We start from the raw sequence: 144179 nt of genomic DNA, 5'->3' as shown, positions 1-144179 counted from the left end.
GCTAAATTACAAGAAAAATAAATATTTATGACGAGTTATTTGAGACGAAAATGATTATTTGTGACGAAAATAGATTCATTTTGTCATAAAATAATCATTTTTGTAAGAAATAACTGACAACAGATAAGTAGTTTTTTTCTAACGCAATCGCGTGATACATGTTGCCTCATTATTCACTCCTCCAAATTATACATGTGAGAAGTACTAGTCGCGACAAATAGGCACATATATAGGCATATATATATGTGAAAAGTACTCTAGCTCCTTGTGTGGCATGTTTGGACTCTCAAGTATCAAATCTATCAAATTTGCCTCACCTTGCCCTAACTCTGTTGGTGCATGGGCTTCGCACTCTTAACACAACCCTGAGTGACTATGGTGCATCGATCACTACCGATCAGGGACATCTGATCCCAGCTATTTAACTACATTCAGGCCAATTTCCTAATCTAGGACCTAGACGAAGAGGAAATAATAGACTTTCTTTGACAATACCAAAACAACTGATCAGTACAGTAGTGCCCCTTTCAAATGCGGCCATAACCCACACATGATCAATAGCCCACAAGTTGGAGTACTATATGCAAATTCATTTTCAAATTTACTGGATATATTGTTGGTGCAAAAGGGGTTACAAAATAAAAAATAGTGAGAGAAAAGTTTGTTTCAAGGCGCGTTACAAATATCGCTTTTCTCAGAACAATATTTATCCCCACTAATAACAGTATGCACATGAGTTACAAGCTAATTTGTCTCCAAGATACAATGAAGCTCAGAACAAGTTTATTTTTCTAACTGAGTTATGCATACACGAAATTAGACCCGAATATTTTCAGATTTTACTATTCAACCAAGAAATTAGAAATATATTCTCTGCAGAATGAACAGATCCTAATAACAAGTTTTGAAAAAATGAAAACTTTTGAGAGAGAGAATTTTGAAATTGCATTCTTTCCATTCTATAATTCTATATTCAAATTCATTGGCCAATGAGTCTATTTATAGAGAATCAAAGGATGTGAATGAAAATGTCCGACTTGGTCCAACAGTTGCCTTGCTTCCCTGCCATCCATATCGCACGGGTTTGAAACCCAACAGGTGTGATTTTTGGCATTTTATTTGTCTAGAGTTGTGCCTTGAACCATGCTAGCTGCACGCCCATAGGCCCGCAGACTGGGGAGGTGGGGCCATCCTTTCTTGAATGGTATGGTTCGAACTCCTACCCACTTGTAGGATTAAAGTCAACTACACCATCAATCAAAGCATCTAATTTGACTTGTAATGCAGACCCAAAATACTATAACCATAAGCAAATGCATATAGACTTTCTATAATTTCTCTATTTCCAAAATAATTTACAATTTTCAAAAATAAATCCCAACATATTATTAATAATAAATATAATATATATTATTTTAAAAATATTTTCAACATATACAACTACCTATCTTTTTATTTGTATTTCCTACATTGTCTCCTATTGTGGTTTTTTGTTTCTTTATATTTATTTATTATGGTTGTGTTTAGATGCTAAGATGATCTCAAATGATATGAATAGATATGTAAATAGTAATATTTTGTAAGTCCCATTGAGATATGTTTGAACATAAATAAGTTGAGATTTGTGTTTGAATATATGAAGTAGGTTGAAATAAATTTAATTTTTTTTAAAGATAATTGAAAAATTAATAAATCTCATCAATGATTAATTTGAAATGAATTGAGATAACAGATAATTCACAAGCTAGCTGCACCAAATTTTCTCTCGTATAGTAGTGAAAAAAGTCAGTGTTCAAGACACCATCTATATAGAAGTTAGGTGGTGTCTTGAACACATGGTTTACCCATGAAAGAAGGTAAAACTTAACACCATTGTTGAGCTAATGCCGTGACATGCCGAATGCTATAATAATAGGTTTGAGAAAGTCCTCTACATACAGCCATGAATTTCTGCATAGAAATGTGTAATCAATTTTGGGATTGTACCTGTAGTACTGAGTAATTCGTCCATTCTGCCAACTCTCCATCGATCCAATGGGAAGAAAGCATGTAGTAGTGAAAAACGTCGTTCAGAATTTGGCTAATTATAAATTTGGAGTATTTGTAAAGTCAAAGTGACTGAATTTGTCAACCACGTTAGGGTCCCCCTGAAAAAAGAGAGAGAATATTAATGGATGTTAATTACTGAGTATGAATTTATATAAGCTTTAAAAGTCATTGGTGAGAGAGATAGATAGCGGCTGTACAGTGTAGACTAATTAAGTTTCGTTTGGATTGTGAGATAATATAATTTTAGATAAAAGTTAAAAATTAAATTAAATATTATTAGAATATAATTTTTTTAATATTATTATTATTTTAAAATTTAAAAAAATAAAATTTTTTATTATATTTTATGTGAAAATTTTAAAAAATTGTTATAATGAGATAAGATAAAACTGTTTTTGTATCCAAAATATGCCTTAGGGTGGTATGTTGGTGTGTCTTATTCCTTTTGATAGGGTTTCTTAGAGTCTGTTTGAGAATACAACTGTTCTTAAATATTCTCAAACTAATTCATTATTATTCACTATTATTTTATTAATATTCTCACTATTATATATAGATCATCTAAGATACTCTTAATATTCAAATGGAACCTTAAGGTTCAATTTATGACTTTAATAGAAATATTATATATATATATATATAGAGAGAGAGAGAGAGAGATATAGAGAGAGTAATGCTAGAGCCACCATTGGGGGCTCCTGCTGGGACCTCTTGTTGGGCTCTAGCATGTATTTTTTTATGAGTTTTTTTTTTTTAAGTTCTTTTTTCCTATAGATTTTTTTAACAATTTTAAATATTTAAAAAAAATCACAACATCATTAAAAAACTTCCTTAATCATGAAGTAAAATAAAAAATTATAAAAAAAATATTTTTTATTTTACTTCGTGATTAAAGAAGTATTTTTTAATGATGTTTTTTTTTTTTTACTTTCTAATTAAAGAAGTGTTTTTTAATGATGTTCTAAATTTATTTCTTAAAAAAATATATTTAAAAATGTTAAAAAATCTATATAAAAAATAACTTGAAAAAAAAAAGTATGAAAAAACACATGCTAGAGCCAACGGGAGCCCCAAGCGGAGGGCACAACGCCTAAGTACGATTTGGATCTCTTAGGGTTTCTATGCAAACTCTAGGGTAGTGTAAGAGAGATTGACATATAAAGTGAGTTTCACAATATTTATTGTTATTCGAGTGAATTTCTCGAGTATCATTAAATATCTAATAAATATTGTTTGACTTTGTTGAGCACTAGTAGTGGGCTAAACAAAATCAAAATTTGGCCAAAGTTTAACTAAATTACACAAAAATGGGCTGTCGCGGACTCAACAAAACTACAGTAATTTTAGCTTTTAATATTTTCACTGGCCAAATTTATTGAACCCCAACTCCTGGCTAAAATAATATTTTGGCATAAAATATTTTCATCCTGTGTACTATTACTTGTCGTATGAAGCTCTGGTTGGTTTGTGCCCATGGGTTGGTGTTTTCCCAGTATCTTATTCTTCTATTCAGTTTCTTACTTTTCGTATGTGCTTGTGGATTGGTGTTATTACTTGTCGTATGAAGCTCTGTTAGAGTTGGTTGATTTTTTTTCATGAGCATTTTGTCCTAAAAACTTTAATACAATCATAAACTTTAATATAATCATATATCAGTTGAAAAAATATAATCGTTGTAAAAAAAGAGACCGTTAGAAAATTTTATCCGTTGGAATAATATGAACGTTAGAAAATTAATGTGTAATTTTTTAATAACAAATAAATATTCAAATTAGAATTAGAATTAAAATAAATGAAAAGTTTAAAATCAATATTTTAATAGAATAGTGATATATTTGTTGAATCTATTATTTGATATTGTTAAAAAGTGGCTAGCTAAATTTGTAAAAGTGAATTTCTTATTCAAATTTTGGTCAAAGTTTATTGAGACCACTACTAGTACTCTAAGGGATTTGAAGTTAGAACCCCCCAACTACTACATAAAAAAATAAAAAAATTAATTAAAAAGAGAGAGATCGAACCAACTTGGTGCCATAATAGGAAGGCAACCGTGACTACATTAATCACAATACCATACCTATTATTAAATTGTTAAAATAATTTTATCTAATTAAGAAAATTATAAATACAAGAAGAGAAATCCAAACAAGAACCTCATCATAAAAGACTTAGTGCAAACAAATAAGTAAAGAAGTGCAATGGATCGAATCTCTCTATCCTTTACTCCTGGACAATTGCTTATGAGAAGAGGAACATATATAGTTGGTGTAAAGGATAATACTCTAAGCAGCAGTGTTAATCATGTTTGCTCATCACATCTAGAAGATAAAGATCATTTGGAGAAAAGGCAGTTGGAGAAGGATAAATTGCAACTAGAGTCGGTTGTCAAGTAGTTGTCATCTATTGTATTGCTATGGTCTTTCCCGATTATGTTTTGGAGTCCTAGTCAATAACTATGTATTTGATAATAGTTTATAAATAAATAATCAAGGCTCCTCCAAGAAGGTGAGCAAAATTATTATGTCGTAATCAGATTCTCAGCATGGTATCAAGAGCCACTGACTAACGTCAATTTTGTTCCTGGTCCTTTACATGGCAAACCCTCATTCTCCTTCCTCTGAATCTCATGTTGCTTTCCCTATTTTCTTCACCCGCCCATTCTTTTCTTGAAACACATTGTCTACATCATCTCTTACTCCTCTTTCTAATTTTATCACAGTTAAACTCACCCATGAAAATTACTTGTTATGGAAGACACAAGTTGTCCCTTACCTCAAGGGTCTCCACCTCTTCGAGTATGTTGATGGCCCCAATACATGTACATCTCAGGTCATCATCACACCTACAAATCAGGCAGTTCCCAATTCAACTTACATGCCCTGAACTCACTCTCTTGAGCCGGTGCTTACCCATGTCACCAAATGTCTAACATCTCGGCAAGTCTGGATTACACTGGAGTTCACATCCACCTCTCAGGCCCGATCGATGAATTTGCACCACCAACTTGCAATGCTCAAAATGGGTAATTCTTTCATTTCTTATTATTTTCACAAATTCACTAATTTGGCCAATAAGCTTGTTGCTGCTGATCAGCCTTTTCTGGTTGCTAGACTTAGCCATAAGTATGACTCGTTTGTCACCTTGATAACCATTCGAGTTCAACCCATCTCACTTGAGGATCTATGTGGTCACATGCTTGCTCATGAGCTCCAACTTGAACACCACCAACCATCTGTTGGTCTCTCCTCTGCTGATGAAAACTTTGGTTCTCAAAATGGAAACTATCGTGGAGGACGTGGTGGACGTTCTCCTACCCCTAGTGGTCATGGTTCTCCCTTCAACCAAAATCGCTTTGTCCAAGGATGGGGGCGTGGCCATGGCGTCCCATCCTCCTCCAACTCACAGCTACCCATATGTCAAGTTTGTAATTGAGCCGACCACACTGCTCTTCAATGCTACCATAGATTTGATGAGACCTATCAAATGAGACCGCTCTGCTTTGCAAGCTTATTTCTCCGCCCCGTCACAACAATCAGATGGAAATTCGTACCCGAACTCTAGGGCCTCACACCATGTCACACCTAGTTTGACCAACCTAAATATCAAGGCGGAAGAGTAGGATGGTTCAAATCATATCAATAATGTCTTTGGTTTGCCCTTTAAATATTTTGGCACAACTAGCCTCTCTACACATGAACTTTCTTTTCTCTTACATAATGTTCTTCACATACCCTCCTTGACCAAGAATTTACAATCTGTTCAAAAATTTACTACTGACACTAACACCTTCTTTGAATTTCATCCTACTTTTCTTAAGGATCAAGCCACGGGGAAAACTCTATTACGCGGGTTGAGTAAAAATGGGCTTTACATCTTTCCTTCGTCGCTGAATGATCATTATCCCTCTGTCCTTGTTGGTGAATGGACCTTTTCTCTAACTAGCACTCGCGTCTTGGTCATCCAGCTCTTAAAGTCGCTTTTCGTGTGCTCTCTCAATTTTCTCTACCTATCTCTTTAGATGGGCATAGTTTTCTTGTTCTGCTTGTCTTAGTGCTAAGTGTAAACAACTACCTTTTTTGAGTCTTATAACCGTACTTCGGTATCTCTAGATTTAATTTTTAGGATGTCTAAGGCTCATCTCGCATTATCTCTAATAAAGGTTTTCGTTATTATGTTTCCTTTTTGGATTCTTATAAGAGTTCTGTTATATACAGTCATTTTTGCGTACTATTTGCACATTCCACTGATGTGATTGGCCAAAACAGTTATTTTATATTAAAAAAAAGTGATGCAGTCAATCACATTAGTGGAGTGCGCAAGGAGTACGTAAAAAGTGACTGTACATAGAGTTTTTATTCTTATAATAGATAGACATGAATTTACCAAAATTATTGCAAAAATGATGTAAAAAATATTTTTCTTTAATTTCAACCATATGGGGAACATTTCTTCAATCACAAAATTAAATCGCTTCAATCTTATTGGGGTGGTGAATACTATCCCCTATCCACCTTGCTTGCCTCACTTGGCATCATCAATTGCCTTTCTTGTCCATTTACGCATTCAACAAAATAGCTCTATTGAAATGAGGCTTGCCCTTTTACATCACCATTCCTAACAGCCCGCTACCTCATAAATTGCATGCCTACTCCTCTCCTCCATAACACCTCACCATTTCAAAAACTTCTTTGAACCTCTCCCAACCACTCTATTCTGCGTATCTTTGGTTGCACCTATTGGCCAAATCTTAGTCCTTACAACCATCACAAACTTCAACCTCACTCATCCTATTATGTGTTTCTTGGCTACAACTTAAAATATAAAGGGTATAAATGCTTTGACCCTCAAACTAGCAAAACATTATGTCTCATGATGTCCAATTTGAAGAGTTTGTGTTTCCATTTCAGTCCATTCTCCAAACCTCCCCTTCCCCCAATCAAAACTCGACCCCATGTGCTATCTCCATTCCCTAGTTATGGTCCATTCCTCAAGCTGAGCCCAGTTCCATAGTTTTTCTCACAATGCTAGTCCAACACAATGACATACCACCCAGTCCAGTTACTTCAGCTCTCTCACCTATAATAACTCAACCCTCTGCTCCTTCTCCCTCACCAGTCACCCTTCTGGTACCAAACCTACCAACCCTCCTCCAACCCACCACCACATGATAACCAGATCAAAAAACCTCATCTCTAAACCCAAAACCTACATTGATGGCACCACTCGTTACCTTCTTCCCAAAGCTCTTATTGCTGACCTTAATGTCTCCGATGTCAAACCCACCTGCTACTCTTCTATTGCCAAATCACCTGAGCGGCATGCTACCATAAATGCCAAATTTGATGCACTATTGAAAAATGGAACTTGGTCTCTAGTTCCACTCGATGCTGCCCAAAATGTTATTGGATCGAAATGAGTGTTTCGCATCAAAAGCAAAGCAAATAGTGAAACTGGATGAGAAGAAGCCAGATTGATGGTCAAGGGATTCCTACAACAATTTGGAGTTGATTACTCGAAAACATATAGTCCAATTGTAAAACCCACAACGATACGTTTTGTTTTGTCCATTGCTCTTTCTCATGGATGGTTTGATAGGAACATTGATGTACAAAATGCCTTTTGGCACGACACTCTATCAAAGAAGGCATATACGTCTCAACCCCCTGGTTTTCAGCACCCACAATTCCCTAATCACGTCTGCAAATTGCACAAGGCTCTCTACAGGGACTGGAACAGGCTCCCCAATGTTTGTTTTTAAGGTTAAGCAATCGGTTAATTCAACTTGGTTTCCATGATTCTCAATTGGTCACTTCATCATTCATTCGCACTATGAACAACATTGTTGTATTTTAATTTATGTTGATGATATTCTTATTACTAGTTCAAATCAGTCTATTGTTGATGCTCTGTTAACTAGTTTACAAGCTGATTTTGCACTTAAAGATTTAGGTTCCCTGAATTGTTTTCTAGGCATTAAGGCAAAAGCCAACAATGGAGGCATTCTTTTATCTCAGTCTTGCTATACTCTAGACATTCTTCATCAAACAAAAATGATTAAGGCCAAAGTTGTGAGTACACCTATGGCCGCTATAACCAGATTATCTATTTTTTAGAGGGAAGCATTCTCAGATCCCAATCTATATAGAAGCATTGTTGGTGCCTAGTAGTACTTGTCTATCACACGCCTAGACATTGCTTTCACTCTGAATAAGCTAATCTCTCAGCTCATGCACAGCCCAAAACTCCCTCATTGGAAATTGGTTAAACGTGTGATGTGCTATCTTAAGCAAACAATCCATTTTGGACTTCAATTGCATAGATCCAATTCTAATCTAATTCAAGCATTTTCTGATACTGATTGGGCGGGTTCTCATGATGATAGGCAATCTACTGGTAGTTTTTGCATTTACTTAGATAAAAATTTTATTTCATGGAGTTGTAAAAAGCAAGCAACTATAGCCCGCTCAAGCACTGAGTCAAAATACAAAGGTGTTGCAAATACAGTTGCTAAACTCCAATGGCTGACATCCTTGCTCAAAGAACTTTAAATCCCTGTGCCCAAGTCTCTCCCATTCTTTGGTGTGACAATATTGGGGCACCGTATCTCTCAACAAATCATGTTTTCCACACTCGAATGAAGCATGTTGAAATTGATTTCCACTTTGTACTTGATATGGTCTCCTGCAAACTTATTGACATTCAATTTATTTCCACCAGGGATTAGTTGGCAAATATCTTTACTAAACGCTTGCCTACAACTCGATTTATCTCAATTCGGGACAAGCTCAATGTTGTGTCCACGACCTTGTGCTTGCATGTGCGTGTAAAGGATAATACTCTAAGCAGCAATTGTTAATCACGTTTGCTCATTACATCTGGAAGATAAAGATCATTTGGAGAAAAATCAGTTGGAGAAGGATAAATTGCAGCTAGAGTCAGTAGTCAAGAAGGGAGGAGGAGCAAAATAGATTGAAGATTTATGTACTCTTAAGGCTTTTCAACTCATAGGCTTTGATTTCTATGCACCATGTGCTGAACGTAAGAAGTATTGAATGAAAATGAAACGATCAAACCATCAAGATTGAGATATTTTCTAATTTTATACTCAAATTAGATAACTCAACTATAAAAGATATAGACATAATATATAAATAAATATCACATATACAATAATTAAATACTATATAATATTTCAATTCAAATAAGAATTTGGAGACTCAATCCAGCTTTATGACTCCTACTTATATGATCTATTTCCAATTGATCAAGACCTTCAACTATTGTTTTCTTTTTGGTTTCCATTTCTTGGTTTTGTAGCTGTTTATAAGCTCTTTTTAATACCACCCACCTCCAACGTGTGTAGCTTTTATTCATATTTTGAATGCAAGTTGTTTCCTTTTCTTGGTTGGAAAGTTATTTTTCTCCACCTACTTCATCCGAGAATGCAAGGTCCAAGATATTCGCGACACAATTCTCATTCTCATGGTGCGATATTTTGCTGCAATAATTTAAAAAAATAATAATCATATTTATAATTTTAGAGCGTACAAGTCTCGCACATTCTACTGGATCAATTTTTTCAAATATTATTTCTTTATTTATTGTTCTTATTTTTGTATTGTATCTGTTTGTTGAAAAGTCTTTTTTTTTTTTCACATATTAAAATATTATATTGACTGCTGAAAAAAGATACAAACTCCAAATATCCTCTGTACAGTTTTCTTAGATGAAACAAATATTTTAGCAGATTCTTAGGTTCCCACTATTGGACCTTAGCGAACGTGGACTTTTTATTAACAATTACAGTGTAAAATTAACAAAACAAAATGAGAAATGATATTGTAGTTATAGAGTGCGTAAGTATAATGTATTTTTTTTTTAAAAATGAGTAAATATAAAATTTATATGAAAAAAATTAATTTTTTAATAATAAATCTCATTCTTTTTCAAAATGAATATGTGATACATTTACAACTTATGACTATATCTAATATTACTCAAATAAAATATATAAAAAATAATAGTCGTGGTTGGAATTTAGATAAAAGAAGCGCTACAAAATAAATTTACAAACTGACGTAGCTTTATGTAGTTCGTTGCATTTACTTTACATAAAAGTAATTTTATAATCTGCGTCGTTTTGTTGGTTTATTTTTATATGATACTTTTGTGACTAAAGTTTTTTTGGAAAATATAATTATTGTACAATTTTTATACTCTTTAATAAAATATTTTTTAAAATTTAAATAGATTTGAAAGAAAATTATTAAATAATTATGAGAAAATCGTGAAAATAAATATTTGTTTTTATCATTTTTGGTGGTAGAAAGTTGAAAGCGTTGGTCCAAGGCGGGGTAGGTAGGTGACGCGCGAATGTGTAAACTGCACTCTCTCGGCAACTATAAATAAACGAAGCCATGGATTCAGGGATCAGAGTATCAGACAAGTGTGGAAACAAGAAGCCCTGCGTCCTCTGCTTCTCCTTTCAACGGTACTTTTTCAAGTGTCTGGCTCTCTCTGCTTTCCTTCGTTTGCCGCTCCATGGTTGTTTGGTTGTGTGATCTTCATGTTTGTGTTAATTCCCAAATGATCTTGTCCTGTGAGATCTGTTTTGTGTGTGTTATGATCTAAATATGTAGTTGGTGTTGACGGCTTAGTTTGGCTTTTGTGGATTAATATACAGGTTAAGAAATGGCACGCAAGAAGATCAGAGAGTACGACTCCAAGAGATTGTTGAAGGAGCACTTCAAGAGGCTTTTCGGCAGAGAACTACCGATTAAATCCGCACAAGTGAGTTGCGGAGACTGGCTTTATATGCGACCTTCATTTGTATTGTACCGCCTGAATTATATGGAATTCATTACGAGATGATGTTTGGGAAAATGTCCTGCTCAATGATTTGTTTTTTAAATCATGAATATTCAAATTTTTTCATTAATTCTTTACGTTATTGAAATTTGAGGAGTTGTTTCTTCTGATTTTTATGCCTCAGGTCACTCAAGCAACTGATTTCAATGAGCTAGCGGAGAAGGAACCTTGGCTTTTGTCGACGAAACTGGTTGTCAAACCTGATATGCTGTTCGGAAAGCGTGGGAAGAGCGGTTTAGTTGCCTTGAATCTAGATTTGGCTCAAGTTGCTTCTTTCGTCAAGGAGCGTCTTGGCAAAGAGGTGTTTACTTTTCCCACTAACTCTCCTCCTTTTGATTAATGGATAATTTTATTTGAAAGCCTTTATATAACACACCATCTACCTAGATAATTTGATTTAGAAGATAAATTTTAAATTTTGAATCGAACCATTTACTCATCAATTAGTCCAAGTCCTTTTAACCATTTGAGCGTCTTTTATAAATTTATGCAACTTCTCGTCAAAATAAATAAATAAATAAATTTATGCAACGAATTCAGGATCTTTTATTCAGGAGGGTTTATCAGGAGGGGCTAAAGGATGAACAATATATATTTGTACTGAAACGAAACTCGTATCTATTTTGTACTGACATAGTATGAATAAAAGAAAAGGATATTTCTCAATTCCTCAATATGTTTCCTTTTTTAACTTAAATCAATTATGAACATAGAACACTACATTTTTTAAGAATCTTGAAACTCGTCTATTAGTGAAGTTTTATTACATTTCATAACAATTTTTCTTTGTATGAGATCGAAGGCGGTAAGAAACTCATTTATTTTTAATGAATCATTAGTAGATACTTCTAAAATTTTAAGAAAAACTATTGACTTTCCGAAGTTAATAGATTGAAAAGGTCACGGTTCTAATACACGCAAACATTAAATATCATTCAATTCTTAATTTTTGTCACCTCTTTTAATTATTTAAATGGGCTGTGGGTTTTCAAAGAAAATAGGCTTGGGATAATTTTTTGGGACCAAGCCTAATTTTGATAGGGTCCAGGCTTAAATTTTAGTCATGTGTATCTTTAAAATACAAATAATATTAATTTGTATCCAACATTTATTATATTATCAAAACAACAAAACCAAAGGGTGGGGGCCATGGCCCCCCTAGCCCCCTGGCCCTGTCTCTGAATTTATCTGTATTTTGTTTACAGGTGGAGATGGGTGGATGCAAAGGACCTATAACAACATTTATTGTGGAACCTTTCATCCCACACAAGGAAGAGTTTTACCTCAACATCGTCTCAGAGCGGCTTGGGAACAGCTTAAGCTTTTCGGAATGTGGAGGAATTGACATAGAAGAGAACTGGGATAAGGTACTTATCACAATTCAGCCCTTAAAAGTACTTCTAAAAAATGTTCTAAATTGTTATATGTTTTTGCATCTTACACTGTTTCATGCTTAGAGTTTCATAATTTAGAAATGAATGTATATACTTTTTCCAGGTTAAGACTATATTTGTCCCAACAGGAGTGTCTCTTACCTCAGAATTATGTGCTCCACTCGTTGCAACCCTTCCTTTGGAGGTAATTATGATTCTATTCAATCCAGGGTCAGAACCATGTCTATCTTGAATTATTCTTACTGCCTTGGACACTTGTATCAGCTCCGCTGAAATTTTATTAACAAATTTGTTTCGGCATCCAGATCAGGGTAGAGATTGAGGAGTTTATCACAAGTGTGTTTGCACTATTTCAAGGTAAAATACAAATATTTTGCAGATCAATAGTATCCTATATTTTTTAAGATGAAATTTATCGGCCTATGAACTCTGGAGTTAACATTTTAAGTTTTTATGTGCAGACCTGGACTTCACTTTCCTAGAGATGAACCCTTTTACATTGGTCAATGGAAAGCCTTATCCTTTAGATATGAGAGGCGAGTTGGATGATACTGCTGCTTTCAAGAACTTCAAGAAGTATGTTTCATTTTATTTGTTACTTTTTCTGCTCACTCTTAATCTCGTCATAGAACGAAACATATATTGCAAATTAATACTTACAGTGCACAGCTTCCCACCTTTTTTCTCATCATGCATGACCTGATTTTGCAGGTGGGGAAATATTGAATTTCCAATGCCATTTGGAAGAGTTATGAGTCTGACGGAGAGCTTTATTCATGGACTAGATGAAAAGGTAGGACTGATGACTGAGATCTGTATCTTACATCCATTTCCACCAACTAATCATCTTGTCGTGAGGAAAATTCAAAGAAAATATTTTTTTCTTTTATTCATCTCTATTTCTTCACGAATCTTGGGATTTTTATCCATTGATAAAACTGTCTGCTGCTATAGCGCTTCGATAAAAAATCCAGAAACATGTTGATCCTAACTAATAAGGCATTTCTAGTCATTCTGGCCTTTGGAGTTTTCACTCTTTCAATATCTCTCTCTCTATTGTCTTTCTTTGTATTGATTTTTTTCATGACACCTCAGTGAATCAAATAGCTAGCTTTCATTATGAGAATTTTCGTAAGTTCATTAATTAATTAAGTTTTTTCTGCTTGCAGACAAGTGCATCATTGAAATTCACAGTTTTAAACCCAAAGGGAAGAATTTGGACTATGGTAGCTGGAGGAGGCGCTAGTGTCATCTATGCAGATACAGTATGGTTCTTTTTGTTTAGAACTAGAACTCAATATTTCCATTTTCTTTTTTTTTTTCTTCATCTTGTCATAAATTTCTTATGCGCTGATTGTTATGGCTTAATCCAGGTTGGAGATCTTGGCTATGCTTCTGAGCTTGGAAACTATGCAGAATATAGTGGAGCCCCCAAGGAAGAGGAAGTTTTACAGTATGCCAGAGTTGTGATTGATGTAAGGATATACCAGCTACTCTTTTCAGTGTTTTGTCACTATGTCAAATGGAAAAATAAGAACAAAAAAAAAGTAAACCTGAGCTTTGTCATTGACCTGGTTAATCCCCCACCTAAATTTCCTTGAAGATATCGTGACGATGAAATTATTATCCTGTACGCCTTAGGTAGTTCATTTTTATCTTCCCTTTTGGCTCTCCTAATAATCTCATCATTCCTCTACAGTGTGCAACTTCTGATCCCGATGGCCGTAAGAGAGCCCTTGTAGTTGGAGGAGGAATAGCTAACTTTACTGATGTTGCTGCCACATTTAATGGCATAATCCGTGCCTTGAAGGAGAAGGTGAGCTTAACCTAAATAAACTTGGCTTAGTTTCACTCTAATCTTGTGCCTATTGTATGACTAATTGATTATGGAATGTTAACAAATCAGGAATCGAAACTTAAGGCAGCAAGGATGCACATTTATGTGAGGAGAGGGGGTCCCAACTACCAGAGCGGCCTTGCTAAAATGCGGGCAATTGGACACCAGATTGGCATCCCAATAGAGGTACTAATATTGAACAGAAAAACATGAAACTTGAAAGCATGACAGTATATTAGCATATCTGGAAAAGTGTCTCCCCTAAAATCCCTTTGTTCATATTTTCTCTCTTAGGTTTATGGCCCCGACGCAACAATGACCGGAATATGCAAACAGGCAATCGAATGTATCACTGCAGCTGCATAATCAATTCAATTCTTGCAGATTTGTGCCTGTTATATTTTACTTTCCATTCTTGTGACAAGTTTCAGTTGTTGTTTAAAATCTTCCTTCCAATTGTACCAGAAACCTTAGAAAAAAAATGTGATTTCACATGCTAATAGGCCAAAAATAATGGTGTCCGAAATTGTAGATGTAATGTGTTACCATAATAAAGAGCTTAGATCGTTACCTCTCTGATTCTCTTGGGTTACTACATATATCTTCCAAGCAAGAGTGAATTTAGAAGAATAGTTCTCTTCACTTTGAAGAGATAAAAGGGAAATCTTTATTTTTGCAAATCACTATGCCTTGAAATAGGATTTTCTGGCTAGGAAGACCATTTCCCACCTATACCAAGACATCAATTTCCAATCTTTTTGTAAAGATCTTCAAACATTATCTAAATGTGGACCATGTCTTAATTTGAACTCTTTGAAACCACCCACCCCACACCGCCCCAAAAAAAACTCTATATAGTGTTGCAATATTTTTTACCTTTGTGAAGAGCCCAAGCATTTTGGACCCAAAAATAGGCCGTACTACTAGAATTTCTTGGGCTCACAATCCGAATAGGTCATGAAAAGTTCTGAGAACAACAACATTTTTAATAGAAAAATCTTCTTGCAAGCGATTTCGTGTACCAAACTGCGTACTAATATTAAATGTAAGACATTCTTTTATTTATTTTTTATTTATTTTTGTAATAAAAAAAATTATGTTAGTGTTGGTACACGGTTTGGTGCACCAAACTACTTGTACCTAACAAATCCCATTTTTAATTAGTAGAAGGATTTAAGAAGGAAAAAAAAAGTAATAGCTTTAATAAGTAATGATTCTAAGTAATGATTCTAAGTAAAGGTAGGGATAAGGCCTAAGGGTGTGCATCGGTCCTGAATTTGGAAATCCGTGTGAATCTAGGTGGTTATCCATCCGGATCATATTACGGATCCGATTATTTAACCAGTTATTTGTGGTCAATTTTTTTTTTTAAATTGAATTTTTGTTTTAAAACGACGTCATTTTGAATGTCGTTTTTTAACATTTAAAACAACGTCGTTTTGCATATACAAAAACTAGAGTTAAAAAAATGAAGTTAAAACCGAATAACGGTTACAATCTCAATATTCAGTTATATGCCCAAGTTGTAACTAGTTCTAACCAGGCCGGTATCTACCCAATTTTAAAAATTCGGGTATAAATCTGGATATTCCCAGATATCTAGATGCACAGCCCTAGGTAGGGAGATTTCTTGGGTTGCTTGTTATTAATGTGTAAGATTTAGGCTTCATTTGGTCTCATGGTCATAACTCATCTCATCTCAACTCATTTCAATATCTAAATACCATTCAAACACAAACACTTTCAATTTCAAGTTTATTTCAAATTTTTAACTCTTTCATCTAGTCATTAAAATTTTTCTAAATTTACAAACAAAACACAAAAATTAATTTAACTTTTTCAAATCTCAAAATAAAAATAATATTAAAAAATTACATTTTAACAATATTTTAATTTTATAATATTTTTATTCAACTTTTTCTCTCTCTTTTTCCCAAACTTCATAAAATATTTTAACTCAAATCATTTCACTACTATTCACAAATTATCTTATCATTATTTACAGATTTCACATCTCATCTCATCTATATAACCAAACAAGGCCTTAAATTATTGGACTATGAAAATTTCTATTCGTGATTTTTTCGAACATCATCCTCGCATCACCCTCTTACATGGCATTAAATTATTGGTAAATAAATAAAATTAACAAATAATTTTTTAATTATTTGATGACACGCTAGGGGATTGTGAATAATAGGTTAATAAATAATAATATTAATAATTTATTAATTGGATTTAGTTGTTTGAAACTTCTAAGAACATCCGAAAAGCATATTCAAGATTATTTTATCACACATCAGATTGCTAATTATAAAATTGTATCATCCTGGATTTTAATTTCCAAATAAAGTTCAAATCTTAATACTCATTTTCTTGTCATATAAGCATGAAGCATATTGACATCACGTATAAATGAAGGAGTCATTTGGATTGAGAAACACTCTCAATAATCTATCTAATCTCATCATATCATTATAATATTTTTAAATTTTTACATAAAATATAATAAATAATTTAAATTTTTTTAATTTTAAAATAATAATAATATTAAAAAATAAGATTTTAAAAATATTTTATTTAACTTTTAATTTTCATCTAAAATTATTTTATTGTATCCCACTATCTAAACATCTCATTAACACAAAAAATCATACAATCGCCAAGCCTGATGATGCATTCGCACCGTTGGCGAGGCCCATGAAAGGAAAAGGCCCATCTTATATTCTTCAAGTGAGAATCAAAACTTAAAGGAACCTCCCTCTGATTTCAAAGTTGATATAAATGGCTACTCTGTCTAACATGAGTCTTGCAAAACTGATTTTACATCATGATGTCTCAATCAGTTTTGTTTTTATTTGGATTTTTTAGGTAAATTTTTGCTGAGTCAAGACTTGCTCAAGTTCAGTTTTTTTTTTTTTTTATTTGAATTTTTAGTTCACTTTTTTATGAGTAAAGACTTGGGTCTAATTTTGATAAGGAAATGAGATAATATAATTTGTGATTAACAGTAAAATATTTTTTTAATAGTAAAAAAATTATTTGATTTAAGATGTTTATAGAATTTTAAAAAATAAGAGAGAAAAAATTAAATAAAAATATTATAATATTAATATAATTTTTACTTTGAAATTTAAAAAAGTTGAATTATTTTTTGTATTTTATTTAAAAGTTTGGAAATTTGTAATGATTAGATAATGATTAAATGAAAAAGTTGTATTTGAAATTGAAAAGTATTTATATTTATGATGTTTGTATATTGAGATGAGATGAGATGAAATTTTAAAAATTTGAAAATTTGTAGTGATTAGGTAATAATTAAATGAAAAAGTTATATTTGAAATTGAAAATTATTTATATTTATGATGTTTGTAAATATAGGTCGTTTGGATAGTGAAATGAGATAAAATGAGTTGAAATGGTTTGTGAATAGTAAAGAGATTATTAGTTAAAATTAGATGAGATGAGGTGAGATGAGATGAGATGAGGTGAGGTGAGATGGTTTCATCTCATCTCTGTATTCAAAAGGTTAAGTATCTTGCAACACGTAGTAGACTTATTGAAGTTTTGATGGAATTACATCCATTCTACCCCTCTTCCCCCTTCTCCCCGAAGCTCTCCCTTGAACCAATTTTCGTCTCCTTCAACAGAGGCCATTTTCATCTTCAGATTTCATCTCCTTCAACACCTTTGAACCCATTGTTCTTCGAAGACCCATTCTTTCATTGTTGTGACCCTCTCTCTAAAGACTCATTCTTCTGTTGTCTTGACCATTGAAGCCCCTCGAAGCCAAATCTACAGCGGTCCAAACCCACAATAATTTACAGTGAAAGCTCAAATTTGCAGCATCCAAATCCGTAATAAAAATTGAAGAGATTAAATTACAATCCCATTAGGCCATAACATTGATAAGCCCATTAGTCAAAAACACTGCATGTCTCCTTCCGTCAAATACCCAGATCTTAATTTGCAAGGAAATAGATAATAAGAAAATTCATTTCTTTACATGCACACATTTGCATTAGAAAGTCCATGAAAACCATTTTATGATTTTTTAGAGGCCGGCAAGCTAGAGAGAGAGAGAGAGAGAGAGAAGGTGGTGGGGGGGGACAAGGATAGGTGTCCCGAACAAATTAAAGATATTGGGGGGAGGGGGCATGCACCTCCATTTTACATTTCCCTAGAGTTTCTACATGTCTTATTGTTATTAGTGGTGTAAAACTTCATTTTACACCCATCCAGCTGGTAGCTTCACCCTACTCTTTGTAAAAAACTTGTCTAGATATAGTAGTTCTCTTTTTTTTATTATGTTTTTTTAACGTATCAGATTGGGCTTGTTTGGTTAGTGAAATGAGAAGAGATGGTTTTAGATGAATTGAATAAAATATTATTAGAATATTATTTTTTTAATATTATTATTATTTTAGAATCTGAAAAAGTTGAATTGTTTATTATATTTTGTATAGGAATTTGAAAAAATTGTAATGATGAGATGAGGTGCAGGGGTGTAGAACCGGGCTGAATTTTTTTCCAGTCCGGTCCGAAACTGGAATGCAGGTGTATCCGGGCAATTATCTGCCCAGATTATACCCGGACAGTTGAGAGAAACCCAGATCCATAACTGAACCTTGTTTTATGACCCAATTATTATTATTATTATTTTAAATAAGTGCCATAAAAATATGTTTTAAACTTTAAATAGTTTTTTAACAGTTTTTAAAAAAAATTATTAATAATTTCGGATTAAATCCGGTTACAATCCGAATATCTAAATCCGGTTACAATCTAGATATCTAGATTTATAGCCAAAAAAGGGGAAAAAATCTAGATATCCGGATTCAATCTGGATATAATCCGGGCGGATAACCACTCGATTTTTAGAATTTGGATCCAGATCCAGTTGCACACTCCTAATGAAGTGAGATAATTTCTGTATCCAAACGAGCCCTTAGAATATATTTGGATGAAAGATTTGCTTGAAAGTGACAATTCAGCGCTACCACCCTATCTAATTATAGCAATATGTTTCTTGTGTAATTTTGTAGCATTCTCATTGGTTCTGACAATCACAAATTAAAATCACGTATTTTACTTTTTTCCTATTCCATTAAAGAAAGATTCTCATATTAGATTATCCATCTATTAGTTAAAATAATAATAAAATATTTTTAATTTAATATTTTTATAATTTCTTTTATCTAATTTATTTTTCTCATATTTTAGAATTCAAATCCATTGTAAATTGTATAAACCCAAGAATATATATATATATATATATATATATATATATATACTAGGTGAAAGCAACGTGCAATGTACGTTTACTTAGTTTATATTTATTTATTTGTGTTAAGAACTAATTTATTTATAATTTTTTATCAAAATTTTTTTATTATTAGCCTATAATCCTTAAAAAATAAAATATTTCTCTTAAAATATGTTATCGATTTATTGTTGATTCTGTTCGATACAATACCATTTTTAAACACAACACCAACGAAGTCACAAACAAAGTATTAAACACAAAAATGATAACTCAAAAAGAGAAAATTCCATGAGATATTTTTGTCTTTTAGATGCTTTTTTAGATGACTTTTACAAGACACTCACTATTTATGTTAGGTTGTATATATTGTATGTTTTGTTTGGTTTGTAACAAAAATCATTTCTATCAAACTTGTCCAAAACATTTGAGTTATTGTATATATTGTATATATTGTTACCGACTGATCGCATAGCATGCAGCTAATGTCTGTTCGTTTGAGAGCCAATAAAATAAATGTTAGTCTTTAATTTAAATGGTCTTAGCGGCAATTGGAATCGCTTTAATTAATTCATATTTAATAAATCAGTCGGTAACAATTATTTTTTAATATATCCAAGAAATCCAACTTGATGAGACGACCTCGATCGGGGTTCCTCATCAAAGTGCATGCATGCACTACAAGAAATTGGCTCAGTTGCGGCAATATTTGGTCTACTGGAATTAATATCGCCGCAATAAGTCATGTATCACGGCGACTTCTTGGTCGACGCGGCTTCCAGCCCGTGACTTTTTTTTTTCCTTTTTTGTGGCGATTTTAAATTATTTTGCGGCGAAAATATTCGACGTAAAGTATTATTTTTATTTTTGCAGCGATTTTAAAGGTATTAGCGGCGATATAAACCGCCGTAAAATGTCAAAATCTAATACCGACGCTGTTGTTCGCTACAAATCTCCAATTAATATAAACGGCGCCAATACATCGACATAAAATCAGTTTTCCCCCCAAATCCGGATTTCCCCTCAAATCGCGATTACCTTCGTCCCCATTTCAGCCTACCAGTAAGACACACGCCCCTGTTTCCACTCGGCGATTTAGGAGCTGATAAATATCTCTCCGTTGCATTCTTCGTGCGTTTCTTGGTTTTGCTATTGCGGAATCCAAGCCCCTCATTCCAGACTTTGAGTTCGAAACAAAGTCTGTGCCTCGCCGTCGACCACGTGGAGAGATTGTTTTCAGAAGCCCCAATATCGGTGGCGATTATCGTCCACCGAGACAGTGGGGACTATCTTTCATGCGTCGTAGGTATTTGGTTGTTCCCTTTACTGCAAATAGCTCTCCCCCTTCATCCCCGCATGATTTCTTTATTGCAAAAATTATGCATTTTGGTGGGTACTGATTTGTTGTGTGTCTAAAGTCACTGCAGTCTTAAAGGGCGTGCAAGCATCCAAATCATCTGAGGTGTGTAGATTTTTTTCTTGATCTGTAGCTTATGGATTTTTTCTGCTTCGTTTGGTTTATTCATGGCCCCTTCACTGGTGCATTGTTTGTGTTGGTCTCCTTGGACTGTCTTTGAAGTTCCAAACTGTCAAGTTTCAAAATTAGTCAAAATGATAGGTAAATGACCACACAAACTGTATGGCCGTTCCAAATCAGTGCAGTTAAAGGAAAGGAAATGTCTGAGTGTCGGTTAGCTTGATAGGTTAACTCATTGTAGATGCTAGGAAGAGAAAGGCTAGCAGGAGAGATTATTAGTTTAGGTTGTTGGAGGATGCCATGGATAGGGAAAAAAAAAATTGGCTCGAACCTGCTTGGAATACCAAGTTAAAAGGCAATTCTTTTGCGGAATAAATTCTCTGTTTCCACAAGTTAAAGTGGTTTAAGTTTACATGATAAGATGATATTTGTACAACAAAGGATATGTACTGCAGATTTTCAGCTCCAGTTACAAACGTTACTTAATTATCTTTTGTGGCTATATTTTCTGAACAGAGGAGTTGGAACTGATCTTATGTTTGTAACTGTGTAGATAAGTCTTGAGTCGTGACAACTGTTTGAGTCTTGAGTTGTGACAACTGTCTTGGTATTTTTCTTTTTTTTTTTGCATATTAAGATGTGTTCGGCCTTTTGGTTTTACGATGTTCTAATCTTTGCTATCATTCATTACTTTGGATTGTTGGTGACATCACAAGAAAAACTGATAGCATATCACTGAAATGAAAACCATTTTAAGTTGATGTATGACAAGAAGAAAGCCAGATCAGAGAACCAAATGAAATAATACACGCAACCTTACATTTACTGTAATCAATGTGACACAACACCAAACTTAATTGTTTTACCCACCTAGAACCCCTCCTATTTATTTTTAATCTGGCCTTTATTGGGACTTTGTTAACGGAGTGACTGCAGGATCTTACTTAGTGATTGTCTGCTCTTTATCTAGGAAAAATAGGAAAAAGTTAACAATAAAGCTAATTACTTTCAAAGTTTCATGGATGAAAAAACATAAAGGATTCTTTCCTTCAGTTAATGCAATTAATTACTTGCTGAAGATTGAGGTTTTGATTTTCATCATTACGAAACCTGATAAACCAAAAAAATAAAGAAATAAAAAAAAATAAAATAATATAAAAATGCATTAACTGATATTGTGATTTTCTTTTTTTTCCTACTGTTGGTGACATGGGGCTTCATGCATATCTTAGTTTCATGCATTAGCTCATCTCCACCCGTTGTAGAAGGGTACTTATCATGTGCCCATTTGCTTAGTCAGGCGCCACGATCGTTCCTTTTATTTCTTCTCTAAGCCTTTTGACCTTTCTGCATCTTTGCCATCCACATAATACATTAGGGTCATGCTTATACTATAGATATGTTCTTCCCAATTTTGGCATTATTAAACTAATAATGCATGCACAAAACTTTTTAAATAAATTTTCCACGTCTCCCTTTATGTGATCTGTTTGTTTTGGCCATCATCTACACGTAAAAGTTAAGTTATTGTTTTTCTTAACTGTTTGAGTCTGAGTAGGATCCATAACGATTTCCAATTTCTGCTATATTCAAGTGCAGAATTTTCGCGGTGAAATCGTTGGTACTAGCTTAGTTATCCTTATATTATGTTATACTTGTCTTTGTCTATTTTAATGAAGCCCCTTTCATCCAAACATCAGAATAATCATTACCTTCTTTTCATTTTAGCTAAGTTTTGCAATCAAATACAATCTTTATTGCGTCTGGATATTTGAGTATAATACTATTATTAATCAAGACCTGTGATAGTCCAGCACGTTTGGTTATGTATATTCGTTGAACTGATTATAGTTATTATACATGCAAATATTTATTTGTTTACTTGAACTGATTATAGTTAGAATACATTCTAACTATATACTTACTTCAATTTAAAGTTTCTTTTGTGCTGATCAGCAGTACCCCCAGCCATTCCTTTACCCTCCTTTAATTCTTTTGTTTCATTTGTCCTTCTACATTCTTTTGGCAACAATTTCTCATGACTAATGTATTATGGTAAACCAATCAGTGGGTCTTTTATCTAAAAATGGGTTGCCTCATTTCTAATGTAAAAGTGTATTTTTTTTTAATATTTTGATTTTTTTGCACTTGCGGTCAAAGTGAGCGGTTACTTTGAGGGATAGAGTAGCGGCGCCCTTTTATTTATTTCTTTTCTTCTTTCTTCTTCTTGATTGGATTGCAGGAAATTAGTTAGCTAGCTTCCAATGACATGCATGGCAAAATGTGTTTGTACTTCTAATTGGTTTTAATTAATCATCTTCCTCATGATCATATAGTAAAAATTTTGTCCAAAAGACGCCACTAATGCAATGAACTGCATATTTAGGACAAAAGGGTTGATGAAGACTCTAGCTGAAGTATTTAGAAGCTGGATTTTGGTAACAAACAAGGGTTAGCGGCTGGCCTAGCTAGTTTATTTTGTTGTTTCATTTGGATGTGATTCCCTAACTTTGTGAGCTGACAATTTCTGCTGGTTACTCATGAATTTGCAATTCAGAATAACTAAATAAATGAATACTTCTTCAAGCTTTTTGAGCTGTTGTTCATCTCATATATATTCATACATGGTAGACCCCCCCATATATGGAAATCGATCATTTCCATATACATATTCATTTCCATATACATATTATAATAGGATATATTCATGTCCATCTATAGACTTACATATATGGACATGAATCCTATGCTCATGAGTTAGAGATTACATTAATTTAAATATGCCCCCGATGTTTAACCTAATTAATATATTCTGAACATTTCTTTTTTTCCTTCACTTTTCTCCCCCACAACCAATTATTAGGAGCTAATAATTTGTTTGAGATGAAGGCCAATGGATATATTCATTTCACCTTAGCATCCACTTCTATGTATAGTTAATGGAATTTAGAGATCTATGGTAGGCTGATTTGTACTAAGATATTGAAATAAAAGACTCAAAAAAGAACGAGTTCCCTTCAAGAGGGGAATTAAATCAGCCTATGTAGCTGATAAGCGTCTTAGTACTTGTATTTATTTTTTCATGGACAAATATAAGATCTCTCTCTCTCTCTCCCTCTCTATTATTATTTCTCTTCCCAATAGCCCTTCAACATATCAATGTCTTTGAACAGTACTGTCATTTTTGCTGCAAGTGACAAACATCTCTCTTTCATTAACTTCTAGCAAATACAATCTGTGACAGTGGCTATAGGATAGGAGGTGTGAGGTGTTGTGTATGGCCATCATGTACTTGAGCATGTTATGTATAGATATAACATATCTATCTATATATGTTGGTCAAATGAATTCCATCACTTGTGCAATGTACCTACAGGTAAATCAATAGAATAGTGCTACCATATCCATATTAATTACAACCATTTGACCATGATGGCAATTTTCTGCTATTATTTGCGGATTAAGCTAGCTAGCTAATCTCATTAATTCCAAAAAGCCATGAAGTAGGGTTACCCAAAATAACAAATTCAATAAAGCCAATAAGTAGATCATGACTCAACGTAGGGTTTGTTCCCCTTGGTATTATAATTAGCTAGCTAGCTTTCTTTTCCCTTTTTAATTTTATTTAGGGTTTGTACATGTTTGTTTGTAATTTTTTTCCCAGTAATTGTACATATATGTAAGACATTAAATCACGAAGTTTAGGTTGGCTTTTGTTTTTTTGAAGCACTGGAAATGTGGGGCTTGAACAGGTGTGTTAATGTGATATCAAACTCTAGTTTGCAATGATAACAAGTGGTAATTCTCGGTGGGGTTCAAATAAGTATAAGATTAGACTTCCAATAATGCACCAATTCCACTAAAATTTTCCTGCTTTCGAATGCAGATCACCAATTTACATAGTTATGCATTTAACTATGTCAATTATTGGGCATTATTGGAATTTTGTTACTTTGTACTGCCTTCGGATCCCACTTCCACTTCTATTCTTTCAATTTTGTCTGAATTTCTAAATATTGTTCTGATCTTTAGTTAGATGATGAATGCATGCCATGCCTTCAGATGAACATTATTAGTGTAAGTCATATTTTGAGTTTTGAGATATTTGGATCCATGCGGCTCAACAGATTTGTGATGTGTTCCAGTTATTTACTCCTAATTATTCTAACTCTGAATGGAATGATTTGAGAGATTATAATTCGTTGTATCATGAGATACCATTTTTTTTGCTCATTGTATAAACAATAGGAGTAAATCAGTTCTTTCTTACTTATGTAAATAAGTCATCTTAGACCATTTTTGTTGAAGAGCTGTTTATTTTGGATAATACTTTGATTTTTTGAGTACTTGTAGACAATTGAATTAATCCCATCAACTTGCGTTAGTTAATTCGTTCAGTTTGAAGCAAATTCCCGCTTTCGATGGGCATGGCAGTTTTGGACTGATTAAATTAGTTTCTTCACAAGTTAATGGATTGATTAATTAGGTTCGTAATCTTGCTGAGCCGAGTTGATCTTTTGGATTGTCGGGCTTTGCTTGATTACATGTAACTTGTGGTAAGAGCCCATCACCTTTGCGTATCTTTTGGATTGTAAGGCTGAGCAAGATCAAATAACTGAAATAGTCAGCTCGAGTTATAGTTACGTGTCCGAGCCTAGTCGAGCCTGACATTAGTCTCAGCGGAGTTGAGTTATTATTATTCTTTAACACGCTAGATCATAGTCAATTTAATTCTTTTAGCTTCCCTTGTGCTCTTTTTAAACAAAAAGTACACGAATAATATATTTGGTTTTGGATAAAAAAAATGACCATATCTTCTCATTATTGGACTCCCCCCACCAGATTTTTCCCAACATGTAGATGTTCCCCAATGACAATCTATTGGCATTTTCTAACCTTTCATCGTATATGTAACATCGCCCAGAATACTGATCTTGTGCAAGGAGAATTCTTGTAATTCCTTAGACCATAATGGTTCTCCAACCATCCATTAGTTTTCCTCCAATGCCCATCTTTAATTTAAGAGGCATCATGGCTGTTTAGAAGATATGGTTTTGGTTGCATGTCTTCAGCCATAATTCTCAACGTAGTGTTCACAAGTGCAGTTTAATAAAGGCTTACCCAATTCATATATGCCATAATTGTTTTGTGTATAAGTAATGATAATATTCAAGCATACTACCTACACGCTTCCATAACTTCGATAATTCTTCCAACTCTTGTGTATGTGGACCATCTACTTAGAATCTTTATATGCACATTGATCTAGAATATACCCAAAAATATTCACATATATATGACTATGTTTAACATGCTGACATTTATTTTCTACAGCAATTCATTGCTCTTGGCATAAACACACTAAACCATTCACCACTATCTCTTCGTCACTCCACAACGATCTTCATGACAACCCCGGTTAGTATTGTTTTCAACATCTTCTCTTGTGCTCCACAGGCAAGTAACTTCGTACTCGCCTGCTTATTTATTCAACAATACACTTTCTCATATTCTTTACCCATATAGCTAAATCTTAGTTATCCAAATAACTAACATGTATGTTTCGACCTTTTTAGATGGACAAAAGCTGGATGAACTTGACCGATAGACTTCGTTCGCCTGCATACGCCGATGGGGCTAACACTTTCCTCACCCCTGCACAAAACCATTCTCAGGGCAGTAATCGCATTCGGTGTCCATGTCGTTCATGCTGTAATAATCTCTTCTTGCCTATACTAATTGTGGAGACTCACTTGTTCATTAAAGGGATCAATCCAAATTATACTCAGTGGGTATTTCATGGGGAGGAGGAAACACGAAGTTTCAATGACGATGGTGACGATAGTGTTACTGATTACGCCCACGAGTACATTGATGACATGGACCATATGTTAGATGACATCCGGGCAAGCACATTCGTCGATGTTCGCCAAGATCATGGTAATCCATCGCCAACTCGTGGATCAATACCAGATCCCTCCCCAAGTTCATCTTTCGACCATCTACTAGAGGATGCCCGACGTCCACTTTTTGCTGGTTGTACAAAATTCTCAAAACTGTCATTTATTGTGAAGTTGTTACACATTAAGACACTCGGTGGTTGGTCAATAAAGTCGTTTGATATGCTACTGAACCTGTTGCGGTCTGCCTTTCCTGATGCTGAATTGCCACATTCATATGAGGAGTCAAAGTCATTGGAGCGGGGTTTGGGATTCAATTACCACAAGATTCATGCATGCCCTAATGACTGCATCTTGTTTTGGAAGGAGAATGTTAATCTTAATGAATGTCCTAACTGTAAGGCTTCAAGGTGGGTGCCTAATACACACAAGGCATGCCTTATCCCGCAAAAAGTGTTGCGGCATTTTCCTTTGAAGCCAAGGTTGCAACGTCTCTTCGTGTCTGCAAAGATAGCAGGTGATATGAGATGGCATAAAGAGCAACGGCCTACTGATGAGGCTAGCCTGAGACATCCTGCAGATTCAGAGTCCTGGAAGAGATTTGATGAAGAACATAGTTGGTTCGCTCATGATACTCGCAATGTAAGGCTTGGGATGTCAAGTGATGGTTTCAATCCGTTCAGCAATCTGTCTAAACCGTATAGCATTTGGCCAGTAATCCTTGTTCCGTATAACTTGCCTCCGTGGTTGTGCATGAAAGACCAATTCATGATAACATCCCTCATTATTCCTGGGCCAAAATCTCCAGGTAATGACATCGATGTTTACTTGCAACCGTTAGTCGATGAACTGCTTGAATTTTGGGAACATGGGGTACCTACGTATGATGCCTCCACAAAGGAAACTTTCATGTTGCATGCTGCTTTAATGTGGACAATCAACGACTTCCCAGCCTATGGGAATCTTTCTGGCTGGTCAACAAAAGGAAAATTAGCATGTCCATCCTGTAATGTGGGCACAGATTCCATGTGGTTGAAATATGGCCGAAAACATTGTTATATGGGACATCGTCGTTTTTTGCCGCCAGATCACATGTGGAGAATGAGAAAACATTTGTTCAATGGTCGAGAAAATCAACGCATGCCACCAAGGATTTTAGAAGGAGCTGATGTGGTGGCTCAACTACAGATGATTGGGAATGTGCAATTTGGTAAATCTGGTCGAAAGAGAAAACGCACTGCTGAAGAGTTGAACTGGACAAAGTATAGCATTCTCTTCAAGCTACCGTATTGGGCAACCCTGCGTCTTCGGCATAATCTAGATGTCATGCATATTGAGAAAAATATTTGTGATAACATCTTGTGCACATTAATGAACATTCCTGGGAAAACCAAGGATAATATCAATTCTCGACGTGACTTGGAGCTTTTTCAGTTTAGAAAAGAATTACATTTGAAGGTCCAAGGTGAACGTGTTACAATGCCACCTGCACAGTACACATTACACGGTCATGAAAGGAATAAATTCTGTGAATGGCTGGCCGATGTGAAATTTTCAGATGGATTTGCTTCCAATATATCGCATTGTGTTTCTGTACGTGATTGCAAAATCAAAGGATTGAAAAGTCATGACTGTCATGTTTTTCTCCAAAGATTACTTCCTATTGCTGTTGGTGGGTACTTACGCACTGATATTGCATTGGCCTTGACTGAATTGAGCACTTTCTTTAAAGAGTTGTGCGCCCGAACCCTGGATGTTAACCGCCTATTGCAACTCCAAATTGATATTGTTACAATTCTATGCAAATTGGAGATGATATTCCCCCCATCTTTTTTCGATGTCATGGTCCACCTAGCTGTCCACTTACCCCGTGAGGCCAAACTTGGGGGTCCAGTACAGTACAGATGGATGTATCCATTTAAGAGGTATCTCGGCAAGTTCAAGCGGTATGTTAAGAATAAAGCTCGCCCAGAAGGCTCAATAGCCGAAGCCTATATTCACATCGAATGCCTGACTTTTTGCTCAATGTATCTCAAAGATATTGAGACGAAGTTTACTCGAATGGACCGCAACATTGATGGTGGAGAAGCGGAGAATATAGATGGATTCAAGATTTTCAACCAGAAAGTTCGTGTCATGGGTGTGGCTTCCAACTTGAAATTATCGAAGCGATGACATAGGAAAGATCAAGAGGGAGATCATGTAGGCCTAGAAATTAAAAAGAAAATGGTTTCTCATGACTGGCATCCGAGTTGTCAGCTAGTATCAATCCTTCCCCAGTTAATTTGCCTTTAACTGGGTTTCGATCAAGCCATCTTCTCTTGTTCTTTTCTTACACACAAGTTGAACTCAGTTTAATAAGGTGTTGGATATATTGGGAACAATTTTTAACTTAAAAGCTGAAGGAAACATTTCTTGGATAATATCTCTTCTGAACTTGGTCTGCAATAATTAATTCTCCTCCTAGCTAGCTTCTCCATCCCTGATAATTACTCAAGTTGATGCACATTTCCAGTATATATATCTCACTTGGAACCAAGACCAATTAAAATGGGGTACCTTGGAGCAGTACTACTCCCAGTACCCCAGCCAAACAGATCTCCAGTGATCATGATCATATTGGCGTTATTCCCAGCTCCCATACTAGAAAGAAAAGGGTACCTCCACATTTAAACCTCGCCCAAGGTGCCCCCCGCATCAAGTCACTCTCGAAGATTGTGATGCAGTGGTTCTTTATTGCACGTACCTGACACAATGGTCTAACTTGTGCAAAGTTTTGGACAAGATTGGACAATTTGGCAGTCCTTTAAAGAGATTGTTTTGTGGATTCTGTAAATTTCTTCTTAGACCATTGTGTTTGGTTGTCTTTGAGTTCACTTGGTACTTCTCATGTCACCTCTTGAGGTTGAGATGGAGGGATGGAATAAAGGAAGAGAAAAAGAACAATAAGAGGTTTCATTTTAAGAGAAGAGGGAATTAATTAAGTACTGGTTTGAGTTTGCTATTTCCGCTGCTGTTTTCATGAATTTATTGTCTGTATAAACTCCAAATTTTTTACAAGCCAAGAATTTATGCTTGGTGAGCAGATGTTATTAGTTTATAGACCAAAAACTGTCTTGGTTTTTGTGCTTCAGTTAACTTGTGCAATATGCTGTTAGAAAAGGAATTTTCTGTTTGGATGTGTATAATACTAGTTTGTGGATTCTGTTCATGGTTGTTGCTTAGAGCTGGTTTTGGATGTGCCTTTCAGTTAACTTGGTACATTAGGGTCATGTCACCTCTTGAGGTTGAGATGGAGGGATGGAATAAAAGAAGAGAAAATGAAAAAGTAGAGGTTGAAATGTTAAGAAAACAGGGAATTTCAAAAATAAGTAGGCTGTTTAGTTTGAGTTGATCATTTCCTCTGCTGTTATTATCTTCAAATTTTATGCTTTGGGTCATTTTTTACAATTCAAATTACAACCATGCATGCTTGGTGAGCTGCAGTTGTTAGTTTATAGACTAACAACTTGGTGGGATTTTTCTTTTTCCTAACTTGTGCAATGTGTTGGTTTTTGAGCAAGAACATCTCTGTTCCAGATGTGCATAATTTTGGTTTTAATTATAGGTTGGTTTTTGGTTGCTTAGAGCTGGTTTTGGTTGTGCATTTGAGTTCACTTGGTAGGCTGATCATCATCTAGATGGAGGGATGGAATAAAGGAAGAGAAAATGAAAAAGTAGAGGTTGAAAACTTAAGAGAAGGTGGAGTTGTGCAATGTACTGGCATTGGAACGTGTTGGTATTTCCTCTGCTGTTTTAGTTAAAATTTTCTGCTTTGGGGCAAGACTTACAAGTCAAGAAGGGTCATGCTTGGTGAATTTATTGGTACTTGTGTTTTTAGACTATGCAAAGTGGTTTGGTTTTTGTTTTTCCTAACTTGAGCAAGATGTTTTTTGAGCAAGAACATCTAGATAGGATGAGCAGAACAGATTATTTTGTGGATAATCTGTTTTTGGTTGGTTAGTGCCCTAATTGGTTGTGCCTTTGTGTTCACTTGGTACTTCTCATCATGTCACCTCTTGAGGTTGAGATGGAGGGATGGAAATAAAAGAAGAGACTATGACAAATAAGAGGTTGAAATGTTAAGAGAACAGTGAATATTATGTACTGGTTTGAGCTTCATTATTTCCTCTGCTGTTTTCTAAATATTTTCTGTTTTGCTTCTGTTTGGACAGATTTTTGTGGCTATTGACTAACTTTAATCATGAGCATATGAGGGGATTCAATGGTGGAGTCTTATGTAAGAAGAAATGAAGGAATTGTGAGGAGATCATAAGCAAACAGTAAGAGAATTCACAGTAAATTATGTACACTGAGTTGTGTAGATTGATAGTAATTTCCCTATTAGGAATACCAAATGACCTTAAATATCAATATGTGACATTAGATAAACCTTTATAGAAACCACATAAAAGGGTGGGGTATAGTAGAATCATAGCTTCCTGGGGGATAGTAAATTTACTGCTGTGAAAAGGGTTCATTATAATTGTTCATCTGGTATTTTTATAACAATAAACAGTAGTGAAGTTTATTTTGTAGTAACGGTTTTGTTTTTTTGTTTTTTTCTTTTTTTGTGTATCATTGACAGATATTGGAGTTGGAGATATAGCAAGATCAAATATGCAGAAATTTTGAGATTTTAAGGGAATTGTTGCAAACATGTTGAAGCTTGTTCTACCCACCCCTCATGCCCCAGGTGCATATTGAAATAGCTGAGTAGATGTAATTTCAGCTGCAGGCCAATTGACATATATTGAATGAATGTGCACATTTTTAGATAATATTGTTTAGAAGATATTTAGTAGTTGCGTTGTAGGTTTTGGATGCATATTGGTACACCCTAGTGTAGCCCATAATACGATACTAATGTGAATTCTATGTAACTGAATTTGACTGAATGAATGTATTAGTTTATGAGCTGAAAAAGTTTCCTACTTGTGTGGTGTTTATATATATTTTTTTAATATATATATTTAGTATCTTATTTCAGGTAAGATACTAAATATATATATATTCTTCTGGCTGACCTCAATTTAATAAGAAGTTGCCATATGTGTTACCAATTTTAATTATGTAAGTGTGACAACAAATCCCAGCCAAAACGGCAAATGGAAAAAAAAAAAATTGAACCAAAGCAAATTTGCGGCGAATTAAAACTCGTTGGAATCAACCTAATATTCGTTGAGAACCAATAGCGGCGACGCTATATCGCCAAAAATCATAACCTTTCAGCGATTTATATGCGCCGCAAATATACAGGAATACCGTCAACTACTATTGCGTCGAGTTGAGAAAATCGTCGTGACAATTATTTGCGACGATAATATTCTTTGCGGCGACTACGCATCCGCAGGTATAGCTCATTAGACGACGAAACATGGAATCGCCGTGATAAGCATCCCAACATTTACGGCGACCATTATCGCCGCGAATAATATTCAAGCGACGACATCACAATATCACTGGGATAGTATCAAAGGTATTTGCAGCGATATTGAGGATTATTTATGATGATATATATCGTCGCTTTAAATTTTTCGCAACAATATTGGGCCAAACCGAAAGACTCTTTTGCGGCGTGTCATGTCATTATTTGGGGCGAATAGAACGCACCGGGAAAAGTCTATTTCACAGCGAGTTTTGGCTTTCGCTGCGATTTATCAGAAAAGGCATCTTTATTTCGTCGAACGTGCGGCGATCTAAAAATCGCCGAAATTTATCATCTGTAGCGATTAAGGTAGGTTCTTGCGGCGATTTTGTGCGCCGCAAAAACCCGCTTTTCTTGTAGTGATGGGACTTCCAATTCGTGAGGAAAATAGAGGATTCGTTTGTTTTGGAAAAATATCTCATCTCATCTCATTTTATTTTATTTAATTATTATAATTTTTTTAACTTTTAATATAAAATAAAATAAATAATTTAACTTTTTTAAATCTCAAAATAAAAATAATATTAAAAAATATACTCTAATAATATTTTATTCAACTTTTTAACTTTAATCTCATCTCATTTTTGAAAGCAAACAAGGCCAAAGTCTTGCATGCGGAAGTTTATTAATTGGTTAGTATCTTATAAAAGAACCTCATGAACTGGAAGTCGGGACCGTTGGCAATATGGCCGGGGCGTCGGTGTACACCCACGAACTGGATCTAGATACTCTAATGAACAGTCGAAATATTGCTGTAAAGAACTCTAATTTATAACCTGATCATGATTCAGCGTGCATGAGACTGGCTAATTATAAGTTGCGGTTTGGATAGTGTAGTTATTATCGAATGAGATGAGTTGAGATGAAAGTTAAAAATTGAATATAATATTATTTATTATTATTATTTTAAAAATTTAAAAATTTAAATTATTTATTATATTTTATATAAAAATTTAAAAAATTAAAAAATTTATAATAATTAAATAAAATAAAATAAAATAAAACACTTTTTATATTCAAAGAAGACAATTGTTTGTATTCCTTTGATAAGATATTGGTGAATCAGGACAAAAATTAAAAGTTTCGTAGTCAAATCATCTGTGGCGTCCAGATGACATGGATCTTTATTGATCTATTCAAATTAAGTGGTTGGTTAATAATTAATTAAGAAAACCCTGTAACCTTGAAAAACACGTAAAGATTCAAGGCAGATTGGTTGGCCATTTGCATTCCTTTTACAGATGCATGAATCTGTCAGATTAGAATAAATATAAAGAGTTTTTTTATTTTTTATTTTAATCGAGATTGCTTTTATAATGAGATTGCTTTTTATGATGGCTAGGGATTTATAAATAACGGGCAAATTGATAAATTTAACAAAAATAATAATAAAAAATAATAATAAAAAACCGTTAAACCAACAATTTCTATTAGATAGGTATTTTATATATATAAAAAGATATAATAGTTAGTGGTGCAACTATTATGTAGCAACAAAATAAAAGGGAAATTTTTATAAATTATTCAACTATTGTGAATTATGTGATATTGATTGTGTTGACACTAGAAAACTTTCACATAGTGATCTGATATGTAACATACTTGAGCAATTTTTACCAGAGGGAGAGTAGTCTTCAATAATAGTTTTTATAAGTTGACACTCTCATTCAATAATTGGATTCAACACGTAGAATACTTAATTAAATAGAGTAAAGTGTATAGTTATGATGTCATATTTTCTTGACTTACATCAAGAAAGAATTAGTCTTGAAGATGGTTTTGTTAGTTGAAAGATGACCCATCAATATTTAGATGCAGAGAAATGTTAAGTGGACCGATAGTTTGACCGATAGTTTTTTTAACAAAATATTAATGATTAAGGAAGTGATTATTAATGAATTTTTGTATTTTTTTAGAAAAAAAAAATATTTAAAATGTTTAAAAAATAGATAAAATCAAAAACAAAACAAAAATATACTTATCGGTCCTGCTAGTATTGGTACCAGTAGCAGGCCGAGCCCTATTTGTTTTCACAACATATCTCATTTGATCTATCTAAACATTACAAATTTCACAAATTATCATACAAAATAAAATAAACAATCCAACTTTTTAAATCTCAAAACAATAATAATATTAAATAAAATATTCTAACAATATTTTCTTCAATTTTCAATTTTTATCTCAATTCATCTCATTTAATCTCATCTGTAAAAATAAACAAGGCTAGATGTATACTCCAACTATTTTTGTTGAAGCGATCCATGAAGATCTCCTCTTTTGGAGAGAAATATGCAAGTTGTGGGAGAAAACGAAAGAAAAGAAAGGAGAAGATAGCTGTGGAGTTAAAATTATTGCCTACACCACATACTTTGCTTTAACATAGCTAATGTGAAAAGTTTTCAGTACATCAGTAATGTATTAAGTATGTAAAAAATAAAAAATATAAATATATTCTCTCTTTGTAAGTTTACTTAATATAAGTGATGATTTTTTTGGAGGATTAATTCCAAGATCACCCAAATTAATGTTTGGTATATAGCTTTGCTTTTGTTCATGTCATTCCCATATGCTTGAAGATATTCCCTTTAAGCTTTATATGATCGGCGAAGGCAGCTAATTTTTGGAGGGGATCAATGGTTGGATCTTTGTGCATGTGCAACTTGATTTCTTGTGAGCCTGCAAATCGCATCTAGGGTTACGAGGTCGCATCTAGGCACTGTTTGGTAAGTGAAGTAGCCTCAAACTATTTCAATATTATTCACTACTATTTACAAACAGGTCATTACTACTAGCGTAGACCATTCTGTTGTGAATATTTCACTAGAGTCACATTAGTATATTCTAGAAGAGGACTTATTCTTTTAATTATTTTCTACTTGTAACAGAAAGATTTCCTTGTCGTGTGTATAAAAGGATACTTACTCATGCAATACAATGATATAGAATTCTGGAAACATGCCTCTCTAACATGGTATCAGAGCTACTCAACTAGCAGTCTCCTTGGTCCATGGCTACGCACACGTCTCGCTCCCTTTCTCAACCAAATTCCTCCATTATATCCTCATTCTCCCATGTTGTTACTATCAAGCTAACAACAAACAATTTTCTTCTATGGAAAGTTCAAATCTCAGCATACCTTAGAAGACAAGATCTCTATTGCTATGTTGATGGCACACTTCCATGTCCTCCTCAATTTCTACCTGTTGTTTCTAATGGTCCACCAAAAACAAATTAGGGTTTTCTCTCTGGACACGAACTGATCAACTAGTTCTTAGTGTCATCTTTTTTCATCCCTTTCCGAATCGGTAATTGGACATGTGCTCTCTGCTGTTACAGTAAGAGAATTGTGGCTTTCTCTAGTCTCCATGTTTGCCTCTCATTCACAAGCCAAGGAGTTTCAGGTCAGGTTTCAATTTACTAACATCTCCGCAAAGAGATCAATCTATCTCTAATTACTTTGGGAAGGTTAAGTCACTTGCTGGTATATTAGCTGCTACTAGGAACCCTCTCCCAAACAAGGAATTTGTTACCTATTTGCTTATTGGCTTAGGTTCAGCCTATGAGTCCTTCGTGACCTATGTTAGTACCAGATCCGAACCACTTTCTTCCCATGAACTCTATCATCTACTGCTTATACATGAGAGCCGTATAACTCACTCTTCCAAAAATATTTTTGAACCCTCTGTTAATTACAGTGCTAGTGGAGGAAAAGATCAATGCGGAAGAACTTTTTCTCGTGGGGGCAGACAAGGCCGAGGTAGAGGTCGATCTAATGGCCGTGGTGGCAGATACACTCCCAATTTCTCAAGATCTTTTCAACAAACACATGGTAGCCCTCGGCTCATATGCCAAGTATGCAATAAATCTCAGCATGTTGCCCTCTAGTGTCAACACCATTTTGATCATTCATACCAAAATGATGCACCCAGATCCTTCTCAGCCAACTATACCACACCCAGCTCCTTCACCGACACCTTTTGGTATCCAAACTCAACCGCCACTCACCATATCACCAACGATCTGAGCAACTTGAATTTATCATTTGAACAGTGCAGTGGTAGTGAGGCAATTCGCGTTGGAGATGGAGCATGCCTACCTATTCAACATCTCAGTGACTCTACTCTCTCATCAAACTCCTCCTCATTGTTTTTTACATAATTTACTTCATGTACCAAACATCACCAAAAATCTTGTTTTGGTACTTCAATTCTGCAATGGCAATTCATGTTTTTTTGAATTTCACTCTACCCATTTCTCTGTGAAGGACAATCGGAGCAAGAACATCCCCCTTATAGGACCAACCCGTAATGGGCTTTACGTGTTTCTTTCCTCTAATCCTCACTTCTCACTGCCATCTACACATCTTAGGGAACAAACCTCCTTTCCTTTTCACTAACCGAAGCTCAATAATACCTTCATACCTTCTTCATCTCAAACGACCCATCTTTCTTTATTTTCTCCCTCAATACTCAACCTAGGCCCAGGTCCAATCCATCCTTTAATCTCATCAAGCCATACCCTCTTAGATCAATCTAACCGTAATCCCTCTTCTCCTAAAAGTTCTCGATCTCCTGCTCCCATCTCTTCTCCCAAACCCCCTCCCTCTATCACGCATCAATCTATTCCTTCTCCAACTCTTCTTCGTCCTCCACAATCTCTCATCATAACCCGTAGTCATACTCATTCATCTTGGCCTCGAGTTTCTACAAATGTCACTATTCCCTATCCACGGCAGCACTGCCTCCTCACCACGAGCACTATTCCATATGAGCTTTCAAGTTTCTCAATTGCCTCAAAGTTTCCTAAGTAGCGTGAGGTCATGAGCAAAGATCACACTGCTCTCCTTCAGAATAACACATGGAATTTGGTACCCCATCGTCCCTCTTTTAATATACTTGGTTGTTGTTGTGTATATCAAACAAAATTGCACCTAATGGATCCTTTGAGTGTAGAAAAACCAAGTTGGTAGCCAAGGGCTATCACCAACAACCTAGCCTTGACTACAATGAGACATTTAGTCCTATAGTATAACCATCCACTATTCGATTGGTTATTTCTATTGCTGTTAGTTTTGGCTAACCTCTGCACCAATTGAATATCGAAAATGCCTTTTTGCATGGAGAATTATCTGACATTGTTTATATGCAGTAGCCCCAAGGGTTTATTGACCTGAAAGTTCCAAATTTGCTCAATTAACCTATTGGTTGCATGGGTATGACTTTTCTGTTTCACAATCAGATCTCTCTCTATTTATTTTACATTGTGGTGATCTGCATATGTTTGTTTTGATTTATGTTGATGACATGGTTATAACTTCCTCAAAGCCGAGGGCTATTGAAACTTTTATCCGTGATTTGGGCATGGCCTTTCCTATAAAAAATCTTGGTCGATTGTCCTATTTTCTTGGTCTTGAAATTGACTATTCCAAATTTGGATTATTTTTGTCTCAACACAAATATATCAAAGATTTGCTAACTCGAAGCAATATATAACATGTCAAATCAATGAGCTCTCCAATGGTAGCTGCACTCAAACTTTCTTAATTTGATTCTCCTTCATTTGAAGACAGTACACTCTTCAAGAGTATTGTTGGTGGGTTACAATATTTGTCATTTACAATACATGACATATCTTTTGCAGTGAATAAAGTATGTTAATTTATGCACTATCCTGAGGGTGCTACCCGCCCCCTACGGGGACGGCATAGCCCCCCACCCCGCCCCCACATGGGCAGGGTCTTGATTTTTGTCCCCATCTCGGATAACGGGCTGCGGGTTGGGGGTTCAATCCGTCCGCCCCCCCCCCCTCCCCTCTAACTGGGCCTTTGGCCTAGAAATAGCTCCATAAAATTAGAAGTTAAAAAAAAAAAAGATTATAAAACCTGATTAAAAAAAAAGTTACATGAACAAAAATAATATATACATTATACAAATTTACTAATTTACTAATTTAGACTCTAATGAAGTATTACTACAGGCTACAAGTCTACTACCTAATATTTAATAAACTAATAAATAATAATAATAACTAAGCTATTACAAAAATAAAATAGAAAGTCTAAACAATTACAAATTTACAAACAAAAAATTGTCCAAGGGACATTGTATTAATATTACAAAATTACAAATCAAATACATAATACGTACAAATGATTCAGATTTCAATATTCTAATAAATTAAGAATCTAAAGATAGAGGCATAGAGTTATTTGGGTCTTTGACTGTGACATTTGGGACGAACCGGATGGGTAGTCTTTTGAGGCTTAAGCACATATTCATATTGTAATAGAGGTAGACATCGTCTGAGTCGTCTCATGTGTTGCTACAACAATGAATACTAAAATTAATACCGATGAAATCAAAATGAATATAAATAAATAAAAATAATAAAATAAAAACAACAATTACCAGATGGTCCAAATCCAAACTGATCACCACCACCCTCTTCGTCGGTCTCCTTAAAATCTAAAACATCCAGAACATAAATATCATTTCTCATCGTCCAACTCTGTGTGCATATCAATGCCTCCCCACAGTTATAGGAGACAATGAACTATAGAAAGGATCCAATATGAGTCATCTAATACTAAAGGCTGACTCCGAGGAAATGGTGCTAATAGGGATGGCCAACATACAGCGGGTCATCTCAGAAAGAATGAGATATTTCTTTGTTGCTGCCTTCCACCATCCTAATATGTCGAAACCATCATCATCTTGAATAAGATCCCTTAAAAAATAGTTTTCTAATTTTGAAACCACCTCCATACATTGACGGACTAGTGTGGAATTATGTGCGAGGGTCTTAGTCCACGCCAATCTACGCTTCTTTATTGCTTCGGTGTCTGGAGGAGGTGTTGGGGTAGGTGTAGGTGTAGGTGTAGTAGATGCAGTATCACCCTTAATTACATTAAACTCATCATATAATTTAGCCAGGGTATCTCGGGTCATCTTACCAATAAAATCAACCCATGTCTGATCGTGCGTAAGTCTCAAACCATATTACATGCCTTAAATTTTCAAACGGGGTCAAGAATAACAGCCACATATAACAAAATATTTTAGTCTAGTCAAATCTCCCTAATACTTGTCATATTTGACCCTCATGGTCAATGACATCCCCCTCATCCTTCGATTGGAACCCTTACACATGTCGTCTAATTCTTTTTTCACCCTACATATTTGTTGAAAAAATTCATGGGATGTAGGATACAAAGAACCAGATGACTTCAATGTGACATTGTAAAAAAGTCTGAGAAAATCAACAAAAGTAGAAACTACCTCCCAATCAGCATCATTAGGCTTTCCTAATCCCCCGTGCTCATCAAAGTATTTGAAATATTGAATGTCTTCATCACTCAATAATTGAAAGGCCGCCTTATAATCTTGGGCCGCCTCCAACATCAAGAAGGTTGAGTTCCATCTGGTAGGAACATCAGTACAAAGACCATTCTTCGATGTTATGCCCATAGTATTCACAGCAATCTTGAATTTCTCCAATCTAGAAGGAGAATACCTCACGAATTTCACAGTCATTCTAACTCGTTCAACCGAGTCATCAACATCTTTCAACTCCTTAGTCACAATTAAATTCAGGATATGTGTAGAATATCTAACATGCAAATATTCACCACCCAAGAATGTCTTATTTGTCTTTCAAAGATAAGTCTTCAGATATCCCAAGGCGACATCATTAGACGATGCATTATCAACCGAAAAGGTCAAAACCCGTGCCAACCCCCACTCCATTATTGAGGCTTCCAAGGCCTTCCTAATCATCTCACCTTTGTGATCAGTTATTTGATAAAACTTAATAATCTTTTTACGAAGAATCCAATCAGAATAAATAAAATGAACAGTCAAAGACATATAATTGAAATTTTGGACAGAAGTCCAAGTATCGGTAGTGAGACAAACTATCAAACCCGCCAATTGGCCCCTCAAAATATCTTTATATTTCTAGTACATCTTTTTAATATCTTTTACCACAATGTGACAAAAATGAAGCGTAAATCTAGATTTCAATTATTGGACAAATTCTTGGAACTGTCTCCCATCCACAAACTAAAAAGATAGCTCATCTATGATAACTATATGAGCTAACTTTCTTCTACACTCACCAGCATTATACTTTGTAAACCCCTTCAACGTTAGACCCTCACTACTCTCATCCGTCATTTTTTTTAGTCCAATATCTAGTCTAGATTGACTCATCTCTAGTAAGGATCTTAATATTGGACTCTTCTTGCATTATTCCTCTAAATGGACATTTAATTGAGATGTACTATATTTCCTATAGTGATATCCATATATTTTCCCACAATAATTACATTTAGCTTGGGGGTTATTGTAGTCACCACTCTCTAGTTTGGTAAAATTAGAGTAAACTATAGAAACAGGTTTCTTACCTTGTATGGGCTTAGGGGAGGGCAAGGTGTACTCCCACTCCCAAGGGTTGGAGTAGGGTTAGGGTCTGGGGCATAGGTACTAGTAGGGGTAGGAGAGTTGTCACTGAAATCTCTTTGACAAGACATTTTTGATTCCACAACACAATAATAAATTATAAAATCAATCAACACAAGATATAAAAAAATCATAATAATACACTACACATGAAAAAATAAGGCAAAGTACAAAGCCAACACAATTTAAGGGTTTTGGATTGAAATCCCGAAATCAATTTAGGGATTCGGATTGAACCCCTAAATTGATTTGGGGGTTCAATCCAAAACCCCTAAATAAATTGATTTAGCATTTTGATTTAAATCAATTTATTTAGAAGTTTCGGATTGAATTCCCAAATTTCAATTTAGGGGATCATCTTATATCATAGAGTTCCAAAATGTAAAAGACAATGGTCAAATCAAGCACAAAAGCTTAATATAAAGGCTCTTGCCTCCACAGCTGCCAAATTAATTTGGCTCCAAACCATGCTTCACGAGTTAGGAATTTTCTTACCCAAGCCCCCTATCTTGTGGTGTGACAATATTAGGACTACTTACCTCTCGGCTAATCCTGTCTACCACTCAAGAACCAAACACATGGACATTAACTATAATTTTGTGAGAGATAGAGTTGCTGTCAAGACCTCAATGTCTCATTTTGTAGCTCAAAGGATTAGATTGCTAATGTATTTACAAAGCCCCTAGTCTCAGACAAGTTCTCTAGTTTTCGTTCGAGTCTCATTATTGGTGACACCCCACTAGACTCGAGGGAGCGTATTAGCATAGACCATTCTGTTGTGAATATTTCACCAGAGTCACATTAGTGTATTCTAGAAGATGACTTATTCTTTTTATTATTTTCTATTTGTAACAGAAAGATTCCATTGTCGTGTGTATAAAATGATACTTACTCATGCAATACAATGATATAGAATTCTGGAAATGTGTCTCTTTAACAATTATTATTTATTACTTTTTTACTATTATTTACAAATCATCTGAGATCATATCAATATTCAAACATAACCTTAAATCCAATCCATCATAGCTACAACAATTGCTTTGATTAGAGTGTCTTCGGCCCCGTTTGGTTGTTGGACTCTACTAAGATCAATTCAGTAAACTCATCAAACTCAAAACTTCTTTACACGTAGGACCTACAACCTTTTTCAATTTCTCATAAATATATTTAAAATCATTTTAACATCTAAATATATCTAAATTCAACTTAAATTGACTCCACAAGAATTACTCTACTATTTTAACTCACCATTATTCACAAAAAAACTTAATTCATTTCAATTCAGCTCAAAATTCCAACACAACCTGTACGTGCAACTTCTATCCCATGCATGAAAGCTTGAATGTCTGTCTCTATCCGAAGTTGTTTTTTTTTGGTTCAACTGTGTCAGTTCCGTGTTGGGCCTAGGCGGTTGTTGATCATCATGATGGGTTGGTGAACAGTATTGGCTCCTAATTTATTTCGAAGTGGCAATGAAAATCTACAAGCGCTTAAAAATTGAGGAATGTAAAGGCTTTAACACGAGGGTTGGTCATCTGTTTCTAAAACCATTTTCAATGCTTTAAAAACTATTGTGCATACAATTAGTACCAATAGTTCAAAACATTATCTAATTCATTAGGTTATGTAATGTTCCTATAAGAGAAAAAGCTTATTTCAATCCTTATTTCTTACGAAAATAACAACTTTCTACTAAAATAATCATTTTTCTTACAATAAATTTATATAAAATATATATTCTCTCTCTCTTTAGAACCTCTGATCTGTCTTTATATTTTTGGCATATGATTATATATATATATATATATGGTCAAGATAGGTTGGCGGTTTATAGTTTATCCCCCCAAGTCCAATTAATCAAAGGTTGCCTTTGAAATTAGCTTAATGCGCATATCATTAGTCAAATTAACACCAACTACAACCGACAGGAAATATTGCTGAGTTTTTTTACAAGTTTTTCAAGCGATTTTAAAATAGTAATGTTATATACAGTCTCTAAATAAAGACTGTATTATAAGCTTAATTAATTTTATCTTTAAATTTTCATAAAATTATAATAATATTCTTATTAAAATAGTAATTTTTTCAATTTAATAAAAAACTTGTACATACAATTTCTATTTAGAGACTGTAAATAGAATTTTTCATTTTAAAACACGTTTCCAACATTACTAATTATATTTACTAATATGATATATTATAAGTCATGTGACTAAAAATAACAAAATTAAAAATAAATAATAACATTTCTCGAAACAGGGCAGAGGTGATCACGACCTTTAATGCCAATGAAAATTATAAATAATATATAAATATAAGTTGTTGTTGTCATAGTTCAACAATCTCACATTTACTATTCAGTAAAAGTATATGGTTCATGTCATTATATATCTCTAATGTGTTGCACACTACTTTAGACCGGGTCACATGATTTTATTTTAAACTTAAATTAAACCAAAAGGAGATAATATTTTTCATCCTTGTGGTGGGTCCACTTACGGTATGTCAAAACCACGAACTTTCTATTGATAAATGTTTACTTCTTTTTTTTTTTTATGGTTATCCCGATTCCCATCCATAGATTCCATACTTCTAAAACCAGGCCTCAAGGCTCAAACACCATTTCTTTATCCATGGAAGAAAACAATCAGCAGGAATTAAAGGCAGAAGCAGAAGCTTCTGCTACTGCTTCGATCCATGGAGATGTCTTGGAGATTATCCTCTCGCACGTTCCTCTCATCGATCTCGAGCACGCACGTTGCGTGTCTAACACCTGGAATCGCGCCGTTTTCTCGTCTCTTCGGCACCTGAATCCCATCAAGCCCTGGCTCATTGTCCACAAACAGAGCACTCGCCACCCTTACGCCACCACGGCGCACGCGTATGACCCGCGCTCCGGCGTGTGGCTGAAGATCGATCAGCCGCCGATCAATCACGTCTCGGCCCTCCGGTCTTCGCACTCGACCCTCCTCTACATGCAGACATCCCTCCAGTTCGCTTTCTCATTCGACCCGCTCCACCTTAAATGGTACCGCGCCAACGCCCCGCTCGTTTGGCGGACCGACCCGATCGTTGCGCTGGTTGGCCACCGCGTTGTTGTCGCCGGCGGAACCTTCGACTTAGGTGATGATCCGCTTCCGTTGGAAACCTACGACCTGAGGACCGGTAAATGGGACATTTGCCAATGGATCCCCACCGTCCTCAAGGATTCCCCCTCTTCCTTATGGCTCTCCGTAGCCGTGGATGAGCACAAGATGTACGTGACGGAGAAAAGCTCCGGCATAACGCACTCGTTCGATCCCAGCACCAAGACCTGGTACGGGCCGTACTATCTGCGACCAGGTAAGCACGTTTTCTCCTCTGCGATTGGATTCGTCAATGACAGCATGGTGGTGGTGGGCCTAATCGGAGACAGCGAGAATGTGAAAGGCGTAAAATTGTGGGAAGCCATGAAGGGGACTGAAATGGTGGAGTTAAGGGAGATGGGCGAGATGCCGGAGGAGCTGGTAGGAAAGCTGAAAGGGGAGAGCGCTTGCCTACCGTCGATTGGGTTGAACACGATGGGTCAATTCGCGTACTTGCACAACCCGTCGGATCCAGGGGAGTTGATCTTGTGCGAGGTCGCCGACGGTGCATGCAGGTGGGGGAGTGTTCGGAATGTTGTGGGCGACGACGAGAGTCGGATGCAGCGTTTAGTATTCACATGTTCGGACGTAGGACTCGGAGTTTTGCACGATGCAATATGCTCTGGGAATCGAAGATTCACTGTCAAGGACAATATCGTGGATTAACAACGAGGAAAAGGAACAGAGACATTTGTGGCAACTGATGTTTGGTAACAGGAAAAGAGAAATGATAGTAATGTAATTCTTGTGTGTATTTTTTTTTTTTAATTGTGAATTTCATTTTTTTAAAAATAAATGTCCAAAATTTTTATAGTTTAGGACAATTTTATTATATTAAAATTTGTTTTAATGTCCAAAAGATTGTATCGATTGATTGAAAGTAAGCTGTAAAATAATTGTAAAGAATTAATGTTTGGTGAAATTGAAGGATGATTCCATTATTTATTTAGTAATCCTATCACTACCATTTATTTAGACTTAACAGGGAATGGGACGAGATTTGTTGTAGTTTTCTCATTCCAAAATACTTTTTTTAATTTGGAGAGATAAAATATTAAAAATGTAGAATTTTCTGTATTTATTATAGAAATTCATAGTTTTAAGTTTTCATGTAGTAATGTCTAGATATTATATATATTAAAATTATATAAAACAACTTATATAATTTATTATAGACCCATTTCTTTATAACTCTTCTATTTTCAAAACAACTTATAACTTCCAAAATAAATCTCAAAATAACATTAATAATAAATATAATATATAATTATTTTAAAACTATTTCCAAGAGCTGATGCTATGGAAATAGAATTTGCTTAATTAATGATGAAATGATTTGTGAATAGTAGTAAAATGTGTTTGAGTTAAGATGTGTTATTGGATTTTGGAAAATGGAAGAGAAAAAGTTTAATAAAAATATTATAAAGTTAAAATATTGTTAGAATATAATTTTTTAATATTATTTTTGTTTTGAGATTTGAAAATGATTTTTTTTTTATATATTTTGTTTAAAAGTTTGTGAAAGCTATAATGATTAGATAATTATTAGATAAAAAATAATAATAATGATTTGAAATTGAAAAGTATTTGTATTTGACTTTTAAGTACATTTAACTCTAAAGAGAAACTTTGATGGAATTTTGTGAAACCCTAGCACATCTCTCGCTCTCTCTCTTTTTTTCTAGAGCAGCCCCCCTCAAAAAACCCAGACTAGAGGAGGGGGGTTGGAGCTTTGGCTCCTCCCTCCCTCATCCCTTCTTCATCTTCACTCTAGTTTTTTCTTTTATTTTTTTATGGTTTTGTATGTATTTCTTTCAAAGTATGGTGAAATGCTGATCTATTGTTCTTCGGAACCCGACGACCACTGCGCGCCCTAACGCAAGATTTTCAAGGCGTTGATCCTTCAAACAGTGGAAAAATATCTTCGAACAGAGCGGCGCCTGAGCCACACACGCGGTCCAAAGTGTGCGAGTGACATCCTGCGCTATCGCAATGGGAGCTCTACTGCAGCCACACATGATATTTCTGGTACCAGGGCCATCAGTTTCTTCAGATTCGACTATCCGTTGTACTTCCAGGGTGGCACGTGTCCCTCACGAGCCACCACAGTCCCTATGTTTGCTTTTTTTTATTTTCTCTAAGGTTGAGAATACGGATCTACAACTTTCCAAGCTATATTTCACTATTTTCTCTTGTATCATTTACGTTCTCTGTTATTTCTTTTGTTTTAGGTTAATAATAAAATAGTGAAATAATCTCTGTTATTTCACTATTTTCCCTTGTATCATTTTCTCTAAGTCTCGTTTGTTTTCAGAGATGAGATGAGATGAGATGAGTTAAAATTAAACTTAAAAAGTTAAATAAAATATTATTAGAATATATTTTTTAATATTATTTTTGTTTTGAGATTTAAAAAAGTTGAATTCTTTATTTTATTTTATTTAAAAAATTTTCGGCCCGGTTTGGATTCACAATTCATCTCATTACTATTCAGTACTATTCATTAACTTTAACTCATAAATTTTATTACTATTCACAACTTATCTCATTACTATTCACAACTCATCTCAACTCATCTTCGAATCTAATAGGATTAAAAGTTAAAACTCCACTAAATAAAAAAACTAAAATCGCAAATCTCGATCAATAGAGTAGTCTTAATCGAGCAAACTTTCGGAATCGGATTTTTTACGCGACGATTCGCCAAATCATTAACGTCTTCCAAGCTCCTCTATGCCATGGATGTTGACATTGATTGCATCACCCATGAGTTTAAGAAGACAGGATATGGGCCATGAGCCCAATGAAGTATGACAGACGACCTTGAGCTTGTCAGGGTGTGCATGTGTGTGGGCCTTTTCAATGTATTTTCCATTGCTTTGTTTGCTTGTTATTACTGTTTTTCGGTGAGTTGGTTGTTGTGCTCTTTATAATTGTTAGGATTTGTGATTAATGATTGAATTTTCATGTATACAAGCTTTGTTTTCTTTTAGAGATAATACAGTTTCCATCCTTCAGCTAATAGGTGTTTTACATATTGCACGCTTCAACTATTAAGGCTTCGTTTGGAATCAAAATTCATCTCAACTCATCTCAACTCATTTTAACTTATCATTACAGCTTTTTCAAATCTCAACATAAAATATAATAAACAATTCAATTTTTTTAAATTCTAAAATAATAATAAATAATATTTTAACAATATTTTATTATCTCAACTCAACCCAATTCAACTCATTTTAACATCCAAACGCACTCTAAAACTTGAAAAAAGAAACTATTTTCTCAGTTCTGCCTATTGAATGAAAATGGGGTGAAAATAGGGCGACATGACACAATCTCGACCTTCGAATATTGACTAAGGGTGTACATTCCAATTTTTTACTACTTTTGACTTGAGGGTGCAAAATAGACCATAGTTTTTAAAAATAAAAATGGACAAAATACTTCACTATTATTTATTATTTTATTATTATTTTTTACTTACTTTTCAATACTATTTATTACTTTTTATTATTATTCAATATTCTATTATTAGTTTTTTATTACTTTTTCATTACTATTTATAGAGTATCTGAAATCATCTTACTATCCAAACACAACCTACAAACAGTATCTAATATTATTTTTTTATATATAATAAAAATATATAATATTTAATGCAGAGTTGAAAATTAATTGGAAAATAGAGACGACTACTGAACTATTGATAACAACAGTCAGCAGGAGCTTTGTTTGGGTTGTTATTCTCGACTTGGTTGCTGCTGGGTTCGAGGGCTATGCAGTTTACAAGTACAGGATCCGGGTATGTCTAATATTGCATAAAGTAAATCATGGATACATTAAAACAATCCTCTGAGTAGACCTTGATTCAGAATGGAGTAAAATGAATGTATGCATATATCACTCGTTGAAGTCAATTCTATATGGTTCAAGAAATACTGAAACTGATAGATAATCCATTTGATAATTCAGCTTATCTTCTGATTCTGAAGAAGAATCCAGAGGTTTTTAGGTCAAACATTAAAAATTAATTGAAAGTGAGAATGATAAGATGTTGTGATATTTGTGCAATAGATGGGTGGATGAGTTGAATATGCCAAAAACATAGCATAGACCAAAAAAAAGGCCGGAAAATGCAAAGCATGTGAATGAGTTTGGGTCGGTAATCAATCGTGATGGATCTAATTTGGATCATAGGATTCAATTTATCAATGCACCTACCTTTTGTAGTAATTCAAATTTTCTGTATAACCTGTTGCAGAGATACATGGATTCTGAAATACAAGAGTAATCATGGCGCAGTACATGCAATGTCTGAAAGTTGGTAGAGAGATGTTGAAAGGTGCAAATTGAGATGATGAGAAAATGACACTCACCAAACTCTTAAAGTTGGATACCTACATTCCCCCACATTGGATTTGAGTATTTGGGGATGGTAATGTTTCCAACCCAATAGGGTTTTTTTGTTTCTCTTCAAGTAGCAAGTTTGTCCTCGTGTTCTTACTAATATCACTATAAATCTGTAACCTAATGTAACACTTTGTTTATGAATTTGGTTTATGGATTGATGATAAGAAATGGATACAGGAGAAAAGATAGGTTGCCTACTTCGAGGGTAGGATCCTACAGAATATTAAAGAGAAAAGAGAACAGATGAACAGTAGATAGAGAAAAGAAATCTTGTAAATTCATGCATACCCATCTCGTTAGGTGCTACATTGATATATCGTTCCACTACTAACAGAAAGGAAAATGAACTAAAACAATTGACCGTCACTTAACAGTAAATGAAAGACACTACTCTTAATGGGCTCGCAGGCCCATAAAACAAACCCCCTAATCCATTAACTCAACTAACACCCTTTATTCTTTTCTGGCCCAAGGCCCACATGACCAGACCATCCCCTTCTAACCCAACACTTCTACTTTCCTCTTCTCAACTATGCCTCTTCTCTTGTCTCTATAGCTCAAACGATGTGTGACAAAGCCTCCCACTTTAGATCACCTTGCCCACAAGGTGAAGGAAAGAAATCTTGATGGTCTTGTAAGCCTCCCAAGTCGCGTCGTCCTCGCCCATCCCGTGCCATTGAACCAATATCTCAGTCTGAGGTCAATTCCGCACCTTACGAACCCTTCGATTCAACACCTTCACAGGTTCAGGCTTGAGGGCTCCGTCGGAATCCACTGGTGGTATAGTGGGGATCGCCACGATTTGTGTCCCCAGCTTCTTCTTCAGCTGAGAAATATGGAAAACCGGGTGGATGGACGCCGTCTCGGGCAACTGTAACTTGTACGCTACTTCTCCGACGCAATGGATGATCTGAAATGGACCATAGAACCGAGGCACCAGCTTTAGGTTACAACGACGAGCTACCGATGACTGTCGGTACGGCTGGAGACGTAAGTAGACCCACTCACCCACTGTGAAAGTTTGTTCCTTTCGTTTTAGATCAGCATATTTCTTCATGTGGTTCTGTGATTTCTGTAGATTATGCCTTAATAACTGTAGCATTTGATCCCTAACCCTTAGATTTTCCTCCACTACTTCTGTTTTAGCTAGCCCGGGAGTGTAGTCCAACAATCTAGGAGGGCAATAGCCGTAGAGGGCTTCGAATGGAGTCGCACGAGTTGATGCCTATTGAGTAGTGTTGTACCAATACTCTGCTAGGGGAATCCAATGGACCCAGTCTTTGGGTCGATCTCCAGCAAGACACCTCAGATAGTTTTCCAAAGTTTTGTTTACAGCCTCTAACTGCCCATCCGTTTGAGGATGATAGGCAGTACTAAAAGCTAGCTCCACCCCTTGAATTTTAAACAATTCCTGCCAAAACAGACTAGTGAATGTGTTGTCCCTATCAGAAACAATAGACTGGGGCATTCCATGTAACTTCAATATGTTCCAAGTAAATAATTGGGCAACTGTTTTAGCTGTGAACGGATGAGCTAAAGGTGTGAAATGTGCATATTTAGTAAGTCTATCCACCACCACCCACACACAATTTTGCCCTTGCGAAGAAGGCAAGCCTTCTATGAAATCCATTGAGATCTGTGACCAAGGCTGAGAGGGAATAGGTAATGGCTGTAGCAAGCCACTTGGTTTGGACTGATCTGCCTTCACACTTTGGCACGTGTCACACCCTCTAATCAAATTTTTAACATCTAATTTCATTCCCTGCCAACAAAAGTCCCTTCTGACCCTGTGCAAGGTCTTATCATAGCCTGAATGACCTCCCACAGGGCTAGTATGCAGCAGATGCAGCAACCTTTGCCTGAATTTTGGATCCTCACCAATTACTAGTATGTTTTTGTAAAATAACAACCCACTTCTCACTGCATAAGTAGCTGGTCAATCCCCATTCTGACACCTCAACGTTAGGTCTTGCACCTTTGGGTCACTACCATACCCATGCTTAATCTCCTCTAGCCAATCCAAAGTTGGCAAAGAAATAGCAGCAAGGACCACTTCTTCCTTGCATTTCTCCCCTTCCACCCTCCTAGACAGTGCATCAGCCACTATATTGTCATTTTCTCTTTTATATTCTACCAACACATCATAGCCCATCAACTTGGACACCCATTTTTGTTGCATGGGAGTGCCCACCTTCTACTCTAGCAAATATTTAAGGCTTTGGTGATCGGTCTTCACTACAAAAGGTTGTCCCAACAAATAGGGCCTCCATTTCTGCACTGTCATTACAAGGGCATATAGCTCTTTTTGATAGGTTGATAAGGCAAACACCCTTCCCTTCAAGGCCTTACTGTAGAACACTATTAGTTTGTTTTTTTGCATAAGAACAGCCCCAATGGCACTTCCCGCGCATCACATTCTATTGTAAAGGGTAGAGAAAAATCTGGAAGGATCAACACCGGGGGTTGAGTAACTACCCTCTTTAAGTTTTGGAATGCCTCCTTAGCCTCTTCGCTCCACACAAACTGGTCCTTTTTTAATAAATTGGTAAGAGGGGCTGCAAGGCTGCCGTAGCCTTTAATAAATCGCCTATAGTACCCGGTGAGCCCCAAGAACCCTCTTAGAGCCTTTAGTGAAGTAGGAAATGGCCAATCTTCCATTGCTTGCAGCTTCTCTGGGTCCGCCTTTACCCCCTCTGCTGAAATTACATGCCCCAAGTAAGCCACTTCCAACGTTGCGAATCTACACTTTGACATTTTTGCCAACAACCGATTATGTTTCAGCACCTTTAGAGTCAACTTTAGATGTTTTATGTGCTCCTGCAATGAACTGCTATACACCAAAATATCATTAAAAAAAACCAACAGAAACTTTCTCAAGTATGGTTTAAAAATGTCGTTCATTAAACTCTGAAAAGTAGATGGTGCATTCGTTAGCCCAAAAGGCATAACAAGGAACTCATAGTGCCCCTCATGAGTCCTAAAAGCAGTCTTGTGGATATCTTCAGATTTGACTCGTATTTGGTGGTACCCCGAACGCAAGTCAAGTTTAGAGAAAAACTTAGATCCGCTGAGTTCATCCAGCAATTCTTCCACGACTGGAATTGGGAATTTATCCTTCACCGTCACACTATTTAAAGCCCGGTAATCCACACACATTCTCCATGAACCATCCGCCTTTCTCACAAGTAACACTGGGGAGGAATAGGGACTGTTACTAGGCCTTATCACTCTTATACTTAAGAACTATTTGACAATTTTCTCAATCTCATCTTTTTGGAAGTAAGGGTATCGGTAGGATCTTACCGACACCGGTTTAGTGTTTGGATAAAGAGGAATAGCATGGTCTTGAGCTCGGTTTGGGGGTAAACCCTTAGGTTCACCAAAAATCTCTTTATACTGGTCAAGTAGCTGCTGTACAGCTTCAGGCACACTCCCACTTAGCTTCTCTTCCTTGGCTTTGATCAATTGTAACAACACCCCCTTTCTTTCCAGTCCATGATTTTGATTTATATTCCCTTGTTCAATCACATTAGAAGGGAATAACCCTTGCAAACAAACAACCTGTTCATTATACTGGAATTGTATGGACAACTCTTTGAAATTCTATAAAATGGACTCCAATTCCCTCAACCATTGCACTCACAACACCATATCATATCCCGCCAACACTGACACATAATAATCAGTAATGAAAGTATGGCTTTGCATTTTAATTCTAACAGCAGTACACTTCCCTTCACAGCCTACTAAATCACCATTCGCCACCCTGACTCTTATTTTCTCCCCATTATTCACATTCAAGCCCCCCCCCCCTTTTGACTATCGAGGGATCAAGGAAATTGTGTGTGCTGCTAGTGTCTATCGGCACCACAATTTCTAGATTTCCCAACCTTCCTTTGATTCTCATAGTCTTAGGGCTTAAAGACCCTATCAATGCATTAAGGGAAATTTTTGGTTGGGCTGTATTTGTGGTCAAATTGAGTACTTTATCATCTTTTTCATTTTCTTCTACTAGACTGGTCATGTTTTCGGGCTCCTCAGTTACCTCCTCAATCAAAAATATCTTAGGCTGTTGACACTTATGTCCTGGGTTCCACTTGGAATCACAGTAATAACAGAGACCCTTTTCACACCTCTCTTTCATTTGTTGTGGTTTTATTTTTTGTACAGGGACAAGGGCTTTAGGACCAAACTTAACATTGTTATTTGTTGCTGCAGGAGGTAATTTCAGAATTCCAGTGTCACGGTTGTGATGGATTTTTTTATAGATGCCTACATTCTCCTCTTAAATCTTTGCAAGGCTGTAAGCTGTTAACAGATTGTTTGGGTGAAACATCCTCACCGTTAACCTTATCTCATCCTTTAGCCCGCTAAGGAAACAACTTAGTTTATACCCTTCCAAAAACCCTCTAAGCCTATTGGACAGTGACTCAAAGTTTGATTTGTATTCTTCGACAGATCCAGTTTGCTTTAGCCTAGTTAAGGCCTCCATGGGGTCATCATATGAAGATGGCCCAAACCGTACCAACAAGACCTTGGTAAAATCCTCCCACTCCTTTAGAACTCCTGACTCTTCAAGATCTTGGAACCAAACTAGAGCTTTGCCCTCCATATGGAAGGAGGCTAGCCTTTGTTTTTGTTGGGGCAAGGTGTTATAGTAGGAGAAAAAATGGTTGGTTTTATATATCCATCCATTTGGATCTTCACCATTAAAAGTTGGAAAATCAAGCCTTACCGAGCGTGGAGGGGGTTCACCCCCTTGTTCTGCATATACCAGCTACTGATCCTGACTACCTGAAGATGATTCCCCACGAACCCAGCCACTGCTCTTGTTCTTCCGCTGTAGCTCCACAGTCAAGGCCGCCAACGGCTGCACTACAGAATCCGATTGCTTCTTGAGGGCCAACACTTCAGTTTCCAGCATTTTAAATTGTGACTCAGTGGACTTGTTGAGTGATTGCAGACCTTTTGCCAATTGCGCAAGTCAAGTGCCATCTGCTATTTCTTCTCTTACTGATTGTAATCACAGGTCACTTAGGAACTTTGTCTCTAGATACCACTTGTAACAATTTGTTTATGAATTTGGTTTATGGATTGATGATAAGAAATGGATACAGGAGAAAAGATAGGTTGCCTACATGGAGGGTAGGATCCTCCAAAATATTAGAAAGAAAAGAGAGAAGATGAACAGTAGAGAGAGAAAAGGAATCTTGTAAATTCATGCATACCCATCACGTTCGGTGCTACAGTGATATATTGTTTCACTACTAACAGAAAGGAAAATGAACTAAAACAATTGACCGTCACTTAACAGTAAATGAAAGACACTACCCTTAATGGGCTCGCAGGCCCATAAAACAAACCCCCTAATCCATTAACTCAACTAACACCATTTTTAAAATATAATGTTGGTTCATGGCTATTGTTTTGGGCTCTCTATATCAGTTTTTTTACTTGGAACTGTTTATTCTATAGATCTGAGTTGGTTTAGCTCGCATATAAATGATTTGAACTCCTAAGATAGCTGTATGGTCCAGTTGTGTTACTCATATATGATGTCTACCTATAACCAGAGCCATAATAAATTTTTTCTGCTGATGCATTCTCTTGTAACAATAAATATTAGAAATAAACTGTTTCTCCAAAATGTAGAATGAAAACGTGCAAAAGAATCCAGCATCTATGTTATTCTCACCCGTTCACATGTACAAGGCATGTTGACTAAGGGTGTACATTCCAATTTTTTACTACTTTTGACTTGAGGGTGCAATGTCAACGTTGTAATTTGGAGTGCAATAACGGAGACTATTGATATAGACAGGATGTTCGAAAAGTTCCTCTACATTGAAAAGGTCAAGAGGAGTTCTGATGGAAGAGATGCGGAAGTAAGTAATATGTTAATAACATCTAAGTGTTATAGTTTACTTAACATATCACTATTCAAAAATATTTTTTAAAATCTGTTTTTTTATACATTAAATTAATCATTAATCAATTTCTTTTGTACAAGACCATATAATTTTTGTTAAAATAATTTTTATCCAACTAGACAAACGTGTTTTGTACGTTGATACCATCCTAGTGATTATATATATATATATATATATATATGGTCATGATAGGTTGGCGGTTTATAGTTTATCCTCCCCCAAGTCCAAAGTCGTCTCATGGAAGACCCAATTAATTAATCAAAGGTTGCCTTCCAAATTAGCTTAATGCGCATATCATTAGTCAAATTAACACCAACTACAACCGAAAGGAAATATTGCTGAGTTTTTTTATTTTCAAAGACGATCCACCCAAAACGACAAGTGGCCTACCCGGCCATGTAGATCTATCTATATTGCCATCCTGTTTAAGTTTGGGTGTCATCTCAATTCTTCTCAACTTATCATTACAATTTTTTTAAATTTCAATATAAAATATAATAAACAATTCAACTTTTTCAAATCCTAAAATAATAATAATATTAAAAGATAATATTCTAATAATATTTTATCATCTCAACTCAACTCACTTTAATATCCAAACACATCTTAAAGAGCTACACATTAATAAAACTAACAAAGGGCCGTTAATTCAACACGAAAACAATATTTTTCATACTATTTTAAAAGAGTAATGTTATATACAGTCTCTAAATAAAGATTATATTGTAAGTTTAGTTAATTTTATCTTTAAATTATTTTAAAATTATAATAATATTCTTATTAAAATAATACTTTTTTTTGTATTTAATAAAGAACTTGTCGAGTGGGTTTAGATGTTGAAGTGAGTTGAGTTGAGATGATAAAATATTATTAGAATATTATTGTTTATTATTATTATTATTTTGAGATTTAAAAAAATTGAATTGTTTATTATATTTTATGTTGGGATTTATAAAAAATTGTAATGATGAATTGAGATGAGCTCAACTTTCAAACAAAGAGAGACTGTAAATAGAATTTTTCATTTTAAAACGCATTTCCAACATTACTAATTATATTTACTAATATAATATATTATAATTCATGTGACTAAAAATAACAAAATTAAAAATAAATAATAACATTTCTCGAAACAGGGCAGAGGTGATCACGACCTTTAATGCTAATGAAAATTATAAATAATATATAAATATAAGTTGTTGTTGTTGCCATAGTTCAACAATCTCACATTTACTATTAAAGTATATGGTTCATGTCATTATATATCTATAATGTGTTGCACACTACTTTAGACCGGGTCACATGATTTTATTTTAAACTTAAATTAAACCAAAAGGAGATAATATTTTTCATCCTTGTGGTGGGTCCACTTACGGTATGTCAAAACCACGAACTTTCTATTGATAAATATATACTTCTTTTTTTTTATGGTTTTCCTTATATAATCATATTTGATTTTTTTCAATAAACTAACTTACAAGTATACTTTTTTTAAAAATGATATTTAGGAGTATATGTCTCGCATACTTATTTAAAAAACATATATAAGTAAATCGAGACAAACATAAAAAATATATATATATATTTTTTAAAATAGACCCTATTTTTCAAAAATAAAAATAAATAAAATAATTCACTGTTATTCATTATTTTATTATTATTTTTTACCTATTTTTCAATATTATTCATTATTTTTTATTATTATTTAATATTCTATTATTATTTATCTGAAATCATCTTATTATCTAAATACAACCTACAAACGGTATTTAATATTATTTTTTATATATAATAAAAATATATAATATTTAATGCGGAGCTGAAAATCAATTGGAAAATGGAGACGACTACCGAACTATGGATAGTGTTCCATAAAAGGTCATTGTCCATTCGATAAAAACATCATCGGATCATCCCATCCATAGATTCCATACTTCTAAAACCAGGCCTCAAGGCTTAAACACCATTTCTTTATCCATGGAAGAAAACAATCAGCAGGAATTAAAGGCAGAAGAAGAAGCTTCTGCTACTGCTTCGATCCATGGAGATGTCTTGGAGATTATCCTCTCGCACGTTCCTCTCATCGATCTCGAGCACGCACGTTGCGTGTCTAACACCTGGAATCGCGCCGTTTTCTCGTCTCTTCGGCACCTGAACCCCATCAAGCCCTGGCTCATTGTCCACAAACAGAGCACTCGCCACCCTTACGCCACCACGGCGCACGCGTATGACCCGCGCTCCGAAGTGTGGCTGAAGATCGATCAGCCGCCGATCAATCACGTCTCGGCCCTCCGGTCGTCGCACTCCACCCTCCTCTACATGCAGACATCCCTCCAGTTCGCTTTCTCATTCGACCCGCTCCACCTTAAATGGTACCGCGCCAACGCCCCGCTCGTTTGGCGGACCGACCCGATCGTTGCGCTGGTTGGCCACTGCGTTGTTGTCGCCGGCGGAACCTTCGACTTAGGTGATGATCCGCTTCCGTTGGAAACCTACGACCTGAGGATCGGTAAATGGGACATTTGCCAATGGATCCCCACCGTCCTCAAGGATTCCCCCTCTTCCTTATGGCTCTCCGTAGCCGTGGACGAGCACAAGATGTACGTGACGGAGAAAAGCTCCGGCATAACGCACTCGTTCGATCCCAGCACCAAGACCTGGTACGGGCCGTACGATCTGCGACCAGGTAATCACGTTTTCTCCTCTGCGATTGGATTCGTCAATGACAGCATGGTGGTGGTGGGCCTAATCGGAGACAGCGAGAATGTGAAAGGCGTAAAATTGTGGGAAGCCATGAAGGGGACTGAAATGGTGGAGTTAAGGGAGATAGGCGAGATGCCGGAGGAGCTGGTAGGAAAGCTGAAAGGGGAGAGCGCTTGCCTACCGTCGATTGGGTTGAACACGATGGGTCAATTCGCGTACTTGCACAACCCGTCGGATCCAGGGGAGTTGATCTTGTGCGAGGTCGCCGACGGTGCATGCAGGTGGGGGAGTGTTCGGAATGTTGTGGGCGACGACGAGAGTCGGATGCAGCGTTTAGTATTCACATGTTCGGACGTAGGACTCGGAGTTTTGCACGATGCAATATGCTCTGGGAATCGAAGATTCACTGTCAAGGACAATATCGTGGATTAACAACGAGGAAAAAGAACAGAGACATTTGTGGCAACTGATGTTTGGTAACAGGAAAAGAGAAATGATAGTAATGTAATTCTTGTGGGTATTTTTTTTTTTAATTGTGAATTTCATTTTTTTAAAAATAAATGTCCAAAATTTTTATAGTTTAGGACAATTTTATTATATTAAAATTTATTTTAATGTCCAAAAGATTGTATCGATTGATTGAAAGTAAGCTGTAAAATAATTGTAAAGAATTAATGTTTGGTGAAATTGAAGGATGATTCCATTATTTATTTAGTAATCCTATCACTACCATTTATTTAGACTTAACAGGGAATGGGACGAGATTTGTTGTAGTTTTTTCATTCCAAAATACTTTTTATAATTTGGAGAGATAAAATATTAAAAATGTAGAATTTTCTGTATTTATTATAGAAATTCATAGTTTTAAGTTTTCATGTAGTAATGTCTAGATATTATATATATTAAAATTATATAAAACAACTTATATAATTTATTATAGACCCATTTCTTTATAACTCTTCTATTTTCAAAACAACTTATAACTTCCAAAATAAATCTCAAAATAATATTAATAATAAATATAATATATAATTATTTTAAAAATATTTCCAAGAGCGGATGCTATAGAAATAGAATTTGCTTAATTAAAAATGAAATGATTTGTAAATAGTAGTAAAATGTGTTTGAGTTATGATGTGTTATTGGATTTTGGAAAATGGAACAGAAAAAGTTTAATAAAAATATTATAAAGTTAAAATATTATTAGAATATTATTTTTTAATATTATTTTTATTTTGAGATTTGAAAAAATTGATTTTTTTTTTTTATATTTTGTTTAAAAGTTTATGAAAGTTGTAATGATTAGGTAATTATTAAATAAAAAATAATAATAATGATTTGAAATTGAAAAGTATTTGTATTTGACCTTTAAGTACATTTAACTCTAAAGAGAAACTTTGATGGAATTTTGTGAAACCCTAGCACATCTCTCGCTCTCTCCCTTTTTTTCTAGAGCAGCCCCCCTCAAAAAACCCAGACTAGAGGAGGGGGGTTGGAGCTTCGGCTCCTCCCTCCCTCATCCCTTCTTCATATTCGCTCTAGTTTTTTCTTTTAATTTTTTATGGTTTTGTATGTTTTTCTTTCAAAGTATGGTGAAATGCTGATCTATTGTTCTTCGGAGCCTGACGACCACTGTGCGCTCTACCGCAAGATTTTCAAGGCGTTGATACTTCAAACGGTGGAAAAATCTCTTCGAACAGAGCGGCGCCTGAGCCACACACGCGGTCCAAAGTGTGCAAGTGACATCCATGCGCCATCGCAGGGGGAGCTCTACCGCAGCCACACGTGACATTTCTGGTACCAGGGCCATCAGTTTCTTCAGACTCGACTATCTGTTGTTCTTCCAGGGTGGTACGTGTCCCTCACGCGCCACCACAGTCCCTATGTTTGCTTTTTTTTATTTCCTCTAAGGTTGAGAATACGGATCTACAACTTTCCAAGCTATATTTCACTATTTTCCCTTGTATCATTTACGTTCTCTGTTATTTCTTTTGTTTTAGATTAATAATAAAAAGGAAATAATCTCTTGAACATTTTATCCATAGAGTGAAAGTCCCCTCCTCTGGAGAGTGGGGTTCGAAGTCTCTGCTTTAGATAAAGTGTAGTCTCTCAGATTGTTTGTCTGTAGAAAGTTATAGAAGTTAAGACCATACCAATCACAAATGAATTTGTGTATTGATAGAGCCCCAATCATGAGTAAGTTAGCTTGTAATATGAGTTTTTCCTTATATGTATCAGTCACAATTTTCATGGATGAATGAAGTTTATTTCCTAAAAAAAAAAGGTACATTTAACTCTTGAATTGAGTTTTTTTTTTTTCTTTTCTTTTCTAACTCCTAATGTATGTCTTGGATGGCAATGTGATCCTATATTCTCTCCAAGTTTGAAAGAATTTGTCCTCTATCATTAACTCGAGATCCAATGACGTAGGCACAACACATATTGTAGAAACAAAATTTGTTTCAAAGAGATCATACAATTTTTAGAAAAAATCAAATCATCGTCTCTACTAGGGGTGTGCAAAATTTTGAAAATTTCGACTCTGTCCGAATTCCGCTCCGACGCCGACTCCAACGGAGTCGGAGTTGTTGGAATTCGGAGTCGGGATTCAGAGTAGCTCCGAATAACTATTCGGAGTCGGAGTCGGAGCTCCTGGTAGCTTCGATTCCGACTCTAAAAATTTTTTTATAAAATTTTTTAAAAAAAATTTTAAAAAGGCCCACTTAATATGAACAACACCGTTCCACGTAATATGGAACGACGTCGTTTCATATTAAAAAGGCCCTCCAAAATGCCCGACTCGCCCAGGTCCCCCCTTCTTCTTCCTTCTTCTGCTTCCTTCTTCCTTTTTCCTTCTCCCTTCTCTCTCGCGTCTCACTGAACCAGTGAAGCCGTCTCGCGCCTCACGTCTCGTGTCTTTCTTGCCAGCGTGCCGCCGTTCGTCGTTGCTCCTCCGTGCCGCTTTCCTAGTTGCTCCTCTGTTCAGCTTCCACCTACGGTGAGAGTAAGGTTATGAGCCCTAAATTTAATTCAAGCAATTTAATTCAAGCACGTCTCCGTGTTTGACAATTGATGCATCGTCTCCTCAAGACCCTTCTTTTGCATTGGAGGTGCTTGAATTGCGAGTTGAGAGGGTCCTGGAGCCAAGGCTGCTGGAGCTAATTGCTGGTCATTCCTCCACCCAAAATTTGGGTGGTTTCTCCATCCTGGATTATAAGAATTAGAATAAGGACCAGAATATGATTTTTGTATCATATTTACAGCATTAGATTGGTCCAACAATACCTCTTTGAATGCGGGGATCGTGGGACACTCATTAGTTGCATGCCCATGATCCTCACATATGCCACACTTCTCTAAATTTTTATGGACAGCATGCACTTCATTTACCTTTTTCAATTCCATAGCTTCCATTTTTCTAGACAACAAGGTTAACTTAGCACGCAAATCATCATCTTCTTTTAAAGTGTATTTTCCATGACCAGACTCAATTTGCCTAGACCTATCATGCACATCAGTTGTGTCCCAAGATTGAGCATTTTCAGCAAGGTAATCAAAATATTCAAATGCTTTCTCAAGCTCTTTGTCAAAAAATTCTCCATTACACATGGTTTGTACAAATTGGCGCATTTTAGGTGTCAAACTTTCATAAAAAAACTTATCAAACGCCAATTTTCATAACCATGATGAGGACAAGCATTTAAAAGATCCTTAAACCTTTCCCAACTTTGATAAAAAGTTTCAGAATCTTTTTGGGTAAAGTTTATGATTTGCCTTTTAAGTGCATTTGTCCTATGTATTGGAAAAAATTTCTTCAAAAATTCAGTTTGCATTTCCTGCCATGTGCCTATAGATCTAGGTCTTAATGCATTTAACCATGTTTTAGCCTTATCTTTCAAGGAAAATGGAAACAACTTTAGTCTAATAACCTCCTCAGTGCATGTTGGGTCCATGAATGTAGAACAAACCTCTTCAAATTCTTTGATATGAAGGTACGGATTCTCGGAATCCATGCCATGAAAATGTGGAATTAATGGAATCATTCCAGGTTTGAAATTAAAGACATTTGCATTCAAAGGTAGGATTATGCATGAGGGGGTACTAGTTCTGACAGGTTGTAAATAATCTCTAAGTGTCCTATTCTGATTCACTACTTCCCGATCATGATTCTCATTTTCAGCCATGGTACTATTAGTGTCAAAAGATGACTCAAGAGAAAGTGATGCTGAGGTAAAATATGCTTGTGATTCTGTCCTAACCAACCGAGAAGTTTGGTCCTTAGTCCAACCAGTCATACAAACAAGAACAGAAAATAAAAGAATATGCAAGACAAACAACAACAAAATAAAGAAAAAAAAATAAAGTTAAGAAAAATGTCACCCAAGTTCTGAAGAGGTTCACAACGCTACAAACGTCTTCTCAACAATATGAGAATGCTTTGCTAAACACCAGTTGTCCCCGGCAACGGCGCCAAAAACTTGATCAGCTTTTAATTTCGACTTCCAAGCGTAGAAGCTGTCAAAGTAATACAAGGGTAAATCCCAAGATCGAATTCACAGGGACAATGAGAATTTATCAAACATTTCATTTTCGCAAGACCACATATTACCGTTTGGAGTGACACGAAAATTTAAAATAATAAGCAAAGAGAAATAAATTCCTAAACTTAACCACTAACAATATTTACACCTAAATGTGGGTATTTACTAAGGGAGTGTAGAATGAATTATGAGTGAAATTGTCGAGACGTTCAAGCATAAGTAAAGCTGAAAATAAAAGAGAATCTATTTTTCTAAAATTGCTAAGATTAAAGGGATTTAAAGAAATCGTATGGAAGTTGACTTAAACTTGTAAGAAACAATTAAACAAACACTTGGGATGCAATTTTCACCCACTAATTTGGTGATGGATTTACTTCTCTTTTCATTTTCTCTCAACCATTCTCTCATTCCTAGAAATCATAGTCGGATAATATAGCAATGAACCACAATTTTATTTTAATAAAACTACTTGACAAATTATATAACAATCATAGAAAGTGAAAGAAAAACATTAAAGTCATGTTACTTGTTCAAGTATCAATTGTGCCTTTACGTCTACAATTGATCTAAACCAAGAACAAAGAACTCTAATATTTTCTAGATGCACATTGAGATATAATCCATCAAGTTAATCATCAAAAGCACTAAATATTGAAGTAAATCCAATCCCAAATAGTCATGGGTTACTCATTGAATCCCAAGCTAAAAATCTAACCTATCATCTCTAGATTAACAAAATGCTCAAGAAAATTAAAATCTAACATCATCATCACTGTTTCAAATGAAAGTTACTGAATAAAAATATACTGTATCCCACAAATGTGCTGAAATCCGAAACTCAAAAGCATACAAACTTGCGGAAAATAAAATGAATTGGAAAAATAAATTGAAGAGGAAGAAACGAACGAAAATAATTCTGAAAAGAAAAAAAATATACTCCCTGTAAACATCCGGAAGAAGAAAAAAAATGAGAACTGAAAACTCCAAAAAAAACTGCCCCTGCACGAAAATTCCTCTTTTCTCTTTATCCTCTCCCTTTTTCTCTCAGCACAGCGTTTCGCTCCAGCCCAGTTATGCGTTTCGCGTCTTGTTGCAGTGCGTTTTGATCTGCCCCTCTGCTGCGCGTTTCATTCCACTGCAGCCCAGCGTGAGTGCCCTGTTGCTGTGCGTTTCGTCTGTGTGAGTGGGTCTGCGTGAGAGCTACTTGCACGATCCACGTCGTGCGTCTGCAGCTGTGCGTTTTGCTCAGCACCTCTCCAGCCCAGCACCGCATGCGAGCTCGCAGTGAGGCCACGATCGTGCGTTTCATCTTCAGCTCAGCACCTCGCTTGAGTGGATTTGCTGTGAGGCCACGCTGTGTTTGTTTTGTTTCTAATCCCTAGCTGCTTTAGCATTTGGGTGCTGCACGTCCCATTTGTGTGGCTCTTCCAAAAATACCCTACATAAAATTGAAAGTGTTAACAATGAAAAGGGTAAAATTTTGGAATATTAATTTATGGTATGGACCAGCTGCATTACAACTCTTTTTAAGTGTAAAATGTCATAACTTTACATAGAGTCAAGTATTAAAAACCAATACATAATTAAGTGCTTAATTCATTTTTTTTGTTAAACAATTCATTCACTTAAGCAGCTTCATCATGTAGTTTTTATCACTTTATCAGTTCTGGTCGAGCGCTACGTCGAGCGCACGTCGAGCGAACCTCTCTGGATGGGTTCTGCTCCAGCGCCACGTTGAGCGAACCTCTTTGGATGTCTGGATGGGTTCCGCTGAGTCAAGTGCACGTCAACCGAAGCTCGATGTAATAATACATCGATACAATAATACGTTATGATACAATAATACATGTCCTATACAATAATACAATAGCCTAGTTTATTTGTAAACTAATTTTTTGCTTCTAATTTAATTTTTTCAACTTTATTGATTGTGATATGGATCCTAGACATAGTGGAGATGATCGTCCACAAGGGGATGTGGCGGATGCCAATGCTACAACTCCTACACCGGTGGGTACTTCCACCCCTAGAGCCACATCTAGGGCAGATACATCTAGAGCAACTACATCTAGAGCCGCTACATCTTGTGAGAGTAGTCGACTCCCACTCCCAGTTGATATAGAGGATGAAGATATGTTCAACGAAGAGGAGGAGATGCCCATTGAGCAAGATCAACCACCACGGCCTTCTAAAAAGAGGTCGTGGACATGGGAGCATTTCACCAAAATTCCTGGTGATATTGCGAACTCGGTAGCAAGATGTCATTACTGTGGATGTCATTCGAAGAAGCAAGGTACCAGTGTGTTAATAGCACATCTAAATGGTTGCCAACGATATAAGATAGCGAATGGATTGCAAGCCACTGATCAGACCAACCTCAGTTACCAAACTTCTACAACCACTGATGGTACACAGACTAAGAAATTGGTCATCCCTCAATACAGTGAGAAGATGTTGAGGGACATGCTTGTAGAAATGATAATTACTGATGAGGCACAGAAGTACCAAAAAGCATTCGAGCGGATGGAGGTCGATGATGGGGGCCTGAGGTATGCTTTGTTGGAGCCAGCAGGACAGGGGTTCGGTGCGCCGGACGCACATGATTGGACCAGTGTTAGTTATTTTGTTGAATTTTTAAGAACTTTTTATGAGATAACCATGCGGCTATCTGGATCCAAATATACGACTGCGAACTCATTTTTCAGCGAGCTCTCGGAACTTCACTTCCAGTTGAAAAATAGTTGTAATGACTCTGCTGGATTGTTATCTGCTATGGCTACGAGGATGAAGATGAAATATGATAAATATTGGGGGAATATTGAGAAGATAAATAGATTGCTATTTTTGGCTGTGATCCTTGACCCCCGAGTTAAGTTGGCTGTTCTAGAATTTTAGGTAAATTCCGTCCTCGGGGCAGTGAAGGCTGCAGAGTTTATTAGATTGCTAAGAAGTGATGTTGATGACTTATATAATCACTACAGTACTAGGGCTCAGCCTTCATCCGCAGCTGGTAGCTCCTCACATTTGAGGCCGATAGGATCGATAGTTTCCTCAGGTGATACTGACCCATCTGTAGGGGTTAGAGGCCATCGTATTATACGGCAGTATCATCAACTCATGTCAACAAGGAATATTATGCATTGTACATCTGAGGTTGAACGATATTTTATGGAAGCTGTCGAGGCACCTAGTGATGTATTTCAGTTATTAACTTGGTGGAAAGTTAATTCCAACAAGTATCCAGTCCTTTCCCGTGTGGCCCGAGATGTGCTAGCCATTCTTGTCACTACGGTTGCCTCAGAGTCGGCATTTAGCACTGGAGGTCGCGTGTTGGATGCTTATCGGAGTTTATTGTCACCGTCAACCGTGGAGGCCCTCATTTGCACACAGAATTGGATAAGTGAAACGCCCATTGGACTAGATACCGTTGGCGTTGATGCCGAGAGCTATAGGCTTGAATCGGATAAGTTTATATGCTTTTAAATGATGATTTAATTATTTTTAATGTTTCTAACTTCTACTTTTTATGATTTTATAGATCTAATTGTGAACCCTAACATAATTACCGATGATTGAGAATCTGGAACGGACGCCACTTAAGAGTTGGGATAGAGTTGAGAGAACCTCCTTTCTTGGTAAGAAACAAATTATTCTTTTACCGTGTTTAATTTTTTATTATCAATTGTTTTTCATCTATTGATTGCAACTTTCTATCTTCATTTCAGGCATGACCAATGGAACAAAAAGCATTTGAGTGAAATCCGTGTTTAATTTTTATGTAGTTATATTTCAAGGCTGAGTCATATTATAATTACGTTATAAATGGGACTGTTATAACTTATGGCTACATCATACATGTTATTTACTTTTTAAACTATTTATATAGTTATATTTATGTAGTTATATCCGGAGCAAAGACGTGGGATAAGTACTCTTTATTCTATAATTTCTATTAGTACTTTTCCATCATCTCTCAAACGTTTATAATTTATTATTCAACTGAAATTAATCGAATTATAGAAATTCGTACCATCATTTTTCTCTATAAAATTTTAAATTTGTGTAATTTTTGACTCATGAGCACTTTTAATGCTAAATTAATAAATTTCAGGCGGACATAAAACAAATTAAAGATATAATCAAAATTCAGTAACAAAATCAGAAGGAATATTTAAATTATTGAAAACTCTTGAATAAACCAAATATTTGTAGATGGTTCACTTTTAAAAAAAAATATATGTTGCTCACTATCTGAAACGAAATTGAACAACAAAATTTAAATAATAAAAAAAAAAACAGAAAACAACAACTAGAAATTTATTTCTGAACGGAGTTCGGAAATTTAATTCAGAGTCGGAGCTCCGACATCCGTTCGAAACTCCCTCCGACCATCGTTCAGAGTTCCGATCGGAGGTCGGAGCTCCTAACTCCGATCGAAATCGGACTCCAACTCAGTTCGGAGTCGGAGTCAAAGTGGCAATTCGGCTCCAACTTTTGTCGGAGTCGGAGGTCCAAAGTATGCGAGTGACATCCACGCGCCATCGCAAGGGGAGCTCTACCGCAGCCACAAGTGACATTTCTGGTACCAGGGCCATCAGTTTCTTCAGATTCGACTATCCGTTGTACTTTTAGGGTGGCACGTGTCCCTCACGCACCACCACAGTCCCTATGTTTGCTTTTTTTTATTTCCTCTAAGGTTGAAAATACCGATTTACAACTTTCCAAGCTATATTTTACAATTTTCCCTTGTATCATTTACGTTCTCTGTTATTTCTTTTGTTTTGGGTTAATAATAAAAAGGAAATAATCTCCTGGACATTTAATCCATAGAGTGAAAGTCCTCTCCTCTGGAGGGTGGGGTTTGAAGTCTCTGCTTTAAATAGAGTGTGGTCTCTCAGATTGTTTGTCTGTAGAAAGTTATAGAAATTAAAACCATACTAATCACAAATGAATTTGTGTGTTGGTAGAGCCCCAATCATGAGTAATTGTAATCTGAGTTTTTCCCTATATGTATCAGTCACAACTTTCATTAATGAATGAAGTTTATTTCCTAAAAAAAAAAGGTACATTTAACTCTTGAATTGAGTTTTCTTTTCTTTTCTTTTCTAACTCCTAATGTATGTCTTGGACGGCAATGTGATCCTATATTCTCTCCAAATTTGAAAGAATTTGTCCTCCAAAAATGCTACTTACAACCGGCGTGCGCAACCTTTGTGCAACCGACTGACACAATTGGGTCCCACCGTCTTATTTTCCTTTTCTTCCTCCGTCTTTCGATCTTTCTCTCCCTTTCATTTTTCCATCTTCTCAAACAACTCTCTTTTCTTTTATACTCAACTGTAAGCATTCTATTACAGTATTACTCATGAGAAAAATCTAATAAACAAGAACGAAACGAAAAACAAAAGAATAAAGAAAGACCAAGATGATGTGGCGGCAGCACTTACCTAAGGAAAACCAAGAGACAGCGGCACCATGAAGAGGCTGCGATGGAAATTTGGGTAGCTGAGGTTTATACGCTGGCAGATGGGCGGCTGAGCATAGAGAGAGAAAGAGTGATGAGAGAAAGGGAGATAATGTGAGAGAAAGAGAGAGACACAGGGATAGTGAGATTAACGCAAGGGAGAGAGAACGGCTTACGGTAGTCGGGACAATGGTTTGCGGCTTCCATCGCTGCTAGCGTTTGGCCTTGATCTGAGGAGCACGAACGGGGGCCCGTGCGGTTGAGGTGTGGAGGAAACTGGGATGTTGGCGTGGACGACTGCTTTGTTTTTGGGTGGGAAAAACATAGTTGTGTGAGGTGTTGCTACGAGTAAGAATGGGGTGGTTCGCAGTGGTGATCTGGGGTTCTAGTGGTGGTGCGCCGGAGTAGCAGTGCTGCGGGACCAAACGTAGGGCTGAGGCAGTGGTTGTGGGGAGTCGTGAGGGTGCAGCTTCGTGGGGTTTTGTGGCATGGACAACTCCACAGTGGGGTTATTTTCGGTGGTTGGCAAGGTGGGGCTTGGGCTTTGGTGTTTCCTGGACGTGGAGACGTGAGTGGCTGAGGTTCCGTGCGAGGACGGTGGTCTGAATGGTGAAACAATGGCTGTTTTTGCTCTGTTTTTGGATGGTTAAAACATAGGAGTATGGGGCTTGCTGTGTGAGTTGAAAACGTGGAGGAAGATTGGGCTACAGGGGTGTAACCCATGGCACAAGTTGGCTTTCGGCTTGAAGAGGGTGGTGAAACTATACTTGAATATCGGATACGGTGGTGCAGCCCATGGAAGGTTGCAGTGTGGATGTACACGGTTTGTGATTCCGTGGTGGAGAGGACGCATGGGAGTTGTTTTCTTCCTCTCGGTTTGTTCCGATACGTGGCTGGCGGAGTTGCAGTAGCTTGGGTTGGTGATTTATGTGAGGTGGGTGGGATACATGTGTATTTGTTGATATAAAAATGGAGAACAGAAAGGGATGGAAGGGCAGCATTCACATGAAGGTGGAATCGTGCATGTGGGGTGCACGTAGCGGAAAAAAAAAAGGGCTAGCACATGGTAGTAGAAAATTTCGTGAATGTCGGCATGTATATGGGTTTTGAAATGGATTTTGTCTAAGGTTGAGGTCGAAGAGCTATTTGAGAGGTGGTGTCGTTGCGTTTCGTCCGTCTGTACCACAAGAGTAAAGGCTTGGCTGAAGCATGATTTGCGATTTTTAAGTTTGAAGAACCTTTTATTTTCATTTTTAGTTTTATGTAATGTTTAAACCTCCATGACGGAAGAATTTTTTTGCTTTAAATGTTTGAAGATCATGAGTAATAGAAGATGCATTCTACCATTTGAGGATTGTGTTAGATTTTTGAGGATCACGTCTGTTAGATTTTTCTGAGTAATAGAATGCTTCCAGTTGAGTATAAAAGAAAAGAGAGTTGTTTGAGAAGGTGGAAAAATGAAAGGGGAGAGAAAGACTGAAATACGGAAGGAAAAATAAGATGATGGGACTCAATTGTGTCAGCCAGTTGCGCAAAGGTTGCGCATGCCGGTTGTAAGTAGCATTTTTGTTTGTCCTCTATCATTAACTCGAGATCCAATGACGTAGGCACAACACATATCGTAGAAACAAATTTGTTTCACGGAGATCATACAACTCTTAGAAAAATTCAAATCATCGTCTCTACACACAACATACTATACATAATTTTTTATTTTTTATTTTTTTTATCAAATATATGGTATATAGATGATGAGTAGAAAAACTCAATTAGTTTAAGAAGAATAAAATCAATATATATATATATATTTATATATAAGTATGGTGTGTGGGGATAATGAGTAGCAAATCTCATTCCATAAAATCAAAATAAACAAATTTTGAAATCACATGAACATAGACAAATCCCCTCTCAAAGAGCATTTCAATTACATTTCAAATAATAATAATCGAAAAAGATCCTAATAACTAAGTTCTTACCCAAAACTTGAGAACCTAAGTGGGAAAGAGGAAGACAAATAAAATTGGTCGAATAATTTTTATTGTTGCTCGTACAAATATTGGCAGCATAAATTAGCTATAAATGTTGTGAGACGCGCTTTGTATCTATCTCTCTCACTTGAAATCTTTTGATTTAAACAAGAACTTGAGGGGACTTTGATCCATAATAATCAATACCTAAACATTAACCCACGAGTTGCCAAATATATAGGTACACTCAAAGGCTTTAAATCGTAAAAATAAAAATAAAAAATAAAAAATCCTAAAGACAATCCTAATACAACTCCATCTAAAAGCCTAATCTTTTTGTGAATCAATTTGAAAGTCTTGTTTATTTTCAGAGATAAAATGAGATGAGTTAAAATTAAACTTAAAAAGTTGAATAAAATATTATTAGAATATATTTTTTAATATTATTTTTGTTTTGAGATTTAAAAAAGTTGAATTCTTGATTTTATTTTATTTGAAAAATTTTCGGCCCGGTTTGGATTCACAACTCATCTCAACTCATCTCACTACTATTCATTACTATTCATCAACTTTAACTCATAAATTTTATTACTATTCACAACCTATCTCATTACTATTCACAACTTATCTCAACTCATCTTCGAATCTAAATATTTTAAATGCTCAATTCGAATCTAATAGGATTAAAAGTTAAAACTCCACTAAAAAAAAAAAGCTAAAATCGCAAATCTCGATCAATAGAGTAGTCTTAATCGAGCAAACTTTCGGAATCGGATTTTTTACGCGACGATTCACCAAATCATTCACGTCTTCTAAGCTCCTCTATGCCATGGATGATGACATTGATTGCATCACCCATGAGTTTAAGAAGACAGGATATGGGCCATGAGCCCAATGAAGTATGACAGACGACCTTGAGCTTGTCAGGGTGTGCATGTGTGTGGGCCTTTGAAAGCCTCAAGGGTCCTTTTCGTAAGGCCTGAGCCAATTAAAAACAAAGACTACGACGCTACGTACCCACACACCAAAACAAACGAACAGGTCAGTGTTGCATCACCATTTCCTTGGAAGTTGGGAACCAACAAAGAAAGAAAGAAAGAAAGATGTGATCTTTTACTTCCCGTTTTTCTTTTGAGTAGTTGTCACTTAATTTCTCTCCACTTGGAGTTTTGCAACCTCAGAATTCTGATGTCTGCTAACCAATACTAACCTAAACAGAACTAACAAACAAGGAAAACACTCCCAGTTGGTGTAAGCATGCAGTAGGTTTTCCAATTCCCTTGCCTCTATGACTACAAAAATGGGCCCACTTTAGCAACAACTTGTTCAACTTTCTTACTCATGGCCCCACAAGGAAATCACCTTTTTTTTTCCCACCCCAGATCTCATTTGCTCCCAAAACTATTTATAAGATGGAGAAAATATATTTGTTATCGTAGTAGATTGTGTAATTTTTTTAAAAAAATATGAGTTAATATAAAATTTACATGAAAAAATTAATTTTTTTAATAGTAGATCATACTTTTTTTTAAAAAGAGTATCCGACTCTTGTCCCACTCATGATTATATCTAACATTATTCTTAAATATTAATGTCTCAAAATTTTGCGTCAAAACCTTGTTTAAAATATATCTCATAATATTTATTCAGCATTCAATAAGGTCTACAAAATTTACTTAGAAAGCCATAAACCGTGTGAGACCCCTTTTATATGTCTCTCACCCTCTCACTTTATTTGTTTACAAGCCAAGAGAACATGAGAGATAGTAGGGGTGAAATCCGACGATAGGGAGGAGGATACCGATCGAGGCAGTTCTCTGGCAATTCTACTGAGAGAGAGAGAGAGAGAGTGTTGCAGAATCGAATTAGGGAATGACGTTCCACTTAAGTTTAGATGGAACGACATCATTTCAAACTTATTATTTTTTTCTTACGTCCTTAATAAAACGACGTCGTTGTTTCCAGTATCTGTTGTAATACTTATTAACTAAAACGACGTCGTTCCACTTAAATTTAAGTAGAACGGCATTGTTTCGATAAGGGTATATTAAAAAAAAGATTTTATTATATCGATCGGTTCAGTGGTCCGGTCCAACTTCAAACCGATACCGAATCGTTAAACATCAGTTTCTTGAAATTTCCACCGCAAGTCGACCGGTTTTACACCAATTCCGGCAGGTTCCTGACACGGCCGATTGGTTCGCATCGATGGCAGGCGGTGACGTCGGTTTCTGTACAGCCCTAGGAGATAGACTACTCCATTAGTCCCAAATTTATATTTTTATAGAAATTTTTTTTCATCAATCATTATTCACTACCTCACATCTCATATCTTATAAAAAAAAAATATTCTATATCTTATGAAAAACACTTACACCTTATGAAAAAAAAAATTACCTCATATATAAGATATGTGAAGTAAACAGTTGATAATTTGTAACAAGACTATAGACATTTCTAATCATAGTATTTGAATTATTATAATAAAATTATCTGACAAAAAAAAAAACCAGAAAGTCTGACTGATGGGCTACTTTCTCTGTACGTGCATATATACATACATATAGACTGAACGTGCTGGGCCTACCCAAGTTTGTCCACTTTCTTGTATTCTTTTTGGGAGTTCTTTATCATCATCCAAAGTTAGCTTTTTCTTCTTTACTGTCCCTTTTCGCCAGATCAAAAGCTTTATAAAAAGTTATCACCGAATCATGAAGAGCAACAACCATGTTGGACTACACTAAGATTTTCCCAATCAACAATCCAAAACACCACACAATTATGTGGTACAATGTATTTTCATCATTCATTCTCAATCTTTCTAAAATCTCTTTTACTACTCTCTCTTGTTTTAGTTCCGGTCCCCCTCGACTCATGGTCTTCAACCGAAAGCAATGTCCGGATCGTGGAGTCGCATACTCCACTCTCATCTTACTTTTATCATCTGTACTGATATGATAATAGACATTAATCATTAGATCAACTCGTATTTTTAAAAAATTATTATATTCTCAAACCGGTTATATAATGCACACAATCAGTACATCACTTAAATAGTAAGTTTTGAATTTTTAAAATTTTTCTTCTAAATTAAATTATGCTGCGTAAGTACTTTACTATATATATTATCCATATCTCAACTTATAAATAATTTTTTTTAATATTAGTATATAGAATTATGAAATAAATAAAAATTATTTTCACAATCTTAAGTAATTAACATAAAGATTTGGGTTTGAGCAGACCAAAATGGCGCCTCGTTTGTTTTCAGAGATGAGATGAGATTAAGGTTGTGTTTGGATGTTGAAGTGAGTTAAATTCAGTTGAGTTGAGATGATAAAATATTGTTAGAATATTATTTTTTAATATTATTATTATTTTGAGATTTGAAAAAATTGAATTGTTTATTATATTTTGTATTGGGATTTGAAAAAGTTGTAATGATGAGTTGAGAGTATTTGAGGAACCAAATGAAGCCTAAAGTTAAAAAATTGAATAAAATATTGTTAGAGTATATTTTTTAATATCATTTTTGTTTTAGAATTTGAAAAAGTTGAATTGTTTATTTTATTTTATATTAACAGTTAAAAAAGTTGTAATAATTAGATGAGATAAGATATTTTTTCAAAACAAACGAGGCGGATTTGGGTTTGGAATCTCGATTTTGGTTGCTAAAGTTTTCGTGCAATTTATTATTTGTAAGAATGCTTTGAGCATTGTGTATCACCCCCATGAATGGAAAAAAAAAATGTTTTAAAATTAATAATAGATTGGAGAATATTCAGTTTTCCCAAAGTGACAAACATACCCATTGGGCGTGACCCGTGGGGTTATATTGCTGGATATACATTCTATTAAAATAATATATTTCTTTCTCTTTCTACCTTATTATTTTTTTATTTAGTTGCGATATTATTAGCGGGCAATTGAATTCTTGTATGCCACGTGTTCTTTTGCATCTCTTTAAGAAAAGTGCAATGATTTATTTAGTTTTAGTACGAAAAATTTAGCACATTTTCGTTTGGATAATACGACAAGATAAAATGATTTTTGATTAAAGTTAAAAATTAAATAAAATATTATTAAAATATATTATATTTTGTATAAAAATTTTAAAAAAATATAATTATAAGATGAAATAAAATTATTTCTGTATCCAAACGAGATTTTAAATTGAGAAAAATATGAAATTTACGAGAAAAAATAAATTTTTCAGTAATTAAATTTCTATTTAAAAAAAAATAGATAGAATTTATATATATATATTTTTTTTAAAAGATAGAATTTATATGTCTTACTACTATATCTAATATTATTATTAATAGAATGAACTATCCTACCTACTGTGGATAAAGAGGAAAAGTGAGAATTTGTAACGATGATATTTATAAATAATTTAACAACGTTGTTTAGAATGAAGGACGATTATGTAAACTTTGAGATTTATATATATAAAAAAAAAAATATTAGTAATTTTAAGGAACTAGCATTATCATATTGATTGTAAAATGAATTATAAAATCTCAATCTTTTTAGAAAGATTCAAACCCACTTCTCTATAATGAATAGGGGTGTAATCGGTCTGGTTCAATTTTGAAAAAAATTTAAAACCGAAGTCACCGAACCGGTATGTACTGATTTTGTATTTTTCAAAACCGATTATGCCCCGGTTACCCTCCTAAACTGGTAACTCCGGTTTTACCAGTTTCCAATCTAGTCCGATCAGGTTTTTCGATTTTTTTAAAATGTAAAAAACATATAATAAAGTGTTATTTCTCATGATAAAATATTATTAATAATTTAATATATATTATGTTTAAAGCATATGATCAATTAAATTTTCATCTTTAAGATTAAATTTTTATTTTATAAATTATAATAACATTATCTTATATATAATTATATTAATAATATATGATCAAACAAATTACAAATGTTCATATTTAAGATTAATATTTTATGTTATAATTTATAAATTATAATATGAAATTATTTCATATATGATATATAATTATATATATTATATATAAAAATTTAATATATAATTATATATTATATATAAAACTTATATATATAAATATTTTGTATAATATATAAAATTAATTTATATATATATTTTTTCCAACTGGTCCGGTTCGGTTCTGGAAATTACGGAACCGAAACCGAATCGGATCCGGCCAGTTTTTATAATATAGGAACCAGTTCCAAACCAAACCGGTTTTTCGATTTCCTGATTTAAATTTACACCCCTAAATTAATGAACTCTCCCAAATGTTCACCATTTCAGGTAATTATAACTCTTTTTTCATGGAAAAGGTAAGATATTTTTGAAAAGCGAAATGCACAAGGAGTAGCCACTCTCCCTATCCCATTCCCGCCTGAACATGGTGGTGGCTATATAGTCATCCTCAATTCGCCCATGCTCACTAAACGAGCGGACAGATTGATATAACACTACCGTCTAGTCATTCGTTTAATTGCAACACATGAGCCATTCAACCTAAAATCCCACAATCCAACCCATAAATGCATAGATGGTAAGCCATCTTACAAAAAATTACAAGAGAAAAGCTTATATGCCCTCTACGTTTGACCGTTCTATTTGACTGTTGGTAAAAAAAATTTATTTTTTATTTTTTACTTAATAATTAAAAAAGTGATTTTAAATGTATTGGTATATTTTTTTTATTTTTAAAAAATATTTAAATATAATAAAAAAATATGGAAAAAAGGAAAAAAAAAAAGAAAAAGAAAAACTGTGAGGTCTCAATGGCTATAGATCTAAGACCCACGATGCGACTCATGTTGGTCTAAGTGGCCACGTATCTGAGACCGGCGATCATGCTATGGGGTTTCACAAGCCACATGTCTAAGATTGTGTCGTGTGCCTAATAATTTTGTCTTTGTTGTTGTTAGAATGTAATATAACTATTATATGTATTTGGCATTCACTTCAGCATGGTTTTTGGCTTCTGTGCCACATACATTAATATTTGACTTAAATTCATCTATATCAAATCTAAATTCACTTATTTCATGCCGTGATCATATTAAATGTACGAAATACATTAAAAATTTAAATTTGTATTAGTGATGTGACAATAGAATACCATATTCACAGTAGAAGGAAAATATAGATTTTTTAAAAAAAATAATATTTTACTTCATCTTGTTATTTATAATTACATTTTTGTAATAGAATTTTGCTATACATCTGCCTACTTCACGACACACCGCACACTTGCTAACACGTTTTTTTTTCCTTCTAAACACGCGTTTCAATCTTGCCTTTCCTATTATGCATTTGAAATTTTTGCCCCACCCTCCCGCGTCTTCCCCTCCCTTGTGTTCTCCCCTCCACCAATCTCACCCCATTGTCTGGGATTGCCGAGGAAAAGGGCCGAGAGACAGACAGAGAGACAGAGCCATTGTCAGAATCGTTGCACTATCGCCACATGCAACCTGAGAGCCTCTGTTTTAGGAAGTCAAACACCTCAAGGAATCACCTCAATAGCACCACAAAACACCACTTAGTTTCTCCCATTCACACCACCATTATGCAGCAATAGTAACAAGAAGTCGAAACAACAGTGGCATGGATTTCAATAGTAGAAGAAGTGAAAAACTGACGTCACCCACCATCAACCGCCACATGAAAGTGCTCGGACCATCACAAAGAACACTGATCAACCACCTTCTCCCATATCGCGCCATTCTGGCACACCCATGCAGAGATCCTTTCTCTTCCTTTTGTCATTTCTCTGTTTCTCTTATTCACCACGTTTTCTTAGCTGCACAACTCCATCTTGGGATCATCACCACATGCAGAGACAGTCTACAACCTCACTGACATGATCCTTAACTCCGACCACCCAGATCCCCCGCATTCCTTTGCCTCACTCACTCGGATTTGCTTCCTCTTTCCAACGAAGCTCGAGATCCTGTTGGGTGCTGCTGAGATCCTTGAACTCAGGGAGGGATGGAGAGAGTAGGCCTCACTGCCATGATCCTTAACTCCAACCACCCAGATCCCCCGCATTCCTTTGCCTTTCTCACTCCTTAGATTCGCTTCCTCTTCCCAACGAAGCTTGAGATCCTGTTGGGAGCCGCCGAGATCCTTCAACGTAGGGAGGGAGGGAGAGAGCAGGCCTCACTACCATGATCCTTAACTCCGACCACCCAAATCCCCCGCATTCCTTTGCCTTTCTCACTCCTTAGATCCGCTTCCTCTTCCCAACGAAGTTTGAGATCCTGTTGGGTGCTGCCGAGATCCTTCAACTCAGGGAGAGAGGGAGAGAGGGAGAGAGCAAGCCTCACTGCCATGATCCTTAACTCAGGGAGAGGGTGTGCTTCTAGTAAACCGGCTACAAAGAAGATTTTCTCTGTGTAATATAGCATATATTAAGTACTTCTCTAAAAGAATGAAATTGAGACAACTTCGTTTATGTTTAAGTTTGACCGGAAGTAAGAAGGGAAGGAATAGAAATGCAAGGGATGCGGTTAGGGCTGTAAATCGGTCCAATTCAGTTCGGTGATGGATCGAAATCAGTCCACCATTTTTCCCAGACCGAACCGAACATCCATAGGGACCAAACTAGACCGGTAGCTATCGGTCTGGTCCGATCCGGCCTAATTATTTTATTATTTTTATTTTTTTAAATAAATTAATAAAAAAATTATTTAAATTACTAAATTAAAATTAAGTAAATTATTAATGGAGATTATGTAACTAACTCATTAAAAAAGTATTATATTATAAATATATTTATGATGTTAATAGTTACTACTTATTAACTTAGACTTTACTTTTTAATATGCATAATTATTAATAATGTCATACATTTTATATATGGTTAATGTATAAAATGCATCTTCATTATACATTCATTGTACATAGGGAAGAGTTGTATCTTCCTTAAGGGGAGACGAGCATAGCGAGGAGAGGGAAACTTTCATTGTATATAGATTATTTATACTTACTTGCAATTTAAGTATTTAAAAAAAAATTACCTAATTATTTTAATTAAGTGTAAATAGTAGAGTATGTATAAATGTATGATATATTAACTATTGACATATAATGATATAAATTATCAAATGATTTATAATTTATTATTAATTGATAACGTATATTATTTTTTATTTTATATAATCAATTATAATAAATTAGCTAAAAATTATATTTTAAGTTATAAACTTACTATGTAAAAATAATGCATTAAATATTTAAAAAAATATATATATATATACATGAGTTCGGTTCGAATTGATCCGGTCAGTCTAAAATAAATTTATAGACTTTGAGATTGAACCAAATGTCATTGGTCTACATATTTTAGGATAGAGACTAACCGGTCCATAATTCGGTCCGAGCCTAACTTGACCGAAGCAGTTATGTGGGTCCGGACCGAATTATTTACCCCCTACATACGGCATATGTTACGGTGGGCGCATATTTGGAGATTCTCTCACGCTATCCAACAAAGAATAACAATTTGGTTAACAGTACAAATACCCTTCGCACGCCCCACCCCCACCCCCACCGCCAACACCCAACCCCATACTCCCTCCCTCCCTTCCTATTTTAAATTTCTTTTCTTAAAAAAATAAAAAAAACTTAAAAATTAAAGAAATATGCAAAATTTGGCGGTAAGCGCTTACGGCCAGCTATCACTCTACCTGTCTGTTAGATCAATCATATCCGTGCTGGGATCTTTTTCCTGCAAAATAATTTATGCCTATATAAATATAAATGAATTATAAAAGAGAAATTTTATTTATAATTTCTATATAGAGATGATATGTACAAGTTTTTCGTTAAATAAAAAAAATATTATTTTAATAAAAATATTATTTTAATTTTAAAATAAATTTAAAGATAAAATTAACTAAACTTTTAATACAGTTTCTATTTAGAGACTGTACGTAACATTACTCTTATAATTAATAAAAACTTGATGAATCAATGTTTTTTTTACTTAAAAAAAAGAGTTTTGCTATAATACTCTATTTATAGTGAGATTTATTATAGTCTTAAAAAAATAAAAATATCAATCATTTTTTAGCATTGTTGATTTCACATTAGCGATATGTTGGATGGATAAAAAATATGATTTATAAATATATTTTCTCTTTCAAAAATTGTTATTTCTAGGCTTCTTTGAAATATAAACAAAGAAGTTCTTTGTAAATGGCAGAATTCAATAACAACTTCCTAACAACCGAATTAAGTAATAATAATAATAATAGTACTAGGATAATACTACTATTTCCTTTCTATTTTACTGCTTAACTTCTACTGCTTTTTAATTTTTTTTATTTAATGATTAAGAAAATATTTTTTAATAATATTATAATATTTTTTTATATATTTTTAAAATCTTTAAAAGTGGTAAGAAATAGATGTATGAAATAATAAAAAAAAAATCCTACAACTATATGTAGCTCCCAACAATAACTGGGAGCAATGACTCTAGCAGGACTTATAGTACTATTAGAGTTTTGCTACATATAGTCAATTTTGTGTACTTCTTACACACTCTAATGATGTAATTAACTAAAATAATTATTTTATATTAAAAAAGTGATACAATTAATCATTTTAGTGAATCGCATAAAAGAATATATAAAGTTGATTGCACATAAAATTTTTGACTATTAAAATTATAGATGAGATTTAGGAGTGGTTTGGATTAAAAAATGAGTTAAAATAGATTGAGATGGTTTGTGAATAGTAGAATAAAAGTTTAATTATTTATTATATTTTATGTGAAAATTTGAAAAAATTATTTTGAGATTTGAAAAAGTTAAATTATTTATTATATTTTGTATAAAAATTTGAAAAAATTATAATAATGAAATGATATTAATTGAGATGAATTAAGTCCAGAGACATGCAACAGTAACATTGAATCTAGTGGTGTGTTCAAGATTGTTTATTTTTCTCTCTTTAGACTTCAAAATTAGGAGTTTGCATCTCCCCCCTCTTTTTTTTTTTTTAATTATTATTATTATTATTATTATTATTATTATTATTTTATTTTTTTTAACTCGGTCGTATCCAATAGTCAATATCCTGAAGTTTTCGAGTTCTGAAAATTAGAGAAATTCTATTTGCAGTCCTCAAGTGGGGACTGCATGTGCATGCATATTATTAAATGAGAGAAAACATTATTTTAGGAGGGATAATTTTGTAATTTTAAAAAATTTTAAAATTGAAATAACCTAGGTCTGTATATGCAGTCCCCAAGTGGGGACTGTACCTAGCATTACTCTTTGAATTAATATTCGATTCTTGTAACCAGTTTCCACGTTTAAAAAAAATCACCTTATAGTTTTCTAAAAGAGCTTTGCTACACAACCTCCACCACACTCGACACTCCATATTTTTCTAAATTTTTAATATTTTTAAAAAATTTTTTTTTTGAGTTTATTCTTTTTAAATTATTTTAAATTTTTTATTCATTATTTATATAATAAATATTTAATAAAAGAAAAAAATAATAAAAATTAAAAATAATGTGGAGTGTAGAGGTTGTATGAATAGTAAGAGGTTGAGTAGATTTTTTGTTTGACAAGAGCATCAGTATCCAATTATAGCCGAGACCTGATCCAAGTCAGAGTTATTCAAAATTATGAAATAAAGCTATTTTTTTTGTTATTATGTTTTTTTTTCTGTCACATAATGTAGTTTTTCTTTTTTTGGTTTAAAATGTTTTGGAATTTTTAGGAGAGAATGAGAGGAGATTTGAATTATGTGAATTAATGAAATGGTTTGAATTAAAACATCTTATTGAATTTTGGAGAATAAGAGAAAAAAAAGTTAAATATTATAAAGTTAAAAAGTTGTTTGAATATTATTTTTATTTTCAAATCTTGAAAAAATTATATTATTTTTTGTTTTGTTTGAAAATATAAAAATTATAATGATTAGATAAAAAATTAAAAAATAATTTATATCTAAATGACGTTTAAAAATAAAATTATGAAAAATTTTAATATGACATGATAATTTTTCTTATTTGTTCTCAAATAATCCCTTTATTATTAATATTTTATGATATTTTTTTCAAAAAAAAGAGGCGGGGTGGCCAGCGTTACAACCCTTGTTGGACATGACTATATGAGCCCCTTCCTGCTACAGAGTATTTAATTTGAGTCATAACTACTGCTTCAAGATTGAACCCGTCACTACAACATTATCAAAGTATCCAATTAGTCCAAAGCCTATTTCATAGTCTAATAATCGAGCTTTACTCCCATAAATAATTTTAACTTGCATTCAAACTCGAATTCTTGATTTCAAAATCATGAAATACCAGCTCGCACCAACTAATTACCAGTTATTTTAGGGTTGGTTTGCTAAACGACGTTAAGCTGCTGTAAATAGTAAATATGAAAAGATTTAAAAAATTAATTGGCACATTTGAGAGAGGTAGGTGGGGCCATGGGACAGCAGAAACTTTAACAGAATGTGATTATTTAAAACCTTAAAAATAAAAAAATGAAGCCAAAAAGCCGACAGAGACCCAAGACAATCCAAGCACGTGACCTGCCACTTCCAACAAAAAATACTTTCACCCTGCAATTACTTTGCCCATAGACATCCTCTTCTTGTTCTTCTCTCCCTCTCTCTCACTGATCAATCCCACACATCCCTTCAGTCCAATCACTGCATTTTTTACTTTACTTTACGCTCATTGGTTTTTTTTTTCTCCCTTTCAATCAGCAATACAAACACAATTTCAGTTTTTCACTGCCTCATTTGCGTTTCCAAAAAGCATGAAATTTTCGTTAATGGGTCTACATCTGTATCTGTGTCGACTTTGGCATTTTGTATTGGCCTTTGCGTGTTTGGTTCTATCTTCGTGAGTGATTATCATTAATCTTTTTTTTTCTTTATCTTTGTGTGCGCGTGCGAGAGAAGAGGACTAGCCGACTAGGAGACAATGGTATGGGAAGCACGGGGGACGAGCAGAGCAGAGCAGTGCTAGTAGAGACCAACAGTATAATCACATGGAATTTGTGGGGATTGCCCAAAACATATAGAAATCACATCCGGCATTCCCAGATCTCTAGGATCTCAGAATTTCAGGGTTAGATGTTTGCTCGCTTGCATTCTCGAGAAAATTCTCTTTTCTTTTGCTGTTTGTCTCAGCTCATTCGGTGCCCATTCCACTCGGTTTGATTCAAAGTCCTCTGTTTCCGAGCTGGGTATTTTGTGGTCAAGTTATACTAGCATCTGGGTCTTTCGTTTCTTTAAGCTTTATCTACTAGTAGCTGAGTTTTGTTTGTGAGTGTAAAGGCTAACAAACAGATACTGCCACTGCTTCCGTTTTTGGTAATGGTGGGTCTGGTTTTCTGATTTTGAGCTTTTTGTTTGAATAAGGGAAGTTTTAAGAAATAAGTTCATTTGAGAATGGCTTGTGTTCGTATTGGTTATGGTCTTTCCATCGATGGATACTGGTTGAGCAAAGAAGGTAGAAGCTTTTAGTGTAACTGTGAATAGAGTATGGCAAGAAATAGTTTCATGCTCTGGAAAGTTGGTCTGCTGGTTCTAGCATTGATGGAGACTTCTTCTGCTACTCTTTCTCCAGCTGGTATAAACTATGAAGGTCAGTTCTCGGATTATCTTCAGTTGAACTCCTTTCTCTTTCTTCCACAAATTTTTTCCTAAATAAAAGAAATCCCGTTGGGTGAATTGAAAATAATGGATGGATAAAGAATTTACTTTGCAGCTTGAGGCTTCAGAGCACTTTTTTGTTTTGTTTTTATTTTTGTAATTTCTTTTTTTCATACACGGATACTTCACTTTCTCTGTTTTCCCCTGAACTTTCCACAGTTGTAGCTTTGATGGCAATTAAAAGTGGGCTTTTTGATCCACATAATGTTCTGGAGAATTGGGATATTAATTCCGTAGATCCCTGTAGCTGGAGGATGGTTACTTGTTCTGCCGATGGCTATGTATCCGTTTTGTAGGTTTTTTAGTCCCTTCGAAAGTTGCCAGCATCTTCCTATAGATTTTCGTCAAAGAAAAGCTGAACTTTTTTTTTTTTGTTACAGGGGATTGCCAAGCCAGAGCTTGTCCGGGACCTTATCACCGGGGATTGGAAACCTCAGTAACTTGCAATCTGTGTAAGTTATTACAACTTTATCACTGATCTTAGAATTTGACTTCGTTTTTTCTTGGCAGTTGGGTATAACATCTATTTTGTTGATTGTTTCTGGTCTTAATTTACTCCATCTTTTTTCAAATCTTCACACCAAGTTTTCTTCCGCTTAAGATACTTGGGTAGTGCTACAAAATTTAAGTTGAATCTTAAATCGTGGTTTTAAAATGTGTAGGCTGCTGCAGAACAATGATATCTCAGGTCCGATTCCTGCTACCATTGGAAAGTTGGAGAGGCTTCAGACATTAGATCTCTCCAACAATACATTCAACGGCGATATACCTAGTTCCTTGGGGGGCCTCAAGAACCTGAATTATTTGTAAGTTTCATAACCTTCTTACTGTTCTTGTGATCCAACATACTAGAATTATACTTGTGCAATTTACTACATGCTTAATTGCTTAGCTTTTGGAACTCTAATAGCTTTAACATTGTTTTCTGAGCAAGTCAGGAGGTTAAACAATAACAGCCTTTCTGGATCCTGTCCTGAGTCTCTGTCCAATATTGAAGGTCTTACTCTCGTGTATGTACTTGTCCTTTGCAGTCGGCAATTTACTCTTCCATCCACATATTTTATAAGAAGTATGTATTCACTTTTATAATTTGAACATGCAGAGATCTTTCTTTTAACAATCTCAGTGGTACCTTGCCAAAAATACCAGCAAGAACTTTCAAGTGAGCCATTTTTTCCAACTTTCTATCAATGCTGAATTTCCATCAAGAAGTTTGTAATTGTAATAGTTGACATTCTCTTGCTATTTCCTCTTTCAGAATTTTTGGTAACCCTTTAATTTGCGGGGCTAAGGCTGAAAACAATTGTTCTGCTGTCTTTCCAGAGCCACTGTCCTTCCCCCCCGATGAGCTAAAAGGTGTTTATGACCATGTTATATAGTTAATTTTTTTTTTAATCTCAGCTTGATTCTCAATCGCATTTTTCTGACGTGCCTTGGATCTGATTTCTTGTTTCTTAGGACAATCAGATTCTGAAAGAAAAAGCCACAACGTGGCAATTGCTTTTGGAGCAAGTTTTGGTGCTGTTTTTTTCATCATTCTTGTTGTTGGGTTAGTTGTTTGGTGGCGATACAGACACAACCAGCAGATTTTCTTTGATGTCAATGGTTAGTTGCTTCCTATTCTTTGTTTTCCATTTCTTAGTGTATCAGCATCACTAAGACAGATTGTGCTGTAGCTCTCATGCTTGTATCCATGCGCGAGATTATGATTCACATTGTATTGGACTTGATGTTTGTCAAATTCAAGTTTTATCACCAATTGCCCAAAAAACTTAACCTGATGGAAGTGAATTTAATCATTTAATTAATACATCTGACACTCCCTCTTATATGTGAGCTAGACTTTCTGTAATTGAAATATTTAATAATAGGGAAAACGTGCACTCAAGTTTGGACTTTTGAACTTGGGACCATTGCTATAACTTTTAAGCTGATGGGAAGAAGTATCGCACTGTTATAGCTTAGCTGCGGTGAACCATTTATTACTTTTGTACATGCTATTATTTAGTGTATATTTCTGTGGGTGCCCTAACATGGAGTATATTTAACATCCAGAGGCCTTTTCATGGAATTTCATCTGTAGTTGCTTGTTTGATCTCATGATTTCTAATAGCATTTTCAGTTTTCTAAAACATTATCGTGGCTGAGTATTATTCTCTCTATAATTATTCCACATGGTGGTGAAAGCATTTTGAGCTGCTGGAATATCTACTGTTCTAGAACCTTGGCATTTAATCATAGTGGGAATTGGCCAATATGAACACAGAAATGAGAATTGGAGTCGTTGCTTTAGTGATCAAGAATATAGTATACTGTTGCTACAATCAAGAAAAATATAGAACTCTAGTCCATAGTGAGCAAGAGAGAGAAATCTAGTTGTCAAAAACCAATTTCAAGACCATTTGCACCCCCTTACAATAAAGTTACAGTTTAAGCTGTAAATCCTATATTTAGGGGATGCTTGGGGAATGAAATGAGATGAGATAAGAATTTTTTGAATAATAGTGAGATAGTTTGAGTTAAATATTTATTGGGTTTTGGGAAAGGATAGAGAAAAAGTTGAATAAAAATATTATAAAGTTAAAATATAAATTTTTTATATAATTTTTATTTTGGGATTTGAAAAAGTTGAATTGTTTTTTGTTTTTTATTTGAAAATTTGAGAAAGTTGTAATGATTAGTTTGAAAGTGTTTGTGTTTGAATGATATTTGGGAAGGAAATGAGATGAAATAAGATAGATGAGATGAGATGGGATGCGATGGAAATTGTTTCCAAACATCCCCTTAGTGTCATACTGAATCTACTGAAAGTATTGATTTGGGATTATACTGTTTTCTTTACGAACTCATTATGAATCTGGTCTGCTGCATGTAAGGGTTTTGTTTTCTGATTTTCTGATTGTTGCTGCATTCTCAGTTGCAGATCAATATGACCCGGAGGTATGCCTTGGCCATTTGAAAAGGTATGCATTTAAGGAGCTTCGAGCTGCGACTGACCACTTCAGCTCAAAGAATATTCTAGGGAGAGGTGGTTTTGGGATTGTATACAAGGGATGCTTGAACGATGGAACTCTGGTGGCAGTTAAAAGGCTGAAGGACTTTAATGCAGCCGCTGGTGAAATTCAATTTCAGACAGAAGTTGAGATGATAAGTTTGGCTGTCCATCGGAATCTTCTCAGGCTTTGCGGGTTCTGTTCGACTGAGAATGAGCGGCTCCTTGTTTACCCCTATATGCCCAATGGAAGTGTAGCCTCTCGGCTAAGAGGTTAGCTAATAGAGCACTAGTTGTTGGTTATTTTTCTGATCCTTGCTTGTATATCTTTCTAACCTTAGAATTGTTAAAACTTTGGCCACATCTAATGCATGGAACAAAAGTTGCTGCACCCACGCAACTCTAAATCCTTGTCCACTACTGGTTTATACCTCTTCAACCATGGTTTCAAGCTGGAAACAACAAACATCCCACTTCCTGTTGCACTGGCCTAGTGGGGATTCATCACCTCAGCCATCAATCCTTTGCAAGCATCCTCAAATGCCATAATGATTGCTTCCAATGCCCACGATTAATTTACTACTACTGCTACCTTGTTGCATAATGGTGCCCCTTGGCATTCTATAATCTTTCTAGCCTATCTAGCTTTCAACACCGTGTACTTTTGAGCTACTACCAGATTGGTCCAGACTTCCATCACTACACCGGAAATGTCTTATGAAATGTAACATAATCATCCAGAATTTTAAAATTCTGTAATTTTCCTTTATAAAACTTAGCATGCTTATTTACTGCTGCTCAAATTTATGTGCATGCATCTAATAATAGCCTTTAGAAGTCCTGTGTGAAAGCTTTTCTTTTTCCCTCCTTTTAAAAGTTTGATCAGAAGTCTGTTAGATGAACCAATTTCCTCAAAACATTAATTTTGTTTCTTAGGTACTTTCCTCAACACATTAATCTCATTGCTAATCACTCAATTTCATTTTTTTTTCTGTTATTATTTTCCAGTCAAGATGGCTATGGTAGCTAATTTGTCAATTAATCCGTGGGCCTTTTAGCCCTCCATTGTTTAGTAAGTATCCAGGATTTGCAACAGCTCAAAACTAATGACATCATTTTGGACTTTTCTTTCAGATCATGTTCATGGCCGGCCAACTTTAGACTGGACAAGGCGTAAGAGAATAGCTTTAGGTACGGCAAGGGGGCTAGTATATTTGCATGAGCAATGTGACCCAAAAATTATCCACCGTGATGTCAAAGCAGCAAATATTTTGCTCGATGAAGACTATGATGCAGTTGTTGGAGATTTTGGGTTGGCAAAGCTTTTGGATCATAGAGATTCTCACGTCACCACAGCCGTGCGTGGCACTGTTGGCCACATTGCTCCAGAATACTTGTCAACAGGCCAGTCATCAGAGAAGACTGATGTCTTTGGCTTTGGGATTTTGCTCCTAGAGCTCATCACAGGTCAGAAGGCGATAGATTTCGGGCGAGCAGTAAACCAGAAGGGTGTAATGCTTGATTGGGTAACTCTATCTTTCTTTTGGTGTTTTGATAATTTACAATAACATTTGCATAGAGAAAATTGATAATTTGAATAATGAACCTTTCCTCAACACAAAAAATAGAGAGAAGGGTGAGGAAAGTGCTGGCCCTGCTGGGAATCACAGGTCATGAATGAAAAATCATGACAGTGGAGTACCATATAATTTTTTAATGCAATTTAATTATTTCTAGGACTTAACTATCAAAGAAATTATTTATAGGACTTGTTTTGCACTCTCTTCGTATTTCTCCTAAGATAAATATCATGCTCCTTAAAAGGAGGAGGATACTGTTTAAAAACTTTCGATGTATCATGCTCTTGAAATTAAACCTCCATCACTGCATAAAAGCTAACAATTCTTCCCATGATTGGGGAATAGTAGGAAAATACTTTGGCTTAGACTGCTTACTCTTTCTTTAGATACATCTTACACTGCATGGCAACTCCTTTGCAGGTCAAGAAGCTCCATCAGGAAGGGAAACTAAGTCAAATGGTAGACAAGGATCTAAAGAGCAATTTTGACAGGGTTGAATTGGAAGAAATTGTTCAGGTTGCCCTCTTATGTACTCAATTTAATCCTTCTTGCCGCCCAAAGATGTCAGAAGTACTAAAAATGTTGGAAGGGGATGGATTAGCTGAGAAGTGGGAAGCCTTACAGAAGGTTGAGACACCAAGGTTTGGATATTCTGAAACCCCTCAAAGATATTCAAGCTTTATAGAAGAATCTTCACTTGTGGTGGAAGCAATGGAGCTTTCTGGACCTAGGTGACTTTTCTCTTTTATTTGCCCCACCTCTCCCTTCTACACCTCCATCATTAAGTGCAGTGATTTGAATGAGAACATGTGATTGGTGTTGGAAGCTGCCGAACGCACCAATTAATCTGTATAAAAGAAAAAGTAAATTCATGTATAAGTTATCTTTGTTCTTTGTCCTAAAGTTAGTTATTAAAACTTCTTCAAAAATAGAAGTCCTGGATATTTGTTCCAGATTGATTTCCTTTAGTTCCTTCCTCAATGTGTTCCTGCAGTAGGTCTTTAAGGTGCTCTGGGGGTGGTTTAGTCCATGATAGAGAGAGTAAAATGAAAGATTCTACTGCCCTCATCCCATTCTTACTTTTCTTAAACTCTAGAACTACTGCCAAGCTTAGAACAGATGAAGTGTAATCAGTTCTGATATAAAGATTTTGAGCACATGTCTGCAAGTAGATCCTTAGATTCCATCTCAATGTAATCAGCTTGACTATCATTCATAAGAGTGATTGGAGCATGCGCTGGAAAACCAATATCCAAGATAAAATGATGCAACTAGGTCAACTCTCAAGCCATCTGAGAGAAAATCATCCAAAAACTCTTAAATTTACATGAGTAATAAGACATTTACATTTTTTTTAAACTCTTTTTACAACTGTACTCAGTTTAAATAAATGGCTTTTATAAATGTAAGATCGGAAGTTCAAATCAGCTGACAAACCTATTATTTGATGAAGTGATATATGCTGTCACATTATTCCATATGAATTTGACAATTGGAGCCTTAGATCCAAACAATGGGAGATGCCATGGCCCATGGCTTTCTTGTACATCTCTTTCACTCTTCTCCTCAATTTGCAGGGTTTTAATTTTGAGACAGCTTTCAACACATTGGTGGATGCATTTATAACCATGAATTTGGTCATTTAAGTTCAGAGTCAATTAATAGTATTGGACACTTGAAGTTTTAAAAGATTGTGACTGTTCTCTTCTGTATATAATTTATCATGATTAGAGGCTAATTAAAAGCCATTTATTAATTTGTTTATTTGTTGTGCAAGTTATAAGATCAACTCTAATTATATTACAAAAATATTATGCGCAGTCACTTTTACGTACTCTTTGCTCACTCTACTAATGTGATTAGTTGCTCCATTTTTTTTAATAGAAAATAATTATTTTGGCCATTCAAATCAATAGCGCACAAAGAATATACAAAAATGACTTTATGCAGCAGAACTCTATTTTTTTTTTTTTTTTTATATGCAGCAGAAATCATTATATCATGCACATTCATGGTTAATCATGTAGCTTTTCTTGACAAGATATGGGATATTACCTTTAACAAAAATTAAATTTATTTACAAATTAGTTACAGATTCTGTCATCCCAATGACTGAGGCATACTGATCATAACCAAGAGATAAATAATAGTTTATTTTATTTCTAACTGCCCAAGAATAATCGTATATACATCTGAAATCATAAACTCCATAAAGTAGTAAATGGTTATTTACCACACAGTAACTATACCATCCTAAAAGAAATGAATTAATTTAAGCATTGCACTGAAGCGAGGTAAGATGTTTTTGTAAAAAAGTGGACCCATAAAAAAAAAGTGTGACTGCGTGAGACTTGTACATTTGGAACTTGTGACTTGTCCCTAGCACTTGTGCATGGTACATTAATTTGGAGCTCCGCACAATTTTTTTGCCATGTTAAAGTTATAATAACCTTTAATGCCACAGCAAGATTTTTGCATAGATATGGTATCAAATCTTGTTCATAAAAAAACACAAAAAACAACAACCTCCAATTACTTTTCTAACATGGCTCTATCATCATTTCTGGAGTTCATTAGATGGAGACAGACTCACCAAGAAGTGATGCATATTGATAAACCCATTGGAAAGCGTTGTAATAATCACACCATACAGTACTATACTTGACAATGTGAATTTCTTTTCTCAAATATTCAATGGCTTTTTTTTTTTTTTTCCTTCCTTCCTTCTTCTTTCTAATCAAGCATATTATAAAATAAAACAAATTACAAGAGTTTAAGGAGGGTCTTTCTCACTATCAATATACATAAAGCATCTAGAACTTTTATCAAAGAATATGCATCTAAAAACTAGATTGGTTGCTACCAATTGCGCAACTGAGTGCTAACATCGATTTTTGTTAGTTTCCACCCATTTTGATTGTGGAGAATATGTTGAATATTTGCTATAATGGGTGAGATTTGCCAGAACATGGATAGATCAGAATTTTCTATTTTTGTGATGACCTTTTGGGCATCACCTTCAATAATTGCTTGATTCTGATGGATCGCCATTTTTTAAGCGAGTAGAGCTGCTGAAGCTTCAGCTACCAGTGGGTTTGATGTTTGAATTTTTTCCGTTATGATTTCGAGGATATCACCATCGTGGTTTCTTCGTACGACTAATGCCACTGAGAAATTATTTTTGACTGAGGCATCCATAGTTCTTCTGGCTTACTCTGCTTCTTTTCCCATGCTGCTTTTATAATATTCATAAATATGGCTCAATTGGTTGTTTGCTTGCTCCACATATATTGAGGTGGGATTGTGGACAGATTCATTTTGCTGTCTCCATATAAAATTCATGATAATCACCGTAAAAAGTTGAAAGTGATGAATTTCTTCATCATGCAACCCCAACATTTGTTCTGGATGGATGATCATTTTTATCTGGCCAATTTGATATGGAATTGATGGGAAGATTTGCTAGATTTAATGGCCAGCTACTTTGTTGCCATAGAATCCTGGTTATTGGGCATTCCACAAAGAAATGTAGCAAAGTTTATTCGGCTGGGTTGCATAGTGGGCATTCCAATGACTCAAGTTGAGGTACGACAGTGCTGATTCTTTTTTTGGTGGGGAGGATATTCCATAATAGCTTTCAAATCAGTAGCTTGTGTCGGTCATGGATTCGCAATCTCCAAAGAGGTTTGAAAAGCTCCTATATTGTGTCTTGCATTTCTGGAATCTGGTTGCTAAGTGTTTTGTGATAAGTAGTTTTGATCGAAAATTTTTCATTGCTAGCTAGTGTCCAAACAATTTTATCACGACTCTGTGAGATTGTTGTTAGTGGGATTTTTTGTATCTCTGCACCACTTTCCTGATCAAAGAGACTTTGTATTTTCGCCATATCCCATGATCATGGATTGTTTGTAATTAATTTTGAAACTATGATAGATGGGTACATCTGGCCCATACCTTGAATTGGCTTTGGCTTGAAATTTTCCGTAGAGGGTATCTATGGATCTGACCATATGTTGACCGAGAGTCCATTGAGAATTTGGTAGCATCTTCATTTCTTGATAATATATCTTGTTTTGAGGAAACCTTTCCACAAGGTTGAATCTGATGATTTTGGTACCACAAGCCATTATGTTCTTCGCTTATTTCCTATCCTTTTTTTGCTTGTAGTGCTTAGTTCATTTTTTCCATCAATCTGAGCCCAAGTCTGTCGAATTTTTTTGGTAGACAAATGGATTTCCAAGATTTAAGAGTCATATTATGAGATTTGTCTTTTGGGAATCCCCACCAAAATTTTTGAAGCTTGTATCAAGAGTTTTACATACTGATTTTGAGAGTTGAAATGAGCTCATATGGTACGATGGAATAGTACTCGCCACAAATTTGATCAACATTGTTCTACCCGCCTGGGATAAGAGTTTTGTCTTCCAACCCTCTAATTTTTTCCCCACTTTTTTTGACAATTTTTTGTTGCTCTCTTTTTATTCCTATTGAAGGAGGTTGGTAGGCCTAAATATTTCATTCTTGCTGAAGATGGTTTGTAGGGGAGCCAATGAGATAGAAATGTTTTTGCTGCGGAACTTGTATTTCTAGTGATGAAAATGGATGATTTATTCAGATTGACTTTTTGTCCAATCCATTGCTGATATTTTGCTAAGCTTTCTGAGATTGCTTGTGCGTTGCTTTTCGTGGCTTTTGCAAAAATGATTCTATCGTTTGTGAAGAGCAGGTGGGAGATGGGTGGGCTGTTTTGATTGATTTTAACTCCTTCAATTGATTTTTGCTCTTCTGCTTTCAACATAATTCTTGAGAGTGCCTCTGTTATTAGGATGAAAAGAAAAGGCGACAATGGATCTCCCTGTCTAAGACCATGCTGAGCTTTAAAGAAATCTTGTGAGGAGCCGGTTATGAGGATGGAAAAAGTTGCTGTTGTCACACATTCTTTTATCAAATTTATTCCTCCTTGATTGAAACCCAAAACTCTCATTGTTGTAAAAAGGAATTTCCATTCCACTAAATCAAAGGCCTTTCCCTTGTCGAGCTTTATTGCCATTAGCCATTTTTTTTCCTATTTTCCGTTTGAGGTGATGGAAAAGCTCATGTGAAATTATAGTGTTTTCTTTTATATTGCGACCCTGAACGAATTCTGTTTGGAGTGGGGAAATAATATTTGGTAACAAGGGTTTCAATCGATTTGCCAAAATATCTGTGATAATTTAGTAGCTTACATTTGTTAGGCTTATTGGGCGATATTGGCTTTGGGTATTTAGATTTGAAACTTTTGGGATGAGAGCTATATTGGTGTGATTCAATTGTTTCAAAAGTTTGCCACTTCTGAAAAAATTTTGAACTGCCTGGAGCACTTCTTTTTTTATGATTTTCCAATAGTGCTTGTAGAATAAAGCTGTCATGCCATCTGGACCTGGTTTTTTGTGGCTTGAGATTTGCTTTAATGCACTGGATATTTCTTCTTCACTCAGCATTTCATTGAATCTTTCATTGTCGTAGTACGAGATTTGTTGATCAAAAAGATTTTCAAGTTGTTCTGGGAATTGCGGGTTTGATGAGGTATATATTGATCTGAAATGATTAATAAAATGAGATTTTATAATGAGAGGGTCTATTGTCCAGTACTAGATCTCAATTTGATTGAGTCAATTGAGTTCCTCCTCCTTCGGATTGTTGTTATGAGATGATAGAATTTTGTGTTGAGGTCTGTAGATGTGAGCTAGGTAATTCTTGATTTTTGCTGCCACAACGTTTCTTCATTTTCTCTTTGTTTATGTAATCTGCGCTGTAGTGTTCTCTTTTTTTCCTGGTTGTACGGTGTCATTTGGCAGCTTTGTATTTCAAGTAGCTCGCTTTCTAGCTCTTGTATGTTCTTCTGGATGCGCCCAAAGCAGGTTGTATTCCAACATTTCAACGCTTCTTTTGTTGCCTTAATTTTCCTGCATAGGATGTAAGCCGGATTGCCTTGATAAAATGTATTTCATGCTTCTTCTATTATTTGATGGTTGAGTGGTTCTTGAGTCCAGAATTCTTCAAATTTGAAAGACGAAGCCCTTCTGTGATTTTCTGTAGTGTGCAACAATATCGAGTGGTGATTTGATGTTGATGATGCTAAATGTTACAATTTTGCATCTGGAAAGAACAATCTCCATTATTTATTGGCTATAACTCTATCAAGCCGCTCCCTGATCTATGAGATCATTAAAATCACCAATACACGCCCATGGGCCTAGAAAGGCTTGATGTATTGAATTTAGATGTTGCCAAAAATTCTCTTTGTAATTGCATTGTGTTGGTGCATACACATAGGTGATTAACCATGGTTGATGGGGAGGATATAAGTAGACTAAAATTGATATTGCATTCATATTTATATGTACATGTTCCAGTTTTACACCTGGACACCACAAAAGTAGTAGACCCCCTTTTTTACAATCTGCTAGAAAATGCACGAAATAGTGGAAAGCTAAACTATTTACAATAGATATGGTGTGTTCATTCGTTACCAAGGTTTTTGACAAAAAAACTACATCCGGATTATAAGTCTTAATATTAGCCCTTAAGTTTCTAATTACCTTAGGTCGGGCTAACCCTAGACAATTCCAGGCTAGTGTCTTCATTTTGCTTGGGAAGGCATTTTTGAGCTTGTCTCATCAGCTTTCTTCGACTTTCCAGGGAGTGGTGGTGATGACTTGCCATATGGGAATATTCTGACTTTCTACTTGCAAATTTTTTCTTTCCCTTTATAACCTGACTAATGGTATTATTTCCCTGGTCTTCTTGAGGTCTGATTGGCTCAATGTATAGGAAAGCTTTGCTGGGCTCTTGGGCTACTGCGGACGGGCTCTATGTGAAAATACTCTTGACTGGGCTTTTGAGGTACTTGTCTAGGTGGTGGGCTGTTGTCAGCTTGACTTTCCAGGCCTTTCTCTATTGGGCTTTGGGAACACATATATATGGGCTTGGTAGAGAAAATATTTCTATCCATCTTTCCAATGAAAATGGGCTTTTGAGCTATTAAAATTGAAGAGAGTGATGTGGGCTCACCTTGCAGGGATGATTAACTTGAGGCCCCGTGCTTTGTCATCTATGTTTTATAACTCTGCATAGCCAATAGATTTGTCTCCATTGTGCCTTTCCAGGGCGTGTGTTTCCTAGTCGACATGGGATTGATTTGTGGTGTGACCCCTGCAAATTTCTGAGACCCTTGAGTTATTCCTTTTGCAGCTACTTCTGTCGATTCTGCTGGATAAAAAGATAGTGGACTGCGGGTTTGCGTAAACTGCTTTGGTGAGTCTGGTGAGTCCACAGTGATGTAATTTATTTGGTTTGGTGAAAAATTGATTGCCTCTTCTTCACTGTAGCTGAACAGCTGCTGTGTGTTGGGAGTTCTCATTTCGATGGAACTTTTCGCTTGCTGAGGGATTGTTGGTGACTGCGGAAAAAATTGCAGAAGTTGAGGGTGTTTTCCAATCGTATGGATTCGTTCACTGCGGGTAAGTATTCCTTGACTGGCGAGCGAAAGTCTACTGCTATTCTGACTCTGCACATTTAGAAAATTAGGTCTTTCTATTTCTTTCCCTCTGAAATTTCTTTCTTGGCTGTTGATGGTAGTTTGCGCTTCTTGTTCCTAAAAATCTGCCCCTGCTTCTTACCATTCATCTGTTTTTGAAAATGCTTGTGAAAAACTTCCATTGTTGAACTCTGCTCTCAACCACGGCCCCTAGCTCAGTTTTTCTGGAATTACTTTTAGGAAATTGCAGAAGATTTGAGAGTGATCCAGCCTTCCACATGCGTAACAAAAATCGGAAAGTCTTTCATATTTTATGGAAACCCATATTTCATGATTTCCATACCCTGCTGCAATGGCTTTGTAACTTCTATTTCCACTTTCATTCTGATGTATTTTCTGTATGCTATCCCATAGACAGGATCTTCTTCCACTTTGATCAAATTTCCTATTGCTTTCCCAATGTTTGTTGCATTTCTCAAAGTCATGTAGTCCAGAGGGAGTCTGTGTATTTGAGCATTGAACAAAGCTTGTTTTAGGTTTATCTCTTGCAATGTCACTCCTGGTGGCCATGGTTTGAGGACGAGGAGGTGGCCTTTGAAATTCCATGAAGCTTGATTCAAGATTCTCAGCTTATCTTGCGGGGTTTTGAAGGTGAAGATGAACATATTTGTTTCAAGATCCTTTATCAAGAATTTCTATATGAAGTTCCATGTTGCTTTGATACTTGAGTGGATTGCAAATTTGTTGAGGGGTCTGTCGGCTACTAGTCTCCCTACTAGAACTGTATCTGATATTGCTTTTGCTATGTCTGGTGCAGGGCCAGCCATAACAAAGCTTTCTAGGACCATTAAAGAAGGGCACATCCTTGTTCAAATAGGGATATTGAAGAAAAGGAACTCGATCCAGGCGCTACCAGAGCTGTATAGTTAACAAAAATTAGTATAATCTAATAAAATATTCAAACACAATCAATAGTGCAGGTTAGCTAAAAGATCATTAGACTGAAGGAAAAAAAAAATAGTCAAGAATTGGTAGCCCTAGTGATAAAATCTAATTTCCCATGCTACCAGTGTGCAAGAAATCAAGAATCAAGAGAAAAGGGAAAAGCAAGTATCGAGAGTCAGAGAGAAGAGAGAGAAGAAGAGGGAGAAAAATATATTCTGTATTTCTTGATATTAATCTTTCTGTAACAGTACATGTCTTTATAGTAGTTTATTTCTTTACGTACACTTATCAGTGACGTGTACAACTTCTATTTAACTTCTATTTATAATTGCTAACACTCCCACTCAAGAAGTAGTGTATATATCAATAATATCCATCTTGCCAAGTAAAGAATGAAACTACATTGAAGCAAGAGGTTTTTTTAAAAGATCACTAAGTTGATGAGAACTTCAAACATGTAGAGTTTTAATAATGCTTGTTTGAATTTTTTCACGGATGAGATGACAATTTATCTCAATATGCTTGGTCCAATAATGAAAAACTGGGTTAGAAGCAATGTGAAGAGCTGTCTGATTATCACAAAACAAGAGAGCTTGTTGAGAGTGGGGAACACATAGAGCAATAAGGAGAGAAAGAAGTTAGGTTAATTCACATGTAGCAGATGCCATGGCCTTGTATTAAGCTTCTACAAAGGAGCGGGATACAGTTGCCTGCTTCTTAGACTTCAAAGAAATAAGATTCTTAGACTTCAAAGAAATAAGAGATCACCTAGAAAAACACAATAACCAATTATAGACCGACGAGAATCAGGTCTTAAGCTACCACCTAGTTGAGAGAACCATGCTCTCATGATTTGAATCCATGTTTCTCATGTCAACCTAGTCTGAATCAGGATGAGTGAATCCTGGTGGTTGAGCCATATAAACATTTTTTTGATAAAAACACATACAAGAAAGCATTACTAACGTCAAGTTGCTTGAGAGGGCAGCCATAGGAGATGGCAAGAGATATGACAGTGTGAATTGTTATTGGTTTGATAATAGGGCTATAAGTATCGGCAAAGTCAAGGCCAGCTTGTTGATGAAAGCAATTGGCGACAAGGCAGGCTTTATATTGTTATACATTGCGATTAGCCTAACCACCCATTTGCAACCAACAGTCATGTAAGAGGTAGGAGGCACAAGAGTGTTTAAATTTATTTGCCTTATAGCATCACCCAAATCGAGTGTTTAACAGCAGAAGAGTAACGAGTAGGCTCTGGGAATCCATGTACGAGCCATTTAGTTAAACGGATCAAACCCTAAAACCTTAACACGATCCATATCAATAACAGGTGAAACAACACGACCTGCTTAATCCATTTAGTAACTAACGTTTACTAGGTTAAGGTGGACATGATTTGTTTAACCCGCCTCAACCCGTTTCATATATAATACAATGCAACTATATAAATCATTCACAATTAATACTGGATTCATGATAAAATATTTTATGATTAATATCCAAACCAATAATATATAAGAAAACTAATATTTTCATGAAATAAATTACATATTAACAAAAAAAAGTAATAGTTTGAGATATTAAGTAGTCAAATACTAATATTAATATTGCATATTCTCAACAACAACAAAAAGACATATAAGACTAAACCTTTATATAATTTGAAAATAGAGTTTATTCATGTTATACGGGTTGGTTGCAGGTTTCTCCGATTGTCTCACAATTGACCTAGTGTTATTAATCGTGTTTTATTGGGTTGACCCGTTTTGAATCAAACCTACTTATTTAATGTTGTGTTCATGTTGGATTCTCAGGTCATGTCATATATTGCTATCCTTAGTGTGAACCGATTCGAAACTAAAGAGGAGTCTAGTCATGTGTAGGTGGAGAGCGTGTGGTGCATGGAGAGATGTGTAAAACGGATGATCAGTGGATGTCGGTGTGTGGATGGACAGAACACAACAATTTTTGCACAGAATTGCCGATGAAAACTCAGAGGATAAGTCGATTTGTAAATTGGTTGCATGAAAATAGACAAGAAAAGGAACATAAATTTATATATGCTTTCACCTTACAAGCTAATTAAACATGTGAGGCAAAACATGACCAAGTGATGATCGATGTCTATAAGCACACTTATGATTTAGAACTACCTTTCCACGATTTTCAAGTCTAAGTGGGTGTTGTAGAGAAATATAGAAAGATATTTTAATGGAAGTTTTCCTCAATTGTATTGATGTGATGAGAGTCTAATTTATACAGAGTATGTACACAAAATTAAGGAATTACAGTAATCGAAAAAGGAAAGAATTTACAGCTGTAGCTAGAAATCTGTTGCACTATTTATTTACATTAGTATGAAAATTAATGGCATCATTTTTGGCAAGAGTATCCGCATGATTTGAGGCTAGGCATCTGGGTGATTTATCTTTGGAATGATCTGCCTTGATACACCCCCTCCCCTCAAAATTGAGTTGCCATCAGCAAGAGCAATTTTGCTTCTTAGTACTTCTGTCCACTGCCTTGAAAGTGGTTTTGTCAATAAATCAGCAAGTTGGTCTTGAGTGTGAACATGTCTGACTTGAAGTGCACCTCGTTGAACCAGATCTCGAACAAAGTGAAGATCAATTTGAATATGTTTCATCCTTGAGTGTTGAACATGATTGAAACTAAGATGTGTAGCTCCAAAATTGTCGCAAAGCAAAGATGGAGCGGATTGAAGCTTGAAACCAAGTTCTTGAATAAGAGAATGTATCCAAACAGTTTCAGACGCTGCATTAGCAAGTGCTCTATACTCAACTTCCGTCGAGGATCTTGGAACAGCACGTTGCTTCTTTGAACTCCATGAGATAGGATTTGAACGAAGGAAGCTGATATAGGCTGAAGTGGAGGTACGATCGTCAAAATTACCTGCCCAATCAGCATTTTAAAAGGTTGTGAGAGTGGGATGTGTCCTGCTGGTTAGCTTAACACCATGGAAAATAGTTTGCTTCAAGTAGCGCAGGAGCCTTTTTGTTGCTGTCCAGTGGGTTTGAGTGGGCTTGTGCATGAATTGAGACAGCTTATTCACAGCAAATGAGATGTCAGGCCGAGTGAGGGATAGATATTGTAGGCTGCCAAGGACTTTTTTGTATTCAGTGCTATCAAAGGAAGCAGTACCATCATTGAGTTTAAGAGGTGTGCTGGTTGAGAGAGGAGTGCAGACTTCTTTGGCACCAAGCATGTTAGTATTGGACAATAAATCACGAACATACTTATGTTGGGAAAGAAAGATACCATCTTGAGTGGGTAAAACTTCCACTCCTAAGAAATAATGTAAGGATCCCATGTCCTTCAATGAAAATTTCCAGCCAAGTTGTTCAACAATAGAGCTCACAAATTTGAAGTTATTCCCTGTGATCACTAAATCATCCACATATACCACAAAATAACGGAGAATTGAATCATGGTTATAAATAAAGAGTGAAGAATCTGCCCGTGAATTCTGAAAACCAAACTGAAGTAGAGCATTTTTTAAAGCCGAGTACCATGCTCTAGGTGCCTGTTTGAGACCATAAATAGCCTTGCGGGGTCGACATACATGATCAGGTTTAGTTAAGTCCTTAAAACTTGGGGGTTGCAACATATAAACAGTTTCACTAAGTTCCCCATGTAGGAAGACATTGTTTATATCCATTTGCCGCAACCCCAGCCATTCATTACAACAATGGATAAAACAGTTCAAATCGTGGCTGGCTTAACCACAGGACTGAAGGTCTCCTTGTAATCAACTCCCGGACGTTGGTGGTACCTTTTAGCCACAAGACGGGCTTTAAATCTGTCCACTGACCCATCAGGTTTGCGTTTCACTCTAAAGACCCATTTACAGCCTACTGGGTTACACTGACTTGGAGGAGGGACCAAGTCCCATGTCCCATGCCGCATGAGGGCAATTAGTTCGTGGGACATGGCCTCACGCCAGTGAGGTTCAGAGACGGCTTGACTCACAGATGTGGGTTCAATGGTCTCGGGTAAGGGATGTTTGGTGACAGTGTGTAACTGTTTGGGTTTGAAGATCTGATTCATAGACCGAGTGGTCATAGGATGGGTTCGGGAGGTAGATGGGTGTTGAGTCCGTAAGGGATTTTGTGATGTGGGTTCAGCAGGTTGGGTAGAGCTAGCACCTAGTTCAGGAGGAACGAAGAGAGTGGGGCTTTGAGGCAAGTTCGGCAGTGTATTTGGGGGGTTAGGGTTCGGAGATGCTGGGTTTTCAACGAGAATCCAAATTCAATTGATTTTGTAAAGTAAAGGAAAGAGAGTCACGAAGATTACCTGGAGTTGCAGTGAGCATGGTGGGAATATTAGCTGAAGACACTGGAGGCGAGGAGAGCATCACGGGCGGCACGGGAACAGGGACCGAATATGGAGCCTGTGAGATACGCGAGTGGGGATGAGAGTTTGAAGAAGGCTGAGTTTCAGTCAATGGGCTTTGGGCCTTGTCAAACAATACATGCCGCGAAACATAAAGACGCCGTGTGTTTAGATCAAGGCACCGGTAAGCATTTTGAGTGAGGGAATAGCCCAAAAAAATACAGGGTATAGATTTGGGCTCCATTTTGTGTTTATTGTATGGTTTGATGAGAGGATAATACAAACAGCCAAAATTTCTCAATTTGAGATAATTTGGGCGTTGACCAAAGAGAGCCTGGTACGGGGATATATTTTGGAACAAAGGTGTAGGTTGACGATTTATAAGAATTGTGGCTGTTTGAAAAGCATGTGGCCAATAAGTGAGAGGTAAATTTGCATCATGAAGCAAAGTGAGACCGGTTTCCACAAGATGACAGTGACGTCGTTCCGAGACACCATTTTATTGGGGTGTGTGGGGAGCGGTAGTTAGATGACTTATGCCATGAAGAGAGAAAAAGGATTTTAAGCTCACATATTCACCCCCATTGTCCGAGTATATGGTTTTAATTTTGCATTGAAACCGATTTTCAACAAGATTTTTGAATTTTGGAAAAATTGTTGTGACCCTGGATTTTGTTTCCATAGAATAAAACCACATGTATTTGGTGTGATGATCAATAAAAAGAAGATAATAGCGAGAACCATCTAAACCAACACAATGAGTGGGACCCCAAACATCCGTATAAATGAGTTCAAGAGGTGCATTGCTCGAGAGACTATTAGAACCAAATGGTTGTTGATGAGTTTTATTGATAGAACATGATGAACATAAAAAAGACTTTTATTTGGTGTGACTGGAAGAGAAAAATTACGAACAACATTGTGAACAATTTTAGAGGACGGATGATCAAGGCGTTTGTGCCACCCGTCAAGAGAGGTTCGTTCATGCACATTAGCAACCATTGGAGAAGAAGATGCCTCCAGTGTTTACGGGAAGATGTAGACACCATTTTCACACGCACCTCTTAGCAGGATCATCCCCGAGATCTTGTCCTTCACAAGAAAATAGGAGGGGTGAAATTCAATAAGCACATTATTTTGAGATGTAAAATGATGCACATAGATAAGATTTTTGGAAAGATTTGGAACACAGAGTGTATCATTGAGAATGAAGTCTTGTTTGGTGATTTTAGAGTGAGGGATCCTATATGTGAGACAGCCAAACTTGAACCATCACCAAGCACGACTTCATCGGTACCATCATATTCTGAGTGAATGGACAAATTGTTGAGATCTCTAGTGATATTATGGGATGCAACGGAGTCCATGAGCCATTTATTGTCCATGACTTTGGAAGTAGAGGTGCAGTTGGCAGTCACGACATGAGGATTTAATTGAGAGCACAACTTGGCCGTGTGACCAATTTGGTCACAAAGTTGGCATCTGGGCTGGTACTTTCGCTGGGTGTTATTGGGCCGGCCCGATGCTTTGTTGTGAAACTTTGAGTCTTTAACTTGGCCTTGGTTTCTGAGAAACCAGCTGGTTTGCCGTGGGTCTTCTGGGAAGAATTTCCAGAATTTGGCTTGCGGTGTGTATAGTTCGCCGACACCACAAGGTTTTGAGTTGCAGACTCAAGCTGCCGGAGATAGCTGTCATGGCTAACGAGAAGATCATGCAGCTCTTCAAAGGTCAAGGATCTTTCTCGCGCATGGATTGGTGCGGCTATTTCCCTGAAAACAAAACCCAAACCATTAAGAATGTAAAGGGTTAGATCATCATCAGATATGGGATGGTCGATTAGAGCTATCTCATCAGCCAGAGCCTTTACGGCATGGAGATATTTTGGAATCGAGCGATTTCCCTCTTGAATCAAGGTAATTTCTTCCTTGAATTGCATAGCCCTCATTCGAGATCTGCTAGCATACATATGATTCAATTTTTTCCATGCCTCATGAGATGTTTTAGCAGTAGCTATAAGAGGAGTGATGGTGTTGGAGGTTGAGGCAAGAATGGCACTAAGAATCAACTTGTCCTGCCGAACCCAATGGGTTATTTTTAGGGCAAATGAGGGAGTGCCATCAGATGATGGACACACCGAAAGACCATTTACATAGTCTAATAGGTCGTACCCAATGAGAAGAGCTTCAAATTGGGCACGCCATTGCGAAAATGTGGAGGGGGTTAACTTCTCATTAATTTGAGCTGTGATATTGAGAGCTACCAGTGGTGTTTCGGTGGGAGAGAAAGGTTGGTTGTTTGGATTTTGGGAAGAAGACATATCTGAGTTAGGAATCGTAGTCTCGTTTGAGGTGTGGTCGTCTGATACCATGTAGAGAAATATAGAAAGATATTTTAATGGAAGTTTTCCTCAATTGTATTGATGTGATGAGAGTCTAATTTATACAGAGTATGTACACAAAATTAAGGAATTATAGAAATCCAAAAAGGAAAGAATTTACAGCTGTAGCTAGAAATCTGCTGCACTATTTATTTACATTAGTATGGAAATTAATGGCATCAGTTTTGGCAAGAGTATCCGCATGATTTGAGGCTAGGCATCTGGGTGATTTATCTTTGGAATGATCTGCCTTGATAGGCGTAACATTAGATAGTCTATGGAACTACATATGTAATACAATCTTATTTCTGAACTGCACAAGCATGAATATTATGCATGCACACATACACAGATCATCATTCTGAGAGCTCATCCTGGTAGAGGTGGAAGGGCTTCTCAAAACCATACATTTATTACACTCACGCAAGATTACAGAAAACAAAAAAAGATAAAAAGCCAGAAAGACTCGTAACTGAGCCCATTGCCTTTCTGTGACTTGCCGGTTTGCAGCAGCGCTTCAGGCCAGCAAAACCAATGGTCCTAGAGAATATTGCTGCTTCATCTCATCATGTGCTGCTGGAATCAGTATACCATTGGCTAAGCATCGGTACACTGTTTGAATGAATCCAGAGCTTTGTGAGGGTAATTGAAATTCAAGGAAGCCCTCAATAATCCAGCCAGCCCCATTCTTTTTCTAGGACCCATGGACGTATTATCGATAATCAACAATAGACTTTCATACATATAACCAGATTCAAGAAACTGAGACATAGGTATGCATTACATGATATCCAATGGCCACTAGTATTGATCAAAGGCTTTCAGTGGAGACGTTACTCTCTGGTTATATGCCTTAAATAGCTGATGACCGATGAGATGGAAGCTCATGTAATATATTGTATGACATATACAGTGATAATTATAAGTATTCTGTTCATTATCCAAAGTACATGATAATGCTCGCTAGGCTAGCTTTTCTCTTTAAACTTTGACCGTGCAAAGTTTCTATGTTAGGAAAAGCTCCAAATGATGTGCAGTAGTACTACTTTCCATCAGATCATGAGATGACAATCTTACCCACAGCCTACTAAATATAATTGGATTTTTTTTTTTTCAGCGTTTAAGCTTGCCATCCAAACTTAGTAAGTTTGAGAAGTCATGATATTAGTTTTCCATTCTGCATGGTGCATGAAGTTTTTTGTTTCAACGAAAGATATTAATGTCAATATATATAAAGTACCGAAGATGGCGGGGGGCATTCAGCCAGACTACTTTTTTGCTTTTGTGCATTACCTAATTCTTTATAATTCATGGAGTCTTTATGCTTTTGTATTTTAATCAGTGGATCCACCAACTGATGCCCATATACTACTTTTTTTATAATCCCAAATCCTCCTATTAATTCTCCACTAATCCCTGCATCGATCATTGTTGCAACCACTCAAGATCACTCGATAAACAGTCTAATAACTTGCTGTAATATTTCATAAGTGAAGTTGGTTTTCAATCCAAAGCCAAATAGATCAATTCATGTGTAAGCTAAAGACGATCACTTTCTCAGTTCCCCATTATAATCTTATATGAGGCTCTTAATTTGAAGAGATCTCTAAACTGGATATTGATAACCAAAAAAGCGAGTTATATATATATATATATAGATAATATATATATTTATATATATAAGATAAATGACAATGTTTTGCAAGAATTGCATTTCTTTTAATTTACTCCAAGATAATTAACACTGGTTATATATATGAAAAATTCTAAACAGAAGCCTCACACCCTGCACACCCACTTAAAAATATATATATCTAGCCACTCAACTTTACCCAAATGGATTGGACTTTAAGCAAAAATAAGTGATTCTCCTCCTCGGAGATGCACCGAACTCCCGCAGACGTTGCAGTATCCACTAATACTAGCTTTTGCTTTTTCTCGAAAAGTGGACTCGATTGGAGAGTGAAATTAGATGATATGAAAATTTTATAAATAATAATAAGATAGGTTGTGAATATTATTGATATAGTTTTGAGTTGAGTATTTTTTAGGTTTTGGAAAATGAGAGAGAAAATATTGAATAAAAAATATTATAAAGTTAAAATATTATTAGAATATAGTTTTATAATATTATTTTTATTTAGAGATTTGAAAAAATTGAATTAATTTTTATTTTTTGTTTGAAAAACTTGTAATAATTTGTTTGAAAAATTATAATGATTAGTTTGAAAATTTTATATTTAAATTATGTTTGAAAATGAGATGAGATGAAATAAGATGAAAATTTTAGAATTTCGAAATGAGATATATTTCCAAACAAGCCCTACAAAGTAAGAGCAATCACCTCTATGTTACTCTATATATAGAAGAAGCTTATTTTGCTTATTTCTTTATTTATTTTCATGTTACTCTAAGAGTTGGTGATGACGGCATCAAAATTGCCTTATATAATGAACTGAAGATATGAAAAATGTTTATACTAATGATCATATTCCGCAGCAAATGAATGGCATCGACAAAATAGGTTTTTTGGGACGAAATAAAAATCATCCCTAAATACTTACGAAAATCATTTATCTTTCAAACAATCAATAATATTACGTTCGAATGGAATATTTAGGGATGAAAAGTTTTGTCCCCTAAAACTTATCGTTTGAATGTGTACTAAATTGTTTGATCATAAAAGAAATAACCATTCAAATGGATATTAGTTACGGTTGAATGTAACTAATATTATTGGGAAAGAAATCATTGGCAGGAGTGAAAATCCTTTTGAAGGCTTCTATGGTATGTTCAAACTTTTTTATTTATTTTATGTCAAAATAATACCTTAATTAATTATGGATAAGCATTTAATTTATATTAAAAAATAGCAGTTAATGAATATCTAGAATAAAGATCAATAATTAGTTTAGAAAATGAAAAGATGATTCATAATTAAATGAATTTTACAAAACATTGAGTGTCCATACAAAAAATTAAAAAAATGCAAAAAATATATATACTACTAATTCTTTTACCACCTCCTTGACTCCATCTAGGCGTGTCTCCAGCTGTATCAGCCAAGTACTGATTGTCACCCGAGTCACAAAGATGCTAGCTATCTCTGTACGCAAGTCAGAGATGGTACTCTGGATCCCCATAAGTAGTACTACATCAATTAGATTTATTGTCTGTGTACGGATCTCTGCATGCACTATATCTGCAATCTCCTCCACATAACAACGTGTGACGCCCCATGTGTAGATGTCTCACCCCGATACACCATGATCTCTTGCGTGTGCATCTCCTTGAGTCATGACCGGCTCTGTAGTGGGAGCACAAGGACAAAATCTCAAGTGTCTTATGCTGCGTGAGACGATCGAGGAGTTGATTGGTCAATAGGCACCCCACAAGTGACGCGTATCATAAACTGTGCCCGATATATGACAACCTCAGTCTTATGCTACCGAGAATTAATGTTGTTGGAGATGATTATGTTCATAATCTTGAAGAAACTAGATAAATCGACATGTTTGATGCTCTTGGTCCCATCATAGGGAGGAGCATCTGGACCTACAACTAATTGTCAAACTTTATGATCAGTGAGACCATCCATCTACATCAGTGCGCTTGTCTTCATTTGTCTCCTCATCACTCGCAGCTGTAGACTTCCTGGGTACCACGTTTGAATATGTAGTGGGCAGTCAAGATCATGTATCCCTCATCATCTTGGTTGGCACCACCACTTTCTCTAAAAACCTCATATACTATGTTGATGTAGGCAATGATGTTGTCCCTCCCTCCCTTCATCCTTCTGGTCGATGATTGGTGTCCAACCACGCTTGATGAAGACAGCTGCCAGGAAACGACCCTCCCATAGAAGATCCTGAAAATTTGAAATCTTCACCTGATGCTCTAATAAAAGTCATTTCTCGGACTTCTTCACTGGAGGGTTGCCCTAGCCTCCCATGCTTCCTTCCCCTGTATGCTATTGTGAACCTAAAATGGTAAAAATAAAACTAAGGGTGGTTATAAAAAATAATACATGAAGCTACATGAAAATAAGTATACCATGACAAAAACAATATGGAATGCACAATATTGCCTTAATAATACAATTACAATCTATGTTGTGTGTACATCATTTGATCGAATCATAATCCATTCAATCGAATATTTTAATAATAACCTTACGTTCGAACCAATGACATAACGTTTGAACATCAAACTGGAGATGTTTGAACGAAAAAAAAAATGATGTCAAATGCATTGTCGACTGAACATATGTTTGAATTGTTACAAAATTGTTCTAGGTTTCTAGTCTTCGCATTCGAACAGTTTTTCAGCAATGACTGAGTCAATATAGTGACCATTAAAATGAAGGAATCAGTGGATTCCTTTCGTTATTGCACAAATAAACATGGCCACAATGAGCATATAAGCATCCCGACCATGTTTTTCCTGGCCACCTATGGGGTCCCATTGGCCATGAATATTTAAAAACTGTAAACTCCTATTTCGTAGCTGTATATACCCTAAAAGATATCGAAATCATACTCATCAATGAGAAGAAGTAGTGTACCTTTGAATGGAAGTGGATGTTGATGGTGATAGTGACGACGATGGCGTTGGGGATGTGGTGCTTATAAGCTGTGGAGAGAATAATATTCTATCAAGGTTCAAACGGTGCAATACCCCCAAACTCTCATAAGTTTTTATGCTTGTAAACCCGTTTGAATAGTTTTTAAAAGGTGTTTGAATGTAATTCCAAGGGATTCATCCCATTCGAAGGTCTTCTATACACGTTTGGATGACATATATCATTCGAACGATAATGCATTGTACTAAATAGAAGCAAGTAGCGTTCGAACACTACATTATGTGTGATCTTTTACGAACAAATATTAATAATATATATCTGTAGTATATTATATAATATTAGTACTATATTATTAGAATGAATAATTCTACTCATCATCCTTCCACCATAATTTTTTATTCTTTTATTTTTTTCCTTAATAAGTATGTGGTGTAGAGATGATGAGTAGAACTCAATTAGTTTAGTAAGAATAAAATTAAAAAAAATTAAAACAGGTGTTGTGTGTGGCGCAGGCGTTAGGTAGCATTCTTCTATTAGAATATGCAGATGATTTGTTTCTGCATATATTTTTTCAAGGATGACTTCAAACTAAATTTTGGCCAGAGAGGAGCGTAAGACTATTGATGACCTTATGTGTAATACATTTCGAAAATATAGGGCGAGATGTCCTAAGCATTATAATAAGTTTGAGAACAAGGACGAGGCACTCCAACATCCTTTTCAGGATGTTCAACCTTCCGATTTTGTGACATGTTTGATGATCTTGCATATAAGGTAAATGACTTGTTTTACATGTCATATTTTATAATTTTCTCTTTCTAATATTTACAACTTTTATATAGGAGCGAAATTCTATAAAAATACCAAATAGATCAAACTTGAAGATTTATTATTATGCAAGCTCAAGATCTTTCCATCACCTCTCTAAAAAACCTGCAATGCTATTTTATATAATGGATTGCTCAAGTTTGTTGTTTATCATATTCTAATGACTTTATATCTATAAAATATGTGTCTTGTAGCAAGATTTAAATATAAATTACGATCTAACAAAATTATATGTTTCATCACGTATTGATCGTAATGGAGAGTGGACTCGTCTCGACTCCTGTGAAAATTATGTAATTATTATTATCCGTTTTAATGAGATATGTTTGTATATTCGTGACAATATTAATTATTTCTCTTATGTGTAGGAAAAAATAGCTACCATGCGTGCTGAATTAGCATAAGATCAAAATTCCTCAACAAGTAATGTTGACATTTTTATAAAAGTTCTGGGACCATGTTCAGGATATTTGAGGAGTTTTGGTTGTTGCGTCAAGCCTTCTAGCTCGTTCTCATCATCTAACAATGCCTCCAACACTTTTAAAGAGTTAGAGGAAGTGAGGTCTGAGATCGAGAAATTGATGACAAAGTAGCATGATTTAGAGGCTCAAGTGGCGCAATAAGCAAATGTAGAGATGCGATTGAAACAACAAGAAGAAGAGTTCAAGAGAGAGATGCAATTTTAAATCTAGATACTTATACGACAATGCAGGCCTCCAGAAAACTAATTTAATTTATTCAAATTTTACAATTGTTTCTCTATGATGAACACTACTGTTTTATTTATTTAGTTTGCACTTATGAGACCACTTTTATATTTGTTGAAAAAAATTCTAATGTATTTATTAAGATGTTATGTATGTGTATTTCATTTTTCATTATTGGGTGTACTGTTCGAATGCCTAATAGCCGTTTGAATAGTACATTAGTCTAACCCTTCAAATTGGTGCAGAGGACATTTGAACATAATTTGTAACCGGTGTTCAAACAACAATCGGATATAATGAACTCCCGTTCGCATACTAAAAATTGAACGTTCAAAAGTCATTCCCTAATAACACATTCAAACGTGTATTAATGCGGTCGAACAATCAATGTTATGCGTTCGAACATAGCTGTATGGTCAAACATAAATTGTAATGTTTGAATGTTTTTTCGTGGCAATACGTTCGAATGAATTTACTTCGATCAACCACTCAGTCCAATACATTCAAAAATACGTTTATGGTCGAACAAAAAATTTTGACCATTCGACTGGATATTTTGGATGAAATTAAATCGTCCCAATTTTTTTTTTTATGTTCGAACGCTATCAGATAGTTTTGTTCAATTTCATCCCAAAAAGTATTTTTTGGGATAAAAGTCAAGTTTTCATCCAAAAAAATCTTTTAGGACAATGATATTGGGACGACATCATGACACTTTTTTTTTCTTCCCAAAAACGGTTTTGGGACAAAATCATAGTTTTTTGTGATGACATTTTCGTAAAAAAAAAACTTATTCTATTGTAGTATGGTGACCTTAGTGCTTCCAATCTTGTCGTGAACTTTTTTGCGATGTGCCTTATGGTGACCAATGTTGGAGATTTGTTTCTAATTGTGCATTAAGTTCAAAGAAGATCCCAATATGATCATGAACATGAGAAAATAAAAGAGAGTAAAAAATAACTCAGATTGGAATTTACCTACGTAAGCATTGAGGCTTTTGACCCCATGAATTGATTGGGAGGGAATTCTACTATATATAGAATCTTTGCATATCATAAGTTATTGAGGCTGAAATAGGTCATCACAAAACTCAATCAAGCTCTCCAAAAGATAACCCACATCCTGAAACAAATCTCCTAAAGACTTGGTCACACTCTCCTATAGATAACACACATGTAGATCAAATTCGAAATGATTGTTTTTTTAATTATATATGCTTTAAAGATAAATATCTTATGTATTACACTCTATGTAATTATCTATATAGATATACATCAAGCTCCAACAAAAAACATGGGAAGCATTTTCAGAATTCTATCATGGTATCAGAGATAGGTTAATTGAACTAAGTTTTCAGGGTTCCAAGCCAAACACCTCCTTATTTATCTATAAACGAGGCCCATCTCCTGTCTAAATTTTTATTTATGTAGATGATATTTTGATTATAGGCCCGGACCCAACTATTATAGCCCAATTGATCAGCATTCTTTAGACCTCTTCTACTCTCAACCATCTTGGCCTCTTACATTTTTTTCTTGGTGTCGAAGCTCACTTCATAGAATCAGGACTTTTTCTGACCCATCAACGATACATCACTAATCTTCTACGTAAGTCTAGCATGCTCCAAGTTAAAAGGGTCTAATCTCTAATGTCTTCGACAACTACTCTCACTCGACATCATGGAGCTCCCTTCTCTGATCATTTTCTCTATAGGAGCATTGTTTTCTCTCTTCAGTGCCTCAACTTCACACGTCCCGACATCGCCTACTCTACCAGTCAAATTTTTTGATTCATGCATAGGCCTACCACATAAAATTAGACTGCAGTAAAACAGGTCCTAAGGTACCTCGGCAAATTGCTAATCATGGTCTCTTTCTCTGGCGTTCTAGTTCACAAACTCTTCAGGCTTTTTCAAACTCTGATTAGGCCTGATGCCCCGATGACCGCCGCTGCACAATCGGCTACTGTCTCTTTTTTGGGCCTAACATTATTTCATGGAGTTCCTGCAAGCAGAAAACAGTATCCAGGTCTAGTATAGAGCCAGAATACAAGTATATTGCTAACACCATTAGTGAAGTTATTTGGATTAATCCCTCCTCTTTAAATTGAACATTACCCTTTCTCAACCACCAACTCTATGGTACAATAAAATTGGTGCTACCTATCTCACTACTAATCATCTTTCCCCTTCATGCACCAAACACATCTCCATTGATTACCACTTTGTCAGGGACCGGGTTGCTTCAAAAGATCTCTTCATTCAATTTTTGTCTTTAAAAGATCAAGTAATAATGTCTTCACAAAGCCTCTACCACCAACTTGGTTCTTCATTTTGCATGACAACCTTATCGTTAGGGCTAAAAAAAGGAAAAATCGGTAAACGAGACTAAACTGGTGGTTCGGTCTAGTGGTTAGCGATTTTTCAAAACCGATTCCAAACTGTCTGGCCTTGCTTTTTCTAACACCGAACCGATTTATATATATTAATTTTTTTATATTATATATTAAATATTTTTATATGATCTTTTTTATTATATATGTTTTTTTATATTATATTATATGCTAAATTGTTAATTAATTTAACATTAAATTTTAAAATATTAATATTCATGTATAATAATCTAATAATATAAAATTAACATAAGATTTTATATAACATAATTAATAACATAAAATTTTAATCTTAAACATGAACATTAATATTAAGTTATTAATATATCAAGGATAAATACATTTTATGGCATAATAAATTATAATATATATAATTTTTGATAATTACATTTATACACATATGATCATATACACTTATATAAAAAGTGTATAGCCTAACTTATATAGACTATAGTAGTATATTTAAATTCAATATTATACTAATTTGTATTAATTAATATAATTATTAAAAAATAATGTATGTCTACTATAATATAAATAGAATAGTAGTTTTAATATATGTAACCATCACTTCCATCAGACTCTCTCCCTCTCTCTCGCGCCTTCTGTTCCCCTGTATTTCTCTTGATGCGATTTTTGGTGTCTTTAGATTGGGCTATTAGAGTAGTTACAAATCACAAGTAAGAGCTTCCCCCTCTCTCTCTCTCTTTCACCTTGTTTCTTCCAATGCCCACCTTTTTTTCTCACACTTGGTGTTGCATTTGTGGAGTATTTTTAGATTGTATTGCCAAGAATCCTCACGCCGAGCATTCCTGTACCCGAGGTACATCGCCACTTCCTATCTTCTTGTTACGGTAAGCATCTCGAGTCCTATCTCTATAAATTTTCAAATCCCTTTCTCACTCTTATTCTCAAATTTTCAGTCGAGTTTATTGCTTGATTATTGTAGGTGTCGTAGCAGCAATTTCTCTTTTTCATCTGGGTAAGTTCTACCACACGGCTTGGGTTATCTTGTCATACATAGAACCCATATATAAATTTTGATTGACTCCACCAAGTTGTATCGCAGGGCTTTGAAATAAAACTAGGATAATACCTTTTGGTCATCAAATTTCGTTGATTTCAAGAGCACGAGATTTCATTAAGGTAATTAGAGCATTAGTAACAGTTTTGCACTATTATTTACGTGGTTCATAAATGGGTACCATTAGAATATTTTCCTGATGTCGTTGAGGTTTGGGTTATACACTGGCTGCTAGTGGTGACTTTAGGCAGTTTTGAATTTATGTTTATGTTGTGGGTTGACGTATGGGATGTTGCGGGTTTTAAGTGTGGACTATTCATATTTTTTAAGCAGCTGTTTGGGCTGTGTTTATTTTTAGAAATGGAGTTTTGGTTGGATGTGAGGGGTGATGAATTTTTTACTAATTATTGACTTATGTTAATATGTTGTAGAGTTGGGTAGTTGATGGAAGGCCTAATTGCGGCTGTTTGAGTTGTTCATGACATGTAGGGAGTGCCTATTGTAGTACAATGTATTGGTTTAGAAGTGCTTGATAAGTCATTTTGTGCTATGTTAAATGAATCAATACGTTGGGTGTAAAAGTGAGCTTTGTTGAATGTTGGGTATGGCGGGTGTTGGACTGATTGAGTATAAGTGTCAGAAGTTTTGTAAAAGGTTTGGTGTTGATTTAAGTGGCTGTGCGTTCCACTTTATGATTGATTTTGGGTTGGTTTTGTTGGGCCGGTTATAGACTTAACGTTGAGAGGCTTATCTTCTTTTATTTATTAAAGAATATAAGATTTGGTTAATTTAGTTTATGTACCAGCTTGGTCTTAACTCGTGCATAAATATTATAATATAGGTTATCGTGATACGACTAGATTATTGTTCCAGAACATAGAGAATACACTGCAAGAGTCAGGTAAGCGGGGTTCATATGCTAGATTTGCATAAAAAGAAATGAACTGAGGTTGGTTTGTAAAAATGTGCATGTTGTTTTAAAAAGAAAATGTGAAAAACAACCTTAGTATATGTTTTACATTCACTCATGAAATATGTATAAAAGATAAAAGAAATACTTTTGACATGAATAGTATAGGCATGAGCAATATTTGACATGTTTCTGAAATGTGCAAAAGAGTGAATATGAAAATTGAGATTTTTATACATGTGATATGAAATATTTTTGATCTGTTATTGATCATCTGAAAATGATATGAATGTGTTTAGCACGTGGTTCGATATGCTATGGATATGAAAACCTTTGGCATACTTATATGTTTTGATTTTGATTCTGAATATGATTCTGATATGATGATATTGGTTCACGTGATATGGTTGGTACTAACATGATATGCTATTATATAAGTGCATCTACTTTAGAAACAAAGTAGTCTTTTATGTGTTTTTTCCTGCATGCACATTTGGGACTTCGAGATTAAAAAATATGAAATTTCACAATATGATACTGCCTGGTTTGGTCACTGGGGATAACACAACCCTACCACGGAGGTTAAACATGGCATATGATATGATATGATATGATATGATATGATACGATACGATACGATATGATAAGATGAAGATGTTCAGTTATGTTATGCCAAAACATTTTTGAATATGAAAATGGTTTATGAATATAAAAAGATTGAAAAGTCTCTCTGATTTTCTGATAATACGTTTTGGAGATGTGCATATGAAAATGAAAGGTTTTGTTTCTGCATACCGAACTATCCGAAAAGGCTTATGTTTACATACTAATATATGTTTATTTGCTTACTGAATTGTTGATAACTTACTCCCTTATCTTCACAATATTTTTTAGATGATATTGATGACCCAGCTGGGGGTTGAGAATAGAAATTGGAGCTTGATTAGCTATGGATAGAAGGTCGAGTACCTAAGGGTACAATTGTTAGTAGAAGGGTTTAATTTGAGTATTTGAAGTTCTTTATGTTCTTTGAATCTATTGAGACTTAAATATGTATCCGTTTATTTATGTTGAGATTATTGGAAGATTGTGGACCCCTTGGTTTATGTTATTTTGTAATGATGACTTTTGGAGTTTATATTAAGTTTATTTGGAAAATATGAGATTGTGTACTAGTTATGAAATCTTTGGAGGTTTTAGATACTTTGGGAGACAGGTTTGTAAGTGACAGGTAGTAATTATCCGACCCATCCGGGTATGGGGCATTACAACTATATGATACTATTATATATATACTAATATTATATAGTATTAATTAAAATATACTAATACTAATAGTGATAGTTAGATTATGCTATAGTTATAATATTATAATATTATAGTATATATATCAAACACTATAATAGTATATATAATTTCGTATTAGTCATATAGTACTAATTGTATATATATAGTATATAACTAATAGTATTATCACTAACTTATTAGTTTGTCACTAATTAGTAATTATACATTTATACTATACTAACTTGTTAGTTTATCTCATTGATTAATAATTGGTTTTAGGGTTTAGAAAAAAATAAGGTTTAGTGATAGAAGCCTAAGGGCCGGTCTAGAACGAAATCCCAAGTCCAAAATGCCCAAACGACGTCCTTTAATCTCATAAATAGACACACAACCACCATCTAATTAAAACAACTTCATTTTTATATGAGTAAAAGACACCATTTGGCTGTGTGTTGGGACTTAGGGTTACTTCCTCTCCCCTGGTGACCTCACTTCCTCGGTTCCACTCCCACTCACTCTCAGACACTCATGCAACCCCTCTCTCACTCTGTGTGGCTGTCACAAGCTACAACCCCTCACCGTTGGCCACCACTGCCACTTGTTGTGCATTCCTTCACCTCCAGGCATCTCCAGTGTCTTTCCTCTCAATATGTTTTCAAATCTTAAATTTACTTCGAGTCTTCGAGGGTCATTGGTATAGTAAAGTATTTTAATGATTGTTGGTGGATAAAATCATGGAATGTTAATTGTTGAATGTATTGTTTTCACTTACTTCATCATGCTTTGTATTTTGTTAATTAGCTCATCATGTTGTCTTTGACTCTGTAAGATGGTTATTTCATGTGGTGTTTGCAAATATGTATGGTTATTTCGTGCCTTGAATTTGTGTGGTTTTTTTTCGTGTGGTTATTTGATGTCTTGAATTTGTGTATTTTTTCTGGGTCGTTATTTCGTGTCTTGAATCTGTTTGGTTATTTCCCTTTGAAAAATCCGTGGTTGAATATATGTGGTTTTTTCTATGTGAATATTTCGTTTCTTGAATCTATGTGGTTAAATCTGTATGGTTTTTTCTGTGTGGTTATTTAGTATCCTAAATATGTCTTTGCCTCTGTAATCTATTTTTGCTTGTGTATTAATCTGTTATTTTGTTGTTTTATTTTCTTTAATAATATTCTAATGTGTCTTGTGCTTAGTTTCTGATTTCTATCAATGGGTTCAATTTCACCAGGTTGTTTTGTTGTTACAGATGGATGCTTCAAATGAAACACCTGTCGTTGTTCAACCTTTAACATAAAGAACAGTTGAATCAATAACGACTATTGATCCCCTTTCACTCAAATCTAATGTAAGACAACTACTAGGACTAGTAGGAAAAGATATGTAGTTTGGAAATAATTTACAAAGACTAAAAGTGAAGATAAGTCAAAACCTAGGGCTACAAGTTATTTTTGCGGGGCTAGATATGATTGTGATCCTAATATAAATGGCACAAGATCTATGTTGCAACACTTAGAAAAACAATGTAATAAGTCTCCACTAAGAAAAGTGGATAAGAATTGATCTGTATTAGGTTTCAAACCTAGAGAAAGAAGAGTGTCCAGTGGTGGCTTTGTACCTATTGCTTTTAGTGTTGAGGCTTGTAGAGAAGCGTTAGCAAAAATGTTAATTATTGATGAGCTACCCTTTAAATTTGTTGAAGGGGGAGAAGAGGTTTATGCTTGCTGTGCAGCCTAGATGGGTCTGGATTCCATCACGTATAACTGTTGCAAAAGATGCTTATAAGGTTTATTTGAGGAAGAAAGACAAATTGAAAAGTGCTCTTAAGGGGCAGTGAATTTTTCTTACATAGATACATGGACATCTGTGCAGAATTTTAATTATATGTGTCTCACCACACAATTTATTGAAGAAGATTGAAAAATGCACAAAAGAATTATCAACTTTTGTAGGGTGGGAAACCATAAGGGTGAGACTTTTGGTAAGAAAATTGAAATGTGTTTGCTTGAGTGGGGAAGTCCAATAATCTTTACAATTACTTTTGATAATACAAGTTCAAATAATGGGGTAATTGAATATATAAAAAGAACGATGAAAAATAGGAATGATACAATTTTGAAACATGAGTTCTCGCATATAAGATGTTGTGCTCATATCTTGAACTTGATAGTTCGGGATGGGTTGAAGGAATTAGATCAATCAATTGCAAAAATTAGAGGGACTGTGAAATATGTGAAATCTTCTCCACAAAGGTAGAGCATGTTTGAACAATGGCAAGTGGTGTTTTTTATTTTTTTTTTCCCCGGTCTGCTAGGGTTTCCTTTTTCTTTTTTGCTTGAGCTAGGGTCTTACATAAGGCTGCAATGCAGCCATGAATACCAGCGCTGGTCAATGGTCTTTCCTTGACCTCGTCTCGGTGGTGCCGCTACCTATCCTTGAGATGTCTATTGCGCCCCGTGCACCGACGTGCATGGATGGTGAGTTGTTTTTTTAGTTTTCAAAAGATGAGATTAATCAATCGGCTGAACCTTTTAGGTTCTCTGTCGTTTTGAAGTTCCTACATCAACGTCCCTCTTTGGATGCAATTCAAGCATTTATTCACGTCGATGGGGCCTTGTTGCTATGCAAGTTATTTCAACGATGTTGCGGCGGCTGGAGAATGTTTTCATCCGTATGTCAGAGGTTGATTTTCTAAAAGCTTTATCACGTGAATCTTGCGAGGTTGATGGTGTGCCTTACTGGGTCTTTAACTGGACGCCATACTTCAATCAGGATGAAGATCTGTCATGTGTTCCCGTCTGGATTATGTTGCCAGGATTGCCTCCCGATTTTTTTTTTATCATGAATCCTTTTTAAAAATCTTAACAACCCCTATCGGTAGATTTGAGGGTCCGGGTAAAGAGAGTACGACATACTCTGCTCAAGATGGAAATTTGGAGAGTTCAAGAGGTTAGAGTTACGCCAAATAAAGATGGAATTGTAGAGGGGAATCACCATGAAGATGTGCAGAGGTCGATTGTAGAATCTACTGCCATAACTGCAAGACTTGAGAGGGTTGGGATTGAAATGATCGAGACAAAGGATATGCGGAAATGATAATACACAACAGGTTAATGAAGAGTGTTCCTGGAAGAGGCGGCTGCTTTGGATTCTGGAACTTGAATCCCATATGGAGGTCCTTCGTCAGAACAAGGATTACCACACGTACACAGAGGGGATGTGAAGAAAAATAAGTATAGGAAAAAATAGTTTGTGAAAGTTAGAAGCTCTGCTCGGGTTTTTTCCTGTTCGACTAATTTATCTTAATGATTGGTCCCCTTTTTGCATGGAATATAAGGGGGATAGGGTCTTCTAGGGGTCCAGTTAAGAAGTTAGTTGCACGTTTTAAGCCAAAAGTATTAGCTTTGATGGAACCGTCTCAAAATCTTGATAAGGCATAAGGGCTGATGAGGTTGTTACTCTTTGATAATGTCATTTCAAATGAAGATGCTGGTGGTAAAATTTGGATTTTCTGGAGTAGAGATGTGGATGTCTAGATTACTCGTCTGGGTACTCAGTTTATTTCATTGTGAGGTTGTGCAGGATCACAATATTTTTCATCAACATTTATTTATGCCAAATGCAGTATGTATTAACGGAAGGTGTTATAGGATGAGTTAAGTCCCAGTTACATGGGCTCAGAATCAAGTTTATTGGTTGGTGACTTCAACATTATTCGGTATGATTCGAAAAGGAAAGGTGGGAGACCGAGACCATGTGCTGCTATGGAGGATTTCAATAACTGGATTCATCAATGTGGTTTGCTGGAGATGAATACTAAGGGCATGAGTTTTACTTGGTGCAATGGACAAAGTGGTCTCTCAAGTAGCTGGGCGAAACTAGACCGTGTGCTTTTGGATGCTAACTTCAAGTCTAAGTTCCCAAATGTTATATGTACGTATATGCACAGTCTACCTTGGAGCATTGTCCAATGTTGATTGAGTTCATGTCTGATCCCTTTTTGTATGACCCTTCTCCTTTCCGATTCCAACAGATGTGGGTTGAAAATCCAAACTTTATGGATTGTGTTAGGCACGTTTGGCAGGAGTTTGCTACTGGTGTGGGTCTTATGAAGTTGGCTTATAAACTGAAGCGAGTTAAGTAGCATTAAGGTAGTGGAACAAGGTGGTTTTTGGGCGCACTAGTGAGAAGATTGCTCAGCTGGAAGATAAGGTTGAGTTACTAGAAAGAAGGCTACAAAGTGGATGGGATGAAGATGATAGTCGGGATTTAATCTTGGCAATTGTAGAATTGGCTACCTGGAGATGTAGGGAAGAAACAAGATTGGCTCAAATGACATAGTTGAAATGGCAAGTTGATGGAGACCGCAACTCTAAATTCTTTCATGTGTGTTTAGCTAATAAAAAGAGTAAAAGGGTCATGGGAATGTGGTAGTCGGATAAGGTTAATCTTGATTCACTGGAAGCTTTACATAAAGGGGCTGTGACTTATTTTTCAGAATTTCTACAGGAGGTTCCGCCTAGAGTACTCCCGGATTTAAACTATTTAATTTCGCCTGTTCTTTTGAAGGATGATTGTGTCCACATTTGTGGTGTTCCTTCTATGGAGGAAGTGTTTGCTACTCTATCTTTTATTCTGCTGAACAGCACACCAGGGCCGGATGGGTTTGGGTCAGGATTCTACACGAGTTGTTGGGAGGTGGTGAAATTCGACGTTTTATAAGCGGTTTCGAAGGTTTTTTTTTAATCTCTAAATAGCTTCCTAGATTTTTTACGGCTTGTTTTATAGTAATGATTCCGAAGGTGGAGGTCCCTACAGGGTTTGATAAGTTTCGTTCTATAAGCCTTTGCTCGGTGTTTTATAAAATTTGCTCTAAAATTATTGCTAACCGTTTAACAAGTTTTCTTCCAAAGATGATTTCGATGGAACAAGGGCTTTTATCCTGGGGAGGAAGATTTTTGAGAATATTAGTCTTACGCAGGAAATGGTGCAATTTCTTAACAAGAAAACTCATGGTGATAATATCATATTGAATGAGTATATGGCAAAGGCGTATCATCGAGTTGATTGGAATTTTTTGTTGGAGGTTCTTCGTTGTTTTGGATTTTCTCTTCAGGTTTGTGATCTTATTCGGGCTTGCATCGAATCTCCAAGGTATTCAATTATGATGAATGAGACTATTAAAGGATTTTTTAAAGAAGTTCGTGGGTTGCATCAAGGAGATCCTCTCTCCCCTTATCTTTTTATTATTCTTCAGGAGGTTTTATCTCGGTTTATAAGTCATAGTGTGTTGGAGGAAAAATTTGGATAGTTTACACAGGCTAGAGGTACGACTCTCATTTCTCATCTTATCTATATTGATGATGTGGTGATTTTTACTAATGGCAGCACGAGGTCAATCCGGGAGCTCTTAGCCGTGTTGAATAAGTACGAAATTTGGTCAGGCCAACAGATCAATAAAGATAAAACAACCATGTCCTTTTCAAAGCAAATTTCACTGAGTTGTAAGAGAGCTCTTAAACAATTGACGAGGTTATCAGAAAGTTCTTTTCCTCTCATATATTTAGGGGTTCCTATTATATTGGGGAGACTAAAGCATGAGCATTTGGAGGAGATGGTGTCCAAGTCTGCAATAAAATCAGTGGGTGGAAGATGAAGCTGCTTTTGTTGGGAGGGAGACTCATTTTACTACGGCATGTTCTTTCGAGCATGCCTTTACATTTACTTGTTGTTTTACAAGTTCCTCAATCCATCATCAAGAGTTTACATCGTCTGACGAGTACATATTTTTGGGGTGACACGAATGGCAAAAGGAAGAAAAAATGGGTGGCGTGGCATGCACCAGTTAAAGAGGGTGGCTTGGGTTTGAGAAGTTTGGATGACGTGCAAAAATTCCTTCTTATGAAGTTTGCTTGGAATTTAATTCAAGATAATTCGTTATGGGCAAAAGATTGTAAGCAAAAATATGTGGGTTCTAAGCCTTGGACACTTACTGATTCAAAGAAAGGTACAAGGTTTTGGAAAATGATTGATAAATGGAGGAGGGGAACATTTTCTTTTGGTATGATAAATGGAGGGATCGTGGACCTTATATTGATGATTTACCTTTAGTGGGTCATGCGTTACTTAGACTTAAATAGTGTAAGTTGGCTAATTGCTGGGATGTGGATCAGTTGGTCAGGTTGGTGGGCCTGGATAATGTGGATGAAATTTTGGTAGCTTTAGCAGGTTGTAAGGGGGGAGGGGGGTCAGATTTGCTAATTTGGTCTAAAAATGAAAGTGGTTGTTTTACTACTAAGTCCGCTTGGGACGTGATTCGCATTAGGGGTGCACACTTTGAATGGCACCTTGGGTTTGGCACAAGTTACTCCCGTTGTTGATTTCAATTTCTATGTGGAAGGCATGGAACATGGCGTTGAGTGTTGATGATCGCCTTCGTATAATCGGTGTCCTCATTGTCTTGCGGTGTGATTGTTGTGAGGAGGGTAGTTATGAGGACCAAAATCATGTTCTTTTCTCAGGGCCTTTTGTTGCAAAGGTTTGGAGGTTTTGTGGTACTCTATTTGGCTTGCCCCTTGGTAATACTTGGAAAGAAATAGTTTCTCTATGGTTTCACTTTGCTTCTATTGTTTACAAGTAGGAATACTTGTGGGAGTTTTACCGGTTTTAATTACTTGGAGACTTTGGAGTAGATGTTGTGCTACTCGTATGGAGGGCCATGTAGAATCATTTGAGGATTTTTGGTTCTCTATTCGGCATTGGTTGGGGAGGTTCAGTAGTGACATTCATAAGGTTTCGAAACTTACTAATTTTTATATGCAAGTTCTTCAGGTGCTGCACCTTAACCCGGTTGCCCCTAAAACAAGTTGCTGCAATTTTGTGGCCTAGACGAAACCTCTGCACAGTTGGAGTAAATTAAATACAAATGATAGCAGTCTTGACAATCCAGGTTTTGTCGACGTTGGTGGTATTATTAGAGATGCCCATGGCAATTTGTTACATGCTTTTACTTCTTCTATAGTTGTTGGTTCTAATAACAAAGTGTAATTACTAGCTCTTTTGCAAAGCCTTAAGGCTTGTCAAAGGTTGGGGATCAATTTTGTGGAGATCGAATTAGACTCGTTGGTGGTGGTATCATGGTGGAAGCAAAGACAATGTGGAGTGTGGTACTTGGAGGATTTCTAGGAGGAAGTTCTTGAAATACTGGATACTATGGTGTTTTTGGTGCAACATATTTTTAGAGAGGGTAATATGATGGCTGACTGGTTGGCTAAGAGTGGTGCGGATGGTCTTAACATGGTTTGGAATCAATGTGATGATTTTTTGCGGGTGATGAGGGGTTTAGTTCGTTTGGATAAGTTGGGTATGCCGTCTTTGTGATTGAAATAGGGTTTGCTATTGTTTGCATTGATTTATTTTAGTTGGCTTGTGTTTTCTTTGTTTTATTTGTCTTAGGCCTACAGGTTTGATGTATTGTTTTCCTTTTATAGTTTAGTTAGATCTTTGGATGCCTGGGTTTGGTCTTTTTGCTTATTTGTATCCTCTAGGTGTCGGTCTGTAACCACGGTTTTCCTCCTCTATAAGTGAGGGCTTATTAATAAAATTGGAGTACCGTCATCTTCTTAAAAAAAATGTTTAAACAATGTTGTGAAAATGAGGATGTTACGTGTAAAAGTCACGTATGCTTAGATGTAGCAACTCTGTGAAACTTAACTTATATGATGTTGGATATGGTTGAAAATTTTCAAAAAGCATTTCAAAGGTTAGAGGAGGAAGACTTGAGATATGTTAAGAGTGTTGAAGAGGAGGATAGTGAGGATCATGATGACATTATTAATGGTTGAGTAAAGGAGTGGCATCCAAGTTAGGGCCTCCAAAAAAGGACAATTGGGATAGGAGTAAGTTGTTTGTAAAGTTTCTTAAGCTTTTTTATGATGAAACCTTGCGTTTCTCAGGCTTCAATTATGTCACTTGCAACTTATTTTTTTTCATGAACTAACGACAATTCAAGTTGCAATTAATATGGAATGTGTGGAAGGGCCCCATAAATTGATGTCAATCGCATGTAATATGAGGTCTAGATTTGAAAACTATTGGGGTAATTTTGAAAAAATGAATCCCTTGTTGAATGTTGGGTTGGTTCTTGAGCCCCAACATAAATTGCGATATCTTGAATTTTGTTTCAAAGGTACATATGTTGATGATAATTTGAGTGTTGTTATTTTGGTGAACTAAGTTAAAGATTGACTAATTTATACAATAGTTATTGTAAAAATGAATAAGGTGATGTTGGGACACAAAATCAAACCATAAGCCAATCAAGTGAGGGAAGGACTAGTGCTACAAGTTCAACTACTTGGGTAGAAGATATGAGGTCATATAAGTTGGCTCAGTTCAAGAAGCATTTAGAGTTAGAAAACTCTTTGAAAAATATATTCAAAGTGGAAAGGTATTTCTTTGAAAAATATGAAAAGTTGATGCTAAATTCGACTTATTGACTTGGTGGAAGGCTAAGTCCATTAGATACTGTGTGCTTTCAAAAGTTGCGCGAGATATTCTTGCAATTCCAGTATCTACAGTGGCCTCTAAGTCAGCTTTTAGCACAACAGGTCAAGTACTTGATCCTTTCTATAGTAGCTTATCTTCAATTATGCTATAAGCCCTTATTTGTGCATAAAATTAGCTCCATTGTGCATATGAGCTAGTTGTATAGTTGTAATTGTGTAATTTAGACCTTGGTACTATATTTTTATTTTTATTTTGTAATTTGGACACTTGAGGAGACTGTTACTACTATATTTTTAATTTTATTTTGTAATCTAGACTCTTGGTTCCAGATTTTTTATGAGCTAGTGAGGCAGTTGGCAGCTTGTGTATGAGCTAGTGTGCCACTCTTTTTAGTTTTTATGTGCTAGACTTTTTATCAGCTAGTGTGGGCAACTTGTATATGAGTTAGGTGCCACTCTTTTTAGCTTTTATGTCCTAGATCTTTTATGAGCTAGTGTGACAACTTGTGTATGAGCTAGTGTGCCACTCTTTTTATATGCTAGATTATTTTTTTTGTAGCTATTTTGATTTGTTTGCAGCTAGTGAAAAACTAATAAAACCGGACCGAACCAGACCGGAACCAATAAAATTGAAAGTTCTGGCTTTAGGAATGAATTAGTTCGGTATCGATTCTTCAATTCTCAAGACTAGTGTATACCAGTTCATTTTTGAAATATGTCCAAAATCGGACTAGACCGGATCGGTTACATCCCTACTTACCATCCAGAAGCTCCCATTAAGCTTGCCGAGGGGCAGGGGGGGCATATTGGGCTTGAAACATATCACCACAAAACTCGGTCAACCTCTCTTACAGATAGCGCACATAAAGATCAAATTCAAAGTGATTGTATTATGAATTCAAAACCAAAGGAGATAAGAATAGTTAGCATGTTTTGAATTATATATGCTATATAGATTAAACATATATGCTGTAACATTCTCTCTGTAAGTATCTACATATATACATCAAGCTCCCACATAAATCATGCGAAGCATTTTTCAGAATTCTCTCGTAAGTTCTCATATGCCTTCTCTCAGGTACAATGAAGAAGAGGAAAAAGAAAGAGGCTAGAGGTGAGAGGGAGAGGAAGAGGCAGAGGAAGAGGAAGTGGAAGAAGATAACAAAATCAAAAAAGAAGATATCATAGATTATTTAAAAGATTATACCTTTTTTTATATGGGTAGATGTGTATATCTTGTCACCTCAACTTTTTTGCAAGTTAAAATAGGATGTGGTCACTCCTCAACGTTTTAAAAGAGGATGTGCTCAGAGATGACGCTTGCAAGGTGATTATGGCAGCAAGCAAGATAGAATTGGAAGTGATTAATGTAGAATATATTGAAACACTGACCATATTCCTTGCATTATAGTTGTGTGCTAGTAAGGGACTTCACAGTTTGATTGTGGAATCAAATTGCTTGATGGCTATCAAAGTTCTCAACAATGAAATTCCTTCTGATGCATTGTTGGATCCATTATTGGGTGAAATCCGAAAGTTGTTAAGAGTATTTGTTGCGTGTAAGTTTCAACATGTCTATAGAGAAGGTAATCGAGTTGCTCATATTCTTGCCCGATATGCTTGGAACGTTGAGGATATCTCAATGTGGAATGAATGTTATCCAGCCTTTATTTCTCAGGCTATTTGGCTTGATAAATGTCTGTAAACTTCATTTATTAATGATTTTCCAGATTTCTTATAACAAAAAAAAAAAAAAAAAAGAGGATTTACTGTTGGAGTTCATGATCAGATTATATTCTCATTGCATACGAGAACTCATCCGGAGTTGATTGTTTTATGCTAATTGTTTAAAAAAACCTGTGGAACGACATTAGCCGGGACAAGAATCTATGTTATAAACATGTACTACTCTACGGTTGAAAATGAAGTCTTGATGTAATTAAGTACTAAAGAAGGGTAGGCTGTTTTTCACAACAAAATCGACAGATATTGTCAGTAAGTCCTAAGAGCCAAAAAGCTTTTCTTTTCCTTTTTATGGTATTGTGATATGGAGTAGTGCGGTATTAGAGGTTTTGGAACTTATTTTTGAATAGATTGAGAAGCTAAGGAAGGGAATAGGTACTTGGAAGGAGTCGAACCTCCATATTTTCATGCAAGATGAAAATATTTTGAGTGAATAATTTTCTTCCCCAAACATAGGATTATTATATAAAGAAAGCCTTGCAAGAGAAATAACCATATATATATATATATATAATATATATATATATATATATATAACAGTTATTTTTCTTGATACAACACTTTATTCAAAAGAAAATTAAGACTAGTTTGGATAGTGGAATATTATGATAATTTTTTTCTACTATTCATTATTTTATTATTACTTTTTATTTACTATTTACTACTATTTAATATTCTATCATTAATTTTTTACTACTATTAACAGAATATCAAAGATCACCTCATTACTCAAACGCAACTTTAATCTACTTAATTTGAGCTAATAAAATATTACTAATATTCATTATTTTATTACCTAATTTAGGCTATGACAAGTGTGTATGGTTTCATTTTAATTCACACCTACCCATCGAGTCAGACTGTGAGGCCATTAAAAATGGGTATGTAATTGGTCAAAATCTATTAAAATGAAACCCAACAATTTCAACCATTGTGCACCGATGCAACAAGAATCAAGTCAGTTTATTGCTGATTCCTATTCTCAAATTAATAATCTACGAGAATAACTATCTACTGCAAATCCTCAGATGAAATGTTATGAAGATATTGAACTACTATTTGCGACCTATCATGATCGTTATAAGTTTATGCACTTCACAATGGCCCTTCGTGAGGACTTTGAGTCTATGTGGGCTTCTCTCTTTCATCGCACACCACTTCCAACTTTGTGACTACTGTTGTCGAGCTCATTTCTAAAGAAAATCGGCGATCTACAATAAAGCTGCAATCTCTAAATCTTGTCGTAGCCACTAATTCTCAAGTGTCTTCTAAATCTTCTTTTGGCATTGCCGTTAGATCTTCATCATCCCCATCATCAACCAAGATTGCTTTATGCAGATATCGCAAATGCCCAGGCCATTCTATCTCTGAATGTCGCAAACTACAATACAAGAATCAAGGAAAGACCTCTGTCTCACAGGATGCTATCATAGCTTTAACTTCTCCTTCTACACCAGAGTCTTCTTCTTAGTCCAATCCACTCACTTCAAGTGACATTGAGGCATTGATTTATCAGGTTTTATCCTAATCTTCTCCTGCCTTGTCTGTCACCTCAGGTAAATCTCCTTGGATGATTGACTCTGCGTGTTGTAGTCACATGACCTTTGACCGTACCTTATTTTCTAAAAAATATGCACTCACCTAATCCTATCATTCACATTATTGATGGTTTTCGTTTGCTTGTTCGTGATAGAGGGTCAATTTCTCCCTCAATACTATCTTTTGGAAACACACTAATGATGGTTCTCGTTTGCTTGTTATTCACATGACCTCTAACCATACCTTAAATCTCCTTTTTGTTGGTCAATTTTGTGACTTAGTTTTTATCCTAACCTTTTCCAATAATAGTGTTGATGTACAAGATCCTCAGACAGGTAAGCTCATTGGGGCCGACCGTAAGATTGAACATATATTTGAGCTCTTTTCTTTGCAGTTTCCCTCCCATGCATCTATACTTGTTGCTGCTCTCACCATTTTCTCCTGTTTATGGCATTCTCGATTGGGTCCCATCTCTTTTCCTTGTGTTCGATTTTTAGCCTCTCAAGGTCATTTAGGTTATGTAGATTTTGAGTCTTTTTATTGTGTTTCATGCCAACTTGGAAAACAAACACTTTTGTCATGCAATAAAAGTGACTCATTTTCCTCTACATCTTTTGATTTGATTTATTCTGATATTTGGGTCCCACTCCCAGGGCGGATCTCATTATTTTGTTATATTTGTTGATGATTATTCCCGTTATACTTGGATATATCTCTTACAACATCATTTTGAACTTGCTCACATTTATCAAAGCTTTCAAAAAATGGTACAAACTCAATTTTCTCGTACCATCAAAATTGTTTGTTTAGACAAAGCTATGGAATACAATGGCAAATATTTTCTCGATTTTATTGAGTCAACAAAGAACAATCTCTCATCGCTCATGCCCTATATACTTCTCAACAAAATGGATGAGCAAAATGGAAACACCATCACATTCTAGACATTGTAAGAGCCCTTCTCATTTCTTCTTCTATTATTGAAGAACCTTAGGGTGAGACTGCTTGAACTGTTGTCTATACTATCCAATTGTGTTCCTTCTCCTACCATTGATAATAAAACTCCTCTTAAGCTTCTCTATGGAAAGATATATGATTACTTATTGTTTCAAGTATTTAGTTGTGTATGTTTTGTCACTTTTCCACCATATAAGCGTATGAAACTTGAGTCGCTTGTGTTATTTTCTTGGTTACAACATCACTTAAAAGGGCTACCATTGCTATGACCCAATCACTAAACGCCTTCGGTTTCTCACCATGTGGAGTTCTGGGAACACAAAATGTTTGTAAGTGTTTCTGAGTTTGAACCATCCTCCTCTATACATTCACCAACATTCACTTATCCTTCCATTGCGTTACTTCCTGACTCTTCTGCAGAGACATTGAGCTCCTTAGACAATCCTCTCCCGGCTCCTCTCAATAGATCTGATACTTCTGATTGTCCTCCTACTACATCACAAGCCCCAAAGTCCTCTCAGGTATCTGAACCACGTCACTCCAATAGGGTTAGCGTACAATCTTCTCACCTTCAAGATTATAATATTTTTTTTCTACTCTTTCTACTCTCCACGAACCTCACGCTTATCTTGAGGCTAGTGCTAACCCTCTTTGACAGAAAAGTATGTCAAATGAGTTGAATGACCTTACCAAAACTCATACTTGGGACCTAGTGGATCTTTCACGTGGGAAAACTGCAGTTGGATGTAAGTGGATCTACAAAATTAAGACCCAGGTAGATGGATCCGTGGAATGCTATAAGGCACGCCTTGTGGCAAAAAGCTTTGCCCAAGATTATGGTATTGATTATGAGGAAATATTTGCTCCTATTGCAAAACTCAACTTTGTTAGATCCTCAATTGCAGTAGTAGCTGTTTGCAAATGGAATTATTTTAGATGGGTGTCGAAAATGCATTTCTCAATGGTGATCTTGTAGAAGAAGTATATATGCACCCTCCACCTAACTACGAACATCCTCCACATAAATTCAGTCGTCTTTATATGCGTAGTACTTTCTATGGGCTCAAGCAAGCTCCCTGTGTTTGGTTTGCCAAATTCAGCTCTGTGGTTGCTAAGCAAGGATTTCTTCCTAGTTCATATGACTCCACACTTTTTCTTCGTGTTACTGATGCTGGTATTATTCTTGTTCTTCTCTATGCTGATGATATGATTATTACTAGCGATGACATCACTAGCATTAGAGACCTTCAAGATTTTCTCAATCAGAATTTTGGAGAACTTAAGCTACTTTCTAGGACTTGAGGTCACATTGGGGGCAAATGGGTATTATCTTTCCCAAGCCAAATATGCTTCTAATTTACTCTCTAAGGCTAGGTTGATTGATAATAAGATAGCTAGCAGTCTTCTGAATATAATGTTAAGCTTCTTGCCACTAACGGTATGCCTCTTTTATATTCTACTTCTATAGACAGTTGGTTGGTAGTCTCGTTTACCTCACTGTTACATGGCCATATATTTCTTATGTTGTTCATCTAGTTAGTCAATTTATGAGCGCGCTGCGCACAGCATGTAACACCCCGTATTTTAGTGTATTTTTAATTGAATGATTATTTGTTATTAATTTAAAAATTGATTCTCTTGTTTTAAATTTTCATATTTTAGTGGGTTTATTTTTATGATTTTTAATTTTTAAAAATTAAATTTGACACGTTTCCTTAATATTAATAATTGTTATGCATTTAAATTTCTCTTTATTTTAAATTAGTTTATTGTTGGGTTTAATTATTTTATTTTCATTTAATCACTACGTTTGAATTATTTTATTTTACTTGTTATTTTGAAACCGTTTCCGATGGATCATTTTTGTGACCCAAGATGTAAGGATTGTACCTCATTTCTTTCATTCACTTTTTCCTTTTCCTCTTTTTTTTTTTTCTTCCTCTTTTTCTTTTCTCCTCATTTTTTTTCTTCTCTGCCTTCTCCCGCGCGACGTTCCCCCTCCCTCTCTCTCCCTTGTGCTTCTCCCTCTCCTCCCAGCCACCGTCGCGCGCCGCCGTGCGTGCCACCGCCCAACCCACTAGCTTCCCCACTGGCCGGCGACCACCTCCCTCCATTCCCAGCTCCTCCATCGCCGCCATTAGCCCCCATGCGCAACACTAAGCCGTGACACCTCTTGTGTTCGCGCACCGCCGTCACGCCACCTCCGGCCACCATTTCTTCACCACTTCATCCTCAACCTCTTAGCAACCCAATGCACCCAACCCCAGCTCCAATCCACCACCGGTGAAGTACATCCAACTCCATTTCTGATTTGGGCATTTTTGCACTTCAACCACCCTCTACGCCGCCACCCACGGCCAACCACCACCACCACTAGCTTCACCGACATCCCTGAGCCCTATCCTATCAATCTCGGGTCTTCGTTTGTCTCCGTTCAAAAGTGGATTTTTGAGACCCACGGCCACAGTACATTTTACACTGTTACGTTACTGTACCGCCACTTCTAGCACCCCCATGATCTTTCAAAAATTATATTATAGAATTGTAAGTATTTTCTCAAAGAACTTTTGAGATTTAAATGTATTTTCGTGCTAATTCATATTTATTGTGAATTGGTTAGTTGTGCCGGACTGAGTCCGGGGAGTAAGGGGGTTGGTTGTATTGGATTATGGAGTTCGTGTGATTGGTTTATGATGTGAGATTTGTTGATTGTTTCGGGTTTAAATATTGGTGTTTTGTGTTTGACGTGAGTTATGGTGGATATTGATGATTTTAGGAAGTGATGATATATTTTGGGATTATAAAGGTTTTAAATTTTGAGGAATTAAAATAGGTTATTTAAGAAGTTTAGGCTTAAATATCAAAATCCGTGAGTGATTGAAAAACTTACGGAAATTACGTGATTATTTTTATAGGTGACGATTTATAATTGACTCAACATTTTTGAGGAAAATTCTAAAAAGCTAAGTCGTCCAAGTAAGCGAGGTTCCTATGCTAGATTTGCATAAAAATAAATTGGGTTGAGGTTGATTTTTGAAAATATGCATGTTTTGTTATGAAAATAGATTTGAACTACCTCAATTATTTGTTCTGCATTACTCATGAAATTCTGTATAAGAAGGAAATATTTTTTGTCATGATTAGTGTAGACATGAGCTTATTTTGACATTTTGCTTCCGAACTGTGCGAAAGAGAGCAAATATGAAATTTTGTGCATAAATTATATTTTTGTGATCTGATTTTGTTTTGTTCTGAAAGTGTTCTGTACTTTGATATGATAAGATGTGATTTCTGAAACCTCTGGCATGACATTCTTTTTCTGTTCTTACCTTACCACGGGTATAAAACTGTGGCCTCTGTTTGGGTTGGTACCAACTTTTCTGTTTCTGGTGCACCCACTTTGGAAACAAAATGGTTTTCTACGTGGTCTTTCCTATATGCACACTCGGGGCTCCGAGAATGATAAGGGGAAGATTCACATTCTGTTTCTGCTCGGTTGGCCGTCAGGGTTTGCACAACCCTACCACGGGGGTCAAACATGAAATTCTGTTTTGATATGATGTTTCAGTTATGTTGTGCCAATGAAATTTTGAATAAGAATATTTTTGAACTTTCGCTCTAATATTTTGATAGCATGTTCTGACTCTGCATTCTGAAAATAAAAAGTGTTTTGTTCTGCATTCTGAAATCGGTGAATACTCATGTTTGCATACTAGTATATATTCTCTGCTTACTGAGTTGTTGATAACTCACCCCCCCTCTTATCTCCAATATTTTCAGATGATTTTTGGATATTTCAACTGAGGATCAGGACTATGAATATTTGTGTGAGATAACTTAAGAATAATGAATTAATAATAGAAAGTTTTCGATGAGTATTGGTGATTTTTTATAATTATATTGTTGAAATGTGAGTTTAAGTGACATATAGAGAAGTTGATAATTTTTGGGGTTACTGTATTGAGGATCTTATATACGAGTATATGTGGTTAATTAAATTTAAAGTGTTTACGTTTGATTTGAAGCTTTTGGAAGAGTATTAGTAATGTTGGAGTTGATTATCAGGTAATATGAGTTAACTCTCCAGACTCTTGGGGCAGGGCATTACATCGTGCATTATTCTGTCATTCTTCATATTCTGCGCTATGTCAAGGGCACTTTATTACATGGACTTCACTTCTCCTCACACTCTTCTCTTGAGCTCCGGGCTTATTTTGATACTGATTAGGCTAGTGATCTCACTGATCGTTGCTCCACCATTGGCTATCATTTTTATTTTTTGGACTATCAATGAGATATTAGTGTAACAAGAAACAATAAGTCTCGATCTAGGACTGAGGCTGAGTACACGCATTGGCCGACACCACTTCTACACTATTGTGGCTATGATGACTCTTAGTAGATGTGGGCGTTCATCAAAAGACTAGTTCTTCCATTCACTATGATAACCACATTGCTAGACAGATTGCTCGTAAAGATGTCTTACATGAACGTATCAAACATATTAAAAGACAGATTGTCATTTTGTTCGTCATCACTTTCAGCAAGGCACTTTGCATTTTCACTCCGTAGCCTCAAAAGATAATCTTGTTTATATTTTTACAAAATCTCATCCACCTAGTCGGTTGGGTAATCTTTGTTTCCAAACACCAGTTGAATCTACCATCTTGATTTTGAGGGGGATGATAGCATGTATTTACGTACCTTAATTAGATTAGTATCTTGTCTAAAATTCTAATAATAATATGGTAATATTCTGTAAATATTATAGGTCAAATATTTTGTATTTAGCTAGGTATTGATTTAATTTCCTTTATTACACAGGTTTTATTACGCTATAAATAGGCGAACCATGTACATTGTCAATACACAATTCTAGAGTCTTTAATTTCATATATAGTTTTCTACATGACATCAGTGCAACACCATCATGATGTCTCTAGTCGCTACTATCCGTGTGACACCTTTTTGTAGCAGCCATTGGTGTTCTCTTTAAAACTTTTCACACAAAATATTAAAGTGAAACTCATCAATCCTCTGTAGGTCAAAGGGGACAATCCAATGAGTCTATTGGTAACAAAGTGCGTGTCAAAATTCAAAATCGATGAGATGCCAATTAGACAAGGGGGTTCTAGTCAACCAAAATCATGTAAGAATTTCCATTATCATGATCAGCTACGGTCAACTTCCAAATTTACATGAAGATAAATACAATTATTTTTCCTTTAATTCTGCTAGGAAGTTAAACATATATATATCAATGGCAGTCAAGTTTCCATTTTTACATATACATGGAACCAACACAAGCATTAAATTATATGTGGGGAGACATTCGAGTATGTACATGCATGCACGTACGTCCGTCAATCATCTGCAAAGAATTGTCCTGAAAGATTATCCATAACAGCAAATTGCATATTCTCAGATGGTTTCCAATGACGCTTTCGTTGATTTATAAACCAGTTGTTGATCTGCTTCTGATCTAGGCCTGTTGATTCAGCAAGCGCGATCTTATCAGCTTCCTGAATGTTCAAGCAAAGCAAATCATCAGACTTTCCATCAAACTAGTAAGTTATGCAATTTTCCCAACTAAATACTTGATACAAAGAAGATTTCTGACCCTATATCCATGCATAAAAACGAAGAACAAAAACGGTGCCATATAAAGTAAAGATCGAAGAGAGACATCACGAAGATGTGAATAATAATAAAAATAACAGAAATTCTGGAAAATCTTAGTATTTTTCTAGCGGTAATCCTTCCTCTAAACCAGATGGTCTCCAAGATGACATTTTAGGTTCCCCCGGATTAAAGGTATAATCACACAATTATTTATGGGGAATCAAATTGAAATGAAGTCACCCAGCAGAAATCTGTAGCTGCTGCCATGTAGTGCCTGGTGTTTATGCAAGTTTTGAGATAAATGTCAGCTGCATGAAATTGCATGGTTTACAGATATAGATTTTAAAAGAGATGATTTACCGTTGGATATGGCCATTTATAATGAACATTCCACCACTGAAGCAATGCTTGCCTTGCTTCTCTTGGTAGCTTTCCTTTCTTCTTCTTCTTTGAGAACTCCAGCTTCAAGCTACCAATGTGGCTGCCAAACCTACGTAGAAGCCTGTTTTTAAGATCTTGGTCTTCTACCCTCTGTTTACTGTCTTGATTCTCCATTTCGCCTCCACTAAAATCCTCTTCAGATGATACAGCAGCTTCATCTGGCCAGATGATTCCAAAAACATTTAAAAAAAAAAACCGATACTCCAGTACACATGCTTACAGTTGAAACCAAAAAAGAAGCAAGAAAATATTGAAACTCTTTTAAGGAATCCACACAAGGCAGTGTAAAGCATTGCGATATCTCCTTACAAAAGAGAAAAGAAAACTGAGGTTGAAATTTTTTATACTTTTCCTGTGTCAATGCAAAACCAGGTGAAAACCTCGTCTCCCCCAATTGGGAGGCGCATTTCTCGGATTTATGCCAGAAAAGATTACCTCAAATACCTCAGACCAAATCCCCATAATGTTGGATTGTGGAGGTATGCAAGGGAGTTGGAGACATTTTAAATTTGAGAATATGTAGCTAAAAGTTGATGTCTTTGTGGATATGATTAGACAATGATGGACTTCATATCAGATCCAGAGCACTCAAAGCGTTATCTTGGTAGGTAAGACAACGCTCGAGGTAAATTGAAAGCTTTGAAGAAAGGTTTGAAGACTTGGAACAAGCAGATCTTCAGTAATGTGAAATTCCAAAAGAGGACTTCGCTGCAAGAGTTACAAGGCTTGGAGGGTCCTGAAGTGGTTAGAGTACTCTCGGAGAGGGACAGTCTTTGGAAATGCCAAGTTCTCTTATATCTTGAGAGGGTGACTTTAATGGAGGAGATATCATGAAGGCAGAAGTTGAGGGCCTTATGGATAAGGGAGGGGGAAGATGCAAGAAGATCTTTCACCAAGTTGCCAATTCGGAAAGGAGGAGCATTGATGCCTTGTTTAAATTCACATAGGAAAAGTCGGAAAGTACTAAAGTTAAAGTTGCAAGCCACAATAATCTTACAAGACATTTTGTTATCAAGTCCGATGGTAATCACAAGTGCAAAGATATTTGTACAGGAATTTAATATACATACACATCCAATATAAAATTTGAGAAAACAAACTGAAAGAGAAGAGAAGATAATTAAAGTGATTCAGTCTGGAAGCCAATGCCCACCGTGCACCAAATCCAAAAGACCTACATCTTAGTCGACAGGATTATCTCTTACACACACTTGAAATGTATTTGGTGAAATATTGGAGTACATATACCTGCTAACACCTCAAAACTCAAGGTGAAAGGAAAAAGTACTCAGATTGGATAGTGCGGATTCAAAAAGGTAAAAGTGATCAGATTGGTGCATAATAGGATGCAATTGGTTGACAAGAATCAGAACACATAAGAGATGTGAAGCACGTGGCAGAGGTAAGGGTCTAAACGATATGAGTTTGAGTAGATAATGGGTGCCCGAACCAACTCAACTGTACTGCTTAAGAGGCTGAATGTAGATTGAACTCAGAATAGAGTTTTCGGTATTCATCTCAGTCAGCTAGCAGCAATAGTTGTTCGAATTCGACTCAAAAACTGAATTATAATCTAGTCGAATGCTTGAGCTTGAATGAACTCAGCAAGTAGTTTACTTTGTGAACTTTCAAGTTTAACATGATGGTAAAAACTACCAAGTACTAAAATGTTACTGATTATCAACATCATGTGAGTAACATATTAAAGCAAGTTAATATATGTATATGGGAAATAACAGATAATAAGTTAACATGTTAGAGATATATGTTAGCAATATAATGTTGCTAACATATTAACTAACATATATTGGATACACTAATTCCGCAACATATTAGTGTGTCGTTTAACTAATTAGTTAGCTTATTGATATACTTAATACTACATATGACATACCAACATAGGTTTATTTATTAAATATATGTAAATATATAATTTATTAATGTAAATATATACCTATACATATATTAATATTTTCAAACAAGCTTTGAGCCTAATACAAGCTTGTTCACAAACATTTATCGTTCAACTATCAATCATAATTTTGTGCTTACAAATAGTTCGATGGAAGAATATTTTCAACTGAATTATTTGATCCATATGAGAATTAAAAAAACACTTAATATAACATGCACATAATAATATTACCTAAGAAGACTTTGTAAAATAGTTTTTTTAATACCTTGAATCGTTTTGATATCGACTTTTCAAAATTACTTTGCTATATTCAGAATAAACTAAACACAAAAAAAAAAAAAAAAAAAATTATATGCTACAAAATCATTCCACTCTTTCTCACAATATGAAGTGGCATTGTCCATCAACTTTTGAATTATTTTGTTTTGAAATAATTCAAAATAAGATGAAAATGAGATAAGAGTGTAATACATGATTGTATTACCAACATGCAAAATTAGGACTAATTGCAAAATCAATACCTAAGTTTTCATGTTTTTGCAGCTTGAAATCTTAATTTTCAAATTTTTCAAAATTAATACCTAGACTTCAAAAAACTATACCTTCGTCAAATTCACAATAGAAAGCTAACGATACCATGTGTCAATCTTTGATTGACTAACACATGCTTCAATGTTCACGTTAAGTTGACACATGACATATTAATGTCACGTGGCAGTTCTTCCATCAATTTTTTTGACAAGAGATTGACATAGTTGTATAATTAACCTAACAAAATCCAAATAGCTAAATTTTAAGTAAGCTTTTATTAAAAAAAAAAATAGATCCCACTTTATTAAATTATAAAAAAACTTGATTATTTAAGAATCTACCTAACATTCCTGTTAACCTAAATGATTAACTTCCGATCCTCAATCCTGATACAATTTTTTTTTTTTAGTTTTTTAAAATGAAAATGACAAGATGATTATGTTTTGGTTGAGTGTGAATTGGACCTAAAAGAGTTGTAACATTGCCCTACTAACATATACCTAGAGAGACATTGAAGGGGGGAGGCAGCTAGGGGACCCAGATTCAACCTTTCTGACAGATACTCAAGCAGACAAGGATTTGACCGCCTATGAGAAGGGTACACTGCACACACCACGCCTAGGTGGCAAACGAAAATTTTTTTAAAAAAAAGGGAAAGTGGGGCCACTCTCAGTGTCTGGTTGCGTCGGCTGTCAGTCCCAGTGAGCAAGCTTCAAGATGGTATGAGATTAGATTGCTGGATATGGATATCTATTCTTAACGTTTATGTATTACATTCTACATTATTTTGTGAAAAACCCACACCCCATAAGCACTCCACTCCTCATCACACACACTCTGCCTGTTTGTTTTTCTGTCTCAATCACTTCATCAATCAATATGGTCAACTCACCATCTCCCCAAGACCCCACTGCCTGTGGCGCAATGTGCTGCAGACGACGGTTTTTATATGTTCGATAGTATTACCCAATGAACCGAAATAAACTGTTTATTTCTGGTAGCGGTATCACCGACTTTATGCAAGTCTACATATGAAAAAAATACCCTAGCCAGAGAGAATTGGACCTGTCTTCACTGCGTGCCCAGAGAAATCAGACCATAAAAGTACACGTTTTAACGCAGTGAGAAGAATTGACGAGGGTGCCAGACACAGTGAAAGCGGACTACTAAAGTGGAAAAGAGCTTGATTTTTCCGGTGAACTCAAAAAAGGGAAAAGGAAGTGTCAAAAGTGTGTACCCAAAAACGACAAGATGATGGGTGGGGTGGTGGGGGCCTTGCACCTCCCCAACTAAAAGCTGAAAATGCGGCACGTGCCATGCACAACATTAAGCGCGAAGACCCACGAGGGCAAACTACAGATCAAATGTCCATGGGATTGACAAGCTAGCAGTGGGCACGATCAGTGTAGACAGAAGAAAGCTCAGTGCGTGGGGATGAGAAAACTCGGACACACAGATACATACACACTCTCTCTCTATCTCCCCCCATAAAGCTGTACATAGCAGCGAAAACTGCGGGCGTACATGTGAGTTTACTTTACTTGGGAACTCCTTGGACACCCGCTCGACCCGGGCTTTACATAGCAAAGCTTAATTTCATCGAACGTTTATTATCCACCGCCCCCCACCCACAATTATTGACACCTCGCAATCACACACTCTTACCAAATCACTTGAGGCTACTCGTACAAACTTTTGAAGGAGAGCCACGAAGACGTTGGAGATCAGACCCCAAAAATAAGGAAGGAAAAAAAGCAGAACCACTATTCTATAATATGCTAAAAGAAGAAAACCCCAACCTCCAGAATTTTGCCCCATTGCAAAAAGGTATAGAACAAGGGCTCTACCCCACTATAGCACAGTGGGGGGCAAAATGCAAAGGGTGTAGATTCAGCGGTGCCTTGCATGCAGCAAAGACAAATATACCAGGAATATGAACTACCTGACTAACAAAGACAATACTAATGCTAGCATCCATGCACCAAAAATAAGCAAATGCAATATATATATATATATATATATATATATATATAAAGATTGTTTTGCCAACCAAAAAAAGAGATCGAGGGATACAGGAAATGAGTACATGAATTGTAGTTATAGGAACACTAGATTTGTCTCTGAAATGCAGCTCTTGCTTAAACCATGGATGAGCAAAGCAAGAGATAATAGTTAACCAAATTCCAGTTATCGTCCAAGTAGCACGTATCATATGTGAGCATCATATTGCAAGTACATGACAAGTGCAACATTTCCAAACCCACCATTCGGACGAAAGTTCCTTGTTATGCGTATCGAGACATTTCAATTCCTAGTACTACAAGGATGTTAAATAATTCAATGCAGATTATTCTACTTTCGTTTGTAACGGGTATTGTCCTATTTCACCCGCACATCAGGAGTGATAATCGCTGACAGAAGCTGAAATGTCTTACATTACTGAAGATGCAAGAGCATGCAGCAGCATATCACAGAGACCCGGAATGCCAACCAACTTACAATGACCTAAAAGCGGAGGTTGTAAATGCATAGGCTAATGAAACTATTTAATGAAAACAAGGCCCAAGAATGCTACAACTTGCCAGTAAGCAACAATAAGAAATATGCTCTGCAAATGCTAAAACTTTGTAAAGAGAAGCAAACGTCTCTTATAGGTCATTAACAATCCAACCACGTGAATATATGCCTATAGAATGTCCAATGTCTGGACATCTGCAATGGTCAGATATCTGAAAACAAATTATCCCTTTTCTTGTATTTTTGGCAAGTTAAGGAATCATACTTTTGCAAAAGAGGTATTAAGAGAACCCACGAAAACAAAGGCAGTGAAAGGCAAATATAATAATGATTATAAAGCATGCATCAACAAAAAGTTGATTTGTACTTCCAAATAAAAGCAATGGCAGTAGCCAAACATAACTAAACAGATTTTGTTGAGAAATATTACTAACCAGATTACCGTGATTTACATATTTTTAGCAAAATGTCGTAAAATATCTTCAGCACTATCTATGGAACAATTAAGGCAGCATATATACAAGCCACCAAGGGTGGTGCTCATCATGTTCTTTGGATTACTCTCATATGGTTTGGAATGCGCTAGGTCTTGGGTCTGAATTCGAATATGGATTTATCTTAGACTTTTAACATTAGCCATCTAAGGATTCATTGAAGTTCCTAGTGGAGTTGTGGTCTAGGCTATGGCTCAAGCCCGATTTGATGGAGTGCATGCGTGTGGCTTCCCGACACGTAGTGCCCTCCTATCCAGTTCCTAGCAAGTAAGTTACTAAAATAGTCATGCTCAGATTATAATTAAGGAGACCTCCAGTTGTCCCCTCCTACAATTTTCACCGAGAAAAAAAAATGCAGCTATACCCATGCCAATGGCAAGAGATCCACTCCTGTGCAATCTATGACAGAAGTAAATCACTCTCTCGAAAAAGACTATGTTTCAGATATTATATAACTAACCATATAGCAAGTCTGTGACATTAAGAATCAACAAACTTTAAAATTAACAAAATACAGCGATGTATGCTCACATGATATATGTAAGATTCGTGTGCCAATTTTTTCTTGTTGATAATTTAATGAGAATGACTAACTGAATGAACTCCATTTAAGTTGGTTAAATTACTTTCAAACTACCCCAAAACAATTTCCGAGAAAGTACAGATGTAACTTTAGCTGCCAAGCAGCATTTCAGCCGTTGGACAAATCCCAATGTTCATTTTTCATGTCCAATCATCTGTAATGGTTTCCTCATGCTCTATCGGAACTTGAAACCATAATAAAGCAACCAGACCAGGCATCAATGCATGCCATTACTGGTCAACCAAAAATTTTGGCAGGCTCATGTAATTTACAACAGATGCATTAAATGGATGCAATACAATAAAAAGACACCAACATGTTGTGTCTTACAGTTTTTAATCATTTGTGCTAGAAAAGAGAGAGAACAGACAATGCTCCATCCAATCAGATCAAAGAGAAGTACCCATCCCAAAAAGATCTAACAAATTAGATGCTGATAATATAGAACATAGGTATACTTTAAGTACTTTTTTCCTTCTAATCTGGTGTACTTTAAGTACTTAAACTTACTTTATAAAGTAGATTAAGCAGCAAATTAATAAACAAAACGGAAGGTCAATGAAGGATTTCATATAACATGAAGAAAGAGATAAAATCCCACCCCCATCTCACTGATCTTTCCTCCGACATCTATTCATGATAAAACAAAAGCTTGCCATTTTTTTCATTTCTTTCGATTTGCTAATTGAAATGCCGGAAAAAGCTGATAAGAGGTGAATTTAATTATTTAACTTATAACTTTCTTTCATGTATGAGTCATACTATGCCTTAATAAATAGACACACGTGGAATAGTTAATTAAATAGGGTGTAAAGCGTGGAATTAGAATTCAAGTTCTGGACTTATACTCAAACATTATGTTAAATCATCATTTGTTCCAAAAGTTTAAATCGTCAAGAACATATGAATCTAATGATTTAATTTATATTCTAACAAGAACATCCACGTAGATGATATAAAATTTCCAACTTCACACAAGTTATGATTGTATCTCTTGTCATAATATAGATGAACTTAAATCTTTCCAATTTTTGGGCACTTTTTCAGGTGAAAATGTGAACTCTTTCATGTTTATAAGTAACATAAATACAATTATTGAATTTCAAACCTTTACATTTGAACTCTATACTGCTCAATAATTGGTAACTTGTTCAATCAACTAACATGCATGAACTTCATAGCCATATATGGTAACTTCGAAGATGATAACTAAGTGGTATACAAGCGATCGATCCTATAAGCTTTATCAATCTATTAACATGAAGTTAGAAACTTTCTCCATTGATATGTATAAAGTCATGTTTTGCAAGAATAAGTAGAACTCATCTAATTTATAAGTTTATATGAATGATCCACAACGTCAGCATGATTCGAGTCATTGACATTATTCGAGTATGATAACATTATGGAAGCTTCAAAATGGTTTTCTAATTAACCATTGCATTCTCTAAGCTGAAAAATCCAAAGAATGAAAAAGCATCTGTCTGCCGAGAGAGAGAGAGAGAGAGAGAGAGAGAGAGAGATCACTAGAGCGGGAGAAACCCCATTTGAAGAGCACGCGAGGAAGAACTGGCCTATTTGGAAGAAGCTTAAAACTGGATTCTCCAACAGTAATGATTATACGGAAAGAAACATGAAATGTCAGTGTTCTGTCATTTAAACTACTATTGGATATGTCTTAGTCATTACTAATCCCTGAAACGTCAAAATCAGAATCTCCAGTTCAAATGAAAACAATAAACTGAAAAGAGAAAAAAAGGTTCTTACACAGTGAAAGCATTCCCAATAGGTCATAATCCCAAGCAACGATCAGTGGATATAGAAACATTCGCTGATCTAATTAAGAAGTGGGTCTCTATTTCTCTAGGGTTTTTGTTTGTTTGGCTGATAATTTCCATATCCGAAACTTTTGGTTGGAATTCCACGAGTATTATCGATCACCGTAAATTAATGGGTTCTTTTCAGAAACAAGAAAATTAAATAGAGACTAGTACTAGGAAAGTAAAGGTTTTTCGTTCATATGGGTTTCCTATGCTAACGTGAGAAGAAAACCACGGTATCGTGCGCATTAGTGAAGACAATGAAGGATATAGATAGTGATTGCTTCTGTTTCTTAAGACCGGGAGCATAAATTGCAGTACTCTGTGCAGCACCAAAACCAATAAATCTTGGATACGATTCATTAAGAAATAACTTCTAAAAGTTAAAGCATCCTAATTCCGATTTCGGAGAGACAGAGACGGGGAGAGACTGACCGGGAAGGCTTCCATTGGAGGCACCTATGCAGAGATTGGTGAGCTGCATTTCGATCTTGTTCAGGAATGTGGTTGCCTCATCTAAAGGCCTCGCAAGATCGGACTTGTACTTTACCAACATGTCACAGTAGGTTTCCTTCAGACACACAATGAAAGCGAAATAACTTAGGAAGCAATTTATGAAGACAAAAGCTTATAGAGAGAGAGAGAGAGAGAGAGGAAAAAGGAGATAGAGGTGGGAGACCATGAACTCGTCGAGCTCGGGATCGGCTCCTAAACACGAAGAAACAGCGTATCGACTACAAAGCCCGTTTTCTCGCTGGATTTCATCTAACAAACTTGCTATCTCCGGAGGCGCTCCTACCTTCAAAAAGGAGACCATTTCGATACATGCATCAGACCAATCTAGAAAACACACTTGTAGACTCTCAAAATATGCAGTAAAACAAAATTAGGGACTCAAATTTCTCTACCCTTAGAAATCCCAAGAAAGTTAAGCTTGTAACACATGGTTCACACATGGTTCGCCATGTTTTCAAAAAGAAAAAATATGACTCCTAATATCCCTCCTTCAAACTTAGAATTAACTGGGAGCAAATAGGAGAGGACCTGATGAACTTCATCAAAGCCAATATCATCAGAGATAGTGTAACACTCTCACAATGGAAGCTTAAAATTCCACAACCAGGTAGGTTACTCTTCCAGGCGTAGTACATAGTATTTGACCCACACAGACGCATAATAACATATAATTGAAATTTGAAAAAGCCCAAATGAAAGACATGCTCTATAAGGTTAACAAAACCAAAGTTTTGAGTAGTTTGTGGCAACAAATACAAAGAAACGACAGAAAACCAGCGACCAGAAACAACGAAATATTTTGTGTGTAGATAGATATATATCCGGCAGGACTAGGAGCTACACCTGCTGCTGGTTTTTGCACCAGGAAAGACGAGGAGGTCGTTATTATTCACCTTTTGGCAATCGATGTAAGCTTGAAGCAACCGAGGGTAGCAAGGATGGGAGGCGATTTTGGCTTTGATCATGCTGGACATGTCCTCCTCGCGTTGAATTTCGGGGGCGATGGAAGCGGCCTCCGATGCTACCGAGAAGTGCTCGTCGGATCCGAACATGGGAACACGATTGTCGCGGAAGGTACTCGCCGACGAAAAGAAGCTCTGGTAGTAATCCGCCGCTGGAAGGATTAGATTTTCCGGGTACAAAAGCGTCTTGTAGTTGTCCGAGTACTCGGCCATTGAGTTCAGACCGTACATTTCATCCATCCCCAAGCACTCCTAAGCTATCCTTGTCCTTCTACTATCGTCTTCCAAGTAAAACGATGGAAACAGACAATTCGATATGATGCAAAACAACAAGAACAAGGAGTACTCGGAGACTTCTTTCTTAAAAATAACGAACAGTAAACAGCTCAAAATTTTCTTTCATCGTTATATATAGATATAAATATTGTATTGTTTTTGACAGAGAGATTGGATTTGATGGAAGTAGAGTAGCAGAGAGAACTGCAAGTGTTCTAGGGGTGTGTGCACTTTTTTTTCTCTTTTCTCTTGGCGAACAAACAAGCGAAGGAAGATGTTTGAGAGGAAGAGGATGAAAGATTGAGGAGGTTGAGGGGTCCCTTCGTCTTACACTTTTTCTTTACCCTTTATGTATTTAATTTATTTTAAAGTAATTATAGAAGTAATTAACATTAGAGGGTTGATTAATCAATCCATCATTGAAAACACAAAACCACGTGTGCGCAGTCAAATTGGACGTACCCCCTTATTCCCTTCCCTCCCTCCCTCAGGCTGCCTTTTTCTTAATCCTCATTACTGCTAATTAATTACTAACAAGTAACACCTCACCTGCACTATTCTATAAATAGCAATGTTTCACCCGCGCGCCCTTCCACTCTCCCTTTCTAGTGAGAGCGTTACACTACCTTGATTCCCCCCCACCATGCAAATTAACAGTCATAAACAATAACATTAACACATTAAGTTTTGGTTTTTACTTATATTTTTAATAAATAAGATTCCATTAAACTAATGTATATAGGCATAACTTCCAATTTTTAAAATAGAAGTCTGAAATTCGAAGCACCAGTCTTTAAATCAATATATATATATATAGACAGATTTAAAAGGTAGAGATCGATCAGGGGCTACATGTCGATGTTAAAGTAATGGAAGGCAACAAGTCTAAAGTTGTGTTTGGATGTTGAAGTGAGTTGAGTTGAGATAATAAAATATTATTAGAATATTATTTATTATTTATTATTATTATTATTATTATTATTATTTTGAGATTTGAAAAAGTTGAATTGTTTATTATATTTTGTGTTGAGATTTGAAAAAGTTATAATGATGAGTTTAGATGAGTTGAGAAGAATTGTGGTTCCAAACGAAGCCTAAGGGTTTTTTTTTTTTTTTTCTTTTGGACAAAAATGAAGAAAATGAAAGAGAAAAATCATAACATGGCTAGCTAGTTATATAGGAAGGGATTTACGATGCATTAATTACTATTCACTATCACACGCCACATTTATAACTTTTTCACAAGGTGTGAGGTATTTTTCATAGGATATAAAAGTATTTTTCGTAAGATGTGAGATGTGGGATGGTGAATAGTGATTGATGAGAATAATTTTTCATATAGGAAATGTAGTTCATTTTCCTCGCTTGATTTTCAGTAAATTATAAAAATGTTTTGATTATTATAGAATCTCAATCAAATTGAAATCTTATATATAGAAAGCATTAGTCCTAATATAGAAAGCATTAAACTGGCTATGTAACTTACTTATAGGCCACCTTTCATTCTCTCAAAATACTTGGATTCACGAAAGTGATGGAATCATGTGTGCTTTTAATCTTGAGATGACTGTCGAATAGTTTAAAATCAATCTGTCCATATAACCAAAGTTTATGGATGTTCTGTTTATTTCTTACGTGACAATTGACATGACTAACAAAAATACACTTAAAATATTCATCCTTCACCTACGTTTCGGCTAATGTTCCCTAACTTTGTGACATTTTATTTATTCTATTCAAGTAAAAAAATAATCCAGAAAGAAAAAAATTCTGAAATTTGAGAAATTTTCCTTTACATAATATTATTATTAAATCATATCACCCAAATTTGGTTTATCAGAATTTTTTGCCACACCCAATTAATAGAAAATTCCTAAAAAATTAATAGAAATATCTTTTGGTAGGTCTTTCAAAAACGATTTAATTATTAGTTTGTAATTTTATCAAATTAAGCACCATAATGAAACCTTACGTGTTTCACATTAATGACCAAAATAGAGGTCTGACATGGAAATGTAATTAACTGAAAAATGTAGCTCTAATATTACTACATAATTAAGCTTTTAAATAAATAAAACTACTTAGACAATTGTGGAATCAAATTGTGGAAAGTTGTCTCCTTTTCTTTTTAGTTAATAAATTAGACAAATATATTAGGGGTGATACCTATCTCGCAACCCGCCCTGCATGGGTGGGAGGTGGGATTTACCTTCCCGAAATTCACCCCCACACAATCAAATAACAAATTGAGTAAGATTACAATTGACTTATGACATCATTTCGTATAATTTGGAGTGGTCATGGTGGTGGGAAAGTGGGTGTGCTGTGCTGTGAGACTGTAAGATTATAAAACCTGAAATATTAATAAAAAAATAAATTAGAATTACAAAAAAGAAACAAAAATCATAAATACAAATATCATATAGATATGTTAAAATTATAAATATTAAAATTACTAACCAATATGAGAATGAGATTAAGATGAGATCATTAGGATTATGATGGAGCATATATGACAGTGAGACTCCTAAAAACCCCCACATCTAAGATATGAATTGGGATCATTTTGATCCAATTCTGAATGCAAACCAATGTCTCCATAGTGGTTGGAGATAGTGAGCTCCTATATTGATCTAATATGTGCCTTCTTGTGCTAAAGACCGACTCTGAGACTATGATACTAATAGAGGTGGCTAAAATACTGCGGACATTCTCT

General features: G+C 35.6%; 7 protein-coding genes and 1 non-coding gene across 9 annotated transcripts; 6 read left to right on the top strand and 2 right to left on the bottom strand.

The window, feature by feature from the left end:
- Positions 1-10435: 10435 nt before the first annotated feature.
- On the top strand, positions 10436-14727 carry LOC109019920 (ATP-citrate synthase alpha chain protein 2). The gene is made up of 13 exons (XM_019002303.2): positions 10436-10540; positions 10733-10839; positions 11042-11218; positions 12123-12284; positions 12415-12495; positions 12617-12668; positions 12773-12887; positions 13023-13104; positions 13481-13576; positions 13685-13786; positions 14011-14127; positions 14218-14334; positions 14443-14727. The coding sequence occupies exons 2-13, from the start codon at positions 10741-10743 to the stop codon at positions 14512-14514; spliced, it is 1272 nt and encodes a 423-aa protein (XP_018857848.1). The 5' UTR covers positions 10436-10540; positions 10733-10740; the 3' UTR covers positions 14515-14727.
- An 11737-nt stretch (positions 14728-26464) lies between these two features.
- LOC109019917 lies at positions 26465-28963 on the top strand. Its single transcript, XM_019002300.2, has one exon. The coding sequence runs from the start codon at positions 26465-26467 to the stop codon at positions 28961-28963; it is 2499 nt and encodes an 832-aa protein (XP_018857845.2).
- A 14318-nt stretch (positions 28964-43281) lies between these two features.
- LOC108981036 (F-box/kelch-repeat protein At1g23390-like) lies at positions 43282-44793 on the top strand. Its single transcript, XM_018952108.2, has one exon. The coding sequence runs from the start codon at positions 43354-43356 to the stop codon at positions 44509-44511; it is 1158 nt and encodes a 385-aa protein (XP_018807653.2). The 5' UTR covers positions 43282-43353; the 3' UTR covers positions 44512-44793.
- An 11294-nt stretch (positions 44794-56087) lies between these two features.
- On the top strand, positions 56088-57578 carry LOC109021613 (F-box/kelch-repeat protein At1g23390-like). Its single transcript, XM_019004265.2, has one exon. It carries the CDS (start codon positions 56166-56168, stop codon positions 57321-57323), a length of 1158 nt encoding a protein of 385 aa, XP_018859810.2. The 5' UTR covers positions 56088-56165; the 3' UTR covers positions 57324-57578.
- A 2991-nt stretch (positions 57579-60569) lies between these two features.
- Positions 60570-60676, top strand: LOC118344939. The gene has a single exon (XR_004798667.1). It is a non-coding gene; the product is annotated as a small nucleolar RNA R71 (small nucleolar RNA).
- Positions 60677-80517: 19841 nt separating this feature from the next.
- On the top strand, positions 80518-87299 carry LOC109004086 (protein NSP-INTERACTING KINASE 3-like). Of its 2 annotated transcripts, none has more exons than XM_018982495.2 (11): positions 80518-81480; positions 81708-81840; positions 81929-82000; positions 82211-82354; positions 82487-82558; positions 82651-82710; positions 82807-82904; positions 83007-83153; positions 84472-84813; positions 85675-86066; positions 86541-87299. In XM_018982495.2, the coding sequence occupies exons 1-11, from the start codon at positions 81378-81380 to the stop codon at positions 86853-86855; spliced, it is 1878 nt and encodes a 625-aa protein (XP_018838040.1). In that variant the 5' UTR covers positions 80518-81377; the 3' UTR covers positions 86856-87299. The 2 variants fall into 2 exon arrangements, with proteins under 2 accessions (XP_018838040.1, XP_018838039.1); XM_018982494.2 differs by having other exon boundaries at positions 80519-81480; positions 84466-84813.
- A 13067-nt stretch (positions 87300-100366) lies between these two features.
- On the bottom strand, positions 100367-101305 carry LOC108985861. Its single transcript, XM_018958313.1, has one exon. It carries the CDS (start codon positions 101303-101305, stop codon positions 100367-100369), a length of 939 nt encoding a protein of 312 aa, XP_018813858.1.
- A 29626-nt stretch (positions 101306-130931) lies between these two features.
- On the bottom strand, positions 130932-141785 carry LOC109020631 (homeobox protein knotted-1-like 6). Its single transcript, XM_035686829.1, has 5 exons — positions 141119-141785; positions 140389-140508; positions 140145-140280; positions 131769-132007; positions 130932-131308 (listed from the first exon to the last, which is right to left on the bottom strand). Exons 1-5 carry the CDS (start codon positions 141425-141427, stop codon positions 131150-131152), a joined length of 963 nt encoding a protein of 320 aa, XP_035542722.1. The 5' UTR covers positions 141428-141785; the 3' UTR covers positions 130932-131149.
- Between the last annotated feature and the right edge of the window lie 2394 nt (positions 141786-144179).

The sequence above is a fragment of the Juglans regia genome, chromosome 16 (genome assembly GCF_001411555.2).
Source record: "Juglans regia cultivar Chandler chromosome 16, Walnut 2.0, whole genome shotgun sequence".
Classification (NCBI taxonomy): Eukaryota; Viridiplantae; Streptophyta; class Magnoliopsida; order Fagales; family Juglandaceae; genus Juglans; species Juglans regia.
Note: the sequence above shows the minus strand (reverse complement) of the source record. Positions and strands in the feature narration are given on the sequence as shown.

Bases quoted from the DNA above. Each gene is read 5' to 3' on its own strand.
- LOC109004086 (XM_018982494.2), top strand. From the start codon at position 81,378: ATGGCAAGAAATAGTTTCATGCTCTGGAAAGTTGGTCTGCTGGTTCTA. The intron at 82,355-82,486 runs GTAAGTTTCATA...TGAGCAAGTCAG, and splicing joins CTCAAGAACCTGAATTATTT to GAGGTTAAACAATAACAGCC. The intron at 86,067-86,540 runs GTAACTCTATCT...ACTCCTTTGCAG, and splicing joins AGGGTGTAATGCTTGATTGG to GTCAAGAAGCTCCATCAGGA.
- LOC109021613 (XM_019004265.2), top strand. From the start codon at position 56,166: ATGGAAGAAAACAATCAGCAGGAATTAAAGGCAGAAGAAGAAGCTTCT.
- LOC109020631 (XM_035686829.1), bottom strand. From the start codon at position 141,427: ATGGATGAAATGTACGGTCTGAACTCAATGGCCGAGTACTCGGACAAC. The intron at 140,281-140,388 runs GTCTCCCACCTC...GTGTGTCTGAAG, and splicing joins CCGAGCTCGACGAGTTCATG to GAAACCTACTGTGACATGTT. The intron at 132,008-140,144 runs GTCAGTCTCTCC...TCATCTGGCCAG, and splicing joins CTCCAATGGAAGCCTTCCCG to ATGAAGCTGCTGTATCATCT.
- LOC108985861 (XM_018958313.1), bottom strand. From the start codon at position 101,305: ATGGTATCAGACGACCACACCTCAAACGAGACTACGATTCCTAACTCA.
- LOC108981036 (XM_018952108.2), top strand. From the start codon at position 43,354: ATGGAAGAAAACAATCAGCAGGAATTAAAGGCAGAAGCAGAAGCTTCT.
- LOC109019917 (XM_019002300.2), top strand. From the start codon at position 26,465: ATGGACAAAAGCTGGATGAACTTGACCGATAGACTTCGTTCGCCTGCA.
- LOC109019920 (XM_019002303.2), top strand. From the start codon at position 10,741: ATGGCACGCAAGAAGATCAGAGAGTACGACTCCAAGAGATTGTTGAAG. The intron at 11,219-12,122 runs GTGTTTACTTTT...TTTTGTTTACAG, and splicing joins AGGAGCGTCTTGGCAAAGAG to GTGGAGATGGGTGGATGCAA. The intron at 13,105-13,480 runs GTAGGACTGATG...TTCTGCTTGCAG, and splicing joins TTCATGGACTAGATGAAAAG to ACAAGTGCATCATTGAAATT.